Source organism: Indicator indicator, chromosome 10 (genome assembly GCF_027791375.1).
Source record: "Indicator indicator isolate 239-I01 chromosome 10, UM_Iind_1.1, whole genome shotgun sequence".
NCBI classification, from domain to species: domain Eukaryota; kingdom Metazoa; phylum Chordata; class Aves; order Piciformes; family Indicatoridae; genus Indicator; species Indicator indicator.
In genome coordinates, this window is record NC_072019.1 from 17,626,512 (window position 1) to 17,734,076 (window position 107,565).

Consider the following 107,565-nt stretch of genomic DNA (forward strand, 5'->3'; position numbering starts at 1 on the left):
TGCATGTTGATACCTGGTGTATAGAAAATAGTATGGAAAATATGAAAGTTTATCCTGTCAGTAAGCAACAGATCAGAGTGGAATCTTCAGTTATGCCTTCCCTAAATAGGTAATTTTAGACTGAGGTTTGGACCTCAAAGTTGTGTAAACGTTTTGGAAGTATTAATTTTTTTTGTTATGGATTTTAGATACTGAATCTTGTTTAAAACAGGTGAATGAAATGGTTTCTGATTGTTTTTTGCAGGAATGGTTATTCAGTTGCCTTGGAGATGATCCTGCTGCTGTAAATGTAGGGCCAAAGGTTGATGGTGTGGGCAGTATGGACCTAATGAACGGACAGTCCAGCAGTGTTAATATTGCAGCTACTGCTTCAGAGGTAAGGATCATAAAACTCACTTATTGGATACTTAAGACTATAAGCACTCCATTTTTTTAAAATATGCACCAAAATGTGAGTTTTCCTTTTAACAGACCTGGTGCAGGAGATGCTCATTTTCTGTTTTGGTCTTATATCCCCCAGTTCAGTTGTGAATAACTTAAAAGTTCTGATCTTTATATACCAAATTAAAGCATCAGCTAATGTTTACAGCCTTGCCATAGCCAAAGCCATGTTTTTTATGTTCTCTTCCATCACATCCAGACAAAAGAAGCTTTTCTTTTCTAGTTATAACAATAATGGATGCTTTTAGGGCAATAAGCTGTGCTGGCACAGCCTGAGGGAAATGTTCTCTGCTTTGATGGGTACTTGTGAGTGTGTGTGTCGAGGGATAACCTGGCGCAGTAACACTGAAATAAGGTTGTTCCCTTCGTCTCTTAGACTATATTCAGGCATTGGTGTGAGTCCCCTTCTGCCTACCAAAATTTTTGCCATCTAGAAGTAAATAGCTCATGAGTTCAGAGCATTTTTATCAGCCGAGCAATGGAAAGTGGCCTCCTGTGCTGATTCCTCTTATTTTGAAGTTGGTATTAGTTTCCCAGTTGTTGTCTACTTGCAAAGAAAAAGAAGGGGCAGAGTGAAGTTAATACTAGAACTTTGAGTTCTTTTTGCTTAGGATCATATGAAGAGCTATCAGGAACTGTGACTGATTCCTAAATTCTTAGCAATGTTGGAGGGCTTGCAAGACCTGGTTGTTTTTGGCTTTTGTTTGTTTGGACATGTTATTGGTTTTTTGGTGTAGGGTTGTTTTTTTCCTTCCTTTTTTATCCCCAAAACTCTCAAATCATTCCCTCTTCATGTGTTGCCCTGTTTCTTGTTTTTGTTACTGTCTTTTAGTACTTGGGTGAAAGAAACTGAAAAATCTGCCTTCAGTATATATTGCAGTCAGCAGCATAAGACTAGGCAGGTCTTGGTTTATGCTCATTATGTTTTGCCACAGCTGAGCTGGAGCTCCCAGCAGTTCTGAGAATAAGCTCTGTGCACCAGTGTTAGTTTTCTTTCTCTTCTCTCCAAAGTGTTAGCAAATCTATTGTAGGAACTCTGTTAATTCTTACATCAATGCTATGCTGTTGCTGAAGCATGCAGGACCATACTGTGCTTCAGGCAAGTGTACTGCTTGGTGAAGAAGCAACCTTAAATATGATGCAACTAATGACTGGAGTAACTGTGGTCCTTCATGTGGGTTTTATCCATGTGCCTCGTACTTATTTCTTACTTTTTAGCCAAGAGTTTGCTTTATGCCAGGTTTCAGAAAGTGAGAAGAAACTAAGAAGCAAGAAACATGCAAAGCCTCTTCTGTCTTGTAATGACTGAACAGAATCTAGATTTGCATCTGTATACAAGAGGAAGTGATTACTCAGAATACTGATCCATTGTTTTCATATAAAACATGTGAAAACAATATATGAAACACATGAAACCAATATGAAGTGTTAATTTCATTCAAAGTGCTAATTTTTTGAACCATATTTGTATTCTGAAGGGAAGCTGAATAATATTTGTAGGTAGTCGTAGGACTACCTTTGGACTTTGTAGGTAGCCATATTGGGGGATCTGGTATTGTTTGCAAATGTGACTTGTTTGAAATTCAGTGTTGCTGTACTGCTGCCATTACTGGTTTTATTAACTTTCCTGTCAATAAAATTGAAATGTAATTACATGTTGAAATGTAACTTGTGTGGTGAGAAACACCTTTAAAATACATCAAAGTCAATTTGAGAGTCTTTGATTTTAGCAGTCTTTGTCAAGAGAAAATATGATCTCTGTATGGCTTTTAATTGATATTTGCCCAATAGAAGAATTCTGTCAACAGTGATGTTTGAACAGAAATTTTGCTTTTGGGAGCGTAAAAAAAAAAAAACAAAACAAACAAAAAAAAACCACCAAAAAAAAAACAACCCCACAAAATGAGAGAACCAAAGTATCAGCAGTGTGCTTTTGTTTGTCTCTCTAGAAGAGTAGCAGCTCTGAATCCTTGAGTGACAAAGGTTCAGCTGAGCTAAAGAAGAGCTTTGATGCAGTGGTGTTTGATGTTCTAAAGGTTACTCCAGAAGAATATGCGGTAAGCAATTCAAGTAATTTTAGTGTGAATCTTCTTGGCAGCTTATTCTGTGCTTCCCCATTTCTATACAGTTTTTTGCCTGACTTCTGTCATCTGTAGGCTTCAAAAATGTGTCCGGCTCTTTACTGCCTGTATTCTGTTTAAGTGATCGTTTTGGACCCCAGGCATTTTTCACACTTTTGCATGTAATGCAGACCAAAGGTTCTTAAATCTAGATGATGCTTCTTACTTCAGACATGCTTATTGTAGTTGCAAGAACGTACTTGATCTGCACTTGTGTTTTCTGGAGGTGTTTTAATTTTTAGCTCTGCCAATTCTTACATCTAGGGGGAGTGTTTTCTTCTTTCAGGTGCAGTGGTACGGGATAATGAGTATCCTTCAGAAAGAAAAACAATGAGTAAAGATGTTTAACCAAAACACTGGGTTATTTTTAAAATTAGCTTTTTTTACCTTACTTGTAGAGGCTAAGATGACAGCTGGTCCCTCTAAGTGATCCAAATATGTTACTAGAAGGATTGCTAACATGCTCTTGCTCTTACTGCATTTGTAATTCAAATGATGAGATTCATGGTGAGTTGTCCTGGGGAGATTATCGATGCATGCTACTATGTATCACTAAATATTCCCATTAACTTTGTTCTATTTCTGAATCAGAAACATATATTTCTGTTAATTATTAATGGCTAAATTCGTTTTAATGAGCACACCGAAAATTTAAAGCATCTGGATTAGGAATTGGTGCTCACACATTAAGTTCTCCTTTGTTAGTTAATGAGATTTATTCCTGATTGAGGTCCAAGTCATGTGTTTTAGGCCTCTTCCTTGTTCTCTTGTCAGGAACAGCTGGGTAATGCATCACCTGCTTTTTGTGGGAAGATGTTTTTGGGGCTGACTGTCCTTATAGTTTTATTTTACAACTTCCCTACATAAAGGCAACCTAAGTGCTTAGGTATTTTGGGGCTAGAAGCATAAATTCAAGTGGAATGATGCATTCAGGCCAGAATAGCTATAGATTCCTTTGAATAGCTCTGCTGTTTAGCAAGTGGTGGATGCTGTTGTGCAGCAGAGTAGCTAACTTACTGTGGATTTGCTCTCTTTCTCCTGGACAGCAAAATATACAAAGGGGCTTTGTATCACATTTCATAATCCTTTTGTTCTACTGTCTCTGTCTAATTCTTCATCTCTCATGTGCAGACCCTTTTTTTTTCATGGGTGTTCTAAGCACTACTTACTTAGTAAATCTTGGTTAGATAAAAATCTTTATTGAAGTCCAGTGGGTTTACCCAGTTTGAGGTATAATATGAAAACAGTAGAGTTCTATTCACAAACAGGAATCCTTCAATGAAGCATCTCACATTACAATTACAAACCTATGGTTATATTTTTGGTTTATACTGCCTGGTATAATTTTGCTGCTTTCTCAATTCCCCAGAAGAAACCATCTTTATTCTTAGACTTCTCCCTTTTAAAGGATCTAGTTCTTTATCTCAGGTTTCATTTCCCATAAATGGATCTGAAGTATCTTACAGATAGAATTCTGAACAATTGAGCAAAATTACTGGTAGTCAGTGTTCAGCCCATTGGCTAGGTTAGAATTAATTTAATTTCTTTTTCAATGTTTCTGTACATAGCTTCACTTCTTTGTTAATATTTGTTTCCCTAGGTGCTTTTATCAGCTCTTCCAGCAGGGCTTGCTTTGAGTGCCGTCTTCTTCTAATCCTTCTTGCTTAAGGTTGTAGAAATAAGTAAACTTGCCAAAACCTTAGGTAACTTGAAGGCAAAGTACCTTTGACCCTTACGCTTTTTATTTTGTAGGACGTTTCCTTATTCTTCCTGATTTTAGTCCTGCAATTACAGAAAAGTAAAAAAATCTTCATCTTGATTTCAGTTGTGATGTGAAGACTGTAAGAGTAATGTAGTATGGACAGGACCTTGGGAATACTACCACTAATGAGAACACAAAGCTCTCTTAGTAAGATTTTCATGGCAACAAGGGGGAATGTCCCTCACAGATCGGACATGAGTATGCTACCAATTGCTTTCTGAAAGCTTCAGCAAACTTGTAGTTCAGTGACAGCTCTTGTAAAATGGTTGCATGGCAATCTGCTGACACCCATGCCTTAGTGGAAGCTGAATTCTAATACTTACTTCAGAATAGAATCATAGAATAGAATCATAGAATCAACTGGGTTGGAAGAGACCTCCGAGATATCCAGTCCAACTGATCACCCAGCCCTAAGCAATCAACTAGACCATGGCACTAAGTGCCTCATCCAGTCTCCTCTTCAACGTCTCCAGCGATGGCGACTACCAGCTCCCTGGGCAGCCCATTCCAATGGGCAATCACCCTCTCTGTGAAGAACTTCCTCCTAATATCCAGCCTATACCTCCCTGGCACAACTTGAGACTGTGTCCTCTTGTTCTGCTGCTGGTTGCCTGGGAGAAGAGACCAACCCTCACCTGCCTACAACCTCCCCTCAGGTAGTTGTAGACAGCAATGAGGTCACCCCTGAGTGTCCTCTTCTCCAGGCTAAACACCCCCAGCTCCCTCAGCCTCTCCTCATAGGGCTTGTGTTCCAGACCTCTCACCAGCTTTGTTGCCCTTCTCTGGACATGTTTCCAGTACCTCAACATCCCTCTTGAATTGAGGAGCCCAGAATTGGACACAGGACTCAAGGTGTGGCCTGACCAGTGCTGAGTATAGGGGAAGAATAACCTCCCTTGTCCTGCTGGCTGCACTATTCCTGATACAGACCAGGATGCCATTGGCCTTCCTGGCTGCTTGGGCACACTGCTGGCTCATGTTCAGCCTCCTGTTCATAAAAAATTTAGTCTTTTTTATGGTAAACTGAGGAAATATTTTTGAGCTGTTTATAAAAGATATAAAGGCTATAAAAGATTATGTGACAATGTCAATAAAAGTGAGTTGCTGCACAAGAGCTAGTTAGAAATCTGTCTAATGGATAGGAAAGTTTGGATTGAATGAAAGATTTCCAATGCATTGGTAGCATAAAGGTGAGAGTTAACTGATAAAGTCAGTATCAGCATTGGCAAATCTCACCCTGTACCTTCCAGTATGACTTACATTTTGATTAAAATGAGTCATTATGTACAGATAGGACAACTCTGGAGAAAGAAGTGCAAAAATCGGGAAGATAATTAAGTTTGAGAGATACTGGAATAAGATTCATGCTAGCGAATGTGTACCACTATGAGACACACAGATGCCTTTTCAGTTCCCAGCAAGTTAGAGATCATTATTTCATGACTAGATCTGTTTAGTCAGTTAGTGGGTAAGAGACAAGCTGAAGTACAGAAGCTATGGCTTGTAATCCTGTATTTTTGAGAAGCTACTTACCAATCCAAGGAGAAGTCCAAGTGTAGATAATTTTTGTGATTTTATTACCATATTCCTTCCTTTGGCAGCCATCTCACGCTCTCCTGAATGTGAGATTGATGTGTGCTGTTTCATGTAATGGTCCTTTGTTTGGTCTCATACTGTCTAGCAAAAACACACCAGCCCTTCACAGGGTCTGTTTTGAACAGATTAGAAATCATGGTTGTGCTACATGTAATAGTCCAGTTGGATGTCGGTATCAACCAGCTGGTTTAAGTTCTTTGTAGGCCTGAAGGTTGCTTTTGAAAGGCTCAAGTTACAGCTGAACCAGGTGAGATCTTCAGATGGAGCTGTGGAAATGTACAATTTGCTTTGTCCCCCTTTAAGAAAAACAAACTTTTCCAGGGGCTGTATTGAATGTCTGCAGGTTTCATGTGTGTGGGGGAAAAAGAATCCTATTCAATGAGCATGCAGTAAGACACATTTGTTTCCTAAGGATTCTACAGACAGCTTTCTACCTGTAACCAGTAAGGAGACTGTCTGTTTCAAATGCCTGCTTTTAGGCTGCTCACTGCTTGCTTCTTCATTGAAAGGCTAAAGCCACAGAAGGCATTGGTGCCAGGACTACCCACTGGTGTCTGGCCCTGCTGATGGAGCGGCTGTGTGTGCAGGGTAGACACGGTGGCAGTGAATGCTGCCCATTTTTGTTGGAGGGAGAAGTGTGGTTTTCCAGCACACAGGGCACAATATTTGTGGGGGAGGGATATGTTAATGGTGCAGTGGCAGTAGAAAGGGGGGGCTGGTGAAAGTGAAAGAAAGAAGGAAAATGCTTGAGCACATGACCTCCAAATTAGGATGCTGGGGAACCTCAGGTTGAAGAAATATTTATTTTTTGCTTTACAGTAAATTTGTATTCCTTAGACTGCTACTGTTTAATTATTTGACAGTTTATTACTTTTTTTGACTCACTTTTCCATTTTATACTTCAACTTCACCACAGTGGTGTAAATATTTGAGGTAGAATTAAGGGAAGGGCAGCTGTATAAATCCATTGCCTTTTTTTTTTTTTTTTTTCCCACCTAGTTGTCTAAGAAGGATTCTTTTTTTCTTTGCCCTGGTCTCTGAAAGAACTATCATGTAAGCTCACACTGAGATGTGCATGTATTTATTTTTTAATCTGGTTAAGCCTTGTCAAATGGATGCTGTGAAAAAGAATATTGATGGTTTCGGAAACAAGGAATTTTTCTCAGAGGTGTTCTTGCAACACTTAAATATCAGATAACAAGTTATCTGTATCTGAAGAAAGAGCATAAAGAGTGTTTCGTAGAGAGCTCTGGAACAACATCGTGTAAGAAAAATGCAGAAATGGATTTTGAGGCTTAGTGTTCAACAAACTCTTTTTCTTTGCCCCTTCAGGCAGAACAAAACTAACTTAAACTGGCCCAAGTTTTCCTCAGAACGTTCTGTCTTGTGCAGGACTCTGGCAGACTCATGGTCCCCTCTGTGTCCCCTCTGTGAGTTCCTGTGCAGCTACTGGTGCGAGTTGTGCTATGTGGTTCCTGGCAGGAGTGTTGGTTTTGGCCTCTCCAGAGGCTGGTTGTTGGTAGATTTAGGGAGTTTGAGGCAAGTCTGTCTGCTGCATCTGAAAGCAGTTTGAGTGAAGTACTGGGCCCTGCAAGCTTTGGATGAAAATGGACTTCTGCTTGCACGTCTCCCTGTTAACTTTATTTTACAGAAGAATATTGGAGAATAAGTATCTTCCCAATGAGTACAAGAAGCAGTAACTTTAGTGTATGGAGGAACTATTAATGATAACAGTTTTAGAGTGGACCTTGTGAGAAAACAAGTAAGAGTTTCAACACAGGAACTTCAATACCCTAGTGTTCAGTTTGGGCAGCAGAATTATTCCCCTGATGCAGTGCTTAAGAGAGGCTTAGCTATTTTTTCAGTGAGAAAAAGTATTCTGGCAGCCTGGAGAGACAGTGCTAAGCCAAGTTGGAAGGCTTAAATATAATTCCTTCTAAAAATTCAGATTAAGAAACAATTTACGAAGTGCTGCTTCAAACAACATGGCTTTGAGGAAAATCAGATGATGGCAGTTTTCTTCAATAACCAAAATGTAGGCAAAAAATTTGATTTTTTTTTTTTGTGTTTTTTTTTTTTTTTTTATCTCAGACAGAAGCTCAGTTTTTCTTTTCCCAGGGAGGGTATCTGTCCAGGAGCTCTATGGAAAGTGCACTGTCCTTTCTGTAGGTATGTGGCAGGAAAACCTGGAGTATAGCAAGTAGCCTGATAGAAGGAGTTCATGCTTGTGAAGGTCTAGGGGCTAGAAAGATGTGATTATAGTCCAGATCACACAGTAGCTCTCATATAGGAGTTTGGAGAGGAGGTCAATGCAGTGGTGTTAACTGCAACTGGAAGTTACAGGGTTTTATGGCAGGAAGGCAATCCATATGTATTCATAGAACAGAGAAAGATTTGGGGAATATTTAAACATTTCACGGAGTTCCACCATATTCCTCAAAAGAAGCAGCATATGAAATGTAGTTCTTACTTGTCTGGATGTAAAATTTCTAACCTGACAGATCTCCCTCAGAGGGGTAAATCTCTTTATATGTATGGTAATAGTTTAGGGTCTTGAAGTGTCTTGAAGTACTTAACTGTTAACAAGCTCAACATCTCAACACTCAGGAGAGCTAAAATATTTTTAAATTTGGCTGCTGAGGACTGTACCTAGGCAACGTCTTTCTACCACATGCAAAAGCTTCTATGGATTTGCAAGGAGGGAAAAACTAACTTCCAGCTACTCTTCCAGTGTGTTATAAGCAAGATAATCGTTCACTGTTTTTTAAAAGATGGTTTTCTCTTATTGAGTTCAAATGGTTGAGAATTGGGATATATATTAGCTGTACATTAAAAACATACTTTTAATCATGTTCTAGAACTGTTACCTAGGATCCAGGGCAAACAAACACAAAACTTCCATTCAGTTCTTTCATTTCCTGAACTGTGAAGAGGTAGCTTAAAATATAAATAAAATTGATGGACAGATCACTTCTGGAAAGGCAGAAAATACTATGTTTCCCTAGCTTTGTGTAATCAGAATATTTAAGTAAGAACTTCACAGGTTTGCATTGTACATGTGATTTTTTTTTTTTTTTTATCTATGCAGGTGACAATTCAAAACCCAGAGAGGTGATGGTTGGCTTGCTTAATATAACAAATGGATGTGAACACTTAAAATTGTGGGTTTGAATATTAAATCATGAAACTACATTTAGGAGAGGGAGATCTCCAGGTATTTCTGTTGGCTGGGTTAAGGATCTGAAATGAGGAAAGTTCAGGCCTTGTATCTCATTCACTGCAGAAATCAAACTAGTGGCTTTGTCTGTTGGGATTTAAATTCCCCTTGATTTGGTTGGTCAGGGTAGTTTTTCTTGTGAATGTCAATAATAAGCAATGGGAGCTAACATAAACCCCATTTCCAAAGTTGTGTCATTTCAGGTGTTTTTAGTTAGAATGCCAGCCTTCCAGATTTTGACTCTGCAGTGAACAAGCACCTTTAAAAGGGTAAAAATTCAGTGAAGCATTTAGTCCTATAAATATGAATAAGTTAATGTTTAAAACATTCTGTTTTGACGAAGGTATTTTAAAACCCTTATGCAGTTATAACATCCTGTCTACAAACTCAAATGACTTTGTATCCATCAGCTCAGATGTTCAGCTATCAGTTGCTTACCTCTTTGAATTGTGAGCAATTGAAATGCTTGAACTCCCAATGGAGAAACTGCAAGCTCTCTTAAGAAAGGAACCTTCCTACAACAAGCGGTGATGTGATACAGTGTCTTGAAGATGGATATTGCTTTTAGTGAAAACAACAAGATGATAAGGAAGAAAAAACATCCTAGTACCAGAAGACAGATATTTCTGTTAAAACTTGCTGAGGATTTTTATGTTCTCAGACTTAGTTTTTAAATACTGTACTTAATAGCAATTTGTCATCTTTTTAAGTAATGAACATTAATTGTGAATTTTGGTGTTTGTGTGGTTTTTCAGTGTTGACACACCCATTTAATATGTCCATTTAAAATGTATTTTGGTGGGTGAATTCTGGTGTGAAGCTACAATATCAGTCTTTTGCATAAAATGGGTTTTATTAATGACAGTTGGAATGGTTCCTGTTGTCTGGGTGCACTCTGATAAATTTGTCCATTTCCCTCGCCTGGAATGTCTTGTTGATGCCAGTACTTTTTGTGGCAAGATCACAGAATCACGGAATATATCTGTTTGGAAGAGACATCAAAGATCATCCAGTCCAAGCCTTGACCCAGCACTGAAGGGTAAACACTGAACCATGTCTCTAAGCTCCAGGTCCACATGCTGCTTGAACACCCCCACAGATGGTGACTGCCCTGGGCAGGCCATTCCAATGTTTGATAACCCTTTCAGTGAAGAAATATTTCCTAATACCTATCCTGACCCTCCCCTGGTGCAGCTTGAAACTATTTTCTCTAGTCCTGTTGCTCGTCATCAAGGAGAAGAGGCTGTCTGTTTCCTTGTTCCAACTTCCCTTCAGGTAGTTGTAGAGAGAACAAGGTCTCCCCTCAACTACCCCTTTTAAAAAAGGGCTTTGTGAGAAGATTTCTGTATTTCTGACCTTGATGGGCTGGAAAATAATGCTGGAAGAGTCTTTAATTTTAGAAAAATAAACCATTTTCATTCTGTCACGATTCTTTTTTTTTTTTTCATAAGCTTCATCATAAAAGAATAGAATGATTTTAGTTAGCAAGAGTGCTTTCAGTTTGAAAAGCATCTTTTGTTTTTGGCAAAAGTTTATTATCTATTTGTATTGCAGTTGCTATGGCTACAAGGGAATAGAGAAGTTATGTTGAAGACAAAGAATACTTTGGCCTACAATATTCCAGAATTTCCATTCTTACTAAATGCTGCTGCTTAAAACAAACTTGGGGGGGGATATATCTGACTGATGTCCTTGATTTCACATAAACTTTTTAGGTACCTTATATGTTATGTTGAGACAGGTGCTGCAGCTGATAGGTTGATTATTTTACCAGATTTAAAAATGGCAGTTCAAGGATATATTTTTAAGATGGTGTTTAAATAGTCTGTAGATACTGTTGAAGGGTAGGTGCAAATCATGCCTCATGTGAGTGTGGGTCCTTTTGGTTGGTTGGTTTGTAGCTGAATATGTGAATTCAGTTAAATGGATCTGATTTTAATCTCACTTTAACCCAAGACTAGAAAAATCTCCTGTAGCTCTAAAACATCATTGTTCAGAAGAAGGAGGAGCTGACTAAGGCAGAGCCCAGGAAAGAAAGTTTGCAAAAAAGAAAATGCAGAAAGGGCTTGTTACTTCTATGATGTTGTACTGCAAAATACCTGTATAATTTTTTTTATAGTCATGTTTGGTTGCCAGAATTCCTATCTAAAAATGATTTTAGAGGTCAAGGAGATGTGCTACAAAATGTAGATTTGGTTGTCTTTGGCGAAACACGTCTCAGTAGGACAGGTGCTGCTTTCTTACTAGAGCATTCTTCAAGGTTGACTTTATTTGAGAAGTTATTCAGGTATCCAACAATGGCATTCAATTGCAGTTGTGATTTGTGGTAGTCACAAACCCATCAGTGTAGCACAGAGTGTGTGAGTGGGGGAGCTGTTGTTCTCAAGGAAATGGGAATAAAGCAGCTTACATGTGAGGAATGAGACCAAGGTCTCCAGATTCATTGTTAAAAAGCTATTTGTGATATCTAACTTGATGGCACTGCTGTTTCGGGGCTGCCTGCGTATTCTTTGAAATGTAAGGTCTGTTGCTTTTGGATACAAAGGCAGACAGCAATCCTAAATTGTATAATTAAAATAAAGCTCTGTGAATGTGTTTCAAAATGCAAAACTCGCTGTTTAACTCTGAGTTCCCCTTTTCCCTTTTCAAAGACATCCCAGAATGGAACTGTACTTAGTGGTTCTGACCTACTAGAAGTGAGATGTCTGTTTAACTGTTGCTGTGCAACTGAGTAATTACTTAGCTTAGTTCTTCAAATATGGTGCAAGTATTAATTGAAGAATTTTAGGGATGTTTTAAGAGCTGTGTAACACCTAGACTAAGACTTAAGGTTTGAGGAGAAACTGAACTTGAGCAACTGAAGTTAGTTCCTTGTAGTCTTATTTGGGAGTTCAAGCTCTGACTTGCATATGTGACTACAGGATCATGCTCCTGAGAAGAATTTATCATAGTTTATTTTATTAAATGTAAAGTTAAGTTTATTCTCTGGTTATGCTGGAGAGCTCTCTGGTAGGAGCTGAAATGTCTCAAATTAGTTACAAAATTAAAATTAAAAAAATAAAAGGAAACAGAACAAATAAAGTTCTCATGCAGCACAGCGATTTCATGGCATGCAAGGTTAACTTTGACCTTGGTTTATGATTATTTTTCTTCATTTCAGGGGCAGATAACGCTAATGGATGTCCCTGTATTTAAAGCAATTCAGCCAGAGGTAAGTACTTAACTGGTTGTGTTTTCAAATTTAAATGGCGGGAAAATGTTGTGTATGTCAATAATTCTTAATGTTTGTCCCAGTTCATATAACTCTGAAGCAGATAGTTCTATAACACAAAAATATCTGGAAATAATAGGTGAACGAGGTGTTGGTATTTAAATGTGTTCAACTAGTGCTTCAGATGAAGTATCTGGGTTTTAATGTTTCTAAATAGTAAGCATCTTGATTTGATTATTCTGATCATAATGGTTTAGATCATACCTCATCCCATCCTGTTCCTTTTACTGGTTCATACCTCTTTTGGAAAAAAGAAAATGGCTGTAACAACATCTTGTATTCAAGGTGGGTGTGATATACTGGGAAAGGATCATGATAAGATTCTTTTCTGATTGCAGCCTGACTTGAATTGTTGGTTTCATAATCTTCACAGGGACTACAATGAATGATGAGTTTGTTTATCCTCACTTCTGTATGATTAGCATTTTCCTGTGGGCACTGGTTTGCACTTTACAGGGTTTATTTTTCAGTTTGCCCACTTCATCAGTAGTGTGGAAGTTTTCCAGCTCATCAGTCACCTTTAGCCTTTCAGAAGCTATTTTATTGGCAGCAGGCTTTTGTCTTTTGGCACGCTGACAAATATTTGGCTTCAAGTAGCAAAACCTGCTGAATCTCTTCATCATAATTATTGATTGCATCATTTGTATACCCACGGAATTTTTTGAGGGCTTCCTTTTGGTCTGTACTTGAAAATGTTGTGATTTAGCTTTCATGATTTCAGCAAGCTATTTCCTAATCTATATGTATATTGTGGGTTTTTTGGTTGGTGTTTTTTGTTGTGTGTTTTTTGGGGGGGTGTTGTTTGGGGTTTTGGGTTTTGTTTTTGCCTTTTTTTTTTTTTCCCACTCCTTCAAAGAGTCTCGCATTTGATTCCTGACATTTTTTTCCTGGGCACGCTTAGTGTCTTTTTGATCAGCAGAATATATTTATCCTAGTCTTCTAATAGGCAATCTGTTTTTTTTTTTTTTAAAGCTCTTTTCCAAAACTTTAAAGCATGTTACCCTTTTATCTGATTCTTTAAAATATTTTCTTTATGTGTGTTTGTGCACTTCTTTTTTTCTAATCTGAAGCATTACTACTTTGTGGGTTTCCCCCCACCCCCAAGTTACGAAGTCGAATAAGCTCTGGGTGCTTTTACGCAGTGCCTCGTCTCTAGTTACATTGAGGTTCAAAGGACTGGATAAAAAAAAAAAATCAAACCACCAATTTAACTGATTACAACTTCTCCTAATGATCTGCTGATAATGAAATTCCACTGCTTGAGCTTGATAGTAGTTTATTCTTGGCAGTCTACTGCCAGCACTGCACAGGATGAACCGTCAAATGTCTTAACAACCACAAGGAAGCAAACAAGCAAGTTAGATATAGTGGCACTGATCCAGTACTCCATACCTCATAATCTGTTGCTGTTTTGATGCTACCTCCTGATTATGTTGTGTGAGCAGACCTACAGAATGTCTCTATGAGATGTCAAGAAAGTACATTTAGTGTTGTTTGCTCTTCTAACTCGTTATTGACAACCTAAATGGGAATAGCAGAATGAAATAGTGGAACTTCAAACTGTGAGAAAGTGGGTGACTACATCTAGAAAGTAACTTCTTTGAAGAAATCTTGATGTACTGATAAGAAATTCATATGATAACCTTCACTGGAAACTATCCATATGAAGAAGGATAGCTGTTTTGACGCTTCTCAAGTGTTTGCACAAAAGCAGTTGAAGGTACTGACAGCGTACCGTCCCTCAGTGCTCCTTCACAGGTGGACAGAGGTCTGTCATCTCATATCTGATGTGCCTTTAAATTGTGTTCATTTCCTATGGAAAAAGGGCAAGCAGATTAACTCTCAAATCAGAAGAAGCCAGACACACAATGCTTGCACTTAGTTTGTCTAAAAGTGTCTCGACAGCAGACACTGAAGTGGTGTAGGTGTCTGAGTTTCTTTCGAAATGTCTACTGGACTGTGCCATATCCATATCTTAATTCAGCTTGTTAATCTTTACATGCACCCTGACATGTACAGTCAAACGTTGTTGAATTTGTCATTGGAAAACAATGCTGAACTCTATCACCCTCAAAGCAGAGAAGTTTTCCCTTGTACAAATAGAAGAGCTCATTTTAGTGTGTGAAATTTTTTGGGGTGTGTGATTTTTTTTAATTAAAACTGTTGACTGGAATCAAGTGGTAGCAAGGGTGATCAGAGGGCTGGAGCACCTCTCCTGTGAGGACAGACTGAAAGAGTTGGGGCTGCTCAGTCTGGAGAAGAGAAGGCTCCAAGGTGACCTTATTGTGACTTTCCAGTATCTGGAGGGGGCCTACAAGAAAGCTGGAGAGGGACTTTTTAGGCTATCAGGTAGTGATAGGATTAGGGGGAATGGAATAAAGCTGGAAGTGGGGAGATTCAGGCTGGACATGAGGACGAAGTTCTTCACCATGAGAGTGGTGAGAGCCTGGAATGGGTTGTCCAGGGAGGTGGTTGAGGCCCCATCCCTGGAGGTGTTTGCAGCCAGGCTGGATGAGGCTCTGGCCAGCCTGATCTAGTGTGAGGTGTCCCTGCCTATGGCAGGGGGGTTGGAACTAGATGATCCTTGTGGTCCCTTCCAACCCTGACTGATTCTATGATTCTAAGTAACAAGGAAGATTGTGTAGTTAGTTGCCCAACTGATGATTAAGTTTGATAGATAAGTAAGAGGGACTGTTACTTTGTACTGCCAAAGTAATGCTTTTTAAGGCTTTACCAGTAATTAGAATGTGCAGGCCTACAGTTGTTAGGGTGACTTAAGTAGAGGAACTATGTGATGTCTGGTTTTCTATCTTAAAAGCAGGTCCCCTTGCTGCTTTTTACTCCACAAAACTATTTAAGTGCTGAGTGTTGTTCAACTTAAAATAAAATTGTCTCATTTGGAAGGGAAAACTGGAAATAGCATTTGTTTTATGCTTGCTGCAAAAGATTACTATTTTGGTATTTTTTAAATGCAATGTGCCAAGTTAAAATAATGGAAAGTGTAGATTGATTGAGATGAGTCTTCTTAGGACTTGAAGTATTTCAGAAAGCAATTGAAAACGAACACTTGGATCTCTCTAGCTCGTATTCACATGAAAGCAGAATTTTCTGTGGTAACAAAATGGATTTTGAATTATTTCACTGGTTTCTAATATAAGCTGAATTGAGAAAAAAAGAAGTTCCTAATTCAGCAAAAGATGAAGTGTAAAAAACTAATTCAACAGAATTCAGAAATGGCAATCATGGAATCTCAGTTTACAGAAGAAAACAGGAAAGTGTATATTTATTATTTCAATGTATTATTGTTCTGTTACTTTTTCAAACTAAGATTTGCCTCTCTGTGCTCATGGCTCTGAATGTGTGTTATGCAGTAATTTAAAAAAAAAAATCATCCTTGTTCTCCCAGGAGCTGGCAAGCTGTGGCTGGAATAAAAAGGAGAAATACAGTTCAGCACCAAATGCTGTTGCTTTCACCAGAAGATTCAATCACGTGAGTTATTTTGTTCCAGTGTCATTACACACACATGTTTAAAAAGTCTGGAGAATTAAGTGTTATGGCACATCACTTCTGTTGCTGATGGCAGCTAACTACTAAAGGAACTCCTTACAGCAGATACTTTTTCGTCTTCAAGGTATACAAAAAGACCAAAACAGCACTGAAGAATTAGCTGGGGTTTTGTTTTAAGTAGCAGTTATCGATTAAACAGGAAGATACAACGTGACATATATTGTGTGCTTTCTCTACAGCACATAAATGTGCTTTATATGAAGATAGAATCATTGTTAGAGGCTGAAGGTTTACCATACAGGATTTCTGGAGTAGTAATTAGATGTGATTTCTTTCTGTGTTAGTCGAGTGTCTTTTGCTCCACATAAATGTTTTTGTCCCCAGAAATAGGAGCCCGATGGCTACATTTTTAAGCTGATTATGGGTAAAATGTAAAAATTCCCAAGAATTTTACTGTACAAAACTTGCTCTTTAACTCTGTTTGGCATAATTTTTCAGCCAGTCAATGTGAGATCTGTGGGTTTCTTATTTAGAAATTTCTCTATGCAAAGTTATAAAATAAGATCAGCATTTTGGCTTTCTCTACAATTAAAGCTGTAGGACTCCAGCTATGTAGCTAGCCACCCAAGCCTCAAAACTGTAATGCTTTTTTTGTGTAATGCCCTATTTTGTATTGCAGATGAAGTAATTCTATTACCCTCATCTCTTCTCTTGTAAATGTTTAATAATGTCTCAAAATTAACAAGCTCTATTCCAGTCCTATTGTCTGCACCCAGTTTCACATCTATAGACATCTTTGTTAGTCATCTAAAACTCAGACCAACATTCTAACTTTTCTATTTTTTCTAACATTTGTTATGTACTCTGTCACTTTCCATTATTGCTCACAGTCAGGATATGACCAAATCCTACTACTTCTCATCAGCAGCGCTTACAATATTTCTTAACCTTCTAATGTCTGGAATGCTTGTCTGGATGTGGTTTTTGGACACTTGCCTGATTCTCCTCTTGACTGAAGAGAAAACATACACAGCAAACTTACCACAACCATGCTATCTCCTGAAATCATGGCGGTTTTTAAGGCAGGGGTTTGGGTTTTGTTAGGTGGTTGTTGTTGTTTTGTTGTTTTGGTTGGAGTTTTTTGGTGGCATTTACTTGACATATTCCTGGTGTAACTTTTGGAGTGGTTCCTTTATTGGACTATATATCCAGCCTGAGACCACTTCTACAAATACAGCTGGCAATTCTTCTTTCGTAAGGTTTAGATTTGTAATTAAGCCTTACTTGGTCCATGTGCTTTTTCTCTACAGCCACAAAAGTTGGATGTGCTCCTCTGCGAGCTGATGAGCTCCTTCACTGAGAATATATTTGCTAATGGTTTCTTTTCTGTCATCTTTAAGCTCCAGTCAAGACCTGTCCACCTGACAGAATCTGTCCCTGGCTTTAATTTTCTTACTGGGTTTCAGTAAATTGAAATTCCCTTACTTAGATGCCTGTTGTTGCTGCCTTTAATATCTAGAAGAAATACCTTGGCAGGGATCTGAATTGGCCTTGGGACACCACTGAAACAAGAACAGTGGTGAAATCTAGAGTGTGTCTTTGCTGTGTCAGTGAATTTTGTGGAGTCACCAGTGCAATCCAGACAGGCCAGTTTGAGGCTCTGTTCCACTGATTATCTCCCAAGAAGTGAATAAATGTCCTTTTTTAACAAGTAGCCAGTAAGTGCTTTGAGCCACTGCAATTCACCATTAAATTGTGGAAGAGGACGAGTTGCTTCACTGTTTTTCATATTGTTAGGACCATTGCATTTTGATGCTGTGGTGCTTAGGCTGTCTTGTGAACTGTATTTGAAGCCAAAAGATTGGGAGCCATTTCTAGGTCTTCTTTCCTATTTCTTTTTTCTTGTTTGTTTCTGCTCTCTTTAAGATGTCATATGCCAAGAACATTGATCTAGGAGTTGTAGTAGCTTGTAGGAGAAGCTCTACCTTGAAAAGTTAAAGAATAGGTAGTAAAGAGGAAACAAGTCCAGCTATTTAACATCTGCTCAGATGCTTGGGTGGATTTCCCTCTAACCTATATTTCTGGGAAACTGCCACATGCAGCTTTGATGGCTGAGTGACATACTATTTGCTTTTCCAAGAAATCTGCATCAGCTTTTATTCTGACACCAAGAAAAGTCATCAGTCTTACCTTTGTATGGTAGGTCTGGAGAGTGTTGGGAGGGAAGGGACAAGTATTATTTCATCTGCAGGTTCCTATTCATGTTAGTGCCTCAGCCCTTGACTTCTGATGTTCTGTGGGCCTCTTGTTCCAAATGCATGGTTCTAGAGGACTCATTCATTCCAGTAGTGATGTCGTAAGATTCATCATCCTTTTGCGAGCAATGAATCTCAAAAATAAACTCCAGTCAGATAAGCAGTGACAGCTGGGAATAAGAAGGCACAGTGGAGTAAGCAATTTCCATCTTCCTTGCCTGGTTTGCTTCCTAGTGCTAAGTTTTTTATCCCAGGTGCTTGCTTAGCAGAGTGTAGTTCCTGTTGAGCACCTCCCCAGTACCGGAGGGGGTTTCTAATGCTGAAACCAAAAATTGGTAATCAAAAAAGTCATTGTGACTTTTGCCTTTGTCAGGCACTTCATCAAACTTTTGTAAACCTTTGAAATTTCACTGTTTATATTATGCGTTATGCATCTTTTCTCCTACCTTTCCCCGCCCCCAACTTGCCAAAAGAAAACCATGAGCAGCTCCCATTCTACAAGCAAAGAGAATATTTAATCACTAGCAGCTGCTTCACAGCAAATGGATCTGCCGATAGTGTTTTGGACATAGTAATGATTATGTGCAGTTGATTGCAGTCCACTGAGGATGGAGTAGTGTATTTCCAGCATTCCTTATGTGATAATTATATGAGGTGTCTGTAAAAACAGATCGAGTTCAGGGAAGAGGAATCAGTGGAATCATTCCATGCCAAGACTCTTTAATCCTTGAAGAATACATTGCTACACAGTACTCCATAGATCTATATGTCTGCTGTTAAGTATTGGCTTTAAATATGTGATTTCTTTTACATGTTATTAAAAAAAAAAAAAAATCTCATCTCTGCAAACAAACCTTGTTTTCCTGCAATAGCTTGGAAGTGTTGAGACTGGCTCTGGCTGGGACTGGGGTAGAAACCAGGCTTCTTTTTATGGCACAACACTTGTGCCACTGCTGCACTAACAAATTTTCACAGAAGTCAGGGCCAACATAGTTAATTGCTTGGTCTTTCATCCTTATAAAATGAGCATTGCTCTGTATTTTGAGCAGGTGCTTCATAGTCTGGTCTACTGCAGTATTCTGGGAACTTGGGACCAAACAGATTTGGGATTTTAAGGTGCAGCAATACATGAATTGTCACTACAGAATTCTTTATGATATAAAAATCTATGTTAAAAACTTAAATTCCCTTGATGTGGATGCATCCCTGTGTGGCCTGTCTGAGGTGATCCTGCTTTGGCAGGAAGATTGAAACTGATGATCTCTGGAGGTCCTAACATTTTGTGGTTCTGTGAACTTCAAAGCATAAGTATCTCCTTAGAAACTCATTCATAAGTCAAGGGGAGTGTTCGTTATCTCAAGCTGCGTAACCCCAGCAGAACATCAAGCTGATGTCTAACGTAACAGTATTTTGAAGTACTGTCAAATACTTCAGTATTTATGTGCTTAGTCCTTATGTATTATATACTAATGCAGTTTGCACAGAATGACTTCTTATATTTGTCAGAGTAACTGTTTATCTGAAGACACTTTGCTATTAAAAGGAGGAAAAGAAAGAGAGGAAAAAGAAAAGCGAGCACTGTGGCTCTTTCCTAGCTGATACAGCCTTAGACAAACAGAGAAAATGAAAGCAGCTGTTATGCAAGATGTTTGTGGGGTTTTTGTGGCTTTTGTGTAAGTCTTCCATTTTCCGGTCCCAAAGAGCTGTTGTGTTCTGACATCCCACTTCTCATCAGATCACTCTAACTTCATTGAAAATGTAATGGTTTTGGAGGTGCCAATCTTCTTGCACTCTGCTCTATGAAGAGCTATCATGCTGCACAATGTGAAACAGGATAAACAGGATATTTCACCTTTTTAACTGAAACTTTGGGCAGGAACCTGAATCCACAGGCAGTGTTAGTTTACAAGAAGTAGTTTGGCATTATTCTTAAACATCAAAGAAGCATGACAGGTTGACAGTGTTTCTCTAGGAGAGCACGGATATCTTCCTACACTGTTTTCAGTGGGATTGTAACCAGCAGTCATGCTGTATCTTGCTAAATGTTCATATTTTCCTGACTTAGAGTGGATCCATGAATAAAAGTATATTTATTACCATTTGCTGCCTCTTTGCTACTTTATTTTCTGTCATTCACCTTTATGCTAAAGTATCAGAGAGCAGAGGACATGAGGAGAGAAGGTAAGGATTAGCAGTGTCAACAAAACTTTCAAAGTATAGCTTTTTTTCTTTCATGTAACTACAAAATGGAGCAACCATTCTTCATATATACTGATATAACTGATTTTTGTGATGTTAGTCCTGTAAAACTTAGCAAGTGAGTATGGTACTGTGCTGTGTATTAGCAGGCAGTTGGCATAGCCAGCCACAAGAATACAAACTATAAACCCTGTGTTACAGTAGAGCCTTCCTATCTTATGTTTCAGTTGTGTTCAGGTGATACTGGTCTGGTTATGATTTTCCTAAGTTCCAGTGAAACTGCAGCTGAAGCTGTTCAACTCCTTTGAGAGTTTGATAGTGCAGCTTTGAAGCTGTGGAAAAGCAAACCCAAAGCCTATAACTCAATTTTAGTTTTTGTATTCCTTCATTTTGTAGACTCTTACCACAATTTCATCAGGATTTTATTTTCTTGGGAGAACATAGTTTGAAGTTTGACAGTTTTGCCATTTGCTTTATGTCTGTGATACCTCATCCTCAAACTTAGCCTGAAAATGAGTCTGCATAGTTTGTATGGGTTTTGCTGGTTTGGGTTTGGTTTGTTTGGTTGGTTGGTTGGTTTTCTCTTTTGTGTGGGTTTTTGGTTGTTTGGTTTTTTTTTAAGATGTACTGGCAGCAGCGGAGCTTTCCTCATTAGAAAAATAGACCCCAGGGTCTGTATACGCAACTAATTGATGTGACGCATTTTAAAAAGACCCTGGAAGGTTGGGCTGGATGATCCTTGAGGTCCCTTCCAGCCTGATACTGTATGAATGAAAAAGTTCTAGCCACCCAGACACTTACTGAGGAAAGCAAGTACCAGAACATGGGCTCTCCAGCAAATTACTGGAGTTCTGGATACCCGTTAAGAAATGGAGAAGGTGAAGATAAAAATATGTTTCTAAATATAAGGTGGCTTTATTAATTGGATTTAAGCAACTGCTTGACTATGTAATGGTAGAAGATATCATGGGTGTGAATGAACAGAATAGCTTTTGAAGAAAAACTTTATTCAAAAACACTTGGAAGAAAGTTTTTTTGCTAGCATTTGGGTTATATGGGTTTGCATCTCCTATATATTCAGCTTTATAGACGAAAGCTGAAAGTTGTGAGACTTGTAGGATGTTACTTATGAAATAAAAATATGACAAATGTAATGTTAGAACTAATTTTTTTAAAGGCAAATTTTCTTCTTTTTAGGTAAGCTTCTGGGTTGTTAGAGAGATTCTGCATGCCCAAACCTTAAAAATAAGAGCTGAGGTTTTGAGCCACTACATTAAAACTGCAAAGGTAAGAATTTGGATGGAGGGGAGGCAGGGATGTGGTGTGGGATTCACCATGATGATAGCTGTTATACTTAAGTTGGTCAGGTCAAAAATATACATGTGTAAATATTTAGTTGATACCTGATTTAGCTGTGGTTGTATCTATTGACATGAATAGCTGCTTGGCTTCTCTGTGTAACAAAGCTTTCAGGAATACTGACCTGAGTCCTGAAATGGAAAAAATAGCTCAACTAAGGAAATGCAATGATGCCTTATTTCAAATATAGTTTATTAGATAATATAATTTACCAGATGTGTTTTCTACTGTTAGTTAAACCAAAGTACATAGTGCAGAAATCAAGTAGGATCAAGGTTGATTAGTACTTGGATGGAACTTTCAAAGGCTCTGCTTTGGGCACAGCACCCTGAGCAGGCCTGATCTCATTAGTGGAGTGCAGACAGCAACGTCTGCTGAAATACTGCTGGTTTTGAGACAAGTATGTGCTCTAATAGTTAGCTGAGCTTTCCTCACCCATGAGTTGTAAAAATTACAAAAAGTAAGAAACTATGTGTGGACCCCCTTTTTTTTTTATTTCTGAATTTACTAACTGTATCTATCTTGGCTTTGCTTACATACATCTGCTAACATGAACTTAAAGTGTGGTTAATGCATTTTGAAGGATTTTTCTGTGTACACCAAATCTATTAGCAAAGCAGCCTGGTGGCATAGGTCACACTAATGAACTTTTCTTCAGAAAAGCTGCAATCTGCTCTACAGGGAATTCTTTGTGCTGACAACTATCAGTTGTATTCCTAGAAGTTCTCTGATGATATCTTGTACTATATTGAACTAATTTGACTTAATAGTTACTATCCTGGGGGTTATGATTTCTGTTTCAATGCAGGCAGCAGCTGGGAATGCCCTTTTTTCATTTTTAATCAGCTACACTATTATTTTGAAATGCCCTGCTTGATTTCATCCTGCAGTAGTATTTTCTGGGTGCTTTGATGCAGGCTTGATAGCTATATAAAGCTGCAGTGCCAGAATACCAAGTGCTGCCATGATAACAGCATTCACGATGAAGTTGTCCTTTTTGGCATGTTAAGATTTAAAATTCAGCTAAACGCTATGAAAAGAATTTGTTGGCTTTCAAAGTCAGAAAATTGCTGGCACTTGTGTTCTATGTCCCAAGCTCTAGATTTTATGGAGCTTTTGGGAGGATTCTCTATGGACTGTGAAACAGCTAATCCAAACCTGGATGGATGTGGTAATAAAAAATTAGGAGGTGCCATCAAAATGATAGGAGTGTACAGCAGTTCACTGTGACGAATTCTTTGGTTTAGAACATGCAAAATTTTGTCGCTCCTAGATGGTTATTTAATCTAGGCATTGTTGACAGCACTTGGAATGTTGTTTATGTTACTGTATCTGTTTTTGTCCTCAGAAACTGTACGAGCTGAATAACCTGCATGCTCTTATGGCAGTTGTGTCAGGCCTACAGAGTGCTCCCATCTTCAGGCTGACTAAAACGTGGGCGGTGAGTGAGCAGCAGGAGAATGAAAGGGGTTTAATTTATTCTTGGGAAAATGTAACATTCTGTAGGTTGTTTTCAAGGATGCAGGAGTTATTACAGATACTTTTAATCTTCTCAGACCATGTACGTAATGTTTCTAGTGCCTGTGAAGTCAATGGTTTCCTGTTGAATTTTTTTCCATTCCAGCATAGAAATATTTTCCTTTGAAAAATAGTTCCCTGCAGATTCTACTAAATGTGGAGGCTCCTAATTTGGCCAGAAGCTATTTTGTATTTAGTTGCTGGAAAATTATGAATGCCAAAGTGGGTCATTTTTAATCATTTAGGAGTTTATACTGTTGGAATTTTTTTTTTGCCATGGAGAGCAGATGTCCAGAAAGTCTCAATTCAGTTTCCGTAAAGAGATTTGTAGCTTCTGACTGATAACTAAATGTAGCAAAACTTTTCAGTTTTTAGGGTTATTTTCATAGCTGCAATAACTGCTTCACACAGTATATTTGTAGGTCTGCTTTTGTACAGTTATGAAAGAATGGCCTTCCTTGGAAACATTTTTATTTGACAGCTGTTTTCTGACTACAATTAATTTTATTTTTGTGTAGTCATATCCTTGAACTGGAAGAACATTAGGAATTACCTGCTTGTTGATGGCTCAGAGCTGAGAAAACACTGCTTCATTCAGCCATACATTGTGTAGTTATCCAGCTGTATAAACAGATGAACTGTGACATTTTCAAGTGTGAGAGAATAAGCAAGTGACCAAAATACTCCTGTCACGGATCTATGTAAATAGATCATTAGAAAAGACATCAACACATCCTCACATGTTACAAAAAGTGCTTGTTTTTCTGATAAATGAATGATGATGTTGTTGATAAATGTTACCAGAAATTGAAGAGAATTCATTCCTGCTGAGGTACTCATGTAGAATTCTGGACGCATTTTGAAAATGGACAAGTAAGACATGGCTTCAAAATACCAAAAATCTCTCTAAGGAAAGCTTAATGAAGTTAACACTTTAAAAACAACCGTGAGAACTTCTGGTTTTCTGGTTTTGTCATGTTGATGAATTGATGGCTCAACAATTTCACATTTAACTATGATGCCAAAATGATTTTAATTTATTTTTTCTTTCTGCATGACTTGAAACAGATGTCAGCTATAGCCATATAGTGATAGAACCTTATTAGTTACTACCATGATTATGCCATTCAGAACTGAGTGTCCCCAGCTTCTTTTCCTGCTTGGTCAACCAGAAGTCTTAGTTTGCGTTGAGGGCAGAGGATTATTTTTGTGCTGTTGGCATGTGTGTCAGCTTTTAAAGCTTGCCCCTCTCCCATCCTTGAAGTGCCAAGTAACTTCTCTCGTGTTTCTATAGGTGTTTAATTTCTCATACAATCCTAAATCAGTCTATCTTTTCATCATCTGATATAACCCTTTGCTAATTCCAGTTGCAGGATAGCACCTAGCAATGTGCACTGCAATCTGATTTAGTTGATAAGTTCTTGAAGTAATTCTAAGCCTTTGGCTTTCTGTATACGCCAAGCAAGAAGTAGCACATGAAAAGGCACACCAAACCATTAAAGTCAGTCATACAGTTACCTTCCAACACTTTCAGTAAGGAAGGATTTCTTCTCTGTTTCTCAGTTTGTAGCATCCTGCAGTCAACTCAATTTAAAAAGTCCAGAGAATAGGTACAGGTGTATTCACTCCTTTAAAAAAAAAAAAAAAAGGCCTTAAACAGGTGGAATCTGAAGTTGAAAGGAGCCATTAAGTTTTCACTTGGTAATCTAATGTTCCTAAAAAAAAGGCTAAATTAATGTCTACTGACAGTATGCCTGAAAAATTTGTCTCGTTCATTGTCTGATTTTTGTCTTCCTCCCATCCCTAGTTATTGAGTCGGAAGGATAAAGCCACATTTGATAAGCTGGAGTATGTTATGAGTAAAGAAGACAATTACAAAAGGCTTAGAGACTATATCAGCAGTTTGAAGATGACTCCTTGTATTCCCTATTTAGGTAAGTTAAAGTATTTTTGGTGGGAAACACTAATGACAAACATACTTCTCCATTAATTACACAAACTGAACACCATCTTTTAAGCATTTGTGAAATTACTTCAGTAAGGAATCTGTAACCACTAGCTGACTCTGGATACTGTGTATGGCAAGAAATATCTTCACTAGCCTCAGAAAGAAAATAATTATTAAACCTTACAGACACTTCAGGTTTTACATACAGTGTCAGTTTTCTAGGAAATTATCTTCCCATGTGTTGTACAGATCTACTGATTGACTCCTGGAGAAGTACTTAAATCATTTTGCCTGCATAGTACTTGACTTGATGGTGTTTTATTTATGAGAAGCTCTAAATCGTCAGCCTCTGAGATACCTAAATGCAGATCTTAGGTATTGGAAGATGCTAAGATCTGGAGATATTGCTGCATTTCATTATACAAAAGGTGACAGGAGAAACTTTTTTTTTGTGACTGATTCAGCTTTATGGAATAATTGAGTAAATTATGTTTCTGTGTATTTGAAAACTAAATAAATGTGGGTGTATATGCATTGGTTTTGTTGCCAAGCTAATCTAGTGTTGCTTAGTGTCTTAGTTTTTTTTCAAAGTGATCAGTGTGGGTTTTTTTTTTAATGTAGCTTTTCTTTGATATGATAAGATCTTGTTAGTTATATAACATTAAGGAAATGTTTACCCAGTTTCTTCCTTTTCCAGAAGAAATAGTTGAAGTTTTTTTGCAGACATTAGTTGCTCTTATACCTAGGTTCAATATGTCCTTCTGTGGTGATCAAGGCTTATTGTTCCTGAAGTTTGATACTTCCTTTACTTAGCTGGATTATTAACTTTTGCTAGATTAATAATTGGACAGTCTTATGTTGTTATCTGTGCATCCATTGCAATATTATTTCAGCTGCTTCCTTCATAGCTTGTTATGAGTGAAAATACTGTTTATTAATGTTAGAATCTAGAGTGATGCCTCTAACGTGCATATATTCAGATTTTTCAAAATGAGTTGAATTTTACATGCTTTATGTTCGAATAGGAAAAAAATATTTTGCTGTGGTATGATAGTTTTAAGACTATACCTTTAATTTCTTCTCACAAATTTCGAGCAGAGAAGTGATAGAATGTAAATAAATCATTCTTGGCTGGAATCCCCCTCCCTCATTAACAAGAACGAGGCTAACTCAGTCCAGAAACAAATGAAGCTGTATTTTCAGGCAAAACTATAATCTATGATGAAATGCAATGAATGTGTACAAATATACACTATTCACAACATTTACAAATATGTACAATTAACAGAAAAACACAACAAAGCCCCCTTGCTCCCCCTGAGGGGCCCCTGCTTCTTTCCCCCCCCACCCATCTTCCCCAAACTCCCCTGGCAGAAGGAAGAAAGCCAAGAAGCAGAGAGGTTCTTTAAACTTAGCTCGTGAAGGTCAGTATGTTATCTGTGGAAAAGAAGCACAGGACAGACAGACTGACAGGCTGAGAGAGACTGCCTATACCTTGTTTTGAGTACTGACTCTTAAATATTTCTCTCTCTCCAATGGAAGTGTTTAGAACAATCATTATTTTGCTTTCTTAAACCCAATAGTGATTTATTTACAATCTTTCACTTTTCTGCTTGAACTTTGTGAGAAGGTATAGCCTTAAAGGTATAGCCTTAAAACTCTCACATGTGGAGAACCAATTTTAATGACAAGTAGTCCTATAGTCTTCCTCATTCTGTCTTCAGTTTTTATTTCCATGTTACATCCATCCCACAAACATACATCAGCTTGTTAGGTTTACCCTTACACAACCAAATATTGAAGGTGGGTGTAAAGTTTGTTCATGATTGTCTTTTGGATAGTCTTTGCAGTTGGAGTGGAGCCACAGAGGTACAGTTGGTTTAGTTATTAACACAGCTCACTCACTGTGGACAAGATAGAGATAGCTTTCCACATTTAAACAGGGAAGGGATTGAAGTAATTTTCAGTTCCTTGCAACAATTAGTGTGATGTGATTCCAGAATTCTAGAAATGCAAGTGAGAGCAGCACATCATCAGTGTGGACTCCCTAACTTAAATGTGACTGCTAAGAGCTGCACAATGCCACCAAACCCATTCAGGCTCACGTTAGCCATGTGGGGTGTTGGCACAGTTACATCACCTGACCAGCTAAAGTAGCCCAAACAAATAGGAGCTGTGTATGTGATGTTGTATCTCACCTTAGAATAAAAACCCGTTCTCAAAAGGAGTCCTCCTGTGAAGTGCTGGTTAGTTGGAGGTAGCACAATGAAGCAATTGAGCCATATCTTGAGAAGTAAGATTTTTATTTAACTAGGCAGTACTACCTTGTGAAATATTTTCTTATAGCTGTCTTTCAGGAATTGTATCCAGAAACAGAAAAGCTGAAAACCAGTTATTGATATTGAAGTGTTCATCTGATGAATATTCAGCTACTTCAGTGTTAATGCTTTCAATAGACTTTGGAAATAGATGTGAAAACTATGTTTCATGTTTAGTACAGGGTAAACGTTTTCAAGGTTTGCTTGGTTAATTTTGTATTGATAGTGCAGGAGTGGTGAATGGTGTGTCCTTCACAGACTGACTGCTTCTGAGTGTCCAGTGCAGTAGGCTTGAAGAAAGCTGCAGCCTCTTTTGGAATGCTTTTCTTAAAAATGTCTGAGAGAAGACATTAAACTTTTCAAGTCATTAACCCTGCTTGGAAAATTCAACCCAAAAATTAAGAACTGAGCAAGTTACAAGCATTTGAAAATAGTGAATTATTGTACAGAATATGAACCATTCTGAAAAAGATACACTATGCTTTCCATCCTCCTAATCTTAAACCTGCATCTTTAAAGTCTTTCCGAGCACAGCATTTGTATAGTGTGACCTTGTTGGATGTATTTTGTAATAATAATGTCTAGCTAACATCATCCTGCAGATTTAAATTGGGGAAGACTCACTTTTGAATGTCTAGTATACAAGATTGAATGGCTGAGTGAAAGCCATTTTTACCCAGGGGGTTCTATAAAGTACACCTTTCACTGACTGCACTGAATAAACAGCTTTTGTAGCTGGTGGGAGATTCTTGTAAAATAAGATCTCTTCCAAGTAGAGGAAATGTGTTGGTTGAATGAACTAAAGCTGTCAGAAGTGTTCATTAAAGACACATTTTGGAGGGCATTTTCAGCTTTTGGATTTACCTGAACTGCTCTTCTATCCGGCTACCATAGAAAAAATAATAGACTATAGATAGTCCAAGTTAAGCATTTGCAATTAAAAAGCATTTTACAGAACACTCAGTCAATGAGGTCTCTGTGATACTAATAACAAACATTACTCTTTTTATGAAGAACAATTTCAGAATTGTGACCTTAAACGTATGTGTCAGCTGAAGTTATTAGAATTTGGGAATGGAACATGCTGGGCCTGATTCCCACCCACCCCCACCAACCCCAATTAAATATTGTCGAAACTCTGTGGCTTTGATCTCTGACCAAAGTTTTAACTACAACCCTTGCAGCCGTGTATTATCAGGAAGCTTTGTCTACTCCAGAGAATGTGTTTGAAAGGCAGAATGCTGTTTTCTCTCCTCTGAACTACAAATGAGGTTTTGCACAGCAATCAGTACTGACTAACTTAATTATAACATTAGATTATTCATTTAGCTATTAGGGTTTCATATGTTAAATGGAGGCAAAGTTCCTTAAAATCCTGCAGGCACGTATGAGATGCCAAACAAATACATTGGTTATGGTTCAGAACAGCCTGTTTGGGTTTGTGTAATATCAAACTGAATTAGGTAAACTGTGGCTAAGTACAACTGTTAAATAATTTCATATACTAGGAAGAAAGCTTCAGTTTCAGAGGATCTAGTACCTAACGCAAACGTTTTGTTGTTTCAGTTTTGGAAGTATCTTGGGTTTGATGCATTATGTTACATGGATTTTGTTAAGGGCTGGGAAAGTATTTTCTGATTAATTTCTTCAATTACTTATTAATTCCATTGGAAATCTGATCTCTAGAAGGCAGAAAAATATAATATAGGGCAGTATCAAAGGTTGTATACATGTAGGGGAAGGAAAATGTGTATGTCACAAGAACAATGCAAGTCTGATGCAGCAGGGAGAATATGCTCAGAGCTGATTTCTAATCTTTGTTTTACTATATCAGCAGAAAGATGGAGGAAAAAGTCTAATATTCACAGAGTTGATCCTTCTCTGAATTTGTGTGTGAACACTTGTTCAGACTTAATCATTCCTAATTGGAGCAGAGAGTGAGTCTCCAAGCCTCAAGTCATAACCTTAATGTCAGGGCTTGTTTTGTCATTGAACTTCAATGTATTGATAAATATTGTTATTTAATTAAGGAATTTGAATGTGGAAGTTGAATGTAAAAAAAAATCCTGAGCAATTTGGTGGTCTATTGTTCATCAGTAATTTCAAACAGTTATTTTTTGGTTTTGTACATTAGGAATATTTTGCTTAAATACTCTGCAGAAGGTAGGATCTGCAGATTTTAAGGAATCCTCTACACCACTAAGAAATCTATTTTATGTTTAAATCATTCATTTTGAAATAATTATTTGTTGCAAAAATCTCTCTGCTGGCAACGCTAGAATGTCTTCAATTTTGTATGTGGCTTCTTGGAGTAAATCTTAAACAGTAATGTGAAGTCAGATTCTCATTGAAAATAAGACCAACATTTTTAAATAAATTGTTAAATAACTAATCAATTTTCACATTAAAGCAAGACAATGGCATTTCATGTATTTACATTTAAGGGCTGAGCTAACCTGAAGAACCATAAGCTTTTTAAGTGAAAAAGCTTATATCCTGTCATGTCTCGAATTTTTTTACCGGCTTTTAAGGACTGTTTGCATAAAGCATGTTGGACTTGAACAAAGATAAATATGCTTTGCAAGCACAAACATCTGCTTTTGTGAATGTGTGTTTAAAAAAAACACTGTCACAGTAGAAAAGGTTTGTAAAAAAAGGAGAGGGAAACACAACAGGGGGAAAGAAAGACAGGAAAACTGTAGGCCTGCTTTTTGCAGGGGCAGATTGTGCAAAATAATGATTAAGAAGTCATGTTTTATTTTTCTGGAACTCAAGCTCTGAGAAGTTTACAGGTGATCACTTGAGCACTGTTGGATTTTCCTCCTCAGTCAATAGGTCTGATCATCATTTGAACAGCTTTCAAGGAGTAGGAACCTCCTCGGTACTCAGCCCAAAATATTCCATCCTGATACTTGCTCCTGTAGTGGCCTCCTCTGTACCACACCCCGTTCAGGTTCGAGTGGGCACATGCGTTGTACCACCAGCCGCCTTTGTGAAAATGAGCACAGTTCCCTGTGGAACAGCAAGAAATGGGTGAACTTCAGCATTCAAGAGCAGAAATATCAATTAGCGCATGATTTCATATGCTGGCTTATTCTTAGAGGGAGCTTTGAACTGTTGTTTTACCCATTGCTGCTTCAACCCAAATGATAAATTCTGTTGTAACAGTGACAGAGGAGGGAGGATTATTGACATGGTATTTAATGTAACAGTGGAAAATTAAGGAGATGGACTCTTCTCAGACTACCAGCAGTGTTTGTCTATGAGCTAACATTCAAGGAACTCAGATTATGTACTGTTTAGAAATACTTAACTGGAAGCAATGTGAGTTGATACAGTCCCAGGCAGCACATAGGGCCACAGCTCCACAAAGAGTTGCTTGTAATTTGTGTGCTTAGTGTTGCATGCTTGTTTTAGAGGTTGCAAGATTTGTCCAGCTTTATGGTTATTGACAGCTGAGAAAAAGCAGTTGTAGTATTACACTCCCCAACCTTTCTTGTACTGCTAAGGCTTTAAGGGGAAAGCTCGAGGAAGAGCTTGGAAATAAAATAGTGTCCTTTAAGGAGAAAAAACCCAAAATGATCTGCCTGTTTGCACAGCATGAGTATATAACTAAGCCTGTGCACAACTGCAGTTCCTTCTGTGCAGTTCAGAGGCTTTAATTCATGGGGATTATTCCCATGGTGAGGGTGGCAGAGCACTGAAATAGGCTGCCCTTCTCTGGAGGCATTTAAAACCTGTCTGGACATGATCCTGTATGATTTAATCTAGGTGATCCTGCTCTAGCAGGGGAGTTGGGATAGATGATATTCAGAGGTCCCTTCCAACCCCTTCGATTCTGTGATTCTGTGGTTATTGTCTTGTGGCCACAGCACTGCTCTGAGAGATGACCTGGGCAAGTACCCTGATTGCAGAGTGACATGAGAGTAGTAAGGATGTCACTGACCTGAACATAAGCCTTATTCAAATGTGCCTGTAACAAAGGAAATAGAATTTGAATTTCTGAGTGGTGCAGGGGCTTGAAGGGGGCCCTGCCTACATGATTTTTATCATTATTGATTTGAAGTACCTTTCAACAGAGTTCTTCTGCAGAATTTGTATCCTTTTTTTGTGCTACATTATCTTTTGAGAGGTGATCTCACTAATGGGATCTACTGTGTTCACTTCTCACGTACATGCCAATTTCCTTACCTGAATACATATCCCTGTCCCTGTCCAGTGTGGTGAATTGCTTCCCGTTGTGCCAGATCATGGAATCGCCTGCGTTTCCTTGGTATGTCCCTAAGCGCAGCCGGTAGAATTCACTTTCAGGCTCCAGGCGGAAACTGCTGTATTCTGCATAGACCTTCTTATTGCTCCAGTCCTCCAACTCAATCAACAGTCTGTAATTATCCTGATTGGTAAGCATGTAAATATTTTCCAGTCCCAGCCAGTACTCTCCATCAATGTTTCCAAATCCTTTCTGTATAGAAGAGGATCAGAAGGTGATGTTAGCTTAGCTTTTCTTGTTGATCAAAATGTTCAACACCAATGGAGCCAGGGTACCCAAAGCTTGTAAATCTCTGAATGACTGCTCAACCCATGCATTCAAAGGCTTTGTTTTGCTGCACTTAGCCATTTGCTCAGATGGACTGCTAGCTACATGAGTTACTGGCAGAGTCAGTGAAGGAAACACCTTTTAAGATAAAGGGAGAGAGAATAGGGAAACTGAACAATGTGCTTCTTGGCAAAGCTGAGGGGATCTGTAAGAATGTATCAATAATGAAATTTAAAGGGCTGTATTTCCAGGTTGAGAAAGTAATTTATGGATCAACAATCTCATTGTTCAAGGTAAATCACTTTTTATTGCCTTTTTAATGCAACTGGTGGTGTTCTTTACAGTAAATTTAATCATGTAACTCAATTGTGCTCCTTATTAGATATATTTGAAATTAAAGACAAATTTCCTTTTAAATCACATAGTACCAGTACAGTAGCTATCAAATGATATTTCATATCTCCTGTCTCCTGTCTCTGAGCAATGTTGTTAGTGTTTCATGTTGCAGCTACAGTAGGTGTGTCACCCACTGTAGCTAGCTGTTATGCTTCCTAGTTTCTTTCTAGGGTCTTTCTACCCTCCTTTTCATGATGTTGACTGTGGAGGACCTACAGTTGATTTCCTCTTTTGAGTCACTTTCAGGAGAAGTCTCTCTCAGGAGATAAACAGCCTATTTCAAGCTGCAGTTTCACAAGTGGTTTAAGTTGATGTTGATATCATGCTGCTGCCAAAAATGGTAGTGATGCTTTTCTCCTGGCCACATTTGCAGTACTTCCCTTGCATCAACATTATAGCTGTGTGGTCACACAGAGACTATGAAAGAAGCAGAAATGTGTGTATGGGAGATATCTCTGCTGTTATTGGGGCAGCATTAGTTTAAAGCCTGTCCCAAAGGTGCACCTTCAACTACTTGAAGCTAGACAATAGGAATACTTTCTTCAGCCACTGCAGTTTAATGAGAAATCTCATGAGGGAAAATTTGCCCAAGCTTGAGCCGTTATTAGACACCGTTTATACACGCTTCTACATTTTCTTTGCATTATGTTCAGAATGCTTGGGGTTGCTTTATAAGGCACTTCATAACCGCCTTACAACATTAAAAACAAAACCATACCACCTACTTTTCTGAGAAGTGAAGACTTCGAATCACTGCTGCTAAGGAATAAGTAACATTTGAATCATTAAACTGAAAGAATGCAAAAAGTGAAAATACTTAGAGTAATTTTTTTGTCATTTCCTTTGTATATATGATCCAATTTTTGGATTACTGAGGGAGTTAAACAGGGCTCAGTTCTCTCCTCAGGTACAATGCACGTGGCAATCATAGATCCATTTAAAGTGAGCACAGCATCCTATATGTATGAAGTCAGCACATTATTATTATTTTAAAACCCCAACCAAATGGATTTTCAAATTTCCTGTCTGGCATGTAATTACGCCAGAGCACCATGTGTTTGTCATCTTAGGCATTATGCCTGCTAGTGCATAAGAACACACAAGAATGTGTTTTACTTCACCAGCCCTACATCTTCAGATTTCTAACCTAATCTTAAAGGTAGAAATTAGTTCCTTTAGTTCATTATTAGGAATGTTTTTAAATTGAGACCCTGATTAATGTGCTTAAATGAATAATTCACTGGCTGTGTTTGCATATTCATAAGGGAGACATTAAGCTTTTCAAGTACTTCTGTAGTTCTTAGTGTGTTAATAAAAATCACGTGTTTAATTATGTCTTTGTAGTAAATGACTTCCCAGTCACTGTCTAGAGTAGCAAGTGTCTCTCCAGTTGTTGGTTTGTGCATTACAAATCAAGGCTATTTCAGACAATATGTTAGTTCATACAAAGTTAAGAAATCACTGACTGAAATAGGATATTGCCAATGAAATGTGTTTGCCTCTGAGGGATGACCACTCTTTTGAACTATTTTTGTAAAGCTATCTGTCTAACTTAGGCATCTGTTTCCAACTCACGAGTGCTTATCACTGAGTACAACTGTTTGACATGAAGAACTGCCTTGGAAGCATTCCCACCATCTCTGTTGCAATAGATAATGGCACTGCTGTGCTGAAACAAAGCAGCTGATCTTCTGCATTCTAGAATGTACCTTGTAACTGTCCCAGTTCCTGAAAAAGTTGACAGATCCGTCTGTCCTCTTCTGAATAACTGCCCATCCTCCGGGGTCCAGGCTGTTCTCACACCATAGCTGCATTGGCTCATTGCTATTTTCAGGTTTGATCATATAAATCCCACTGTTGGAATGCCCAGCTTCCTTGGCTTGTTGGCAGTCCTTGAATGGACCTTTTTGAAAAGAAATACTGTAAGCATTCAAGCATGGCTACGTAATGTGCATTGTTCGGGAATATTTTGTAATGGTAATGGAAAGTCAGGAATTCAATTAAGGTAAAACTTCCTTGGAAAACAGTGTAAACAGTTACTGTCTTAGATTAAGTGTGTGTATAAAAATAAACATATATCCTATATGTATTTTTTAAACAGGCTTTGTTTTGCTAAACAGATACTGGACTTCAGTTACCAACACCTAGTTTTCTAACTTTTGTCTACCATGTCAAAGGTTTGCACTTAGACTCTTGAAATTCAAGCAGATCATTGTTTTTAATTTACTCTTTTCTCCTGTACCACTTTTACAAAGGGCAGGCATCAGTCTACGTTATTGTCCAAGTACACCCATCTGAAACTGGTGGAAGCTTAAATACAAGATACCCAAACAACCTCCCCCCTGAGAGATTGTTCATGTACCTGAATGTACTCGTGTACCTGAATACAGGAGTAGTTGGAGAGCTGCTGTAAGAGATCTTTACTGCCAAAGTCTACAGACATGGGATTTGGTGAAAGAGTGGTCTTCTACAGCATAATTTTTTTTTGCCTTCGTTTACATACATACCCAATGCTGGCATCAGCCTGCTAACTATGGATGGGAATTGTATTGAGTTTCATGTGGTGTCCTGGTGTTATATACATAGATGGATACTGATGAACAACAGTGGAGAAGGACTTTTCAGCAGCTAAAAGGGCTCAGAGTTTACAGGGCAATGATTCTGCACAAATGCTGTTGACTGTGCTGTATTAAAGCTCTCTTGTAGACCATGTGAATAGTGGTTTTACAGAAGAGCATATGGTTGTTCTGCAAGGAGCATACAGCTTTACAGATCTCTGAAAACTGCCTAGTTTGCCTTTTAATTTTGGGGAATGTTTTTATTTTTCTACTTAGAAAAGGATTTAAATTCATGTATCATTACTTCAGTTGATTGAGAGGGACTGGTTATTTACTATGGAAGAGCAGGATATGTTCTGGTAGCTGCTTAGTGGTGGATGCCCTAACTATATTTGAAAATTCATACTTGATAAATCTGAAAAGGAATTACCTACAGCTCTTTTCTCATTTTAGAAGGCTCATTTTCTCAAATCTACTTACAAGTTCAGAGCAAACTCATTAGTCACAGAAGAACCTGATGTGCAGAGAAGCATAAAAGACAGTTGTTGAGGTTATTCTTAATCAAAAGTAGGGGTTGAATGAAAGTGACCTTCACTGCAGATTAAGGTTGTGTGACAAAAGCAAATTGAAAGTCATGCTTTTATTAGGTTTTTGAAGTAGTAGTTGCCAGTCGAGTAAGTATGTAATTTGAAAGAAATCCATAAAGCATTTTATGTTAATTAGATCACAAAAACCTTGGGTATCTAATGAAGGTGACTTCTTGGAGCTTCCGGCTATGGCAGTGCTACCAAGAATGCTGGAGACATTGAGCCATCATTGTCAGTACTGCTGTGTACTGTACTGTCAGTATTTGACAATGGTTTTGTCATTCTTGCAGTGCATGCAGTAGTAGCTTGGGGTGATAACAGAGGAAAATTCCCAAATTAAATCAGGCATATATTAAAAACATTAAATTACATTGATAACTAAGAAGTATTAGCAGCAGAGTGTACTGCATATGTAATTTTCAAATATTCTGTCTCCTTATAGATACTTTTTGCACCATAATTGCAGTAAAATGTGGGGGCACTATTATTCCAAGCATTAAGATCATTGTGAACACTATAGTTCACAGGAACATTATTATTCCTCCCATTTTTAGAGCAATTTTAATGCATACGAACCAAAATACTACTCAGAAAAAACAATCTCATCCTTGCATTCTCCATGTATTTTGAATTTTACTCTTCACTCACAATATTAAGATGCATACTGACCCTTTCTGTAAACTTGTGCAAGTATTTGTTAGGTACTGCTTCATCAGACATGGAAGGAAGAAAGCTCCTTCTTGTTTGTCCAGTCATTAATTCTATCATAGCCAAGTCTTTGACAGGCATATTTCTAAATAGAGCTGCTTGGTTTCCTTTGGTCTTTTTTGACACTTCTATACATTACAAACAGTCATTGTCTGTGAAGGGGAAAGTTCATTTTTCTTTGCCATTACTAGTTTTGGTTCTGTGCATTAAGTATACTGAATTCAGAGATAATAACTGGGCATTGCTTTGCACTTTAGAAGTTTTGGGTTTGATGATTGATGCTTTACTAGCTGAAGCAGTTCTCAGCCCTCACTTTCCCAAGGCACAGCAAGAAATGCTGAAACTGCAAAACAAAGAATCTAGTATTAAAGAAAGGAAGTTGAATAATGTTAAAATAGATTTCTTGAGATTTCTTTGTGTTCTGTTGCAAAAGCAGATTCAAACTCTGAATTTAAAGGTGTAAGGAGGTTAGTGAAAAAAAACATAGTAGATAATTTAGAGGGAAGTAGCTTCATTTTGTATGTCCAACAGGCCTACACCGAGGGTGAAAAAGATACATTTCTAACAAAACTGAAGGATGGGTTTTCTGGGAAGCAGGAAGTTGTTCTTTTTCTAAAAAAATACACTTTTATTGTCTGTCCAGACATTAATGTAATGCTTTTATATTATTTTATGCTTTTATATTATATGCTGTTTCATTTGTATCACAATGCATGATTTACATTCTCTTGACATCGGGCATTTTACTTGGGACTTGCCTGAGTTTTCTTCAGACCCTGAATAAAAATAGTTGTTCTTTACATCAGCAGCTAGTTGTTTGCAATGCTGTAGAACAGTTGCAAATAAATGTTTGTCTTCGTATTAGGAACCAAGTTGAACTTCCAGCTGTGACCAAAGGCAATTTGAAACAATAGCAACAACACAACAAAAAAAACAACAAAAAAACCCCACCCCATAATCCAAACACAAAAATCCCCCAACCTAACCCTTTTGCTATGCAAGCTGTGAGAAGCCTAAGAGCGAGTGCTTTGAATGGATGCCTGAGAAAAGCTTGCATTTCTAAAGTTTGTGGGGTTTTGTTTTTTTTTTTAAATCACAATTCTGTCAAAATTGTTATGGTGAGAGTCATGATAGCATTCATGGCAGCTCAGAGGAAATTAATTTTCTTGTCAATAGTTTTGTTTCCAGTGATAAATAAATTTGTCTCGTGATCTGAAGAATGTAATACATGAAAACGTGATACACTCCCCTGAATGTATTTTCCTAGTATCTGTGGTATTAGTTTAACTGGCCATCTGCTGACATCAAACTCCTGGGAATGTAGCTACTTGTTTTAAATGTTCAAAGCTGAGTGATTCTAATTGGATCCAGCCAGGATTCAATTATCCTTTCAAACTTACCTCTTGAATATTTCAACCAGAGTCTTACTGCATGGCTGTGTTGGTGGATTTAGATGTTCATTTTAAAGCAGCTCAGAACAGGAGTAAAATTCTCCTAGCAGGATTAACTTCTGGCAAAGGTGTAAGTATAAAAGACAACTACTTAAAATTTGTTTAAGATAAATTAAGATAAATTAGATTTTGTTATTTACTGTTACTGGTAACATGAAGGTGTAGGCATCTTCAAAGAAGCAGCTAAATACTAATATGCTAATACTGAATTTTCATTTTTATAACTTAGACTCAACTGGAGACAGAAACCCCAATAGTTGGTGATTCAAAGGCATGAATTCATCAAACCAAATTTCTGAGTATCAACTGTTTTAACAAACTGATCTTAAGCAGCTATAGCTTAAGAATTAGAATTCTTGGCAAAATAAAGCTTTCTGGGGGCAGGAGGAGAAAACTCAGACTCAGGAGCAAGAGTGACCTGTACTGGATACTTTAAATTCTTTTTTTTTCTTTTTCTATAGCCAAGCCAGTTTCCCTTTGAAATAAAGGGATCTCAAGTTAGGTAAATAGTGATAGGTAACTCACCCTCATTAATTAAAGCCAGTGGTGGTACTCTGAAAGGACTCTTTGTAGGAGAAGTAGCTGGGTCAGGTGGTGGCCTAACATCTCTGTCTCTAGGGTAACCTGGGTCTCGCTGTATCTCGTTACCTCCCAGAAGAACAGGAGTGTATGGCTGGCTGTTAGGAATGTGCTGTGGCACGACTTGAACAAGAGGTGGAGACCCATGGGTGTCCTGTCGCGAGAAGATTCTTAAGCACTGCTCTTCCAGCAGCGAGATAGTTACAGACTGATTATTTACAAGATCAGTTAGTGCTGCGTATTTTACTTCAAGCTCCTTGTATTTTGTTGCCATCTTCAACATTTCTGTTGTAACATTAAGGACTTTGTTTTCCAGCTGGGAAAGCTCAAGCGAGTTATCACGCTTTCGAATTATCTCGTGCAAGAGCTGCATATAGAGTTGGGTGACCCGAGAGTTCATATTTCGGCTTTCTTTCCTCAGTAATTTTACTTCATTCACAATGTTTCCATCCACATCCACTACCAATTGCAAAATGTCAATCTCCCGCTTCTGCTTGGACAGCACATCCTTCAAGTTCTCTATGTCCATCCTTGTGACTTCATCTTTTCTGTTACCGTTACCTGGCCCGTTAGTATTCACGCAGATTGGTCCTGTGATTTTTTGTTCCGGGACCAGGAATGTGTAACCACATTTCTTCCCTTCCTCTCCATCTGCTGAACGGGGCTGTCTCCGTTGGGATGTTTTGCTAGGTGTCAATTGCTCTGTACAGCGCCCGATAGACAACAGCAGGAACAGTAGTACACCCCAAGTCCATTTAAATATCTTCATTTTAAGGCAAGTGTGAGGACTGTCAGAAGAAACTATCAAAAAGATAAAAGGTGAAAATCGTTGAATTAGGGCCATTACTAAGGCTCCTATACTGTTTAAACTGCCTAAAACTGATGGTTTGCTACATGTACACACTTAGCATCCCTGAAGGGGTTTAAAAGCCATGTAGATATGGTGGGGAGGGACATAGTTTAGTGAGCCGGCAGTGTTGAATTAATGATTGTACTCAATAATCTTAAAGATCTCTTCCAACCAAAATGCTTCTGTGATTCTATGTCGACAAGGCTTTGGAATCTCTTACTCGGAGTTGGATTCCGTTAGGATAGTTTCAAGGAATAGCAGCAAACCCCGAAATGTAGGTACTGGGTATCAGCTGTGTTATCAGTATGAATAACATATTGAAGTGTTTCAATCACCTTTGAAATAAAATAATTGTATTTCTTTTAACTTTGTGTAAAGAAGTAAAATGCAGTGATAAAGATCCAAGATTTTTTTTTGAGATACTTAGTGTTTAAAATTGTATTTGAAATATTTGAGATGATAAAGGTAGCACTTAAGTTGGGGGGGGAATCCATTTATCATGTTTTATTTGCATTGCCAAGCAGATCACTCTTCATATCTCAGCTGCTGATCTGGCTTTCCCTTCCAGACTAATATTAGCAGTTGTACAAGGCCTTGTACGGTGGCCTTTGTATAGTGATTAAGAGAAAGTAAAAGCAGAGAAAGTTAATTTTCATAGTCTTCCTGCCAAGTTCAAGTGCTTTTGGCAGTCTTGAAGGAGAAGCAGGCCTCTGCTGCTTGCTTCATATTTGCATTTACAAATGATAAGGTTACTAGTGTGTCAGGTCACCTCTCCCAGTTCTGTTACTGGCTTTATTATTACAAATGGTGTCTGCTCAACCTCAAAAGTAAGCGTATTAAGTCTTTATTTTTTTGGCTTCACTGAGAGCAGTCGTTGCAAACTTGAAACCATGCTGTCCATGCAGTCAGGAATTACATCTAGGAATCTTGATCAAATGTTCTGTTCTTGCCTAAAACCCTATGGTTTAGCTGAGAGTTGTACTGCTAACTTTGCTTTTCTAAGGGGAAGAATAGACTTGCATTTAACACTTACTGAAAATAATTTCTTACCCTACATAAATGGAGGGAATAGGTAAAAGTTGGAGGAAATTGGTATTTTAAAACTGATTTCAGCATGGTTTACTGTTAGTAATAAAGAATTTTGGTGTTTAGTATTAAACTTTTTTTTTTTTTTTTTGAAAACCAGAACTTGGTTAAAAGTCTTGTTAATATTTCTTTGCTGAAAGGTTAACCTCTTAAAAAAAATTATATATATATATATATATAAGGAAAAGTATCACTTTTCTCCAGAGCTAATTGTGTATTTTTCTTTGGTAATTTCAGACATTTAAAACATTAATCACTTGAGCAGTGCTCAAGAGTTGGAAGTTCATTAGGTTAAATTTTCCCATGAATCATGGTGAACACATGGGAAACAGCTCTCTATGTGGTTTTTAACTTTGACAAGGATGAGCTGAATAATTGTCTGAAGTTTGAAACCTCTTCACATCTCCTAAATGATGTTTCAATGCTCTTATATTCACTGTTTGCAGATGCAGCAAGGAAAGTGACTTGATGATGTATGGGTAAGGATGAAGCCATAGTACAAGTCCAGTGTTTTACTGTTTTCACAGTATATAATAGCCACTTCATAGTCTGTAAAGGTGAATAGCACTTTAGTTCTTGGTAGTTTTTAAAGACCCTATACAGTTATGTAAATAATGAATGGCTTGGGGGTTTTCCCCACAGCAGCACAATTTTCCCCTGAAATACATTGATACTGAAATGAATCTTTCAAACCTAAACATACTGCAGTGCAGCCTACTGCCCAAATATTTTGCTGCACTCTTTCTGTGTTTCTTTTAGTGTTGTGTGTGTTCATCCTGAACTTTTACACTTGTGTGTTTGTTTCTATATATGTGCTGGCAGACCATAGCGTTGAATTAAATGGTTTAATGTAGCATAACCAGATGCAACAACTGCATAAGATTATACCCTAGAACATCTTGTATTAAACTGAGACATTCTGATAAGCAGGGATGAGAATCTGCCTGGTAGGGAACTTTTTATATGTTTCCATGGAAATTTTGATGTTGAAAAATTTAATATTTTACTATGTTGCTTGGCAAGTTTGAGCTGCTTAATGCCTAACTTGTTCTACAAGAATAGGTTCTGAGCAAGATATTTACCTGGAGTCTTAATCAGCTCAGAAGGAAATGAAAACACTGTTTCAGAAATTTCCTGAAGTTCTGGGCAAGCAGCTTAAAAAAATACAAACTGTTTATCCACAATATCACAGATTTGATAGCCTAATATGTAAGACCTAAAAATTACAAATATTGGACTTGGGAAATAGGTTTTGGGTTTTGTTTTTTTAATCAGACACATTATGTCACAGATTCTCAGGTTTAGGTAGTGTCATAACTGCTATCAGAGAAGGTGGTTGAGGCTCAGGGAACGTTTAAGACAGAACCACAGTCTAAAACCTTTCCTACCAGTCTACAATTCCTTGGAGTGAGTGGGACTGCGAAATACCTACCCTGGAAAAGAAGCAAGAGACATTGTGATTATAGATACTAGAGCTTTAAAATAAGTTATTTAACCCTTTATGAGCATAGACTGTCACTTCACTTTGTTCTGTCACCCAGTTTTAGGTCTCAGATTTCTGTAGAAGTTGCATTATGTATGTTCTGGCATGCTGAGATTTTATTGCTTCTGCAGGAGAAAATGTGCAACCATTCCTAACAACACAGACTTCATCATCATCTTGTCAGAAATATTCTGAGCTGCACATAAGGCTTCAATACACATTTTACATTTAATGCCATTCCTTTTCTTCTAGTTTCTTTATTTTACTATGTTGATTCCCATGCAAACTCACTTCTCAAACAGATCTTTGATTTATTACTTTGAAAAGTGTTTAAAGGAACAAAGTTCCATTTTTAAAAGAGCAAAATAATCCAGTAACTACTATTTTTAACTTGCACTGAGAAAACTACTATGACATGGGCTGTTACCCCCTAAGATACTGTATCACGTACAACTGTTAGTTACAGGGATGAGGAAATGTGGAAGCTAGTATATGTTTGGCATTATTAAACTTTCTACACAATAAACTATTTGTTCTTTGTCATACTGCTGTAACTCTCACGTTCAGCAGAATGTAGAATTTGGAGCCCCACAACACAAATTAGAATCTGTTCATTCAAAGCTGACGAGGGTTGCTTCTGCCCAAGCTGTGTAGGTTATTACGACTGAATGGAATGGAAGTGTTAGGGGAAATGTGAATATAGGATTCCCTTTGTATGGAAAGTGCAATATCAGCACAAAATTTTATTCAGAATATTTATTAAAAAGAAGTTATAAATACTAATGGTGCCCTTTCCTATAAATCTCCATTTATAAGCATGTAAAACAAGCACAGGAAATAGTTTTGAGTAAATCAATGATAATAGTGAGAATAAAACTCTTTTGAACATTATGCCAGTTAATCTGAAAGCAATATTATTGATATTATACGTACTTCATTTTCTGCTAAGTTTTGTCTGAGCAGCTAAAATCACTAAACCCATTTATGCTCTACACAAAATAAGGGGAGAGTTTTGTTGATTTGGGGCTGCTTGTTTGTTGTGTTGGTGGGGTTTTCTATGGTTGTTTGGCTTTCACGTGGGGTTTTTTGTTCTTGTTGGTTTTTTGGTTTTGTTGTTTGTTTTTTTTTTTTTTTTAGCTTAAATCTGGGTCCATACCATTGGAAACAATGCTTTAAGTAGGGGAAAACACTCTTATTACAGGAGAAATATTCCCTTTTTTTTTTTTTTTGATATATCTCTGTACTTCAGTAAGTTACTTTGTGCTATATAAACAAGTGCTTTTCCAGCAAGTCAGTCTGCCTCTGCTGAAATAACAGATTTCTTTCAATTGTAATGACTGGGATCCAGGAATAATAAGTTCTTGGGTTTTTGTTAGTCAGATACATGATGAATTGAATCCCAGAACTCTGCTTCTCTGAGATTAACAGGAATCTAATCCCTTGTAGGAAAGGCAATCTAAAAACTTTCAAAATAATTATTGAAAATGTGGTGCTTGAACAAACGTGAATTCTTAGAAATTCTATGCAGAAGAACCTTGTCATACTGGGTAGTCTGAAAACCCGTCCAAGTAACATAACACATCCAGATTTTACGGTGAAGTGTTTTGTTGAAAACCATCCTATGATGGTTTCTTTACATTTGTTTTCACTATTTGAACAGGCAGGTACAATGGAGTGATGCGTTTTGCCCTTGGAAATGTGTTATTTAGGGGCTTCAGAATTCCCCGTCAGACAGATACTGAAGACATTAAGCATCTACTGATGTTTGCTCTAGGAAAAGTTGCTTCATTCATTGGTGTATTAATTTTAAGGACTGGACTTGGAGGGCTATGTTATAAAAAAGCAAACTAAGCCCAGTAAAACAATAATTGAGATCTGATAAAGCCATGTAGTTACTGGCATAAGTTTAAGAGTTCCAAATTTCCATTCTTCAGAGTAAATGCCAGTAAAACCTGTAAATGGCATATTTTCCATCGTAATGCAGATCATTAATGTGGCAACAGCATAACATTAGTGTTCTGTTATTTGTTTTAAAATAAGCATTTGCAAAATCTGCACTCGAAAGTTGGGAGGCAGCAAAGGAGGGGGAGTTAAAGCCTTGCACATAGCCAGTGTATTGCTTTTAGAATTATTGACTCAGCTGGTTTCATTCGTGAAAGATTTAGGAATTGTTCTAAGCAGCATAAATCAAAACCTTGGCTAATCATGAATGAATGGGGACTGGTGTCTAAAGCACGTGATTTAGGCTTCAGATGTTTTTGTTGTTGATGTTGTTTAGGTTCTCTCTACTATGGAAAGAAGCACAAAAGGATGGTAAGAAAAAGAGCTCAAGAACTTGGAAAGGATCCATCTTTCTTGTTTGTCCAAGAGTGCTTCAGACCCTTAGCTACTAAACCTTAATTAAGTTTGCATTCTGTAACACTGTCTCTTTTAGCATCACCCTCTTTGTTCTCTCTTAATGTGTCAGACATTTCTGAGAGTTTGTTGCAAATACATAACTTTAATTCTCTTCCATTGTTCTGCATAATTTACTATATTTTAATTTCCAAGTCACCATGAAATAAAGTAAAAAGTGAAAAATCAAGTATTGGCAACTCTGTTTTGCTTTTTATCTCTTTTTTTCTTCTGTTTGAAAACAGCTTTCTTGTTTTAATCATTGACTTGCAACTGCATCCTTCCCCCTCCCCCCCACCAAAGAGGAACTGTAACAAAACCCTCTATTTTCCACTTAATATAATGTTTCCTTGTATGCTGCATTTCATGTTTTTGAAACGAATCTTTCTTTAGAAACCAACTGCTCTTCAACTGAGGTACGATTAACTTCCCCATCACTCCACAAATTGTTAAAGAGAGGGATTAATGCCTGTGGCAGCAATTTTCAGCTGCACAATTGTTTGTGCAACAAACTGGATTATATTCTGAATAGATGCGTGACTCGAGTTTCTTGGTTGGTTGCACAACTCTACCAACAACTACTTCTGCGGCTCAGAAGCACCATAAATAAAACTGTAGTTCAAACAGTACAATGATTGCTACTTACAGATGTGCATTGATTTCCTTGGGACTTTTTACAGTGGTTTTATTGAGGTATCCATTTTCTAGTTCTAGTAATGCTAGTTCTGTGCTCTGGTGTTGGGTTAAATCCAGCTTCCCTGAAATCGATAGGATTTTTGGCTTTTGCTTTCTGGTAGGATCAGAATTGCACATGAGTAAGTTCACAATGCCCAGATTACATACTTAGCAAAGAGTCTGGTAGAACTAATTTTCTGTAACTGTAAATAAAACCTACAGATGATTTACAGCTGAGCAGCTGAACCTTCTTCATCCTTACAACTGGAAAGAGTTAGTCTCTGCCCTTATGCAGAATCTTTTTTAATTCTTTCCAAGTTTCCAAAGTCAACCAAATGCCACAAAAGTGAGCTTTGTATTTTAGTTGTCAAACTTTACTCAAGCTGAGGGAGAGTTGTTTCTTCACAATTGTATGGTGAGGGAGATGTATGTAGATTTTACCAATAGCTCAAAATTAAACTTCCAAGTAAATGTAGCTTTAAAACTTACCAAGAAATAAATCTTCCAGCTGTTTTGCTTCTGTGGTAGATGGAAAATCCAGAGGCCAAGTTGCTTTTTCTTCTTATATTACCCGATGCTGTTTGTTAATCTGCAGCTGGAGCTGAAAACTGCTTTTGTCTTTCTCTGTTACATCCAAGCTGTGTTGAGAAATTTGGTTTCTCCATACGATAACCAAGCTAACTAATCATTAACCAAAAAAAAGGAGGAAAAAAAAGTAATGTTCCAGTATGTGTAATTCCAGAAGAAAGAAAGAAATTTTTTTTTTAAACTGCAGTGTTTTACTCTCACATGCAGAAGTGCACTAACCAGCTACAGCTGACCCAGATTCCATATACATCACTTTTGAACAGTTTTTTTTAAACAAACACACACTGGACTTAGACGTTCAGCCCACCTATGATGTCACCACGAACACACTGAGAGCAGAATAAACTCCTCCTTCGGATTTCCTATCCATACCCTCCAGAAAAGGAGGGGGTAGGGAGGCTGAGAAGTTAGGAACAAGGAAAGATTGTTTGCCAGTAGAAGGGAGGGTACCATATGGCAACAGACTGTGCAAGAGTTCAGCAGGCAATTACAAATCAAACATTTTTACTACGCTGCCTAAAGATGCCTTTCAAGTTATTACAGTACTGGGCTTCATTTAGAAGAAAGATTCTTTCAGGCTGATAAAACTCCATTTGTGTTGCTGGGAATAAAAGGGGCAGCCTGGCTGGATACAACAGGAAAAATGAACCATTTATAGTCTAGAAGAATGTTCAACAGAATGTCGCATTCAATTCTTGACGTTCACTTAATAAGAAACAGTTCCAATCGTTAAACATATGAAGTCGCCAATACATATGGAAAATGTTAAAACTCTGTGTGTGACAGTTTTGGGTGGGTATCAGAATATTTGCTAACATCTGCCGGGTGTTAGAAGTAGCAGAAGCCACCGAGATTATGCTCTGTGAGGAACACAGTTTTTAGTTCTGTCAATAGTCAGCATTTAAGTGCATACAGTTTGCTTTCATTGATCTCTCTGGCTCCTACACAAAGGATATGCCAATTACATTTGAAAGAATTATCAAGTAAGCTTTCAAAATTATTTTAGACCACAGAAAAGCATTAAATAAGAGAACAGTTCTCTACAGAAAGAGTTCTTGATTTCGCTAAAGAAAAAATAATCAGTGCTTAATTGAGCAGGTTATTCAGAAAGACAATCCTACAAATGCACTGGTGTAGAAAATCCGGCATGGTATTGCAGGTGCTTTTTCGTAATGTATCTCCCTAATAGCAAGCATGATGTACTCCTTTCTGTGGGTGACTGAGCAGGCTTGGGATTTTTAAGGCCTCTTTAGACCTTGCTTGGAAAAGTTAGGTTTGGGACAGCTTCTGCTGTCTAGATAGCATAGCAATTGAATGTGACTGATGCTCTGATTATCTTTTCTGTTGTTTAAATACTGATTCTAGCAGAAAAACAAAATGGAGAAATTTAGTAGTATATCAGGTCATGTGTAATACTTTTTTTTATTCACTTTTTTTATATGTCACCTTTCAACCACAAGTATTTTAATTTGTTTCTGTGTGTGTGCACACACACGCGTGTATGTGTTGATGTTGGAGCAATGCCCAGAGTTTCCCAGCTCACATTTGAGGACCGTACTGGTTAGGTGCTGTACAAACACAACTGCTGTTCTTGTGAGGTTGTATTAATAGTCTTCCACCTGTAAAGCCAAACTTCTTGTTATGATTTTGGTTGCACAAGGCTGAAAGGTGAAGCAAATTATAATTCTAGAAATTCTGTGTTACTGAAATAATTTTCTTAAACTATTAAGTTTGTGGGGTTTTGTAGGGGGTTTTTTTGTTCTTTTTGTTTGGTTGACTGATTTTGGTGGGTTGGTTGGTTTGTTTTTTGTTTTGAGTTTCTTTGATTAGTTGGGTGTTGTTTGTTTCTTTTTTTGTTTATTTGATTTGTTTTTTTGTTTTGTTTTCTGAAGTTGAATATCTTGTGAAAGGTGCAGGGGATGAATAGCAATTCATTTTAAGAGCAGAGTTGGTCAGGATAGGTTTCATGACACAAAAAGGATTAATCTTTGGGTGAAGTGAAAGAAATTGAGTTGCATTTAGAATTAAAATAAATGCGATTTTGATAGCGTTAGTAGGTAAGGAGGATGATTTTCCTCTCGACATGATCACAAGATTGAAAGAGTAGTAAGCTTACCATGCAGGTGGGGAAGAAAGCAGGTAGAAGATTTTGGAGAGACTTACCTATAAGGCTATTGGATCTTTGGAGTTGTAATTAGTATTCAGTGCAGGATTCATCCCACGTTTAAGTCTGAGTGCACTTAGTTAACTTCCCCATGTTTCTGCAAGTTTGAGTTTCTATCCATCTTGAAGAGTTACCAATAATATGATTTTTCTTCTGGTTTTTTTTTTTTTAATTGGAGGAATGAAGTAGTAGACTTCCTGAAATAATTGGTAATTTTGATCATGTATTTTAGCATAGTGTGTTTAGTATTCTTCACATTTGTCAAGGGAATTGGTGATTTGGCAGATTAGGTTCATGAGTAGTTGTGCATATCCTTGTAATTACTTTCAGATTTAGAGTAACACTGCTAAAGACAAAGTCAGATAGTACATGCCTAATGTGATGCAGGAAGGGATCCCCTCTGTGATTTGCCATACAGAGAGTGAAATCTTGCACATGAAAACCTAGCTGTACTTGTGCCCTCAGCATCTGCAAAAAGAGCTGAGATAAGACTGGCAAAACTAAAGATAAAGTGATTGAGAGGAGTGTAGATTGAATCCCAAACAAGGGGGGCATGCTGATGTACTTCACTGTAAGTCTAAGCATTATTACTGTTTTAGTCTGATGTCTGAAAGCTCTCAGAGGTCTTGTCAAAATGATTTCTCAGGTACATCCAAAATACTGTTCTGAGGTAATACTGCTATCAACCTGCATGCACTTTAGTCAATGACAGCAAAAATGTTTCAATGTATTGTTTGTGAGGTTGTTTTTCTGCTAAACATGAGTCACTAAATAAAGAAACCTTTTGTTTTGTTCAGGTATTTATCTGTCAGACTTGACGTATATTGACTCAGCCTACCCATCAACGGGGAGCATTCTGGAAAGTGAGCAAAGAACAAATTTAATGAACAACATCCTTCGAATTATCTCAGATTTACAGCAGTCATGTGAATATGGTACGTGTGTTAACATTGCAGGGTTAAAGAGAATGACATTAAAAGCTTTAATATTTGTCTTCTGGAATGCAACATAAGTAATGCCCAATTCATTTGAATGGCACTGATGCTCTCCCTCACCTTCTTAGATCAAAATCTAAGTAGAATAGACAGGACAAAATTGCCCTTTTCTTACATCACACACATTATTGCAGTACATATTTTCTGATGAAAAGTGGAGTATGTTATACTCAAGAGTAGTTTTTACTAGTATGTTATAAACTTGTATCCCCATTTCCAATAATGTTATGACGTTGAACTCTAAAAATAGCAGGATTACTTTGGAGTAGTGCTTTTACTGTCTGTTGGACATTTATAGTTCCATTCATAGATTGGATAATGTATATTTTCTTCAAAGGTGGTCTCCCTCACAAGCCTCTTCAAGTTCTAGTAAAGTTGTAAGTCTGCATTTATGATGGTGGAATATGAATTAGCACAAGATTGTGGCTTCTCTGGAAGCTCAATAAAAGGAGAATGTGGGCCCCCTCCAGGTTCCAAGTCTGAGCCTTCACTTTGGCCAAGGGCACACTCCTGCTTTTCCCTCGTGTGTGCAGTGATAAGCTGAGCAGTTCTTGGGGGGTCCATACCTGGCTTTAAGGATGTGGGGAATGTCAGCCCAACACGTGAGAATTGCTGTGAAGCAGAAACATTTCCACATCAGCAGGGACTACAGTTTGTACCTCCATCTCACATAAAAAGGCAAGAGATCTGATTGTGTTTAAATAGTTTCTGGAAAGTAACTTTGCTTACCAATGAATGCTACAGTGATAATGGATATCATCTGTTTTCCAGATATTCCTTTGTTGCCTCATGTCCAAAAATACCTGAACTCAGTTCAGTACATAGAAGAACTACAAAAGTTTGTAGAAGATGACAATTACAAGTAAGTGTGTAACACTTTAACTGATTGTAACTCCTTACAAAATAATTTCTAGAACACAAAGCCTGTCACTTTTAAGATTGCTTTTCTATCAGGGGATTGTGTGTCTCAGATGCACCATTTGCAAGTTGTGAGGTTACAGCAAGGTTCTGTGCTCAAGACAATTTTCGGTGTGGTGGATGGCATATCTCTTTCCTTCTTTGTGCCTGACTGCATCAAGCCCTAGATTTTAGGCCTGGTCTGTAGATTTGATATGCAGGTCTCTAAGTATTCACTTATTGAAGACTCCCTTCTTCTGGCTTACGTGTAACACTGTTCAGTTAGTAAGACGGAAGTCATAACTGGAGGTAATTTATGTCATCTTTCATCAGAACAAAGTCATCTGGGCATCCAGTCCCATGTTCGGACTTAAGTCTGACTTAAAGTTTTCCATTCTGTATATATTTCACTTTAATTTTATCTCTTTGACTTGGTTCTATAGTCGAAGTAAAATGTATACTTTTGATTTTTGAGAGGCAAGATGTTGTCCCTCTGTTTCCTCCACCCATTCCTCCCAGCATGCCACCCAAAACAGAGGTTTGTACTTCCTTAATTAAAATATTATTCCTGTATTAAGTGATTTGGCATCCAGCAAAAGTGGGGAATGGAAATATCTGGCAAGAGACAGGAACAAGCCCTGAGGATAGGAAAAAACCTAAAGCAAAACTGTTGCATATGAAGAAAGCTTTTGTTCATTGGCTGATCTGCTTGAGGAGGTTCCCCACCCATTCCCATCCTGCCTGCCTGGTTGTCACCTTGGTTGTGTTGAATTGGTTGCTTGTGTAGCTACCTTGGAATGGTGGGAGGGGTATGCTCACTGGAGGAACAGATAGTCTTTGCCATTTTATACCTCTAGCCTGGATTTTCTAAAAGGCAGCAAATAGGGACCCTTCAGTTCATGTCAAAGAACGGTTACTGAGGGCTCAGACACTTGGCTTCCCTTCTGAGATCTGTCAGTTGTTCCCTTCATGTCTGTGTGCAAGCATCTGATGTTCAGAGTACTGCTTGCCTATCACTTAAGGGCAAAGCTCTCTGGTCAGATATTTAAAAGAACAACAAACGCAAGTTTCTTAACTGCACTGTCTGCTTCTTAGTGGCATATTGGTCTCACAAATCCCACACTCTACATTCCTCAGCCTTCACTAGGTAAGACTCACTACTAGTGGGAATTTTATTGCTTCATCTTTCACAAGCCACATTTTGAGAGCAGGGAAATGAATGGAGACAACTGCACTTCATGCAGAAACATGGCTGCTGTTCAGAAAGTCTCTTTTTGCACCCATGGGGTTTGTATGTCTCCAAAATGATTTTTTCCATGGAGGAGTATCCTTTTGAAGAACTATTCTTACTATATTTAACTTTTTTTATCCCCTAAAGTATCTGCATAAGGGAGAAGTTAGAGAACAGCCATTGTAACTTTTGAATAAGTTTTTTTTTTTTCCTTAAGGGTTTTATTTTATTTTAAAAAAATTAAATTTTATAGTTGCAATGAATCATTGCTAAATTGTCTCGAGGAAGAAAGAGAAGCTGTCAAGTTTCAAATTTTTCTCCCCAGAATTAACTAGATGTTTTTCCAACCCTGATAATTTCAAAGATTCTAAGTCTGCGAACCATGGACAAGATATGCTTGATCTTCCTGGAATTTTCTGCTTCTGGAGTCTGCTGCCTTTGTGGTTCTGTTGGAAATGGCATTAAAAAGTGCTTGCTATAGAGGAGGCTTGAATTATGGATGCAGTTGAGTTGATAATGGATTTTCCAAAATGCAAGAAGAATAATTCTGGCTTTTAGACCAGTAAAGACAAAAGGCTTGGCACAGTAGAGCACTTCGTAGGAAAATTTAAAATATGAAGTGTAGTAAGTAGAAATATTTTAGCCAGGATGGGGGGTGGGGTGCAGTTGTATACATTTTATTCTTCATAGTTTTTATGCTAGAGTAGTGGTATCATCACTGAATTTTCATGTATCTGGTTAAGAGTCCCAGGGCTGTGGAAATCCTGGTTTGTGTGTGGCTACATTGTCACTGTGGGTTGGTGCCAACATAAAACAATGTCTTCACCACCTACTCCTTCCACAGCTTGACTTTGCCACACCTTCCTAACAGCTCATGTGGAGCTTTTGCTCAGGGAAGATGGCAACTGGTGGAGCTTTAGCAGCTTGTGGCTGCCTGTGCCAGCTGAATCAGGCTCCTGGTGTGGAAGAGGCTTCAGAGATGTACCAGAGCCAAGGTTTGCTCTTGAGTCTGGTCCTCCTTCAGCCGTGGTGTTGCAGACCTCACCTAGTCTACATGAACCAAAGCGATAAACTCATTAAGTACATTTTTCCCTGTTGCAGTACAAGGACTGTTTTCACCCAAAATATATAAAAAAAGAATGTTTGGAGATAATGTGTGCATGGGTTTATAGCATTTCTTGCAATTACAGAAAGAGGCAGCTTTCAGCTGTAAATGTACAGAAATAGTCTTTCCAAAACTTACTTTTATGTGCTTCTATTTCCTGATAAAATAATTTTTCATGTTTCTTTAATGCAGACTTTCATTAAAGATAGAACCAGGGACCAGCACCCCCCACTCTGCTGCTTCCAGAGAAGATTTAGTAGGTAAATGCTTACAAATGTGGGAAGACTTGAGGTTGTCAAATGCATTATTTTTGAGTCATGAAGGTGGAAAGTATTTGCCTGAGGCTCATAAAGAAGTGTGAAGTATAAACACTTTGTATTTGTATTTGTAATAAAAAGTCTAAAGATGATCTGTAAAGGAATTCTTTCAAGGAATTGAGTCCGGGTTTTAGGTTCTTGTATGTATTGTGGCACTAACTTGTGACTAGTGTCATTCGGGGTGAAGAGCTGTTAAATATTCATTCTTTGTTGTGTCTAGACAGAAGAGCTGCCTTCTGAGCTTTTTATGGCATAATAAGCTTCCAAAAATGTACATTATTTTTGATCAATGCCAAAAGGCAGGAGTTTCAACATGTAACATCAGTGGGACCTGTTTAATGCCAGTGTAGCTAATGCAGAAACCTTTAGGACTTAGACCAGTTGATTACAAGTTTTTGTTTTTGTTTTTTTAAAATAAGTGTGTTTATTTTTGATGCAGTGCCAAGTACAGTGGTTTTAATTACCAGTATATCAGAGTGTCTTATTACAGTCTGTCTCTTACACAGTGAGTTTTGGAACTTCTGTGCAGCTCTTCCACAGTTTCCTGAGAAGTAACCCTGACAGTAGTTCTAAAGCTACTCAGGAGTAATGTCTCTTCTGTTCCCAGGCTCTGAAGTTGGAGCTTCTCCACAAAGCGGACGGAAAAATGCTGCAGCAGAAGGAGCCTTGCTGCCACCAACACCTCCTTCACCTAGGAACCTGATACCACATGGGCACAGGAAATGTCACAGTCTAGGATACAAGTCAGCATTTTATTTAACCTGAAAATCCTAAGCTTTGTGCTGCATCATCTTTTTATACAAAAGTTTTGCTTTTAAAATATAACATGATTATGATTTGTACACAGTACCTCACTTAGAGATCAATTTGTGGCAGGAGAGTAAGCTCAGAATGACAGTGGTAGTTATGATAATCCCAATCAAAGAGAATTAGTCAAAATAAGACTGTGTGGCTATCAGGATGAGAATAGCTAGTGAGTTAGCCAAATAAGGCTCTTCCTGTATGATGAAACTAGCACATACAGCAACTCCATGCCAGTGTAATTCTTCTAAACTGAAATACTTCATTGATATTTTTATAGTGAGACCTTCTTTACAGACTTTTATATAATTTTATATAGTGATGGAATTAGATGTTGTTGTTTTTTTGTGTACACCTTGTTTGTTGTTGTTTTTATACACAAATATATGTGTACTTCTAAGTTGTATCTTGACCACTATATCAGCAATTCCCTTGTCAGCTTTTCAAAATGCAAGATCGTAGCTATTCAGTAATCTCTTAATTTAGATTGTGTAAATTTAATGAGCTAGAATGAAATTCTAAAGTTCAGTTACGTGTTGTAGTAAGACAAAAACATCTTAGGATATTGAAAGTAATTTTTTAATTAGTCCTGGCTTTGCTCCAGGAGTACTGTGCAGTTTGAAGATAACCAATTCGTATAGATTAATGCCTATGACTTGAGTCATGATTTAGTTTGATATTCAGGACACATTGCATACGGTCTTTTGGGATGTTAAAGCAACAACTTTTGAAACTTACAAAGATAGTGTCATAACAGTCTTATCCTTATTCATTTCCAGTTTCATACACAAAATGAATACAGCTGAATTCAAAAGCGCAACATTCCCTAACGCAGGATCAAGGCATCTACTGGATGACAGCGTCATGGAGCCTCACATCCCATCCCGAGGGCAGGCAGAAAGCTCCACCCTTTCTAGTGGAATTTCAATAGGTAGGAACTCTAAACATATTTGTGTAGTACGTGCTCTTGTAATAAAGAGTCTAGCATAATTAGTTGGTCACTGTACAAGCAGTGGTACTAGGTCTAAATACCAGTTCCATTTTAGAACAGATTTGAGAAATGCATGTGAATAAGGGAAGCATCAACTGACACATTACAAAAAAGCACTTTTTTATATCCCCTTAATCTCAGATACTCTTCCTCTTCCTTGGTGTGATGGAGGCAAATGCAGGGCACCATTTTCTAATTTCCTTTCCTGTCCTCCAAATCATTCCAAGCTAGAAATACCTTGTGGTAGGATTTCTTTTTAAAATGCCACATTGAACTGATAGTGAGACGTGTGATTTGCTGACGGTCTTTAAGAGCAGCTTTTTCAACTACTACTGACTCTTGTCAAGAGTCAATATCAATTTAACTTTTACTTACTTCAAAGTGTTAGGGTCTACTTCGTTTTGCTAAGTTATTTATCTTCAAATATTTAAGGTATTGTTCTTTTGAGAACTTCTGCTTCCTGAGTTTCTTATGTGATGGCATTGATCTCTCTTCTATTGTGGACAGATCCTTGAAGTGAAGGGAGGTCAGGGCAAGTCTCATATTCAGATTTCAGAAATTCAGCCTCTCATTAGCTTGATAGAATTCAACAGTGCTCAGGCTTTATGCATTTATAGTAATAGAAGATTTTTGTAGTGTTATGCATTTGTTTGGGTAAGTTTATTTTTAAAACAGTTTTGCTTTTTTAGGCTTCATAGAGAGAAACAAGGTCACACAGTTTCAAATTATGCTGTTTGCAGGAGCTCTTTTTTATTGAGGAGAAGGCCATATTGTGAGCAAGCACTGAATATATTTTTCATATGGAAAAAGTCAAATATCTAGAGGCAATAATGTAAAAAAACTGTTAGTAAGTAGATCAGTGAAACTAGCTTAGACCAAAGTATCTTGAACCTGTTCACATCAGAAAGCTTCCACTGATACCTGTCTCTGTTGCTACAGGTTTGCTGCTGTGACAAAGTTTGCCATTTCAGATTCATCCAGCAGGAATGGTGCTTCTCATCAGCATGCAGACAGTTTGTGTTCTCAGGGGTTGCACAGTACAGGAGAACCAAACTTTAGTCACTTTGGTTTAGAAGTAGCATTGCCCTTTCCCTGGGTCATTTTTTTTCCTGCCATTTTCTAAGTATCTAAGAAGCTTCTCTGCAGTTGATCCTTTTTACCAGGATAAATTGTTTACTTATCTTCATTAGAGTCTATCAGGGAAGGTTTGCTAGAGCTGACAGGCATTTTTTCATGAGGTGCAGTTAAGAATCACTCATCATGTAGAGATTTTGGAGACCACAGGGTTTTCCTGCATTGTATCATCTCTGAATGTCTCAACTCTGTCCTCAAGCTTAGCTCAGACATGACTGTGTAGACTGGATGTAGTTGCCCTTACAAGTTGAGCAAAGTGCCATTTTTTATAAATAATTTGTAAAACAACAACTTCATGCATTTTGTGTAAGGTCAGCATTTGTGGTTAGAACTTGCTCTCTCCCAATCCCTTCCACCTCCGGCTTCCCCACACTCAGGATGCTTTAGTTTTATCACTGTTTTGACAATGTAATGTCATTGTTATTTTTGTTGCATCTTGATTATGAAAATACAAATGACACCAAATATTAGTAGATGTGCTAGAAGTAAGTATGGAGGAAGAGAGTTAAGTTCTGGAGGCTTTCAGTATCTATTACTGAAGAATTATTGGAAATGTAAATTTTCTGGCATTCTGTCCTGCTGCTTCAGCAGGATTTCAGGAAGTTGATTGAAGCTGCTAAGTTCCTCCATCGTGTTTGAAGTAGTCTGTTTACTCAGTACTTGGAAATAGTACAGTCACTGGAGCAGAGAGGAGGTTTACAGTATTCTACAACACAACTTCAAAAGATGGTCAGGAAAACTTCTTCTGAATGTGTACTGAAAGGAGTGTTATTCCTCCCCTTGCCCGTAAATGTGGATTTAAACCTGCTATTCTAGAAACAAGACTACTTCTTAGATATAAGCCTATATAGGAGTTAACCTTTGGGATAAATTGCCCCCTTCAAAACATGGGCAGTCTTTGTGCTATGCCAGCACCTTGAACATGACCTTAAAGAAGACTTTAAAACACTCTTATGTTTGGAGAGCTGAGATGTGTTCAAACCTTTCCAATCCTTTCGTAGTGGACGATCTGATATAATCTGCCTCTACATCAAATGTCAAACAAGCAGCAAGGTCACAGCAGTGTCTATAGGGCGTTTGTGTGCAGCACTGAACCGTTACAGTCATCTTTCTGAATTGTCAGAACATGTGAGTTCTTACTTCTTTTTTCATCAGGCCTCCTGCTGGAGTTGCCTGGCTGTTACCAGGTTACTGTAGCCCATTTACAGTTCAGTAAAGGAATTCATAGTCATGTTATGAAGATTCATCAAAGTACTGCCTATTTTTTCTGCTGGTGAACAGAGCAACTACTCTGGATACACCAGGACTTTTCCCCTTGGATTCCTTCAATTATCTCTGCAATGCAAGCTTTCAATCTGTGATGGAGATCAGTTAGAGCATTGCTAGGTTTGAAATTCTTGGCAGGATGAAATGCTGTTCTGCATGTAAGCATACTGAAACTGAGCAGTTAATCCAGCAGTGCGTGCATCTCTAAACTAAAAACACACACTCAAGTGATGATGGACAATTTTGTTCATGTTGTGCTGGGAAAGACTGATGATCCATTCTGGGAAGGATGCCTAGTGGTTGGACTTGATGTTGGAAGTCTTTTCCAACCTTAATGATTCTAGTATGTGATTCTATAGCATACCAAAAGTTTTACAGCAATATAATTAATTTTTCAGCCATTAAGGATACGCTAAGTGGGTATTTTCGTTTGCAGTGAATGATTCCTAAAGCAACAGCAATACAGAAAGTGACTGAGGCACAGGATTTCCTGAGAATAGGCCTATGTGAAACATGACAGCCTTGGTCTGAGATCTTTATCAGGTTTTTTTCCTTTATTTCAGGGTCTGGAGGCTGACTCTGTACATTCAACTCATTCTGCAAAAACTTATTAAAAAAAAAAATTAAGAGATATCCCCTGGTAAATTAATTTCTTATGCTTGGGTCAAAACATTTCTTGGTTGTAGGACTATGGAACTATTCAGCAGCCGATTGTATGTTCTACTAGAGTAACAGAGACGCACATTTCTTGCCATTTTACTGTGTAACATAGGTGCTTGGTATCTGCACCAAAAAGTGAGAAATCTCTTTCCAGCAGGGCCAAAGCTATCCTGATTAGAAGGAAGAAATACTTGGCCAGTCATATATACAATATCAGACAGGAAATGTTCTCTTGAATTCAGGAATGTAACGAGAGGAAATAGTCTCTTCTGGGTTTCAGACGTTCGTAATTTGGACAGCTGCATTTGAGCTACTCATTTGAAGCTCTTTGTAATCACATAGAGAATTAGGATCTTCAAAAACGTGATTCATCTCATTCTTAGGTGGGTGACTAAAAAGAGGTTATGTGATTTGTGTCCTTAAAACCCTGCTTTAGTTCTGTTGACTGTTCATGTGTTATCTTTTGACAGATAACACATGAAAATACAGATGAATACTGCTGAAAGTGTCTCGCTCATGCAGACAATCCAGAATATCTGCTTGTAGTAAATTGTGTGTTCTAATCCTTTGAGCATAACTTGAGCCTTTATTCTAATGCAGAGAAATTAATGCTGTGGAGTCAAAAGTACTTTAAATCAGTGTAAATTAATGGAAGAAAGTGCCTTTGTAAGAACAGTACATTTTCAAACCTAAACTGGCGTGTAACATGCTTACAAGACTATGAGCATTTTAATTAATTCCTCTAGAAGTCACCATCTTAAATTACTTGAATTCTACAAGGGATTATATTTCTCTTTAAATTAAGTATAGGTGTAGCTATACAGCATGTGCCTTTACTTGCAGGTTTTTGGCAGCCTATATAGTAGGGAAGAAATCTACACAGCCAGCGTTTGTTTGATTCCTTACCCTGTTGAGGTGCTTAGGATTCTGAGTCATCAGCAGTCTGCATCAGAAGATCAAAGTTTGGGTAGGGTTTCAGACAGAAGAAATATATGTTTTGTATTTTTTTAATATTCCATTTAATAGAGTATGTAGATGCCAGTATTTTCCCCTAAATGGGCATGCCCTGTCCTGCTATTGTGGACTATTACTTTATTAGTCATAGAGTAAATATAAAAGCTGTATAATACTTTGGGTTAAAAATGCACATGTAGGTGCCTGGAACTGAGAAGAGACGAGGAGGTATGCAGTAGTTCTAGCACCCAATTTCTTCCCCAATCGTTATTGTCTGGTCCAAGCCATGTACTGTGGATCACAGAATCACAAAATGTTATGGGCTGGAAGGGACCTCAGAAGATCATCCAGTCCAATCCCCCTGCCAGCGCAGGATCTCCTGTACCAGCTCACACAGGAACACATCCAGGTGCGTTTTGAACATCTCCAGAGAAGGAGACTCCACAAATCCCCTGGGCAGCCTGTTCCAGTGTTCTGTCACTCTCACAGGGAATAATTTTTTCCACATGTTTACATGGAAATTCCTATGCCTCAATTTCCACCCATTGCCCCGTGTCCTGTCATTGGACATCACCAAGAGGAGCGTGCCTCTATCCTTTTGGCACTCACCCTTTACGTATTATAAACATTAATGAGCTCACCCCTCAGTCTCCCCTTCTCCAAGCTAAAGAGACCCAGCTCCTTCAGTCTCTCCTCGTAAGGATACTTTGTAATTGCTAGAGTTGTGCAAACCCCCTGCTTCTGCTCCATCGTTACCTATTTGGTTATTTGCTTTTGTTAGTTTTTCATGATGAAACTCATTGTCAGTGATGCTATTAAAAATTTGTGTCAATTCTCTTGCATCATATTGCTTGAGTCATTTGCCAGTTTTCACACCATTCTTACCTGGTTAGCTAGCAAGGCAAAGATTTAACTTTACTTTAAACTAGTGGAATGGTAATGAACTGGTTGAACGTGAATATTTTCAGTATGGTCATAAACTCAACAAGGCAGAATATAACTTTCAGGGCCTTGAGTCCATCTCCATGATGTTAGCTGAGCTGTATTGTGCTACAGAAATTGAAGTTCTGGCCTCTTCACCAGTTTTTTGTGTTTTCACCTTAGAATTTCAAGTTCTCTCAGGTCAGTCACCAGCTCTAGTGATTAGAGCTCTGGAAACACTGTGGAGCTGGAGCCAAGAGAGTGTCAGTCACAGATTTGAGACGTGGAAAGAATTTTTTGTCTGAATACTTTTTAAACTCTTTGGGATTGGTTTGTTTATATTAACACCTGTTTAACTTTGGGGATTAACTTCTGGATAAAGGAAGCCTGTGTTAAATGTTCAATATCCTTAGACTTTCAGCAGTGAGTGGATGCCGTGACCAGGGGAAATGGGTCTGCAGTGGTATAGGCATTGCCTATCGCCTAACTAGGAACCTAGCCTCATGCTGTTTGTGTGGCTGTAGCATAGCCATATATGTGTAGGCACAAATATAAATGCAAACAGGAAACTCGTGTCTGTATTCAGTTGCAGCTCTAGAGCTCTGTGTAAACCCTCCTGAAACTTCTCAGATAATCATTAGCATGGTTGGCAAAAAATCATTGGCCAATTGTTGTTACTCCTAAGGCAGGAAAAAACCTTCATGTTATTTAGCAAACATCAGAGAATCATAGAATACATTGGGTTGGAAGGAACCTAAAGGTCATCTAACCCAACCCCTCTGCAGTGAGCAGGGACATCTCCAGCTAGGTTAAGTTGCTCCCATCAGGATAAACACAACTCTGATTTTTTAGGTTGATTAACAATAAGGAAAACTGGCAAGATAGTGGTTGTGTGAAGTGGCTTTTTACATAAAGCCTCAAATTTGTGTAGAACATTACTTAATAAAAGGGACTTATACTACTTAAATTTATTATTAAGTTTAACCTGGAGACCTGCTCAAGGTTGTTGGAAAAACTCAAGTATAGAGTACGTGCTTGAGAAGAGTTTAAGAAGGTGATATATTTTTGAAGTACGGAATGAATGAAATATTTCCAGTTGAGGTGATCGTCAAATAGTGCACTTCATGTTTGAACAGAATTTGGCTAGACATCCAACTTCTGTTTGGTTAAAAACAGTTCCTTTCACCTCTGTTTTGTTTTGGAGGGAGGGAAGTTATGTATGTTTTCTTTTGGGGAAAGGGGATTTTTTAGTATCAAAACTCTTGTTATGGAAAACATCTCCCAGAGCTTTTTAGAATCTAAAAAATCCTGTTAGAGATATTCAATATAGATGCTACCATCTCCTTAAATGATGCTACCATGCTCCTTAAATACTGAAATTCAACCTCTTCTATTTATTACTTTTTTAAAAATAATTTTTAAAATTCTATGTAAATATAGAAGTTAAATCATCTATATGGGCTGTTTGGCCCACTTTTTTCCATTTTTTACATTGCTTGTAAAAGTGTAATTGGCAATTTGTGTATAGATTAAACATTTTAAATGAAACTTTATGAAACCCCCCCGCAATTCATTTAACTTTGGTAACTGTACTGATACTGTAACAAGGATTTTCACTGTCTGAATGACTACATTTCAACTCTTTCACATTTTAAAAAAAGCAGCACTGGCTTTTAAATCTTCCTGTAGAGTAGTTAGTAGTGTTTGAAACACAGCTTTTTTAGGAAAGCTGATGTAGTTGCCATCAAAATGTCATTTCAGATAAGATTTTAATGTATCATCCTACTTTAAATATACAAAAAATTTACTTCATAACACCACATTGCAAGGGAGTCCTAATTATGTGGGCTTTTTATCTCATGGGCCTCAATCAAGTAGAGCTGTCATATTGAAGTTGCACTTCTTGTTAATATGAAGCTAAATCTATTCAGTAATAACGAAATAAATAAGATTCTAAGTGTGTCTAATAACTTCAGGGTTGGCTGAATGCCTAGGGTAAACAGGAATTACTGCACCATTTTGCAGGACTGACTGCTCCAAGTAGCAATAAGGAAAGTTTCAATTAGGTGCAGGGAAAACTGTTCTCACGTGCAGGCTGTGAAGCACAGTAACAGATACTCCAAGAGACTGTAGACTGCCTTCTTGAAGACCTTGACTACAAGTCTGATCATTGAGTTAAATTTGACCAGAATGTTGGACCAGGTGACCTCCCACGGTCCCTTCAAGCCAGAATTATTACAAAATTACTAAGTTGGTTGTAGAAACAAACAGGAGAAACTCTCTGTTTGAAGAGGTCTGGACCAGGCCTTAGAAACAGTCCAGGTCCTGCCATACTGGACGATTGCATTTACTTGGAAAACTACCTGGCAGTAGCACCAATTATTCACTTCCTATTCGTGCTGTTCCCTCATTTCTGCTCCTTGGTGTTTAGATGGTTCAAGAAATGCACTCTGGTCGTCACAACAGTCCAGGGTACTGGTTTCCCTTTCTTAAGAAATCGTCACACTTGAAACCCTCTTTCCTAATTGTCATTCCTCCTGCTAAAAGGATTACAGTACTTTAAGCTCTTTCTCAAAGACAGTCTACTGGGGGGGGGGTGTCTTACTCAAAATACCTGCTTAAAGTTGTCTCTGAAATCTGTTACATCTGATCCTGTCTCTTCATCCCCGAACTTTGTTAGTTGTTTATTTGAAGAAACTTTGTATTTTGCCTTACAGACAGCACAGCTGTATTTCTGTTTGGATTAAATAAATCATTGAGCTTTTCATTGTGATATGGATGTAGAATTTGCTTAAAATATTAAAGTGGAAGTTGTTTCTTCCAGGAAATTATAAGCTTTTAATTGTGATTTTTGTAAAGACGTCTACTCTAACAGCAGGCTCTGTCTGGTTACTCCGACTCTGTAGGGTACTCCAACTGGTTACTCCAGTTTTGCCTGGGATACTTCATGATCTAGCTGGTGGCATTCCTGTATAAAGGGGTGAAGATTAACATGAAGTTCAGCCCACATATCCTCTTACTTTTCCATGGTGCAACTCAGATGTAAGCTGTGCTGAAAAGAACTTGTGATTATAGTGACTTTTTACTCACTTGCCTTGTGGCATCAGAATGTTTGCTGATAGATTAAATTTGTTCTTACTTGAAATAAGAACACTTACTCAACTGTAGTAACTGTGGCTCTTTGATACATTGCCCTCACAGCTCCAGAGGAAGTGTAAGTCACAGCAGTGTAAATAACACTACTTTTCTTTTATGGACAAGCTATGTGCTGCTGTAACCTCCTAAGCAGCTGAATGCTTAAGGATCAATGATTTGGGCACAAAGTGCCAGAATCTTCAAGGCGTTTCTAGAAAATAGTCACCTGTTGAGTGTTGTATTCCCCTTCTTGCAGACCTTTTTGCTTAGCTTAGGAGCCAGTAACTCCACTGGAACATCAATTTTCTATGTCTCTTAGCAACTTCCACTATACAAGTCCCTGTTACTGTAATGCTAGTGTGAACCAGGTTAGGGTCTCTTCCTTTAGGAAAAGTTCAGGATAAGCAGAGATCAAATTATCTGGTGCCCCTCAGACATGATGTAAATAGAGGATGTTAAGCTGATGCTTGGAGAAGAGGCATCGAAGTTGAATTACCTGGCAAATACAGGCAGTCCATGCTGAGATTTTCATGGCTGTTGGCTGTGACCCTGCTCTGGATGAATTTTTATTGCCTCCATCATTCCTGTGTTTACTCGGTCGATATCCAGACGTAACCTCTGTACAAAGAAGCTTTCATCTCCAGGACACCACTGTTCCCTGCTGATGTTCTGTGTAAAATTACAGGGAACTGGTTCCCATTTTCAGCCCTTATTTGTCTCTGGGAATCCTTATGTAGGGTGCGTTGCTTCAGATGTGATTTTTTTGTTCGTCTAAAAATCATCATAAATCAAGTCTTCCTTTCATGTATGGGTATTCAAGAGGCAGAGCAAACTGTTCAAGTTAGTGTGCCACGGTGGGCTCTTAGCAGTGGCTGACATTGAATTAGGCTGAAACTGAGGCTTGAAGAGGAAGGCAAGGACAAGAGCAGATCTGGTCTGAGAGGTGAAGAGCTAGCAAGAGCCTGAGCATTATTTATGATACAGTACTGAAGGTACTGGGTTTTGTTAACAGTATTTCCATACTGATACATATTTACTATTTTTTAACAACACTCCTTCAACTTCTTAATGTGTGCCTAGACCCTGTCCCTTCTAATCTCTGCCTCTGTTTATGTGACATTTCTGAAGCAAAATGCAAAGTATTCTCAAAGTATTCTCATTGTAGTATTTTACTGAAGTATTTTTTAAAGATTTGGTGTTAGATATTCTGAGGAGAAACGTAATTGAAGTACAGAGATTATAGGTGTTGAAATAAAGTGTCAATCATACTTATCTGTTTTTTTAAGGTAGCAGTGATGGTTCTGAACTCAGTGAAGAGACTTCCTGGCCAGCATTTGAAAGGTAAGAAAAACTACCACTTAAACAGCATGAAAATGGTGCTTTATTTTAATGATCTAGACATCTGCTGTATGTAAGAATATTAATAAACTGTAGTACGTTCACTGCACCTATTACAGCAGCACTGAAGTGCCTTCTGTTCACTAGTAATTAATAGGACTTTTGTCTAATTAGGTGCTTACTCATTGCACATGTTCTTCTGAACAGCTCAACCAGAGTACTATTAAACCCCAACTGTTTTTTCTGTTCTTATATTTTATTTATCCTGTGTATGCTAGTTACATAACCTGTCTGGGTTTCATTTTCACTTTCACTGAGATTTCACCCATTCCTGGTCTCTTTGCTCTTGTAACTGCCATTTTTACCTGTTATGGTCTTTCTCATCTGATCGTCAATTCATTTTTACTCGCCCTTGGTACATGAGCAAACACAAAAATGCCCCTTGCTAACATCTGATTTTATGGTCCAAGATTAAATCTTGCTCCTGGCAACTTCAATCCTTTCCCATGTTATATTTGAAAATGTGGAAAAAGACTAACAACTGTAGTTTAGTACAGTAAAAGGTAGAAATTTCATCTTCCCACAGCTAAGTAAGATGCGTAGCTCACTTCTCTAGCTCAATTTCAGGTAATCCATCAGCTTCAAAGTTGCCATGGATGACTTCTCCCTACAATGCTTTGAGGACATGTTTTGTAGAAATTTTTGTGAAAGAACTTTTTTCTTTGTACTTGGGAACTGTTAGCACAAACCTTGTATTCTGCTTGAATTCGGTGTGGTTGTGTGATACCTTTTGAAAGCAATCTTTGAGTATCGCTCTGTGCTAAACGTGAACTCTTCGATAGTTCATGCTATAAATATGATTACATGAGGTAATGCACTCATGATTTCATTATGTAAGTAATAAGAACATTCCCCATGAGCTTAGGAAAAAAAATTGGGTCAGAAGGAAAATCTCTAACTTGTATGTACTTTGTGATATGTGATATGCAACCTGCAACATTCAAAAGGTTTTCTTCCTTTGCCTTCCCTGCTTCTGGAATTAATCAAGTTCAGGTTATTTCTCAAAGCTAAAAAGTTACATGGAAAAGCCTTAGACAAAAGGGCAAACTGAGGATTTTTACCTCAGGCCTAAGCTCACGGTAACACTCTCCAGAATTGTTGTGTGGACTTACGTGACAAAGCAGAGGCTTTTCATCCCTGTCCTAATGAGAACTGACTGGCCCAGACACCCCCCAGTTAAAAGGTTCGCTGCATGTCTAACAATTATGTCAGAAGATGCTTCATTGTCTTCCAAATTCTCCTTGCCTTCAGTACTTTCTTCTGCCCTGAGAAAGCACTTGGAGAACTCTGTAGTTGCATGTGTTTCAGGGTAAGTTCTTTTTCTTGCTTCCAGGAAGAGGGATTGAATTCCTTACAGACATTGAAAGCATCATGTATGAAACCTTACGTCTGTTCCTTGGTTAATAAGATGATGAAGCATGTTTTGGTATTTACTAGGTAGTACACTGTCATGCAGATGTCAAAATGTATGATAGGTAGAGAGGGTATCTCCCTACTTTTGATCTGTACAGGAGGTTCCCATTCTTCAAAAGAGTCTTTTGAAATGAGAGAGAAGCATTAGTTGTCTGGAATTGACAGCTGCTGGCGAAATTGGGATGCATCCAGTGTTATTAATGAAGCATCCTATGCAGTGCAAGTGGAAATTCAATATTTTCCAGTGGTTTAGGAACAGGATCTTTGGGTAGGAGGGCTTTCCTGGTCTAGTAGATGTCCCTGCCCATGATGGGGTAGTTAGGACTAGATGGTCTTTAAGGTGTTTTCTAGCCCGAACCATACTATGATTAAGTGTTCATCGTGTACCTAACAGAAATTAGATAGTCCACACAGATTCTTCAGGTAGAGAAGAAATCGTGACAAATATTGTTGGATTTCCTGGTTCCCTTGCTGTTCATAACTAGCAAATCCAGAGGAATGGGAACTAGAGTCTCTGATTGGTTTGAAGTGCAACGAAAACTTTAGAAAGAGCTTTCAGCATTGAAGTGTCCTTTTAGGCTAATCAAAATTACTTGAAGGACTTTAATTCCAAGTCCTGACAGTTACATCATGGTAAGGACAGTACACAAAGTGGCATTTCAATCCCATTGGTTATCACCCTGAGTGTCTCTGAATAGATATCCCTGAGATAGTTCAAATCCAGGAGTGATGGTCATCATTATGCAGAAAAACCAAGCCTAAAACTAGAAAGAAAATGTATTTCTGTATAAAGCTCATATTGTGGTTTTATTTCAGATTCACAGATTGTGCTGGGTTGGAAGGGACCCTAAAAAGTCATCTTGTCCAACTCCCCTGCAGTCAGCAGGGGCATCCTCTGACTAAATGAGGCTGCCCAGGGCCACATCAAATCTGATCTTGAGTGTCTCCAGGAATGGGGCCTCAGCCACATCCCTGGGCAGCCTCTTCCAATATTTCACCACTGTCATTGTAAAGAACTTCCTCTTGATATCCAACCTAAATCTGCCCTGCTCCAGTTTCAAAACATTGCCCCTTGTGCTATCACTACAAGCTCTTCTAAACAGTCCTTCCTCAGCCTTTCTGTAGGTCCCCTTCAGATACTGAAATGTAGCTCTAAGGTCTTCCTGAACAGCCCCAATTCTTTCAACCTGTCCTCATAGAGGAGGTGCTCCAGCCCTCTGATCATCTTTGTGGCCCTCCCCTGGACCCACTGCAGCAGGTCCATGTCTCTCTTATGTTGGGGACCCCAGAGCTGGACACAGTAATCCAGGTGAGGTCTCACCAGAACACAGTGGCAGAACCTACTCTCTTTACCTGCTGGCCGTGCTTCTTTTGCAGCCCAGGATGTGATTTAATTTCATTTTAATTATCATTTTTTTGCCTGTATCTCCAATGTATTATAAAAATCTAACTGAAAAGCATTGGTTACATTGAAAAACAGGTGATGGTAATTCTCTTTGATACTTCTTCATGCAACAGTGTGAGCTGGTTTTAAAAAAAAATTAAAATTGTTAAAAAAAAATCATTCTTCTTTAGGGCTGCTGTCTTTATCCTTTCTTTAAGCCTGTTTTTTTGCTTGCCATATGCTCTTCTGAGTTCAGATTGAAACACGACAATGCTGCTTGTTCAGATGTCCCATTCTGAGAAACACTGCCTTATCTATATACAAGCAACTTTTCCAGCTGATGCAAAGCCCCTCTCACAGGTGACAAATTGTTGGATTGTACTGTGCAGGAGGTTTTGCTTGTAAAATTCTCATAGGCTTGCACATAACTGCCTGCTTCTGCAGAATTTGGGCTGGTTTTCAGTCTTTAAGCATAATACAAGCAACTGAATAAACAGATAAAAAACAGGAGCTGAGGACAAAGTGCCTGAGCTTCTGTTGACCTATATGGAATTCAGTCACCTAAGGGATCAAATCCAGAATAACAAGCATCTGTGGGGTAGAGCAAGCACAGTATTCAAAAGCCTGGTCTATCACAGAAGTCCTGGCTAGGGGTAACAATGTGGATCAGGTTAAGGACTCTGAAATACTGAAGCTTGAAGTTTAAAGCTTGTATGAACTGCAAAAATTAAAATATTGCTTAGCTTATTTCCATGTTACTTGATACAACAGTATTTTAAACAGTGTCAGACATATTTTGATAGTGCCTTTGATTCCTTTCATTGTGTGTGTGCATATTCCCAGAAATTGAAACTGTCTTTGTATGCTGTCTTTGACACCTAAAGTCAGAGTTTAAAGACAAGTTTTATTAATGTCGTTCCTTTTGCATAGATTTAATCTCCAAGAACTAAATGCAGACTTTGTCCTCAAAGTGTGTTTCTCTTCACTGCCAAAAAAACATTCCAGTATTGTGAGTTCTGACAAGAAAGAGTATCCGATGAAATAAACCACCCACACTATCTACCCTGCATGTGTTTGTCTAGATAAAATTGTCCTCGGTTTCTCATGTGGAAGAGGAGACTTTGTGATTTGCACACCCAAAAGAATAAGTGCTGTGCTGTTTTAGCAGTGGTGCTGTTTGTGTGAATACAAGTGTGTGTAACACATACAATTTATAATGGAATCCAACAGGAACAGGTTGTACCATTCTCTCGGTCCGGGGACAAGAGTGTCACGAAATGGCTATCGAGGCCACATGAAGGCCAGCAGGTACAATCCCCACTGCACACAGAGGTGTCAAACTTTCCCTCTGGTGTTGGTGATTTGGTTTGGTTTAATAATTAAGTGGGTGTTTTCTGTTGTTATCTTTCTAACTTATGTGTCAAAATAAAGGTAGAGACTTTTTTCTTCAGACTTAAAGCTTTTCCTCTTCTGTGACGTAATCTGTATCACCATAAGGGCTTTTGGTCATTCTGGTCTGCAAAGCCAAATTGTGAACCATTGGATCTTTATATCAAAGATTAAAAATGTTTTACCACAGGTAGCTTTTTAACTGCTTGTCACTGTGTAGCAGTGTTGGTCATTCCCATGTGGATGACAAAGCTGCTTCTCATGCTCATAGATGACATTCAACATGTTTGCTTTGCTGGCAGTTCTGTACTGCATTTCTTTTCCCTGTTTCCCTGAAATCAAAGGTCTGCCTAAAATGAGCAACACATTAAAACTGGCTGAAATTTATTACATATAGTATTATTTGCAAGCTGAAGGAGTAATAAAACTGATTATTTTAATTGAAATGCCAGTTGTCTGCTGTTGTGTGGCACTGGAGTTGGGAAAAAGATGACCATTAACCATGAAATGTTTTTCATGTTAAGACGAAAACATTGCCTCACTGAATTAAACTCATGGTCACACCTACCAATGTCTTAAACTGTCTCCATGTCATCCTCAGTAGGTGCTGCAATGAAAATGTTTTCTAAATTTCCAGTTCGCTTTGAACATCCAGGAATGTTATGATGGATGTAATAGCAAATCCTGGTTTAATAAAAATGAGTTTCAGGCACAGTTCAATTTCTTGGCTCTGCTACAATGCTGCTGGGTTCAGCAGTTTAGTTACAAGCTGTGATTGGCATTTAGTGAAATGTTTGGTGTTTAATTTTTTTTTTTCCTGATGGAAAATGCTTACAAGACAGTCAGCTTTGTAATTTTAATAGAGCTGAATTTCCTTTTCACAGTGCTGTACCTGGCATTTGTTTTGGCCTATTGCTCTGAAATCCTATGTAGGGCAGATGATTAGTAGAGCACCAGATGCATTAAAACACCTTAAAGCTGTGGTTTGGGTTTCTACTCTTTATTACTGCTCATGCCCACTCCTCTTAAAGATTGTGCATGTTTGAGCTGTGCTTTGGTTTTGATGTGCTAATGATTCCAATGTTTCTAACAAAAAATAATCTTTCTTGCAAGGGCTGAAGGAGAGGTTTTAACATGTACAACAACTGTATGGACATACTTCAAATGTTTGCTTTTTAAAATTAATTGTCCTTGTATTTCAGATGTCTTGAGTTTTAAGTTTTTAATTAAAGATTACCCGCTTGGCTAATTAATTTTTTTCTGATCACTTTTGCTTGTGAGTGTAAATTCCACAACAGCAATTCTGTGTGACAGCTAAAGTCCTTTTCCACAACATAGTCCAATAAGTAAAAAGTTGGCATTTCTAAATTATGATACAGATGTTTGTATTCATTTATGGTAACGATTAGAAAAGTATTTTAGGAAAAACTCATTTTTTTCACACAAGTCTTCACATGCTCTTTTCAGCTCCCTAGAATCTGAAGATTTGGCTGTTCATTTATATCCAGGAGCAGTTACTATTCAAGGTGTTCTCAGAAGGAAGACTTTGTTGAAAGAAGGCAAAAAACCTACAGTAAGTTTTTTATTAATTAATTTTCTCCCCTTCTTCCTTTGCCCAGTTATAAACACAATAAAACAGCCATTGTGCAGCTAATCCAACCATCTGGGATCTCCTCTGCCTTGCTGATTAAGATTTAGGGTCACTGATGGAGCCTGCATTCTTCTGTTTGGTGGATTTATTCAGTTCACAAGCTGTATTTGTTATCTAGGGAGTGGAATAGAAGAGTAGTGCTAGATAAAATTTCTTACAATTACTGATAATTTTCAAAGTGAGAAGCATGTTGTGCCTTCCAGAATGTTAGGTGGATCCTAACAACTTATCAATAAGTAATAACCCTTAGGATTTGCATCGCCAATGCTAGATTATGAATTATAAATCAAAATGCATATTCATGAAATATGAGGAAGATACCTGATGGCAGTACATACAGTGGGAGAGAAGAGGGACAGCCATGCTCTAACTCAATTAAATGTTCAATAAGGGTTGCAGAAAGTATAGAGTAAGATGCAGAAACTGTCTCTCAGAGTACTGAGGAAAGGCACATGTTCTTTCTCCTTTTTAGATCTTTACTAGACCTATACAAATAAGTAGAAACAGCAGCTTTGGAAACAGGGCTGTTGGTTTGGCCAGACAGTGCTGTTGTGTTCTTGCAGGATGATGCCTGCTATGTCATGGCTTGATGTCATGAAACACTTCTCTTATCCATTGCACTTTTTTGTTTTTGTTTTTTTTTTTCCCTCTTTTCTATTCAGGTAGCATCTTGGACAAAGTACTGGGTAGCACTGTGTGGAACCCAGCTCTTCTACTATGCTGCAAAATCTCTGAAGGCTGCAGAAAGAAAACACGTATGTAAACCAGGCATATTCCAGTATCATCTGCCAACAATAAAATATGATTTCCTAATGTAAACACTGAGTAGTAGTTCAGGACTTGCATGATTTCTAGTCAGCACTATCCTGTATTCCAGTCAGTCACCTCATATGGAAATGCCCTAATGGAAATAGTGTGCACATCTGCTCTGCATATGCCATGGGTCTCTTTGAATGTTTTGGTCTAGAAGGAAATTTGTCAGGGGGTCTGTCTGCTTTTCTAAGGTAGAAGTCATATCTTTCAATCTCTGAGACTTGCAACAGTTTAATAGATGAAATCCAAAAAAAACATTGATGTGGGAAGGCTGAGAGGTCACCACATATAACATTAAACATGTACTGATTGAGTATCTGTGATAAAATGAGACTACTCTCTTTTTCTGTTCAATCCTGTAATCACTTAACTACAGTGGAGTACAAAACACTTGATACGTTAAGCAGAGAGCTTGCATATTGCATGATGGCTTTACTTCTATTTACTGAAAGAAGCAAATACTCTGCTTATGTGGGGAAGTAAAAGGATCTTCCATAGATGTTCCAGGGACATTATGGTGTGCCTAGTTCCTGTTATCACTGGCTAATTACAACACAAGAGGGTGCCACCAGAGATTCCATTGAACTGGGTAACATCTGAGGTACTTGGATGTTTATCCAAGCTCATTCACTACTCAGAGCCATTACTTACAGTTGTCTTGGACAGTGTCTCAGTTTAATTTATGAAAACTGTCACAGGAAAACATTTACTTTACATAAAGCTTATGGAATTTTGAAAACTGAGATGAGCTTCCATAATCCTTGTTAAGGGGACTCTCTCATTTCTTTTTTGGACAAAATACTTCCTTTTTAACCTAACAGTTTTATGTTGAGAGGGATGAGATCAGAAGCTTAAGAATTCTGGTTAGCAGACTCTTGTATATTCGAATCTTCTACATGGAAAGATTTTGTGTGCACTGTTCTTAACCTACCAAAAATTTGAGTATTTTCCACTTTCCTTAAAAATAGTTAATTATGAATCAGTATTGTAATACTCAATGTAGTTTAATAGTAGCTAATTACTTGTAGAAATGTCTGCATAATCTCTTTGCCATCATCTACCTGTCTTGCTCCAACTTGCTTTGATTGCCTAGGTGAAATCAAAACTGATCCTACTTCATTTGGTTGGCCACCTAAGACAGTAGCAGCCCAGCCCAAAGGCATGCCAGCCAAACATCCTTTCTGCTTTGTGTCTGTAATGACTCCTGTGTGTTTGGATGCATTTGCCTTTACTATCAGTGGAAACCTTGTGGAAGGAGTGTCTTATTAACAGTAATGGTAGTTGGAAAGAGCAGACTTGTAAACTACTATGAGCAGAAATGCAAAGAATTAAAGCACAAGCAGGACCCAAGAGAGAACTTGAGCTGGCATTATGTCACTGACAGTTGCTTGTTTTTTTTCTGGAAGTCTCGAGAAATGGGAAAGGAATTTTTTTGTAATGTCAGACTTTGTGCTCTGTCTACTGATGTGATTCCTTTAGGCTTTTTGCCAAAAAAGCATTTTGCTTTAAGAATAGAATATGCATTTATAAGTCTTTCTTGTCCGCAGTCTGTCAAAGTACTAAATGATGGAAGACTTTGCCATATTTGTACCTATTCAATCAGAAGCTTTTTCAGTATTGTGTATGAATATTTTAAAGCAATCCAAATAATATGTGGGTTTGGAGAACTTGGAAAAATTGTGTAGCTGGTAATATTACTGCTTGGAAATGAAGTATATTGAATTCTTATGTGCTCCATTTGATTGTACGTTTCCTTTAGAATAACAATTTTAATCATTTAAATGGTCTTGCCCTTTCTTTAGGAGAGGTAGATGAAGTAAAAAGGTAACAAACATAAACATTCAAGTATCTGATCCTCTTGAGTCTCTGATACTGCAAAAGCCTTTGCTTTTGTCTTGAAAAGCAGTCATAGCCAGTTAGAAGACGCTTCCAAAAGTTATTTTCTGAGCTTAAGTAAATTGAGTTTCAATGATCCCAGAGTCACTGATGTGCTACAATACCTACAACACACCTGAGTACCAACTAGTGGGGCTAGTATCTAAGAAGTTCTTATGTTCTCATGTTTATGTGCCCAAGGATGTGCCGGCATCCATCGGGGAAGCTTGCAGATAGAGGCTAGGAGACATTAATGCCCATGGGCTGGCAGGGTTACCCATCACAATAAGTCTACCAGCATTACGGCTTGCAAATACTGAGAACAGTTAGAGCAATGCAGTTCCCAGGAAAGGGAGATGGAAGAGCAGTAGTTAAAAGCAATGACTTCTAGAATAGATTTGTTTTTAGCAGTTGGATTTATGAAACTGGACTGAACCATCCAGCACAACCTTGGATTTGTCTGTACACAGCTGATGTCTTGCTTTTATGGCAGTGTTTGTGGATGCAGAGCATGTTATGCAGCTCAGCTCTCTGACTTGGTTTCCCAGGTACAGCCATGATTAAAATACTGTAACGCTCATTACCTATGGTTTGGGTTGTGTTTAATTTAAACAAATAGGTCAGAGTGAATGCACACATACTTCTGCTACGAGGTAAGCAGAACTCTCTGAACACAGAGTACAATCTTTATGCTGAAATTAAGATGGAAAATAAGCTGGTAACTGCTCAGGGAGCCTAGGGTTGGAGTATTAGAGGAAGAGGCTCCAATTCAATTAACAGCTTAATAATAGGTGGTCAGTAATTTTGGTCAGCTATTCTACCTCTGTTGTGCCTGTAGCCTCCTTCATGATGGCTTACATCTCCATCCATTGTTATTGTACAAAGCCCACAGGCTTTGTTCTGGAGTTTTTGAAGACGACTGTACAAATACTGTCCAGTGATATTCCTAAGAGGTCTGTTTTGCAAAATAAAGAGATCTGAGATCTGGTTTGTTACTGTCCAAATTAAATGGATAAAAGTAATGATGATGTCTACTTTGAAGCAGATTTCTTTTTCAGTAATTGATGCATTTGAGATTTACCTAGGTAGAATACATCAGGCATCTTCTGGAGCCATGTAAACATCTGTCTTTTCAGCTTCCTTTTTCAAGGTCCTTGTGACATGGAAAGGAACACTGGCAAAGAAAAAGTTGGTCTGCTATGTAAAGTTTCCTGGCTACAGCTCTCTTGGTAAATGTGTCTTGATTACAGGCGTGCTTTTGACTGTTCTGCTGCTGCTATTGCTTCAGGCAGCTGAGACTGAGCACTTGGAATGCTCGGCCACTCAAAGCTTTTCCAGGCTTATGTTAGACAACCACTTTGGAAAATTACCTCATAAAAATCCCAGTGTAATCCAGCAAAAAGAGCAAGAAACTGTCTCAGTTTTAGACAGGGGCAAGCTGGCTCTTTTTCTCATGCCTATGGTTAAAGGAGCACATGCAGTATAGCATGTGTTCTAGATGTGAATCTAGCCCAAAGGAAGAGGATTCTGTAGAAACCCTGGATGCAGGAAGCTTTCTCATGCTGCATCTGCTAAGAGAGACTACTAAATATAATGAGCTTTGTATTTTAAACAATGAACAGGCTTCAGTTATTACTGCAGTATTGGGAAATTGTAAATAGTACGTGAAGTTCAGAGCCCAAAGATGTGGTACAGGAGAATATGAGAGGAATATGTGTTAGCGTTCTTAAGGGTTTCTCTCATGCTGAAATGGTACTGACAAGCAAGGTTCTGTGGTGAAGCTATAGAGCTTGTGCATCTTTAGGAAAGGACAATAGTAAAAAGTAGCCAAGGTAAATTTAGTCTCAAGCCATTCACTCAGAAAAATGGGAATACACATATAAACTTGTTTATAGTGATTGGGCTGACAGAATCTTGTGAATTTCTGTGACAACATAGCATGCATGAGGGGTTTTCCCATGTGCATAGGTACTGGGAAAAGCAACAGAGACTTTTTGAGGCACTATGCTCGAGCATAAACCCTTGTTCATTCCAGGCCTTCCATTGCATATAATCAGAAACAGACCCATTTATTTGCACTCTAGGAAACCTGGTAATTGTTGCTCAAGCATTTGACTGAAATACCCTGATAAAGAATGTTGTCATTTGAGAAAGTGCATTCAGCCACCGAGAAAATTATTTTAATATTAGAAAGCTGTAAAATTTCAACAGGAGATGAGGAGGAGGAGGAGATTTGTAGGTGCCATAAGGTTGGAGTTGAAAATCCGTTCACAGATTAATTTAGAGGTTTTGATTCAGAAGATTTGCATGTAGGTGCCTTTGAACTCAGAACAACAACAATTAGTTCTGTGAAGCCTAGCACCAGAGCTGTGTAATTTTCTGTGTGTATAATGAATATCATTGCAATGGCCTGTATTTAAAAAAAATCAACAACAACAAAAAAAAAGGCAGGAACATTAAATTACAATGAAGCTTTCATTCTTTTCATGTTCACAAAGTAGAATTGCTGTTAGCAAGGCTCTGTGCATCAGTGGAGAATGAACTGCCCTGGGGGACTATGTAAACATGGAATACAAATCCAGCCATGCGCAGGGATGGAAAACTGACGTGTTCCTAGTGGGGATGGATGGATGCTGGCAGGAAACGCTTTCCTTGTGTGGAACTTTTTACTTTGTGCAGAAGTACCATGATTAACTAATTGTTTTGAATCCAACAAAATATGAAGCAAGCAGTTTTGGTTGCATGGTAATTTCAGGTGTTGTGTGCAAATGTGCTGCTTTCATGGAACTCTAGATATAAGTGCAGTTCCAAAAGTATGTTGCATCCCTGCAAATGACTTATTAATGCTTAGCAGGACTAACCATTAGGACTTAGCAGGACTTTGAAGCTTGCATTTTACAGGTCCCTTTTAGGTGTAAATTGTGTATTATTTTTCAAGACAAACTCTTCAGTGGGTCCATAGCAAGCCACGAATATATTTTTTCCTTTGTTTTCCCTTCCTTATTTTATTCCCTTCTGTCTTCATTTCTTATTTCTGATAAAATTCCTGAATGTATTTCATTACTGACTGGAACATTCAAAGACTTTTTAGGTTCTCTTTGGAAAGACATTATGTTATCCAGCCCTCACTGTAATGAAATGTTGTCTGATATATCTTTATAGTTTCCTTCCTCTTCTTATGAGGTGCTACCAAATCTGCCTACCTCCCAAATGCAGTAGAGTTACTTCATTTTAGTATATGTTGTTCTCCATGTTTTATGAGGAATGTTTGGGGTTTTTTGGGGTTTTATCCATAGTAACATCAAAAAAGGGCATCCATTTTGAAGTTTGGTAGGCAACTCTTTCCGAAGAACAGTCATCATCACATTTACACTTAAGCTATCTGTACCCTATCCCTTCAAAGCTTCCAGGCTTTTTTATTTACATTGACATTACACAAATGTCAGCTGAACAGGACTGGTAGGAACTTGTGATGGGATGGTTTCTGCAAGTGTAACTATGGTGGCATAAAAAGAGGACGGTACACAGATGATGCGTTTGGAAGTTTATAATATATGGAGAGACTGGACTCTTAGATTTTTTTAAACTTGATTCAAATACTTTGTTTCAAATATTGGTCTAATTTGTTCAAATTCTAGTGTATTTTAAACTGAGGTTTAAAATGTCACCTGTTGCACAAGTCCCAGACAAACTTACCTGGATGTTCAAGGTCTCCAGTTAATCTATGGCATAGATTAGAAAAACTGACATGAGATTGACAGTGGAATTTAATTTATAAATTATGTATTTTAAATTATATAGAGAATATTCTTATAAACTCCTACTTTGCTTGTGATACCCTCAAATTTATTAGCAGTAATGCTTCCTTTTGCTGAACTGGAGTTCTAGATTTGTAATGGTGAAGTAATATTTCTAAAATGAAACATACACTTGAATGATTTGAAAACATCTCCAAGGTTGTTTTAGTTTTATCATTTCCAATAGAGGTCAGAACTGCTGTGCTAATGGAGGTCAGAGTAGGGATTTCATGAGACAGGAGGAAGGTACATCTGACAAGGACCAGCACATACCAGACAGAGGTGGACCTTTTGGCCAGCGAAGTGAAGCACTGCAGAGGAGTAAGAGGGCTGCAACTGATGAAAAAAGTCTCTGTCGGACCCATGAATGTGGGAGGAAGAGATCTGGCAACTAACTAAAGGCTTGAGAGAAACTGAATGAATTGAGTATTGGGGAGTGAATGGAACTGCCTGAGCAAGTAATGAGAGGGGAATTGTGAGGGATAAGCAAGAGGACCAGGGAGAATTGAGCCTGCGGTTTGAAAATGAGTTGGATTTACAGGGCGAGTAGCCTGGAACTGAGAGAAGCGTGAGAAGTAGAAAATAACACTGACAGGTGAATGAAAAGCAGAGTGGGAGCAAGGAGCTGTCAGGAGTGGTGCTAGTGTAGCAGAGACAGCTACTGTGCTTAGAAGAGGTCTAAGTTATGTCAGTGTATGAATATGAATGTCTTGAACAGAAACCCCCATCATTTTCTGCATATTTGTTCATGCAATCTATGCCCTTGTTTGATCCATTTCATTTGTCAGGTCATAATATTTAGTTACACAGTTGTATTATCTTCTCTACACATATTCTGGCTGTGTAATTACAGACTATTATAATGGATGCTTGTTGATGTGGAATAATTATGGCACAGACAAGTTTAATTCTTCCATTTGTTAAGAGTGAAGGGATTAGCTTTGCATTTGTTACCATACTTTTTTGAACTACAAGGTATGCACTGTGCAATAACAATGTGAGGAATGCTGTTGTACTCATACAGAGCAGATTAGATGTCTGGTGGCAGGTTTGGGGGGGTTGCAGTAATCCTTTTAATTATTTTTTAATATCATTCATTGTGGTAAGTTCTGTTTTCACTGCCTCTATAAAACATTTATAAACTTTCTTAGTTTTATTAACTGCTATGTTTCCTTTGAGGTCATTCTGTCTTTAACAGCGTCACTGAGAAGAACTGCCATTTAAATTCTTGTTCTGTGCAGTGCAGTCAGTCTGGTTGAAGCTTCTTGTTTTACTTTTATTTACATTTCTGCTTCTATTTTCAGTTCAAATCCACACCCAGTAAGAATGTGTCAGTGGTGGGCTGGATGGTGATGATGGCAGATGATCCTGAGCACCCAGATCTCTTCCTACTGACTGATTCCGAGAAGGGTGAGCAACGCTATAATACCAGGGTTGCAGTGATTCTCAGAATAAACATCTGATTTGAGGCATTCATAAAGCAACTAAACGAAATGGGAAGGGTGTTAACTTTCCACTTCACAACTTTATCTGCAGTGTCATGTTTGCCTTTAGAATGCTATGGGAACACGTGGAGAATCTTCAGTCTTCATCATGTTCTAAGAACTCTCCAAACCGTTAATAACTTCAGTTGTGATTTTTATTGGAAGCATTCATCTGCATTCTTCTAAACTATTTAGACCACTCAAGAAACATTTTCATGTTTGTGCAAGTAGCAATAGAAATAGTTCAATATTCAGCTAACAGCAGGTGCTTGACCAGTCCTTTCTCCTCTGCAACTGAAAAACAAAAACCAAACCAAACCATCTGTTCCAGTGTAGCCCTATTTTCAGGAAAAATAAACACCTAAGAGGTCTTGACTGTTCTGCAGAAAAACTTTGGTTTCTTCTACTCCAATATAGCACCCTGGTTTCAGTTTAAACTGTGAGGAAAGTGTTACTTTTCCATGGCACTTCAAACTACAGAAAGAAAAAGAACATCATTAGAAGTACTGATAAAAGAACTCACCATCATTTATTGCTTTGTCTACTTCAAGTCATGGTACATCTCATTTATTCATCTATTGTAGCGCTACCAATAATGTCATGTAAAATATAATTGCCTGTCAGCTTAAACTCAGCAAAGCAACATGAAGTGTTTTTCTAATACGTGGCCTTTCTGAACCCAAGCAAGCCCTGTAGAACACCAGACACTGAAAATACCAGTCTGAAATGTATCAACGTGTTTAGGAACAGTTTTCCAATAGTGTCTGAATGTAGCTTTCTGGAGTGCCTTTCAGTACTATCTTGCACTTCATTGAAGAATTATGAAACATTATTATAAACAAATTGCAGTACTGGCATGGAACAAAACCATTTTGTCCTATGGTTCTGAGAAATGTTTTGTTCTTTCGTAGTTCATACTGGTGTTAATGGAAATCTAAGATGTTGGAAGGGAAGGAGGACAGACAGGCAAGCTGGAACTTTTCTTGCACTGGGTCAAACAAGCTGCAACCCCTGTCAGACAAAGTGTGAAGTTACATGAATCTTTTGCTGCTAAATTGCTCCTAATGTTTTAATTTAGGGTTATTTGAATAGGGGTAGTATTTAAGTGTATAGTGGTTTGGGGTTTCTTTATCAATGTTTTTTCTCTACCTTTCTCACTTAGGAAATTCATATAAATTCCAAGCTGGAAACAGAATGAATGCAACGCTCTGGTTTAAACATCTGAGTGCCGCCTGCCAAAGCAACAGACAACAGGTGAGAGCAAGATCCTGAGAAGGAATTAAAACATCAGAAGTGGCAGATTTTCAGGATGACTGAGCTGTAACTGCTGACTTTGAAGAGAATTCTACTCTGAGCAGTATCTACATGGATTTCACATGCTTATTGATTTGCTTTTGCTTTCCTGTTTGTCCCCATGCAAACAAGCCCTCAGGGCTTCTGTGGTAATTTAAAGCAATTGAGGAAATGGAAGAAGTGCTCTAAAATACCTTTTTTCTGTTGTTTCTAATATGTATTAAAAAATAGTTTATTCCTGGGTACATCTGGCACAGTTTGGAAGCAAAAGCAAGATTTTCCATGAATCAAAAAGCACAGTAAGACTACTCCAACCTCTACTAAATTCTGTTGTCTTATAAATTCTTACTGATGTTTTTCATCATCAAACTTCTTTTTTAAGTTACCAAGTTACCATGTTGTCTTGCTGGAATCTCCCTTTTCCTTTGCATATTTGTTTATGGAGTCCCTAGAGCTAAAATACTACTGAATTGTAAAGGAAGTGAAAGTACCTTTCCAGATCACTGTGTGCTTTCTTGTTCAGTTCTGCTTCTGAGAGAAATCTAAGGAGGGTTGCAGAAGATCCCTTGAAGTGCAAAGACAGTGCAAAGGAGAGAAGGTTGTTGTCCTGGCTGGAGAGTGTGGGAATAGCAGCAAAGAGTGGCAGAGAGTTTGCAAGAGTGGTGGCTTCCAGGCAAGCCTGAAAACTGCTTTCCAAGGACAGTTTTTCTTCAAAAAGGCTTAACAATGCTATTTAATGCAAACTTGCCTAAAGCATCCAGCCCCTAGCTCATGCAGAAGCAGCAGGTGTAAGAATCGTAGTGGGGCCTGCTGTGGAAAATGTGATAGCAAAGTGAAGATAAATGTAGGAGGGGAGGATTACTGAAAGCAAGCTACCACTAAAAGACAAAAGCCCTTGCTACTCTCTTTTGTTGCATATTTTCCCTGCAAAAACCCATATGGTACAACTACACAACTTCTTTCCTGCCATGTTCTGTAGTTCTACTGTATGCGTTCTCATGATGTAGTTGCACCCATAGAAGCCACAGTGCTTCACACAAACATTAGGTTACAAAAGTTGGTTTACTAAATGACTAAAACCAGAAAGATCCTGTAAAACCTTTCTCTTCATGGTGATTTGACTTCTGAACAGTGCTTTCCCTAGAGACATGGCTTGTGATACTGTTTAAAATGGAAGATCTTGTCTTCTTACTAACAGCAAGACTTCCTCAGAAAGATTGGATGTTTAAGTGTGCTTTCAATTGAGTAAAGATACCTACCCAGTTGAATGATATCGGGAACTATTTTAACAGATATTATTTTTAGTTTACTGGGGGAACTTTAGCCCAGTTGATCATTCTTGCATCTACAGGTAGATGGTAAATGTAAAACAAGAAATGCTTGCTTCACATCTGACCAAACTGGGTATTTATTGACAGTCATCAGGCATGTGGTGGCTCTTTAATAACCTGAGTAAACAAGAGATGTGGCTGCCTGGCAAATTCCTGATGGGGAGAAAATGGGGTTATAAACTAAGGTAATGCAGACTAGCTTTCATCTTCATGAAAGGGAGTGATGTCTGCAGTAGGCATTCAGGTTTCCTATGGGAAAAGCCCAGGCAAGTGTTTATGCCTCATATTTTTAAATTAGTTTTAAAAATACTAGAGAGCTTATATCAATCACTAACCTGTGTGCCAAGAATCCTCTAGCTGGGACTCAACTGAGAAGGTTCTGCTTGTGTAGTTTGGTGCTGAGATTTATCATTTTAAAGTTGTTTTGCTGACAACTTAAATCTTAGATGTCATCAAAATTAATAAGATCTACAGCCACATAATAAAATTACAAACTGTGCAGCAGTTTAAAATATTGGATATATCTGACTTCTCTGCAGCTCTTAGTTGTACTGTTGAATGACAATTCCATTCCTCCTCCCCTGTTTTTTTGAGACATGAAGAGCGTTGAACCTTCTTGAGTTTGGGGGTCTCCAGAGGCCCCTTCCAACCTCCACCAGTCTGTTAATGATGGTGCATTTAAATGAGTGTCTAGTCTGTGGAACAGTGGGATGTAGGTAGATGCTACCCAAAGTTAAATCTGTTATCCTTTATATTTTTGTTTTCAGGTTCCTGCCAACTTGATGACCTTTGAATAATAGGCTAATTCAAAACAAACAAAAGAACAATTTGAATCATCTCATAACTGAGAACGAGGTCCTGATGAAAAATGTGCCAGCTGTTTTCTGTGCCAGAACAGAGCCTGTCAACTCGATCTCTGAACTCTGGAGCCCTGAGCAAAACCACTAATGGCTGGGGAGCAGAGTCCCCCAAATCAAAAATGGAGTTGCAACATGAATTGCCATGGACCACATTTCATTATATTCTCTGAACTGACCTGTGGAAACCACTGCCTTAAAGAGTGAAAGGAAAACCAACAAGAAACACCAAATAGCGTGTGTGAAACTTCTGGCGGTGCTGTGCTTGAGTTAAATAGATTGTAACTAGTTTGAGTTTCTTTTAACTTTATACTAATTTTGAAAATAACTCACCTTTTTAGGCATTCTTAAGAAAACAAGTAAACTGGTATTTAAGAATCGTATCAAAAGCTGTGTATGAACTGGGTAAAAGAGGTACTACGTGTTCTAGAGATGTTGTTTAGACTGTGCCAGAAGTTCTTGGTGGGAGCTTGTCCCAGGCACACTTAGCCTGGAGCAATGTTATTCCTTTCAGACCTATAAGAAATGTACCAACTGCAAGTTTAAAATAGTGGTAACCTTGCAAACTGTAGTACTGTATGGGAGCCATATTCACTATGAGTGGCACAAAGGTTGAGCACTTACGCACCAAAAATGGGGGGGTTTGGTACTCTACCTAATTCCTGGTTGAAAATGTCATCCATGTGTTTTGGGTGGTCAGTGTATGCGTGTGGAACAGATAAAAGTGAAAGCATTGTTTGGGCAGAACTGTTTTCTTTCCATTTGTTTCTACACCTGGCACTCTCCTACATACAAAGGTTGAATGACAAAAGAACCAACACCTGCGTATAGCTCACTGAGACATTTTTCTTCTCTGGGTATCTGTCAATTAGCAGTTAGGGACCCCTGTTAGTGTTTGATGTTTCATGCTAGCACTTAAGATCTGTGTTTTTAAAAGATAGAGGCGCAATTTCAAGCTTTCATGTTCTCATTCAGCAATAACTGATTTCACTGTCTCGGATCAAAATAGTTGACATTGTGTGGTATTGCTAATATGGCCTAGAGGAAACCTTACATACACAGCTCTTTTGATCTTCAGGCAAATAATTTATTAGAAGGTAGAAAAACCTAAGGAGAGAAAAGGTGTGAGACTATCAAAATTCCATCCTTGGTCACTGAAATTACAGAGAAAAACATAATGGTTGTAAAAAAGGGAGCCGTGCTTTGTATGTGTTTTATGCTTAAGACTGATTCTTGCTTTATTTGGGTTTTGCTATCACCTAGGTATAGTTTCCTGGATGATTAGTCTTAAAAAATATGATCTTTGTAAAGCAAGGAAACATTGTCCAAAATATGATTCCAATATCAGAACTTTGAATTCTGTGATGAAGTAGTAACTGTTCCATTGACTTTGTGGTTTAGTGGCCGTAAATATGCTTGCAGATTCCACCATGAAGACTCCTTCTTCAAAAGAAACAAGCTACCTACCAGTCTGTGGCAGAGTTCTCTGACTGTCTAATAAAGGTTTCTACTAATAGTTACTATTTTGAAAATGTACAATTTGTTTATTGCATCTGAGTAGAAGCCTATAAAATCAGGTTTGTTTGGTTTTGTCTTTTTTCCCAGAGTCAAATTAATCTCTTGATGGAAATTACTAATTTCTGATTTCTGGGGGACAAAAAAGGAGAATCCAATCTCATAGTCAAAACAAAACAAAACACGAACCCCTGAAGCGCTTGGTGATGCAGACTGAAGGGTAATAGGCTGATTTGTTTCCAATAATCATTCTTGTGAATTGGCTCTTGTTGGAAAGAAAACAGTAGAAAGATGCTTCTGTCAGACTTACGCCACAAACACTGTGGGAATTTGTGTCCCCTTTCAATTTTCTTTTGTTGTTGTGGTGGGGAATGAATAGTCTATTCTGATCCTGAAGTCATGTATTTCGGGAAGGGTTTTCTTGTGCTGAAGCTGTCTGCAATTCACACATTTCCCAAGTTTACCCATGTTGGGTGTACAGTAAAGACATCTTCATAGCTGGCAGTGTTACTGTAGTAGACTTTGAACAACTTTAGTTCTGTTAGATTGGGCTTTTTGGTTGGTTTTTGGTTGGTTTTTTTTCATTAAAAAATTCCTTAATGTGTATTTCTTCTCAACAGCTAAGTGTTTTTTAACAGTGTGCATGTGTACTTTTTTAAGCATTGTGGATAATAACCTGTGGATTTTGAATTTTTAAATAAGCTATTCTAGGTTCATTGCAGCATAACTGTATCTGTTCTGTTCTTCTGTTAGTGAAAGGAAACATGGAAGTGAGAGCCACAGACTGACATCACACAGCTTTGCTAAGGACAGAGCCAGGTCAGAAGGTGTCATTTATCATTAGGGGGTTTTTGTGTTTTCCCAGCTGTTTTGAGTTAGAGTTTTATGGTGGGGAAAACAGTTCACAAATCATTTAGTGAATTGTTGCTGTTACCAACTTTAATTGTTCTCAGACCTCCTACTCTTCCTACCCTCAGATGTGCTGGGTTTTGTGGGAGAAATTGAATGTTGTGGGAGGACTTTCTTAAAATGTGTAGCCAAACTAACGGGAGTGATTAATGACAACACAAAAGATTTTACTGACACTTGCTACAAAGAGTAGTTCAGTACTTTGCTGTTGTCTGTCTCCTGTGTAGCCACACTCTCCCACAAGGCAACACAGAAACACTGAAATGTTACGTATTTTGGGATTAATGGTGCTCAGAAAGAGGTGGTAATTTTGTTCCCTGAGGGAAAGCAGCCTGAGCTAAGCTTTGGAATGACTCAGACAAGTCAAATACTCTGTAAAGAATGTAGTAATGCTTTTTTTTTTTTTAAATAAGAAAAAGGAGTTTAAAAATTAAATAACTCAGAGCAGTGCTGAGAAAACAAGGACAGGAATGAGCTCATGGTATTCAGGTAAGACTGTCATCCAGACTACTTCAGATAGTTGGCAGTTTCTCTCTGCTTTTTATTTTTAATGTATTGTTCTGATTCTTTATCTTGTTAGCAACTGCTGAAGTGCTTCAGGTAACATTTGTCACTTTATTCCTTCATGTTTTGATTTTGAAACTGAAGATGCCCCTTAAAGCTTGCTGTTTGGGAGGTATATGAGCAAAAGGTATTCAGAGTAGATCTTCATAGGAAGACTTCACATGGAAGTGTTAAACACGTGCTGACTGCTCACCACTTAGCTAAACGAACAGGCTTCAGAAGGGTTGAACAACAGGGAATGTCTGGCTGAGGAAACTGGTGCAGTGCCTTAGAAATACATGAAACTGCACTGGCTGTTGAATCCTCACTGCTAACTTTTATCTCTTTCTAACTTAATCCATACTACTGGGTTTTTCAAACCTGACTATTTCAGTGTCCTTAGAAAGCAGATGAGATTTATTTCTGAAGAACTGATTATTTGAGTAAACAGAGCTCATCTCAGCCACATACTTTGTTTTGCAGACATTTCGTGCCAGGGAATAGTACTTGGGCTATTACAATTCATTAAGTAGTTAGGTGCAAGTTAATAGGCATTAAAACTGCGAATACCAAATGAATGCCCATAAATACTTAATGAATGAGCTTTAGCACCCAGCTTTAAAACTGTTGCTGTTACCCTTTAAAATGCTGTGAAAAATCATCTCCTGCTTAAGAAAGATCAGAAAAGGAAAATACTGCAATGGCAGTTTGTCAGCTCTGCAGCTGGAGTATTAAGCAGATCCCGTAAGTTACAGGGATGTTTTAGACTCCTGATTGAGGTATCACTGTCTCTTCTGAGGAGTCAGCTGATAAACTTTCCTCCTTAAAACACAACTTGAACTATATCCAAGAAAAGCATTTTGTAGAAAATGTGCATATTTGAAAACATATTGGGAGCAAAAAACCCCAAACCAACCAACCAAACAAAAAGCACATCAGGTTTTTTTTTTGTTATCTTTTCCTTGCTGAAAGTAAATTCCTATCTAACTTTTCTTACAACATCAGCCTCCTCTATTTGCATTTATACATCTTCAACAATAGTCCTCCTCTGTTAGTACTGGACATAAAAATTGTTAAAAAAGAAATGTCTTTTCCAGAAGAAATAATTGCAGGTTTTTGTGCTGCTAAGGCACCAGAAGAAGTGTGGTCCCTTCTGATAAAAGCTAAATGGACCTTGTGGTTTTGGTTGCCTGTAGCAAATCTTGTCCAAATCAAGATAAGATGAATCATGGGATGTTAACCTCTTCTGGCTCTGTCAGTGGCTTTTTGTGGCTTTTTTTCCTCTTCATTCTTTGTCCTTTTTTTGGTATGCTACTCACCAGCGTCAGCAGTTCCAATCCTTTCCATGGCTGGCTGTAGTTTCCTGCCTGTTGCAAGCGTCAAGACACCAGGGCTGGTTGTAAATCACAGCAGTTAATTTCTTATTCTACCTGCAAGGACAAGTTTTTCAAGTTTGCTGTTACTTACTTGTTTGCTTTCTTTTTTTCTTTAATTTTTCTCTAAAAGTGGCTTGTGGATAAGGTGATTTGGCTTGGGGAGTTGACATTACAAGAGTCTGTGCGAGTGGGCATTGAATTTGTTTGTAGGGCTTATCCTTTTTTTAAAAAAAACATTTCTCTCATTTGCAAAGCATCAAGAGGGTGAGTGCTTGGATTTAAGGAGGACTTTTGTCAGTGCCTTACTATTGACTTGAAGACCAATTCCTTTATTTCAGTGCTAAGAGTAGCACAGTGGCAGACTTGCATACTGTGTTCTTGAACCAAGGAGTAACATTCTGTACAGTCATTGCATTTCTGCAGAAGTTAGTTCTTTTGGTCAATGTAAAATAGTTGTGGCTTTAGCTGCCTTAGTGTTGTTTTTGTTTTTTTTTCTCTCTTCTGTATTTGAATAGTCTGTCTCTTTTTAGGAAAACTGCAGAGGTATTTGGTAGCTTGGATTTGTTCAGCTTTATCAGAAATAGCTCAGACTTCTTCAAAATTACTCTTATTTTGGTATGTCTCTAAATAGATTTAGTAGTGGGAGAGGACATTGAAAAGGGTAAACCAAGTCATGGTCTAGACCACATGAACTTAAGATCTCATGTTATTAGAAAAGAGCTTGCTTTTCTCTCTCCCATTTTGATTTAAACATTCTTATGAGAAGATTTTTCTCATAAGTTTTTGTTAATGTAAAATAAACACAACCAACCTGTTTGGGGAAAGAGAAGGCTTGGATAAATCTTACTCTTTAGTATCCCATCAGCTCAGTTTTGTATATTGTATTTCTAGTACCAACACTATGTAGAGAGTACTGTCCTTCACTGAAACAACTGCTGGAGATCATTTTAGTATTAAGACTTTATAAGCTTTGGACAGGGAAATGAAAGAAAGAATATATTGTTCTTAAGCGATTAAATATTTGTTTTCCTGGAACACATCTTTATAAAAACAGAGCAGGTTTAAAATACTGTTTAGAAAGTCAGATGTTGGAAAGGGAAGGATAACTTGAAGACTAATCTTGTGCTTTCTAAGACTCTTCCAAGACAATAGAAGGATGAGTTCAAAGGAGGAAAGACACATTACTTGGTTTAGGCATGCCTGCTGCAGAAGAAATCTGAGGAGTTTTCATGAAGTTGCAAAAAAGGGTATGAAATGCAAGTTCCTGCAGACCCTGGCACAGTCCTGGCTCTTAGCTTGATCTTGCTCTTGAGTGACTAAAAGCATTGTAAATACTCCATTTCCTTTGTGCATTTGGTTACTTTATTATTGCTCTTTATTTGGGTAGGTTGTGGCCTCTACATATTCCTTGAAGGTATTTCTCACCATTCCAAAGCTGTTCACGGATGGAACTGAAAAGCAGTATAAACCCATGAAATGTTGAAATAAAGGGCCCTAGGATGCCTTGTTTGCAGGCATTTCTCATCCATTCAAATGGTGCTGTACTGAAGTGTGAAAAGCACCAGGAAGTCATAGTCGTGTTTCATAACATCCCTGTAAGGGCCAGCCATCACTGGAAGGAGGAATCCAGGTTGTCATGCAGCTAATACAAGTCATTGTGAATATTCCCTGCTGGTGTGAGGTGTTGTGGGGTAGAGGGATTGCACTATGATCTCACGGAGTGACGTGCAGCTTGGCTATCCTCTAGCCTTTTCCTTCAACTTTTTTAAGACTTCATTCTGTATGTGTGTGAAAATTGTGTGTTTGCATAAGCTAGTTGAAATGAATTTAAGTACAGGTTTAAAACAAACAGAATCTTTCCTACTGAAATAAAACATTTAAAAGATGACCTGTGTCTGAAGTTTTAATTTCTCATTCAAAAACTGCATTGATCCTGCAACCAGGTTTCGCAACCTAAAATTTCAGTCTTGCAGAATCATGCTGAAGTCAGCAGGAATTTTTGTTGGTTTCTTTCGCTGAACCTCTGAAATGCTGCATGTAAGTGTACCATTGTCTGTTGGTACAAAAGAAATCCAGACATGAGCAGGAAAATGCAGTTTGTGTAAGAGGTTTATGCTTGGTTTCAGAGATCATTCTGCTAAATGATGTGGTTTTTCTCTCCATGGTAGTTCATCACTTTTTTTTCCCCTGTTGTCTCTATACTTGTGATAAATTTAAACTCACTGAAGGCAGTCAGTCACTGGGCACATTGGCTCTTTACTTAAAGAGCAACTACATGCAAGATAAACTAAAAATGAAGAACAAATTAATTGCATGCAGAGCCTTGTATTGCATTAGCTTTTTGTTTGGTGTTAGTTCCTTGTTTTCTGCATCTTTTTAATTCTGTAAGCCTGACCAAACAAGATCATACAGACCTCAGGAAATGATGTGTCAGCTTGTGAAGTGCTTGTCAGCTTGTGAGCCTTGGGTTCCTTCTGGTTTGTTAGTTTGGATCTCTTTCCTTTTTTTTTCCCCTCCCCTCCAAAATGGGACAATTAATGTATTCAAGTATATTTACAAAGAGAAAAGGAATGAAGTAGAATTTTGTACCTTCCTTTCTTCTTATGTACAGATTACTGAGTTTGAGGAAACAATTTGTTCTCAGTAGCATAAAAAGAAACAATGAATTAGCTGGCGATTTCTGTTTTCCTTTTTTGTTGTTGTTTCTTTTCAAAACTTCTTGTTAATCATCAGTTTCAGGCAAACAGATTTTCTGGTGATCTGCTTTAAGTCAAACTCTGACTCCATTCTCTCAGGAAGGAGCCTGAGGCTGCAAGTTGAGAGGCAGAGTGAAGTGATTCTTGCTTCAGATGTCTTCTCAAAAAAGGCTTTTTCTCCCTTGTTTCAATTGCATCTCTGTCTGAAGTAATGCTACTGATTCCAGGTCTGGTGCTCGCCTCTGTTGGCTCTAGTATTAGCCTGTGATTTTATCTTATACCTACTTACCATTAAGTGTTCAAGGACTGTAATATCTCTTTATCAAATCAAACAACATGTCAAGGACTCCTTTGACCTCTTTCCTTATGTCCCTGTTTCTTGGACCTCTGCTTACAGAGTGAGCAGACAGATAGGGGCAGACACCTAATGTTGCTTCCCAACTGGAATGATTGTCATTGTCCTGCTATCTTTCACCAGGTGCATATGTTAGTGAGTCCATCAGCCTAAAGTTCTTGTTGAATTCTAAGAAGCATGAACTGCTACCTTGGGTTTGTAACTTCACCTTTGTTCTTTTTTTCATTCTGCATGTGAAGGAACAAAAATGGGAGGAGAGGAGGGGGGCTTTATGTCTGAGGAGGAAACAGAGAAACCAAACCAAAGATGCATAAAGTCACCAAGCTGAAGAGAAGAGGTGATCCTTTCCCATTTTTGTGTTTAGTTTTTATAAGTGAGAACAGTGGGTAACAAAAAAGCAAGTGAATGATATGCAGATATAAGTAGGTGATATCATTTTGGCGTGAACTGTGTGCATTGATTGGTCAGTGGGGAGATGGTTTTTGTAACGGCAAATGAATACAGAAAACTGAATCCATGCTTCTAACTTGTAAGTAATATTGCTAGATTTTACTCAAACAGCATTATTACTGAAACGTACATCCCTACATAGGTAACATTCATTTTGCCTGGATATTCACACCTTTCAGTTCCCCGTTTTTAGTTCAGTTTGGTGCTTAAGGACAAAATGCAGATCCAGAGTAAACCCCACTGCTTGAGTCCATGGACTGATAGAAGGGAGTGTTAGTTGCTGCTGTGCAGAACTAGCCTTTACTAAATGTCTTTACCTTGTTCTTTAGAAGAAGCTGTTTGTATGCATGTGTGTAACATGACAGAACATGTTGAGGACCTGATGGTTCCAGCGTGTAAGATGTTGCAGTTTTTATTCTGAAACATTCAAAAGGTCCTGCTCAAAGGAAATCTGCAAAGGGAAAAATGAAAACTTTTTTCAAATTCAGAAAGTGAATTTTTTCATATGTAACAAAACATTAGAAGGAGTCTACACAAATTTTTTTTAAGCTAAAGCAAGACCTAGTACAAGAATACAACCAACAGCAATGTAATTTTTTTTTTTCAGGTAGGAAAATGTTTCATTGTGGAGAAGGAATAAGGAGCTGAACTGTTCTAAGGTCAAATAATATAGCTAAACATTTAAATCACGGCTTGTTGATGATGGCATATTGCAGCCAAGGATAAACTAAATTCTGCCTTGTGTTGCTCCCTGCCTGACTGTGCAGAATTTCCTTAACCTTTTAGAACTGTCTGCAATACAGAAAGCAGCTCATTCTGTAGGCAATATGTATGGAAATACAGTGAGCAGGCATGACAAGAGGGAGCCATTGCCTCATGCTGGAGAAATCCCAAAGCAGTGGCTTGGAGAAAAATTTATGGCATTGTGAATTGCTCAGTAGCATTGTGTGATGTAATTGGGAAGAGCATATACAAATGCTGAGTTCCCAACAGCAGTGTGCTCTTTAAGAAGTATAAGTAGATATATAAGATTTACTCAAAATGGGATAATTGTGATCTTTGTATTTCTTGATTTGGGGATATTTGCTATTGGCAAAGATTTTATGAACTTTTGACCTGTGCTGCATATCCAAAATGAAGTATATAGGCAGCTACTCACCCTGAGCCCCTCTGACTTTAGTAATCTGTTCCCCATCAGTGGGCATCTATCATGTTCCACCAGTGCTGCTTTTGTTTTAATAGCCTGACTCTGATACTTAAGTCAGGAGTGTCAGAGGAAAGAGTAAACCTACAGCATGCAGATGGGGAGTGAATTTTTTGCAAGATAACTTCAGACACTTAATGACTGGTTCATGATTAGCAAGCTTTATAGTTTCTTAACTTCATCCAATATGATGATGGCTGTAATAATTGTCTCTGCTAATCTTTTTATTTCCTGATGTAATCCATCAAAATGTATGTTAATGAAAATTAGAACACTTCTAATAATAAAAATACTTGAGATTGCTGTTGAAAAATATGTTTAACCCTTCTCCAGGAGCTTTCTTTTTACTGTTGATTTTTTCAGTAATCTGGATTACTGAACAGGCCCATAGTCAGCACAGGTGAGAGCTGTAGGGACTTCTCAGGTAAGATTAAATGATAATTAAGAAAGTAAAATATACCATTGCCATTTCTAATCATGTTTTGACCCAGAAGCCTTTGCTTGATAGCATGTGTGGATAACATGGAAGCTCTCAACAGCCTCAGCTCCCATCACAGAATTAATGTTTTAAAGACTGGATAGCAGCTGAATGGCTCAGGAATTGTCTTGGTCGTTCTAGAAAGGACCCAGTCTTTGCATATTTATCTTGATGTCTATGACTCCTGACACTTTGTAGCCAGCATGTTTCATGCCCTGAAAAGTATTGGGTGTAATGGCTTGGAGAGACCAGATTCCACTGTACCTCTGGCATTCTTTTGTACTGAACTTCTTTGACACTCACTAGAAAAGTGCCAGATAGAAAATAAGGATCATGTTCTCCAGAAAATTCTTTATTGAAAGGGTTGTCAAGCCCTGGAACAGGCTGCCCAGGGAAGTGGTAGAATCATCATCCCAGGAAGGATTTCAAAGCCATGTAGATGTGGTGCTGAGGGACATGGTTTAGTGGTGACCTGGCAGTGCTGGGTTAATGGTTGTACTTGATATTAAAGGTCTCTTCCAGAATAAATGATAGACTTGCTCTGTTTTAATTCAAACTAGAGTCTTCCCACTTGTAGTCTCAGAATACCACAGCTGCAGAGAAACAAGAATCCATTCTTGATGCCTCTTGCCTGCATCAAAGCTGCAGGAGAGTTTTGTGACTGTCAGCTGGAAGGAAGGTTGTACATAAAGCCCTTTGTATGAAGCTTGGATTTTTCATAAATCCCAAAGTATTTGGGGAGCAGACAGAGGGAGGGGAAATGTGGTACTTTCAGTCCTGTTCTAGAAAAAATGTTTTTCAGGAAGTGGTTGAAGCTGTGCACATAAGATGATAAAAAGCAGAATCGATGTGGCATGAACGCGTCAGCTTAGAGCCAATGTGAAATATGCCCAAGGCTTTGACTTAAATCTTGGTTTACATCTTGTCAGAAACATCTGCATATTATTACTTACTTTTAGGATTCAAAACACTTAATGTCATGTCTATACATGAGTTCATTGCATGCAGCTTTGCCTTTAATTTGTGAGGTGTCAGACTAAGGGAACTATTTCAGGGTAAATGTATTTGCCATTTGTTTATCTGAGAATAGCTGTAGGCATTGTACAGAGACACAGCGTGCTTGCCACTATCCTATCTAACAAATAGTCAATAGCATCTTGCTTAAATCACATTCCTTGTGCTGCTGTTCTTCCAGTCACATCTGGGCAAAGGAGAGCTGTCAAATTAAGTGACTTGGTAGTTTTAAGATTTCAGGGGAAACTTGCTCAGGAGTGTGGTGATGCCTCACTGCCCAGTTCTTAACATCAACAAGCAGGTAATGTATCTACTCTCACCGTGGGATTCATCAGTCAGAGTGCCTTACAGAGGAAACTGGTCCCATCATACTGTCCTTGGGCTACAGATGGCAGAGAGGTAGTAAGTGTTGTGTTCAGTGTGCAGCAGTGACAGTGCCAGGCTGGAGGTTAAACCAGTTCTGATGAGGCTATACCCAGTGCACTTTCCAAGGGGTCATAAATGCATCAAGTAAGAACTTGTCAGAGCACATCTTCTGGGAAAAGTATGTATATCTGTTATCCTGATTTCAGTCATAGTTTCTGACACTGATGATGTGCGTAGGTAAAGCCCATCAGCAGCCTAGCTGTGTCTGTTGTCCAGTCAGACCAAGGAAAATGTTGGGCAAGCTAAATCACTTAAATGCTGGTACTACCAGGGCCGTGGAGGGGTATGTGTGGAAGTAGAACCCCAGGGATTTCAGTGGGGCTCTGTGCAGACAAAACAATCTCTTGCACTCAGGGAAGCTTAAAGTATCAAATCTACTATAAGACAATAGTCTCTAGACAATGGTTACTGAACTGAAGGTTTTCCAATAGCATCAGGGAAGGCTCCCAAGAAGTGGTTTACTTAAGATTTGGATGACTGAGATAGCCTACTGCTCCTGTTAAGTTTTCTGCCAGCCTCCATAGGGGTAAGCTATCAATCCTCTTGCCATTTTGTTAGCATGGGTAAAATGGTTCCTTCAAATTAAAAGTATAAGGAAAAATGGTTGATTAGGTCCAAGTGTAGAAAGGAAAGTACACAAATCTCATCATTCAGCTGTACATTATCATCCCTTTCAAGAGTAAAAGGAGGTAAGTCCTTTGAGTCTTATACATTTATTATTTTCTTATACATTTCTTATTTTCTATAACTCAGTGCTTTGTGTTGCTTTTTGATCCTTGAAGTGCTTCTTTTTCAGTAAACAAATACAGTGTGGGGTTGTTTTTCCTCCTGCATGTATGAAGAGTTTCCAAAGGAGGCTTTTGGACTGGTTCACCTTGACTTCACTGAGTCCTTCAGTTAAGCTTGAGTTCCTTAATATATTGTTCTGCCTGTCATTTCTGTTTAGATAATAGCATTGAATGCTCTAATATCAACCCAGTTCCTTCTGTGTCAGGGATATGCAATGAAAACGAGGATGGTTAGGGGACTTGAGCATATCCCCTATGAAGAGAGACTGAGATCCCTGGGGCTGTTTAGTCTTGAGAAGAGAAGACTGAGAGGGGATCTGATCAATGTCTATAAATATGTGAGGGGTGGCTGTCAAGTGGAGGGGGCCAGGCTCTTTTCAGTGACACACAGTGATAGGACAAGGAACAATGGGTTCAAAGTAGAACATAGAAGATTTCACCTCCACATGAGGAGAAACTTCTTTACAGTGAGGCTGACAGAGCCCTGGAACAGGCTCCCCAGAGGGGTTGTGGAGTCTCCTTCTCTAGAGATTTTCAAAACCCACTTGGATGCATTCCTGTGTGGACTATCCGAGGAGATCCTGCTTTGGCAGGGGGGTTGGACCTGATGACCTCTTGAGGTCCCTTCCAACCTCTGATATACTGTGATACTGTAATAGGCAGTTAAATCAAGGAAATAACAAATTGGATTAGTCAGTACTGGTTTGATTGTTGGTAACTAGATGAATTTTAATTTCTCATGGTTCATTTTATGAACCATGCTCTTTAGGCATCCAACACTCCATGTTTTAAGGTAACGGTTACATCTACTTCTTAATTCATTTTAGTATTTCAAAAATGTGTTGTTCCCATATTGTGAAACTTGAAGACGCACTTTACCCATATCTTGGAACACAAAAAGTGGAAAGAAACATCTAAAAAAAGGAAAGATTGTCACATGTACAAATATGCATAAACTGGCTATAAATACAAGACAGGATTTGCACCATCAAGGAAGGAAAGTTTCTGTTACAGCTTCTCAGAGGAACAGTGGGGAGCAAGCTCCTAAATGGGGTAGGGGAAGGTTGTGGGTCTTGATCAGATCATGAACGAAATTATGATACCGCTTAAAACATGTCTGTAACACCATGAGACAGCACTTAGCCATGTAGGAAGTCTCTTCTGGGCTGCAATCTCTTAGGAATAGTCTCAGAAACTTACTGATGCAAGTAGCATCTTCTAAAGGTACTTTTAAAAAAAGAAAAGGGAAAAAAAGAAAAAGTATGAATTCTAGTTTATAAGCAGCACAAAATACTAATTTGAGCCCGGTTGTGGTGCAGGGACAAGTACATCTGAACATTAAAGAATGTGAGGTTTCAAATTCATAGAATACCAGGTTGGAAGGGACCTCAAAGATCATCCAGTTCCAACCCCCCTGCCATGGACAGGGACACCTCACACTAGATCGGGTTGCTCAGAGCCCCATCTAGCCTGGCCTTAAAAACTTCCAGAGATGGGGCTTCTACCACATCCCTGGGCAGCCTGTTCCAGTGTCTCACCACCCTCATGGTGATCATCATCAACCTCTCAAGGTAATAATATAGTTTAAATGACATGACCCAGCACCCTGTCAAGCTGGGCCTTGAAGCTGTCTAATGCAGGGGAATCCACCACCTCCCTTTGGGAGTTCATTCCAGTATCGAATAATTTATTTAAATTGGAGTCTCAGCTACTCTGAAAATGCAAGTTTTAAAAATACAAGTTTAACTGATGTAGCTTCTCCAAAGATGGACTCTGGTCTCTCTGTTATCTTTAGAAGGTTGATCAGAACAGGGGATAAACAGGGTGGGGTTTGTACATAAGTAATCACAAGCTAGGGAAAAATCATCTTCTTGTTTTCCCTAAAAGATCAAACTAAAGCTTTGAAACCACAACGTGTTTCTCATGGTAACTTCTCGTGAAGTCGTATGAATCAAGAACTGGAGGGCTCCATTAGCACGCGTGGAAAGTTGGACTGGATCTCCAAAAGTATTGACTCTATGTCCCTTTCCCAAGTGTTTTGGGTTTTTTTAATTGAAAATGAAAGAAAACCCTCAAGTGGCTTTACAGTTAGCTGACAGTGCCAGCACACTTTTAATTTCCATTAAAGCTGAAGTTGCCACGCTCTTCATTTTAACTGGAAATAGTGTTCTGCTGATGTCACTGGTGAGCTTTATTTTCTCCCAGTAAAAATATGTTTGTGATTTTTGACAGGAAATCCCCGTGAATATGTTTATCTTGGTGATCTGCTGGTGCTTTAGATGAAAATTGCTATACCAGTCGGCTTGTGGGAGGATAAAACTTACTTTTCTTTGTTTTAATTCTGTCAGTTTAAATCCAATCTACACTGCTAGATAGTGGAATAAATGTGGTTTGTTTCTGCTGGGAAGCCTGTTCTGGGAAGAGGTGTCTCATCCCAATGTACAAAGGGTGTTTCTCATTTTGTTGGTTTTTTTTGTGGGGTGGTTTTGGAGTTTGTTTTTTTTAAAGCAGTGTCTATCTCTTCTGCTGGAACATGTGCATTAATACATGTGTATAAACAAATTTGGGATATCCTCTCTCATACCTCAGACTTCTGCTTCTCTCGTTTCCTTCCCCACCCCTGAAAGAAATCACACAGCTGTGCCAGGCTACCCCTCAGGACTGCTTTTGGGGCTTTTTTTGGTCCTCATCTTATGCTCCATATTAGCAGCTACTGCTAATACACTTTGTCCTCTATCTTTATGAGCCTTTCAGCAGAGGCCGTGCCCTAGCCTGCTTCAAAACCTGCTCCTTGCATCTGCCTTGCAGCAGCTCTTTAGGCAGAACCTCCCCAGGCATTCAGGGAATAGGACAAAGTTGGTTTTTTTCTGTTGCTATGAGAATAAGTACTGTTCCAGTATTTAAAGGGTGGCTACAAAGAAGGTGGAGACTCCGTTTTTACAAGGAATCACGTGGAAGAGAGGAGGGGTAATGGGTACAAGTTGCTTCTGGGGAGATCCCAATTGGACACAAGAGGAAGATTTTACACAATGAGAACAATCATTGGAATCATCTCTCCAGGGAAGTGGTGGAGTCCTCAGCATTGGCCACTTTTAAGATTCAGCTGGACAGAGTGCTGGGCCATCTTGTCTAGACTGTGCTTTGGCCAAGAAAGGTTGGAAGCCTTGAAGTGTCTTCCATCTTGGGATTCTGTGATTCTAAATGTTTCATCTATGTGCAGTGTTCCTCATTAGGACTATTCAGCAAAATGTTGCTACCTGTGTTTTGCAGCATTGTAAGAAATGTTACTAATCCTGACTGAAAAAAAAAAAGTAATTAAAAATAATCAAGTGGAGCACTTTCTTGACAATTTAACGCTTCGGTCGAATACAATACTGATTTCAATTTTTTTGTTTTCATTGATACAACTGTCATTCAAAATGGGAATGCTAAGTGCTTTACAGATCATACAGAGAAAGAAATAATTTTGGGCACCTGTTGCATCAGCCAACAGTAATCAACCAGTTTAAGCAACACTGAGCAACCAGTCTACCCAACTCATAAAATACAGAACCTTGTTTTTTTAGAACATACAAATCTTTCTGCCATCAAACAAAAATCCCCATTCAGTGTAACCTGCTACTTCATTTGTTTCTGCAAAGATACCCAGTGGTTTTGAGCGATTTCAGTAGGTATGACTAAATTGCTCATCTTGCTGCTGAAAAGTGGTAGTTTCTATGGTGTGAGTTTCCATAGCACAGCGTCAGAATTCAGTACTGATTGTGCCTTTCTGTCAGTGATTCAAACAGTACCTCTCCCTACTGAAGTGTTTGGAGGAGAGGCATATCTGTAAGAAAATTTTTCCCATGTACTGGAAGCACTGGAAGAGCTGGGAAGTATGAACTCCAGAAACATGTTTCCATAATAGCCTTTTGGTACATGTGTCTAAAACTTGCACGTGTTTTTTTTTTCTAGAGCTGCACTTCTGTTGCAGATGGCAAAATGACCTCCTTTTCTTCTTAATTTGAACTCTAGGAAAAGTGGTGGTGTACTTCCAAATGGGGTTTGTGCCAGTGCAGTATAGTTTCTGTGGGATCTCCTAGCTCTTCTCCAGGGGAACACTTTCTTTACTGCCTTCTATTTGATCATTGTTTCTGTTCCACTTTAAGTTTGCAGTGATGGAGCACAGCTTGCCACATGCAGGTGGTGTAGCTGGTGCAGGGCAATTGCATAAGGTGGGCTGTGAAGGCCCTGAAAACCCAGGCTGAACATATTTATGTTTTGTGTTTTTGTTGGGGGGGGTGTGGGGGGGGGGGGGGGTGTTGGTTGGTTGTTCTGCTTACTGCTCTCTTCCCTCTTTTTTTTTTTTTTGTTTGTTTGTTTTTTTAAGGCTGGCTGGCTGTTCCATCATTTCAGATTGACATGATTAAGCAAAATCCCACTTGAGATTCCTGATGATCCCCCCTCTGTTTTGTATTAACACTGAGAATTTTTCTCTTTTGTTTGTGGTTCAGAGGCTTGTTTTTTCCCTCCATTCCTTCCTGAGATTGTTCAAGAAATGTTGAACGGGGTGCTTAATGATTTCCAGTGCTTTCTCTTGACATTTTAGTTTTGGAGAATGAGCAATGCCTCCACTGGGGACTTCCCTTGCAGATCCACGTCTGAACAGCCAGGGCTGGCTTCCAAGAACATTAAATTCCAGCTGCTTTTCCATCCAAGGCAAGGTTAGTTTAGTATCCCCCTTCCTCCCTGTGTCTTTACAGCAGGAGATATTCTAGCCAACGTATTCGTCATGTTTCTGAGTCTCCCTGCTGCTTGATTTATGCAGAGAAGAGTAGAGAGAGAGATTCCAGAGCTGTAGGCTGAGTGTGAGCTACCTGCAGGTGTGCAGCAGGGCATGGTAGCATGGACACAACTACACTGGTTGGTCCCCATATGTAGACAAACAGAGCTGAGGCTGTATGCGTGTGTGTTCCAAACACACAAAATGTGGCGGTATCGGTGCCGTTGGGGTTGTGCAGATGAATGTTGTGATATGCTGGAGACTTCACTGCCTGGGAGCAGCATGGAGAGGCTGAGATGGAGTGAGGGATGCTGAGACCAAGTTGGTTCTCCCATCCGATGGTGTTTTCCCTCTTTATGAAAAGCAGCAGTGAAACTCTGGTGAGATATTGGATTCAACTGCAGATAACAGTATGTAAGGCTTCAAGAAAACTCACATGACCTCTCCTCATCATCCTTGTGACTTCCATGTTGAGCACTTAATGCACTGTGAGGTGAAGCAAGTGACTTATGGCTGTTTTCTTTTAAGGATTGGTTATGCATACTTGGTGCCTGGCTTAACACTTCAGGAGAAATGATTTTCAGTGGCATAATGGACTGTCTGAGTCTCTCTTGTCAACTGGGAGTTTGAGTATGTGGCACACTTGGAAACGGAGCCCATCCTGATCTAGGCACTGGCAAAGGAGTAAATCCAAACCTATCAGTTGCTGTTTAAGCCTGAGATTTTTGCTTGCCTTTGTCCCTGCAGAGCAGGCTAAGACAGACCTCGTGTGCTCTTTCAGGGCTGGCTTCCCGTGTGCAGTCGCACGATGAAAGGCACCGCAGTGTTTTCAGAAGCCCCGAATGCAGGCAGTCTCCAGCTGGTAAAATTGTCATCCTTCACAGCCTCATTGAGCTGTGGAAATTTACCCAAGCAGAGGATCAGGTCCAGTGTACACAGCTGGGAACCAAGCTGAGCTCAGTAACTATCTGTGCTCAGTACTAAGCCCAAGCCAACTGGGTTGCACACAGATATTTCTCCGAGGTAGCAGCACAGGGATCAATGTCCTCTTGTTCACTGGTATCCATGTCGTCCCCTGTTCACCTTTCCTTTCTAACCAAGCAATGCCTCACTGACCCCAAAAGGCATCGCAGATCAAAACTGATCACCTTTTTCTAATGATTGAGAGTAAAACCTTACTCCCTTACACATCAACTCCTCCAATAGTGGTTATAATTTCTTACATAACTTCTTCTTTGTGAAAGATGTGTGATGCTTGGTGTGAGTAGAGAACAGCAGTAGATGTTTAGGGGTAGATATTCTTCATTGGTAGCACTATTATAAGTGAGAAAACTTAAGAGGAGGTTTTGTTCAAGTCTTATTTTTCTGAGACTTTGTAGTCTTAACTTTTCCCAAAGCTTGTCAACAGATGCATGGTTAGGAACCAAACCACTAAAATGCTTTAAAGTTGATCCTTTTACACCCCTGTGTATTCAGCTAGTATGGTAAAATGTTTTGGTTTTCTTTTTTTTTTTTTTCCTTTCCAGAGTCTATGAGATCACTCAAATATGGAGACTTGGCAGCTTCTCTCTACATACAAAGACGGCTGTTTGAATGTCAGACTGAGTGTCTTTCTGGCCAAGGATAAATTATTTGGTGTGTTAAATAAGGATTTCTTGCTTTCTCTGGCATGAATAAGGTTCGTATATTATCACTGTCCCAGCATGATTTATGCTGGACTGCAGTTTTCTAACTTTTGGGTTTTTTTGATGTTATATTGCATATAAGTATAGGTATTCCTTTTAAACAATTTGGTAATAGAAAGAATAGTAGTAGTAGTGAGTGCATATGGTTGTAAGGCCAAGAAAACGCATTGGAAACCGGAAAATAAACAGGAGTAAATCCAAAAGTAATGGTGGAATTTGCAAGACAGGGTGAAGGATTGCTTGGGCTCAGTAGGTCATTTACACAGCAGTCAGTATAGAACTGAACAGTCACCACAAACAATATAATCAATAGAAAACGTGAAAAAAAATTGGTGAAGATAGAATTTACAAAAACAAATGAAAGAAAAAATTGTTAGTACTTCTTAAATTCAATTTTGGTATCCAAGTTGCCTTGGAAAGAAAAAACAAACCCGTCTGGTTCTAAAAGGAACTATCTTACAGGGTCCAGTACTTGTGGCTATTGCCAGCTCAGAACATTGGTGCATTTTATACCAGTGCCTCCTGTTTCAGAGAGACACTAGCCTGGAAGTCTCTATGTTAGCTAGAGGAGGAGCCATTTACAGGGAGATCTGCTGCTTGAACTGTGCTGTGTTGCCAGGGTGAAGTGTGCCATCATCTGCACTCTGCAGAGGGTGGGTGCTCTGCCCTGCCAAACTGCTTGGAATGCCAAAGGGATGGAACAAATGCCTTTTTTTTATTATTTATTTAATGACCATTACATCTTGATTTATAACATCTGGGTCTAATTTGAAATAGTGTTACAAAAAGTAAAACATCTGTACATACAAGCCAGGAAAGATTAATAGAGGTTTATTCGTTTCTAAATCCTCCAACATAGATTAACAGCAGACACCATCTCTCTCCTGTTCTTGTGTAAGTTAAAAAGGCAGCTAGTCCATCTCAACTGACATTTGTGATGCTATAAAACATAACTGCCCTGGTTTGGGCCCCCTTATTTGCAGAGAGTGCAAATGACTGTCAGGAGATGTTCACCTATGTTTCTTCAACTGGCAAATCACTTTGTCTTTCACAGAGATTGTACATGTGCCACTCATGGTGCAGGGCTGAGCTTTTGTTTGGGGCAGTACTTGACAAATGCCAAAAGCAGAAGAATACAGTAAATACATATAGTTTCATTATGCTGTTTGACTGATGTCTGGTTCCATTCTTCATGTCAAAAGAAACCAAGATGTTATTGTTAATTGTGAGGAGAGATGCATTGTTAAAGTCCTGTCCATACCAAAGGACATCCTTTGGCTGTGTTTCAAACCAGAAAAGGTCAAAATCTGTGCACAAGAGCCTTCTGCCTTTATTGGTAGCTCAAGAGACTGATAGAGCTCACTTCAGGCAAAGGCAGGACACTTTTCTGAACAGAAGAAATAGAACAGTATGTGGGTTAAGGTTAAAAATGAATACAGCTCATGGGTTTGTAGTCATCCTCTTCTTCTTCAGGGGGAGTTTCTTGACTGGGTTGGTCAACCGAAGGGTCTTTGGTTCCTGTTTTGTCTCGCTGAAGCCCTTGTGTTGGCAGGACAGATGCAAAAAGAGGTGCTACTGAACTGAGCATCCTTGGCTTGGGATTACTGAGAGCCCTGAAGTTCAGGCCCAGGATTTCATTTTCTGATTGCATAACCAGTGTTGTGATAAAGTACTGGAGTAGTATCTTGGCTTGTGTGTGTCAGTAGCTTGAACTGCTGCCTTTTATTTTTTTAGTAGCTGAAATTTCTTTAGTATTTGTGTGGATTAATATCTACCATACAGTGTGTTGCAATTAAGTCAGCGTTGGAGGTTGAGAGATGAAAGATAAGCGAATGGGAAGGGAAAGAAAAATAGAGCAATGACCAAGAGCACTGCCAATAAGAACTTAAGAAACAACACCAAATGGTTGGCCAAGTACCTTGTGGCTTCTTTGATAGTCCCTCATCACAAGTAATAAAACACCTCTTGAGTTGTTCTTCACCTACTGGTTGTAAATCCTAATGTAAAGCTGCCTGTGTTTCCCAGAGTCCTGGGGACCTCACAAAAGCCTCTGCTCTCCCACAGTCCAGCTTGCCCAACACATGGAGGAGCAGAATTGAAGGTGAGAAGAGTGGGAATCACTGAATTTCTGTCTCCTTCAAGGGAAAGAAGGGGAGATTTCCATGTCATAGAGGTCTCCTGCCCAAATGTGAAGTCTGTGTTCCCTATTTTAAAACAAAAACACTAGCACATTCAGCTTTCCTTTACTTTTGCTCCAAATCATTGCAGCTGTGGTATGTATGAAGCTGTTACTGTTGTGTCATTTTTAATGTGCTTTAAAATGTGCCTGGAGGTTTAGGGAATGTCTTATTTCTTTTATTTGTATTTTTTAATGCCTGCTGAAATGCTCTGCTGTTTATATTTAAGCAAAACTTCCAGCAGGAATGAATAAAATCAAAGAGCATCATAATCTTGAAAGGCAGATTGGAGCCTGACAGATAGGTCTGGCTGAAGGAGCCTTTTCACGAGGAACGGGGCAGGCAGGGGGTTTGGGAACAGAGAGCCCCTTTCCCTCCCTATCTCTCTGTGCACTCCTTTTCCCTGTCATCTCTCCTGCCCCACATCTATCTCCTCTGCATGAAGCCCATATCAAAGCCAGGGTTTCAGCAACAGTGGCAAGTTTCAGCAGCATCCAAAAAAAAGTGAGTCTTGTTCAGCTGGGCAAGCTTGTCCAGCCCCTTGGCTGCTCTCTCCCTCTGGCTCTCCAAGAGCTGTCTTGCACTTGGAGAAGCTGCTCCTTCTGTTTTCCAGTGGAATATCTGATGAGATTTTAGTTTCCACACTATAATGCTCTTTAATTCCAGTACAATTTTTAGCAGCCTGTTTTCACTCAAGAGTATGAGTAAATTCTGAGGGTGTTTTTTTCCTTTTGTTAAACTCTTTGCGTCAAGTTGACCTAGTGTCACATCCTTGGCCAGGGGAATGCTTTTGGCTGCAAGCACCTGGCGTTTGGTAGGATTTCCTACCTTTATCCAGGACAGAATCCAACAAAGCAAGGCTCATTTCTCACTGTGCCTTCTCTATGCCCCTAGATTCCAAAAAGCTTGCAAGCCAGGCTGCGTAGCATGGCCAGTCTTGTAATGCATGTGATGGAAACAGTATGGAAAAAAGATTCAACGCAAAGAAAAGTAGCTGGCAAAGGTGGAAGGAGGAGTTTGTGGTTTATTTTTCTTTCTTTTGTCCTGCAGTGAAGACCCATGTGAATTTTGGAGAGAGGAAATTAATAGGGGTGGGGGTTTGGGGTTTTTTGTTTGTTTGGTGTTTTGGTTTGGTTTTTTTGTATTTTTGTTTGTTTGGGATTTGTGGTTGTTTGGGTTTGTTTGGTTTTTTTAGGGGGTAAGGTCCAAGGCTTTTTTGCCTTTTATTTAAATCCTAGAAATCTAGAGTCCTGCCTATCTGAGGGAACTCTAAAAGTTTCCAGCTAATGTTTTCCTGGGTTAGTGGTGGCGTTAGCATTAGCAGCAGCAGGGAGTCTGAGCTTAGATGAGACCACCAGTTTCTGGTATGTATTTACCATCATGTCAAATAGTTTTAACTGATTGTAGAACAAACTATTGGGAGCTGTTAGGGCCTTGTTTATTATTAAGGTCATCTACTGGTGTTGATCTACCAAGTATATTTTTTTTTTTTGCAGTAGGCATTTTATTCTGCTCAAATTTACTGTGGTAAATGAAAGATACGGGTGATTTAATAACATGCTTTAAATCAGGGTCTGGAAAGATGCCCCTTCACTGCTTTGCTCTGCAAAGCTTCTTACAAGGACAGTGGAAGAAAGAAGTCTTGATAGTCTTGCCAGCATGGGTTTAGATGGGGGGAGGAGAACGTGAGCTCGTGTACATCAACACACTTAATTTTTACCATCAGCCTGCTTATGGTCCCTGCTCCTGTCCCAGACCAAGCTGACACCATCTAGCTGAAATCTTTCTTCTATGAGCTTTGCTTACACGACTCTTGTCCAAAGTTCAAGCAGTTTCCCAAAAGCCTGTCTTCCAGGAACAGCTTAGTGTTGGCTTTCAGGCAGGTGTAGAGATGTGTAGCAGAAGAACAGTGTCTTCTGATTTTTACATGCTCTTTGTAGCACGCCTGCAAAACGGTATTCAGTTGCACAGTTTCAAACCATCACACACAGCTAGAGTCAGATCTTTGAATCTTGTCCATGGTATTTGCATCTGGTAGTTTCAGCTAATGTAGTCCTACTTACAGAACTGCTGAGGATCTAGATTATTTCCCTCATCTTTAAGCTAGCCTGTAATATTCTGATATATTTTCAAAAGGTATTGTTTTATGTCACATTAGCTTGTCACATTTGCAGTTTCAGGTGACTTATGTGTTGTTACTTCCACTTTTTTGAATATCAAACAAAGCTAAGTGCACTCCTTAAAAGAATTCTATGATCTCAGGGCAGACACAAGGACAGCAGGCAATGACCCAGGGCAGCCTTTCCAGAGTCTTCTATCATGTATTGAAGTAAAGAATAATCATTATCCAAATATCCTGCTTTTTTTATATATATGAAAAATAAACCAACAATCTCTGAACTGGTTTCATTAGTATACTGAAGACTGAAGTTGAAGGCATTTCTAGGCAACCATTTGAGTTCTTTTTTTATACTGCATTCTATGCCTTCCTTTTCTAGAGAATTATAAAACTCTAATAGTTCTCCAAGTGGTGAACTATTTTGTCCTGTGTCTGAATGCCTTCTCTCCAAGTACCTTTTGCTAGCCGTGTTTCTGGCCGCTAAAAAAGATGTGTCCATTATGTTTCTATTTTTGTCATTCATTTTGAAAGTAAAGTGTATATATATGAACAGCTGGGTTTACTGGCCTGAAGTTCTAAGCTGCCAAGGAACTTTCCAACTGATTTTAACTCTTGCAAGCTTTAGTTATTTCAAGAGTTCTTATTTGGTTGGGCTTGTCTGCTTGTTTTTCTTCAGGTAGGAAAAAAACAAACAAACAAACCCCTGGACTTGGAGCATCTCCTTTAGCTGAAGCAGCAGACCCAAATAGGAATGTCTGGGTTATTTCTGAACTCCACTAAGGTGGAACCTCCTTCATGAAAGAAACAGAATGATGTCATGTTCAGCAGTGCAAGAGAGGATGGAAGCACATTCTTACCACCTCAGCATACCCCAGGGGTAATATGGGCTAATGCCTCATTGCTTACTTTTGTTGCATATAACTGTGTGTATGTATATGTGCATGTGTGTGTGTGTTTGAAGAACTACTTTTACAGGCTCCTAGAAGTAAAGAATTTTTAAAGGGAGTTTTTGTTTCTTCTGAATTTCTTTTTCAAATCTTTAATGAGTTCCCTTTGTGTTTTGCTGCAGAAGGTGAGGCTTTGGTCACAAACTTGTCTTGGAAGCTTTTGCCTTGCTTTACTTTGTGTTTCTAGTGTTTCAATGGATCAAAAATAGTAAAAGTAGTAACATTTGACCCTGCAAAGCTGGTAATATCTTTTTTTTTTTTTTTTTTTTTTTGTGCTGTGGTGTTTTTTCCTTCCCTTTTATCTTTGCCACACTGAAGAAACAGTGTAAAACATTCAGCATTTGTTTCCAGGTGATCTGTTCTTTTTCACTCTGCTCTTTCTCTCCCTTGAGATGGAGGCTCCTGCCATCCTTTGAGATGTCAGGAATTTTAGGAAAAGATTTATGCAGCAGCATAAATAGGCATTAGACCATGCAGTGAGGGTCAGACATCTGGTAGCAATGATTGCACACCCCAGTAAAGCAGCTTCCCTGAATGTATTTGAACATATGAGAGATCTTTTGTGGCTAGCAAAGTGCTTAAAGATACACCCTGTATTCTGATCTTACCAGGTATACACTCCGTAAACCCTGTATGGGAACAAACAAAGAAGTTAAAGAAAATTCTGTGTGGAAATGGGATTGAAGTCCTCATTTTCTGTCTTGACTCTAGCTGTAGAGAATAGCAGCCCCTCAGGTCTCTGGTAATATAGTCTTCACCTCAAATACGGGATTCTAAAATATTCAAGCTTCTCTCTCGTGAGGCTTCTTGTTTCCTATTTGTTTTTTGTTGCTAAGCAATGCATTTCTACCCCCAAACTTAAAATTTACAACTCTCAAATTGTCCTTCAGCCTTATTCTCCAAACCTTACATCTGTAATGGGTTTTCCATCTGCCAGTTTTCCCCGGTTGCCCCATCTATCCTCAAGTCTGCAGAGGAAAAAGCCTTGTGGTTGAGGGTTTGTTGTTTTTTTTTTTTTTTTTTTTTTAGCCTCCATCTGTAATTAATTTCTCGCAAAGCCACATCTGTCTGTTTGGGGCAGGGGAAGCAGGGAAGGGGAGGTAAAAAGTGAAGTCACTCTCTCCTTTTCCCAGTAAAATGCAGAATTTGGCAAGTGAGATTGTAGTTCCTTGGGGCATTTTAGCCTCTCTTTCCACCCTCCAGCCCTCACCACCCCCTGTTCCAATTCACAGTTAAACATCTTACAGGAGGGTGAAGTGTTGCTGTTGCTCACTGGTAGTTCTCCCACCTGTGTGGATCTTGTGGGTTTGGTCTAAGCTACAGCCCACATCTGACACTGCAGTGCTACTACTGGGGTTGCTGCAAAAGCTGCTGGCATCCCTTGGAAAACTTCCTTCTGTCAATATTTGAATTTTCAGACCCTGTACTAAATAGCTGCCATGATGTTTCTCTTTTAAAGACTTGAGAAATAGCCACAGCAGTCCCAGTCAATATTCTTTCCCCATCATCATCTAGTGCAGCTGTTCCAAAAACTTTTTCATGTTTTGCAGACCACCAGGTAGCTTCAAGCAGGAGCAGGGCTTGCTGGGAGGTTCGTGACCTACACGGTGCCCTGCTCTACTGTGGTAGGGGAAAGCAGAAAGAACCAGCTGTCTTAGTCCAGCCACAAGAAACCCAAAGTGCAGCTACTACTGTGGACAGTCTTGGTGAAGGTCTGCAGGATGCTGTCTTGTTCTGGAGTTTCTTTGGGACATATGATCTTCTTCTCTTTCCCCTCGAGAACTGCAGCTAGGGGAAATATTCTTTTCTCCTGCCTCTGTGCTGGAAATAATTGGTGTTGATCTCAGAGCTTGGCCTTACACAAGGTCCTTATCACAGAATGGTGGGGGTTGGAAGGGACTTCTGAGGGCCATCTAGTCCAACCCCATCTTTAGCAGGGTCACCCACAGCAGAATGATCAGGATAATAATGTCCAAATGGCTTTGGAATCTCTCCAGAGAAGGAGAATCCACAACCTCCCTGGGCAGACCTTGGTCCAGGGCTTCAGCACCCTCAAAATGAAGACACTTTTCCTTATGTTTAGGTGGAACTTCCTGTGCTCTTGTTCATGCCTGTTGTCCCTTGCCCTGTCCCCTTGTGAGATGGTGGCAGGTCATACATCCCAACTCCTCCAGCTTCCTTCAAACTAAAAAGTAGTCCTAATTTAGTCCTATAGAGAAGTCTTCTGAAAGGGCTATGGCATGGAAGGCTGCCCACTGAGTGGAGAACCCACCAACCAGCTTCTGATTGTAATCCTGTGAATGACTATCTGAGAGCTGCTGAAACTTGTGAAGTGAGTATCAGCCTGAGGATCGGGAGTCCAGCTGCCTGATCAGGAGTCCAGCTGCCTGTTCTGAACCTCTGAGCTTGTCTGTTTGCAGAGCTTGAGACAGTGGATCCACTGGAGAAAGTAAACTGGTTGCTTGTGTAGGAGGAACATCAAAACTCTGGCATCTATGGGGAATTGGACCCCTAGGGATTTTTTTCATTTTCTTTTTTGAGATCTGGGAGTTCATCTCTCTGTTACTCCAAAACAGGTCAAACTCCAATGCTGATCATTGCTGTTGTCAACAGTGCTAATTTGCATGTCCAGCATCTCCTTCCCACCTGCCGCCCCTTCCATGCTTGTTAATGGGCACCCAGTTGATGAATTAGATGAAACAATTAAACTGGGTTAAGTATATAGTTACTTTGTTGGCAGATTGTTTTTATTTGAGGACAATTCTGCAACTGAGTTTACTGCACAGCCTCATGGGCTATTGTGTTGGTACACATGAAGGGCTGGTGTATAGGGATGGGATGATGAATAGTGAGAAGCATGGTGGAAGCAACTTCATTTGGAGGTTTTGCTGAAAAACACTACTGTTTGTCTAAGTACTTCCTAATACCTTAGTACAGATTAGGGGTTGACCTGCTGGAAACCAGCTTCATGGAGAAGGACATTGGACTCCTGGTGGATGTTATCCATGGAACAGCAATGTGCTCTTCTGGCCAAAAAGGCCAGCGGTATCCTGGGGTGCATCAAGAAAAGTGTGTCCAGCAGGTCAAGGGAGGTTCTTCTCCCCCTCTACTCTGCCCCAGTGAGACCACAACTGGAGTATTTTGTCCAGTTCTGGGTTCCCCAGTTCAAGAGGACAAGGCATATACTAGAGAGTATCCAACGGAGGCTACGAGGATGGTAAAGGACTGGAACATGTCTGATGAGGAAAGGCTGAGAGACCTGGAGCTGGTTAGTCTGGAGAAGACTGAGAGGATATTTTTTTTCAATGTTTAGAGATACCTGAAGGGTGGGTGTCAAGAGGAAGGGGACAGTCTCTTTTCAGTGGTGTCCTGTGATAGGCCAAGGGGTAATGGATACAAACTGGAACACAGGAAGTTCCACCTCAACATGAAGAGAAAATTCTTTACTGTAAGGGTGATAG

At 38.7% G+C, this 107,565-nt stretch overlaps 2 protein-coding genes across 3 annotated transcripts; one reads left to right on the forward strand and one right to left on the reverse strand.

Annotated features, from left to right (window-relative positions):
- The first annotated feature begins 319 nt into the window (after positions 1-319).
- On the forward strand, positions 320-80,600 carry RALGPS2 (Ral GEF with PH domain and SH3 binding motif 2). 2 transcript variants are annotated; one of them, XM_054383934.1, is made up of 19 exons: positions 320-376; positions 2,391-2,498; positions 12,297-12,347; positions 15,814-15,897; positions 21,567-21,656; positions 23,077-23,169; positions 25,054-25,180; positions 48,366-48,503; positions 49,335-49,425; positions 51,989-52,056; positions 52,721-52,856; positions 53,694-53,845; positions 63,262-63,316; positions 67,401-67,478; positions 69,027-69,132; positions 69,873-69,965; positions 77,000-77,105; positions 78,342-78,433; positions 80,571-80,600. In XM_054383934.1, exons 1-19 carry the CDS (start codon positions 320-322, stop codon positions 80,598-80,600), a joined length of 1,755 nt encoding a protein of 584 aa, XP_054239909.1. The 2 variants fall into 2 exon arrangements, with proteins under 2 accessions (XP_054239909.1, XP_054239910.1); XM_054383935.1 differs by lacking the exon at positions 67,401-67,478.
- ANGPTL1 (angiopoietin like 1) lies at positions 30,337-39,214 on the reverse strand. Its single transcript, XM_054383936.1, has 4 exons — positions 38,275-39,214; positions 34,155-34,348; positions 31,704-31,974; positions 30,337-30,524 (listed from the first exon to the last, which is right to left on the reverse strand). The coding sequence occupies exons 1-4, from the start codon at positions 39,170-39,172 to the stop codon at positions 30,337-30,339; spliced, it is 1,551 nt and encodes a 516-aa protein (XP_054239911.1). The 5' UTR covers positions 39,173-39,214.
- Positions 80,601-107,565: the final 26,965 nt, after the last annotated feature.

Coding starts and splice junctions, on each gene's coding strand:
- RALGPS2 (XM_054383934.1), top strand. CDS start 320: ATGGACCTAATGAACGGACAGTCCAGCAGTGTTAATATTGCAGCTACT. Junction 52,057..52,720: donor TTCCAGAGAAGATTTAGTAG/GTAAATGCTTAC, acceptor TTCTGTTCCCAG/GCTCTGAAGTTGGAGCTTCT. Junction 69,133..69,872: donor AAGAAGGCAAAAAACCTACA/GTAAGTTTTTTA, acceptor TTTTCTATTCAG/GTAGCATCTTGGACAAAGTA.
- ANGPTL1 (XM_054383936.1), bottom strand. CDS start 39,172: ATGGCCCTAATTCAACGATTTTCACCTTTTATCTTTTTGATAGTTTCT. Junction 34,349..38,274: donor ACTGGCTTTAATTAATGAGG/GTGAGTTACCTA, acceptor CTTTTCAAAAAG/GTCCATTCAAGGACTGCCAA. Junction 31,975..34,154: donor GGAACTGGGACAGTTACAAG/GTACATTCTAGA, acceptor TCTTCTATACAG/AAAGGATTTGGAAACATTGA.